The following is a 101,357-nucleotide window of genomic DNA, read 5'->3' on the forward strand; positions in this document are numbered from 1 at the left end:
ATTCATGCACTTGAGGTTTTGTTCGAATCTTTCTTTCCTTAATATTAGTTGAATTTAAAAAAATAAAAAATAAATAAAAGAATAGATAACATTGAGGATAAGATAAGATATACATTTGAGAGGGTGAAGATACTTCACCCATTAATTTCTCATATTATATATATATATATATATATATATACACTGTGCACAAATCCGAAAGAACAAATAATTTGCATGTTTCATATATAACGATTTCATGTGCTACTCGGTGTTTCTAGATTGGAATCCAAAATCTGCATAAATTCAATCAACAAAAGGAAACGAGTGCTCATAACTTGTTTGGTTGTTTCCGCAATGGACGCGTGCAGTTTGAATTAAGCTCCCAACTAAACCACACAAGAACATGTATGATGCATAAACTAGCTATTAATTTGTAACGGTTCTTTCGTCTCTGATGATCTCATATATTTGTATTTGTATGTATCCCTCTCTCTCTCTCTCTCTCTCTCTCTCTCTCTCTCTCTCTCTCTCTCTCGAGTTTCTGTTTGGTCAATGAGTGACGCAACAAAGTAGGAAACTCCAAGTTGGTCAATGAATGACGCAAAAAAGAAAAAGAAAGAAAAATTATTGTCCAAATGTAAATGAGGGAAAAAGAAAAAGACAAAAAAAATATAGAGCTTGCTTTGGTCTTTGGGTAAAGCAAAGTACAAAGTGAACATCAGGTATGTTGCGAGACAGACAGCTTCGTCTTTTATCGAGGAGGAGAGAAATAAAACGTCCATGGGTTTCTTTCTCGGCATAAAAGATGAAGCAGAGAAACTATTTGATCAAGTCAGTAGTCGTCACTCTCCCAGCTTTTATCGTGATTTATGCATCATGCACATATCTACATACTGATTTGCTTCACATATTTTTAAACTAGCAAAAACAACTACTGTTCATATTTGTTTTAGTACCCATAATTATTATTAATTATTAACACACCCACAAGGGGTGGCTACTTATCTCATCATCATCTTCTATGTGGTGTGTTTGAATTTGAGAGGGAGAGAGAGAGAGAGAGAGAGAGAGAGAGAGAGAGAGAGAGAGAGAGAGCTGGTGAGAGAGATGGAGGACAACTACAATGGTGATGATGATCAGAATAAGGGTGTTTTTAGGGTGTGCACAGAATCACAATCAGATGAAGGTGATGTTGTTGGTGAGGAGGAGTTGGAGCAGGAAGTTCTAAAAAGGAGGATCTCAGGCCATCCACTGTATGGGCTGTTGATGGAGAATCACATCAACTGTTTGAAGGTATTTCCTTTTTCCTTTTGTCGGGTTTTCTCTTTTTGGTTCTGGAAGTTACTTGTTTATGATGCAGAATTAAACTAAGAATGATATAAACCCTGACTCAGCTGCTGTAATTTTACCAAGTCCTACGAATCTTTTTTTTTTTTTTTTCCAAAAGATTGTACACAAATATGATATGGTCAGACAGAGATGAGGAAGTCCAAAATGGCGTCCAATTTGCAAGTGTTTTGCATGGTCATATATAGGTGCAGATGGGTAGCTAGCTAGGTTTAAGAACACATATATCATCACAGTATTAGATAAGTGGTTAGGTTAGGTCAATGTTTAGATACGCATGCGCAGGTCAACAATAACGATCGATGTGAATTATTGTCAGGTGGGTTTGGGTGAAAATATTGGAGAAATTGGAGTCACAAGTACTGAAAATGACAAGCTCAAGGCCGCTGCCATTCCCACTTCTTCAGACCTTGATCAATTCATGGTAGCATTCTTCTTTGTATAATTATAAATTATTATGTTTAATTATGCAGAATTAATATGATCTGTTGGAATTAATCGCAGGAAGCATACTGCGACGCCCTAAACAAGCTGAAAGAAGCCATGGAGGATCCTATAAAAGAAACGACATCTTTCATCACTGATATGTATGCTCAACTTGAGGATCTCAGTGCCTCCAAAAAACCACATTAACCCGTACACCTCAACTTGAGCGGCTGCATGCGTGGCCAGATTTGACCGATTAGGCTGATGAAAACTGGTGATCTTTGATCACTAAATTTGGTAGTTGATAAGTTATAATAATGTTAATTTGTCCCATCATTTGATGAAAGTACTTGCTATATATTAAAGTTTCTTAATTAATTTTGTTACATCAATTTATAACGTTAATTACATGCATACATTATCTGGTGGATTTTACATCCCGGACACACTTAATTATTTATAACCGCAACGGCAATATGAAGATTCTTCACTTCATAAATACAATATAGAAGTGTAAAATAAATATGACTGAGGAACGTTTAAAATATAGAAATTAACTTTCAAGTTTCAATATGTTTTATAAGTCAATGGGTCTAGTCTAGTAGAAAAGGGCTTTGATTTGCATACCAGTAGTCTTAGGTTCGAACTCTCATATAGAGACAATCCTTATAAGGAGTAATTTTTGGGTGTTCTGGGTATACTACTTGGCTGGTGTACCATCCAATAGACACTCGGCATGTAGAATATTTCCAATGTAGCCAGTCACACGTCATAAAAAACAATGAAGTAAGTTGATGAATAATTCTACATGTCATATGTGTATTGGATGATATACCAGCCACATTGTGTACCCGGAACATATAAAAATTTCTCTCTTAGAAGGGACTAACAAGGGTTATAGCCCATGTGAGTTTTTGTTTTATCAACCCAACTTTAATTTAGCCACCTAAGCCTACTCATGACAATCATGACACGCTTACATCCAAAGGCTCACAACAAACTAAGACTACTGACTCATCCAACAATACACTAAGGACTCATTTTGTAATAACCCGGTCCTAAATAAATTTTTAATTATTAATTTATTCAGGTAAAAGACTATTTTACCCATAGAATATTTTAACAGGTTTAAAATTTGACTTTTTGATCAGGAATGAATTTTAAAATTTCAATTAGACCGTTGCATAGAGCACGTCGAGTTGAGTCCATAGACACGTAGTGGGCTCAAATCCGAGTTGTAATGAGGAAGATACGATCAAATTCACAAAGGGGCAAAATCGTAATTTTGCGAATAGGATTTATAAAAAAAACAGATTCTGTTTTCTCTCTCTCTCTCTCTCTCTCTCTCTCTCTCTCTCTCTCTCTCTCTCTCTCTCTCCAAGCCTTCCTCCCTTCGCGTGCAACCAGCTCCTCCAATCGCTCAGGTTTTGGGCTGCCGTCGCTACCTCCGACCACCATGGGAGCTCAGACCGATCATAAAATGACCGACCAGTCTCGCCTCTCTCTCTCTCTCCCCAAGCCTTCCTTCCTTCGCGTGCAACCAGCTCCTCCAGTCGCTCGGGTTTTGGGCTGCCGTCGCTACCTCCGACCACCATGGGAGCTCAGACCGATCATAAAATGACCGACCAGTCTCCCATATCTTACCCCACTCCTCCGCCACCTTCACCGTGAGCTCTGGTCGCCATAAAATAGAGAAATCCGATCGAATTTTACGTGAAATTTCCAACGCTTGTTTGAGTGATTTCGACCACCATTTTTTATTATCCATGTATGCTTTCTCATCATTTCAACGTGACTTAGCTAATGGTTGGGTTATTTAGGATCGATTTCTGCATTTGGTAACTCATCTAAGTAATTGAAATTTGGCCAGTTTTCGGCACGAGATTCCGGCTACTTTTTGGGGTAGGTCTAAGAACAAAAGTTGCTCCACTCCATGTGGTGATCATGTAGGTATAAGTATTGATGGCGGTTTGGAGATTTTCTGATCGCCGGTATCGCTTTGGACACCCAAGCGCTGCTGGCGCATGTGGCGGAGCGTGGGCACTGTGTGGGTGACTCTCTTGGTCCTAAATTGATCCTCATGTTGTCCCAAGCACGACGGTATGCTCAGATTTCATTTAGGGTACCGTTTGACTGTTGATCGGATATCGCATATTAGGCGATCGTTCGGGTTTGATATGTTTGGACTGTTGGATCAATTTGATTCTCAAATATGTTGATCTAGGCACTTCTAGGATCGTATAGGAATTCAAAGATCGAGAATCAAATTCCCGGATACTTTGGTTTAATAATTGAAAGTTTAATATAAACGATAACCGTCCGATCGTGAGCGATCCGACCTTTCGATTCGAACCAAACTGGCAGGATTTGTTTATTACACCTTAGAGAACCCATAGAAACATTCAGATTAGAAATTGGAAGTCGTGGGGCCCGCTGACTAAGTTTAGGCAATTCGACTCCTCGGTTGACCATGAGTCTTTCGAGGTAGTTTTACCCTTCGAGAAGCATTAGAACGACCATGTAAATGAGTCCTAACCGAAAGTTGAGTTTTTCTGATCATGTGAAGATCAAAGGGTTGTTTTTTACAAGACCCGCCCGAATTTTCTTGGAAACTGGGATGAATCCCGTCTTGTTACCGACATCACCCCGAGGTCGAGCCCACTTACTAAAGAACGAGACTTTCTACCAAAATTTTGGTAGAGTCCCTTATGTAAATTAAACATTTCCCAAATTTTCGACCTGCTCAAAATTCACAATTTAATAACCCAACCAGCATCATGCTATTAAACAATAAACAGTTTACAACAAAGGCCTCCGACCTTATAAATCAAACCCTAGCACCGACGATAACAGAGCGTATCTAAGAAATTCGATTACAACAAAAGCAAAGTTCAAAGGGAACTAAATGATGAAAGATTCCTACGAAGGCTCAAGATTTGGAAGCACACGATCCGGCTCGGCTGCAGAGCTCAATCAACAACTGACTGGGGGGCGCAAAACAAAAAAGTGTGAGTGGAAAAAAATAAAGTTCAGTTCAGTGTAAGCCAACATAATATAACCCCACAGTTTAGAAAACCATGCAAGAAATCCAAATGCATCCCAAAACCATCATAATCAAGTATATATATCAAGTTAAGCCAATATCGGATGTCAAGTCCAAAATTCATAAAGGAAACTTTAGAAACCCACCATTCAAATATTATTAGTCCCAAAACTAAACTCTCGAAAACGTACCCGTTGGCATGACCAGCAAGGAAGTACCCTCACCGAGAAACAAGAACAAATGAATAGTTATATATACAAATATATAACATAAGAGATATATACAATATAAATATGACAACCACCTAGTTGTACCGGGGAAACAATCCAACTGGGGATTGTTTGACTAGTCTACATGGATGAGTCCATAGGGGAGAGTCCTCAAGTGACCATGTAGCTAGGGAACGAGCCGTCTAATTGGGAGACTAACTCTTAACCAGCACGTAAAGCCGAATCCTTAAAACCTCGTACGCTTGTGACCAGTCCTACGCGCAAAGACTACCCAATCAAGGGTCTACAATGACAACCCGTCAAGGATGCCCCGGGTTCCGACATTTTCAAGTATCTCAAGTTTCCATATCCAAGTTCCAAATCTGGGGAGGTACATAGGGTAGTGCTTATAGTACTTCAAACTGACATTCTAAACTCATTTCTTTCCACAACCTCACATGAACAACCCAAGTACCCCACACATAGCCAAACATAGATAGAATTTCTCAAAATCCATATATACATACTCAAGATACTCAAATATGGCAAAACCCAAAATATATTACAAAAGCTTTATAAAAACATCAAATTCAATAATTGAATATATAATATATCCAATACACCATTAAAACATTATACATAATTTTTCCATCATAAAACCATGCTTATGATTTGAAAATAAAGTCCACTCACAAGTAGTCCCATGCTGCTTGAACCTAAGAGGGTCCCGCCTGCTGCATATGCATGGTCGGAGTACCTATTTTTAAATACAAATACGAGATAAATACAAAGCGTTTCGAACGAGAAATTTGAATTAAATATCCTAATTTCCCGAGTTTCAAGTAAGTGCACGAGGAAAGGGACGTTCTAAGGTCCAACTACCCAATTCGGACAATGGAACAGACTCGGGAGACACTTGGTCAATCGGCGGTCAAACTTTTCAATTCGGGTCAACCGGGCCCACAGGACCCACGACCTCCTTTTTACGATCCGAAAGTTCCTAAAGGTTTCACATGGTCTGGGATACACGTCCTGTAAGTTTGGTCCGAAACGGTTATCGCAAAAAGCAAACTTTAAGTTATTGAATCGGAACATCTGGGGCTCCGATTCATGATCAGCGAATTCCTACACGATCCTAGAAATGTCTACAGTAACATATATTAATTTTGACTCGAACCAATGGTCCAAACATATCGAACCCGGATAACGCACAATAGATGTAATACCCTATTTGGAGTCACTTTTGTTCTGGGTTACCCCAAAAAGTGACCGGAAGTGGCCGGAATCGCGATCCCAAAATCGGCCGGAATCCAATTCAAAAATCAAACTACATAGGCTCAAAATTGATGAAATCCTACGTAAAAATACCACTCGTTACCTCAAAATCTCTCCGGATAAAAAAAGACAAAAATACCCCTACTCCAAGGGTAAATTCAAAATTTTATATTTAATTAAATAAAATAATTCAAATAGAAAATTTAATTGGATTCAGGGTGTTACAGTTTTATAGTACCTTATAGGAATTCTTAGATATTATATTGATAATTGAAGTTATGAGATTTTCTTTAAAGGTTATTACTTTTCATTAGTTGATATTATTATGATTGTAAATAAAGTATATGGATTGGGTTATGTACGGAAGTATATTGTTTTAATGGTGGAATACAGTATTTTATAGAATTTATGTGAAAACAAGTGTTGATTTCTATTTGAATTATTTTCGGATCTTTAGAAATTTATGCTTATGTGAGTATTCATTGGTTTGTAATAGCATCACTTTCATTGATTATGCAATCTATTATGGATTTATATGATTATGGAATGAGTTATATATTTATATATATATATATATCGCTAAATTGTGCATGTCTACATTTAATACATACACTCAATAATTGAAAATGATGAATTATGGACATTAGTTCTCAACAGTATGTGGTCTAAATTCCAAGATAATTGAGAACTGATTTCTTGAAAGTTAAGAAGAGAATTTAAGTACGGTTTGTGAAATAAAAGGAATTTCATATGGTTTTCAAACCCACATTAGGAGTACCCCCCAGTGTCGTTGAAACACGTCTCCCGAGTTCTGCGAGGAATGCGCGTTCTTGTACTGACTACATGTGACAGGACCCGATCCCAATTCCACTTTGGAATTCGAACCAAGCCCTGTGCATGTCCGACATCTGGCAACTGTCGGGCACAAATGACCATTTTACCCTTCCTGCTACAGTTACTATGAAAACTTTCCCTGGACTTCTGCCGAAAATTCAGCAGAGTCTCCCCTGTATTTTGACCAAACCCAAAATCTTCCACCTGTTAAACAATCAAATAAATCCACACCAACTGCCAGAATAAAATAACCAAGTATTCACCAGCTCCAGTTTTCCACTAAAACTAGATATCAGAGCATTTGCTAAAGTTTATAGGGTTTCAAGGACTTTTCCACAAAACTCTACCTTACTTGGTGGCGCGGAAGCTAGGAATGGCCCGGTGGTGGATCCTGCGCACTTCTACGGCCTGGGGGCGAAAAACAAGTTGAAAATGGGAGTGGACCAAACATAAGATTCTTGAAAACAGTTTACAATCATAATAACCCCCATGGTAAAAATAACTTGATAAGTAAAACTAAAGTTCACCTGTGTTTAATATAAGGTATTCATCTAAATATATATATATAATTGTATGTATATAAATTCGTAAAACTGAACAATTATATGGAGATATAAAACATGCACGAATAATGAGAAAACTGATATAAAATGATTGAAATCAATAGCTGCATAAAAGTGCTCAAATTCCTTTAAAACTACCACCTAATTGTACCCTTGTCAATCCGTCAATTCCACTGGCAGGTCTCGGGCGACACGCAGTCTATCCGAGCCGCAAACTGGCAGGATACAGGGGACTATGGTCAGCCTGATCCGCCGGCAGGTCTCGATGACACCAAGTCGACTCGAGCCGCTCTGGCAAGATACAGGGGACCGCAGTCAGCCTGATCCGCAATCCTGAGCATGTCTCGGGGACACGAAGTCAGCCGAGCCGCAATCCTGGCAGGTCTCGGGACACCAAGTCTGCCGAGCCGCAAATCCCGGCACTCACGGTCCGAGCGTCCCCGAAACTCGTGAGGCAAAGTCAAGTGCACTGACATAAACTGAAATCAGACTGGATGTCCGTAGACATCGGTCCAACTGTGGGTAATCACCAAAAAAAATGGGTACGAGGTGGTTTTAAAATAAATTCCTTTAGAAAAATCTGATTAATAACTGAAATCTCAAATTGTGCTACTATCTCATCTGATTCAAACCTCAAACTCTATTTCTATAACACTTTTAGCATATGTAAGTAAGCAGCACATAATTAGAGAACTATTACTGTACTAATCATGCTCGGAAACATAATAAAACTTATTTATATAAAATCAATATAAAATCATTTGGGTAAACTTATTTATATAAATAATTTATATTACTCATTTATATAAAATCATTCATGAAAGAAAGTCCACTAATTGTTGTTCCGAGCTAGCTGGACCTTTTGAAGGTCCCTCCTGTGGGTCGATCGGACCTCTGGTGCCTGATTAACTAAGAATAGTAAATTAATAAACTGCTCAATAAAAAGAATTTAAATTAAACACTCTGCCCCCGGCTCTTAGAAATACGTGCATTCATTTTAAGTTACACCTATGCCCACATTAGCCTTTCTGACACTTAGAACTGTCTTGGAAAACCCGATGCTTAACTGAGCGATAAGCTGCCAGATCGGCCGATCCGGGACCCGTGGGGTCCACGATCTCTGATGGCCAATCTGGGTTTCTCTGAAGGTTCCTCATAGAGAATGAACCATGTTCCGCGAATTTGGTCCGAAACGGACGGTCGGATTGGCCAAAATCGCATTATTGCTTAAAATCCAAACCCTAGCCCTAGGGTTCGCCATTTCGGAGTATCCGGGACTCCGATTCGCAATCCGTCGAATCTTACACGATCCTGGAATCATGTAGTACGACATATCTAAAATTGAGTGCGATCCAAAGACTCGACGACATTGCACCCAAGGATCGCGCAATATGGAAAATCCGTTCGGGGCTCAAACGGACTCCGAATCGAGATCCGCGAAATCTTATGCGCTCGTGACGACAGGAGGATCGTAAAACTATAGAGTCAGTCCACCACCCTTGCCCACGCGCCGCCACACGCGCGGGCAGATTGGGTGTCCAAAGCGATTATGGGTTGCCGGAAAATCTCGGAACCAAGACTCCAAACTCCTATCCTAAGTAAAACACCCCATTTGGAGTCACTTTTGTTCTTGGGTATACACCAAAAAGTGGCCGAAAATGGCCGATCACGGCGGCCGAAGTTCGGCCGATTTTCAAGTTGAAAATCGAGTATTCTAGAGCCAAAATCGATCGAAACCCATACATCCATCAGTTAGAACACAAAAAATAGCTGAGAAACCATACCTTACTCGATCTATTTGGTGGAGAAACGAAGGAGATCGGAGGAGATGAAGTTTAAACTGAAATCCGGCGAAAAGCTCCAGATTCAGACCAGTTCCGGGCGTCCCCAGGTCGGCGGCGGGTCGGGGAAGAACGGCGGGTGAGTGGCCGTCAGTTTGGCACCAGTGCCGGAGATCGGCTCGACCTGTGGTGGCCGGTGCGACGTCGAGAAGGAGGAGAGGTCGGCGGCTGTGCGGAATTACCAAATTCTTTCTCGATCAAAAAGTCAACTTTTTCCCTATTAAATAATGCGAGGGCAAAATTGTCTTTTTGCTAGAAGATATTAATCCTACTTTTTTAGATATTTTGTTATTTTTTTTGATATTTGGTTTTGAGTTATTACAATCTACCCCCCTTATAAAAATTTCGTCCTCGAAATTTACATCCCTGTCGTTCAAAGAGGGGGAAGGACTGCTCCTATATCTGCAACTTGGGTTACTACACCGCATATATCACTGAAAGCTAAACACTTCCTTTCCAAAATCTAAACTGCTTGTTTCCCACATATTCTATAATCTCATTGAGTCCGATATAGCTAGGATTTGGCTCTCTTGCTTCCTTAAATCCCACTTCACCTTCTCAAGGCGATAAATGTTGAAGAATACCCAACTGAAGAATACCCACCTTGTTTACTATTCCATCTTCATACTTGGGTGGTCTATGCTATGTCTCGTATAAGGCATCTATTGGAAACATCTCAGTTATAGATACCAATAGCAAATTTTTGATTTGTAATCCGAGGAAGTCTGACAACTGTCACTTGAGTTGAGGCACACTCTCAAAATGGTATCTTTTCACCCTAAACACTTTGAAACTGCAGTATACAACATCTCAGCCACTCTTTTAAAGTTTGGGTCAGTCACTTAAATCAATCATCTGTCATGGATGAATGGCAGTATTAGACTGCAATTGAGTTTCCAAAAGCTTCTTTGAACTGAGTTCAAACGGAACATAGCCTTGGATTCTCGATCTCAAACAATAGAGATTGGTACTCCGTAAAGTCTGACGATCTTTTCTGTGAAAATCTTTGCCGGTTTATTCATACTACACTTGGCTCTCACCGGCAGAACTTATACGGACTTGCCGAATCGATCCTTAATTTCCTACACCCCATTCTGCTTTCTCTATGTTCAAGGAGGCTGAACACAAAATCCATCGTAAGTTACTCCCGCTTCCCTTCAGAAATCGGAAGTGGTTGCAAGAACCTTGTTGATTCCTGTCGCGGAGCTATTCCTTGCTGACAAGTTTTACTGTTCCTTTCATCACAAGAAGCTCCTTGTAAGATCTCCAGTTCGAACCTTTGCTCTTCATGTTATATAATTCAACCTTTTACTCGTAAGAATCAAATCAAGATTCTGGAATTAACCTGCAAATATTCGAGTTCTTTAGCACTGATTTTCCCTGACAAGTAATTAACAGTGCTTCCTGATTATTTGTATCCAGCTCAACTTTGTCTTACTATTTCTGATAATTATCTCATTCGGAGAAAAGCTACTGCTCCTAATGATTTCATAATGAGTCTCTTTATAACCATATTAACTTGTCTTGGATGAGTTTTAGTGCTGTAGTCCTACTTCTTTGTTAGCTTTGACCACTTTCTTTGCCTCACTTTTTCTTCCTCCTGTTTAAAGAAATATTATAATCCTTAGTGATCTGTAGAGATCTGGCATATGTCCTCATGAAAAGACGGCCACCAACTTTACTAGGCCAGAATTACTGTGGCCCGTTCCAAATCATGAATAGAATACTTCGATTTATGCTTCTTTCATTGTTGGGATGCATAAGCACTCACTCTACCATACTATATCAGCGCCAACCCTGGTTCTTATTGCAAACAACACTGTGGCACACCAAGTTCCCACTAACCTCCTGTAGTACTGAAATTGAAGTAGTAGTTGGCCTGTTCTTGAGTTTAACATCATCCTCTTCACACTGGTCTGACCATACCAATTTAACTTCTTTCTTTGCTAAAAAGATGAGCAGTGTCGCCATGGTGGATAACCCTTCCACAGGGCGACAGTAAAAATCGACTTACCTAGAAAACTCTGTACCTCAGTAGCACTGATTGGCCGTAACTAAATTTACTACTGTTTCAATCCTTGAGGATCAACAAAATACTCTCAACCGAAATCATGTGTCCCAAGAGGTTTCACTCTGTCAACCCACATTTAACTACCTCATATGTGCCTACTGTCTCTTAGAATACGCCCAAAATGTCATCTAGGCACACAGTTACGAAGCGATCTTAATAATACCAAAATTCTCTGTTTAACGGGGGGTTCCAAAATACAACTGGCACATTCTTTAATTCTTCATATCATGACCAGGAACTCAGAGTGCCCATACCTTATTCAACACGCTGTTTTAGGTACATACTCCTTTCTAATTCGTTACTGGAGCTATCCAAGCCTCAAGTCACTTGTTAGAAAATCCCTTGGCACTCTTTAGCTTATTAAACAATTCCTTACTGTGAAACCATAGACGCCTATTTCCGTACTGTGATCTTATCCAGCTACCTTGAGTCCATGCATAACTTCATGATGACATCTCCTTCCTTAAATAACACTAGAACACTTCAATGAGGAAAACACTAAGCTGAATGACCCTCTTCGCTATCAATTCCGGCAATTTAGTCTTTAACTCCTTCAACTTACTGGTGTCCTTTTGTACTTTACCCGAGAAATAAGCTCCATTCCTGGAGCGAGCTCAAGAATAAACTTGACCTCCCGATGAAAAGGTAGCTTTGAGATACGGTATCCGGCCAAATCAATCCAACCCTAGGATGACCTCCAGTCCACCATGCCGAAGGGGAATTCAATCTGTAACTGCAGTTAATAATGCTCATGCTTCCGACTGAGACATGTTATACTGTCTATCTGCGGGCCTAAAACTGTCACCACATCCCTTCGGCTGACTGCTTCCTCAACTAGTCATACTGATCTGGGCCCACCACCAAACAGAGCCTCCATAGACTGTGGTGTTTCCTGTAATTTACCTTGCATACTTGTTTCGCTGCAGAAATGATCTTTTTATGCTAAGGGAACAGCGGCAGCCCTGTTTTTGAAAAGGATCTAGACTGTCCATAGCAATATCCTCCAGTAGTATTCCACTGGCAGGGCCTGGAACGGTACCTACCACACCTGGCACATTAGGGCAACTTCTCCTGTTAGAGCTTAACAACATCTGTCTTTCAATACTTCTGGCTACACCGGCCCCAGAACGAGTTCCAATACTACTATTCTGGCTGGTACCTTTACTGGAACTAAATCCAGGTCGGCAGCCTCCATACCTGCGGCCATTCGGTGATCGGAAACTTTAATCACCACTGTAGTTACCTCTCTTAAATTTTTCATGATTAGTATTACTTATATCCAAATACTGTGCACAGAGTGCAACCCGTGGTCTACCCATTATCTAGCTGGGGCAGACATCACCACGACACCAAAGTTAACCAACCACTAACTGATCACAATACCTTGGATGGAGGCTTTTAACCTTATCGCAATCAGGTACTACCTCTTACTTTCCAATCTCTATTAGTAGACAACAGTACGTGAAACCTTTTTCTCGTATTCGGGTCCAATCATTATCCCCTATCCACCTGCAAAATTCCTTCATCCACACATTCGGTAGACTTGTGCGTAGTGCTGACTATTAAATGTGGCTCTAAAATGCTTGTCCCGTACGAGTCAAAGGATTCTAGTATCATTTCTTAACCAAATCCCACCAATACTCTATTCTTCTGTGGAGCAACCACGACCTCCATGACCTGCTCTATTCCTTCAATTCAATCCTCTTTTACTACTAGGTACCACCATTATCCCAATTTATAGCTCTAAATCCTTTTTACTTGATCCACCTATCTCACGGATGGATCTCTGGCTGACTAAAGGCTGAGCTAACAACTCCAAGGTCTACTGGACGTTTGGATCTCCCCGCCTACTAGGTATAGTAAATACGGCTCCTGACGATCCTCTAACAAAAGATTACTCTGCCGGTTCAGATACCGGTGCAGTTTCTGTCCGACTTGGAAATCTCATCCCCTTACGTCGGGATATCTGTCTAATTTCCCTACGGACACCACCACCATTTGGGCCCAACTTGAAAAGAAAACGAGGATGCACAGAGTGCGAAGTCTACAGGAAGTAAAACCTATGCTCTGATACCAAATTGACAGGACCCGATCCTAATTCCGCTTTGGAATTCGAACCAAGCCCTGTGCGTGTCCGACATCTGGCAACTGTCGGGCACAAATGACCATTTTACCCTTCCTGCTACAGTTACTATGAAAACTTTTCCTGGACTTCTGCCGAAAATTCGACAGAGTCTCCCCTGTATTTTGACCAAACCCAAAATCTTCCACCTGTTAAACAATCAAATAAATCCACACCAACTGCCAGAATAAAATAACCAAGTATTCACCAGCTCCAGTTTTCCACTAAAACTAGATATCAGAGCATTTTCTATAGTTTATAGGGTTTCAAGGGCTTTTCTACAAAACTCTACCTTACTTGGTGGCGTGGAAGCTATGAATGGCCCGGTGGTGGATCCTGCGTACTTGTACGGCCTGGGGGCGAAAAACAGGTTAAAAATGTGAGTGGACCAAACATAAGATTTTGAAAACAGTTTATAATCATAATAACCCCCATAGTAAAAATAACTTGATAAGTAAAGCTAAAGTTCACCTGTGTTTAGTATAAGGTATTCATCTGAATATATATATATATATATAATCGTATATATATAGATTCGTAAAACTGAACAATTATATAAAGATATAAAATGCGCGAATATCAAAGAAATTGGTTTGAAATAGCTGAAAATCATAACTGAATAAAAGAGCTTAAAATCCTTTGAAATTACCACCTAATTGTACCCCTGTCATATCCGTCAATTCCCCTGGCAGGTCTCGGGCGTCACGCAGTCTACCCGAGCCGCAAACTGGCTAAATCAGGGGACTATGGTCAGCCTGATCCGCCGGCAGATCCTCGATGACACCAAGTCAGCTCGAGTCGCTCTGGCAGGATGCAGGGGACCGTAGTCAGCCTGATCCGCAATTCTGGCAGGTCTCGGGGACACAGAGTCAGCCGAGCCGCAATCCTGGCAGGTCTCGGGACACCAAGTCTGCGGAGCCGCAAATCCTGGCACTCACGGTCCGAGCGTCCCCGTAACTCGTGAGGCAAAGTCAAGTGCACTGACTGAACTGTAAACAGACTGGATGTCCGTAGACATCGGTCCGTCTGAGGGTAATCACCAAATAAAAGGCGGGTACATGGTGGTTCTAAAACAACTATTTTAGAAAAACCTGATAATTCTCTGTAATCTGATAAATCTGAGTTAAGCTGCTATTTCTGTATCACAAATCTCAAGTCTGCAGTTTAACTAAGTAATATAAAAGTAAAGATATTTTACGCTATAAGTCATGGCCAGAACACATGCAATAACACTTATTCAAGATCAAATACTGAAATTTATTCAGATAAACTCATTTATAAAAACTTATTTATATAAAATCAATATAAAATCATTTATGTAAACTCATTTATATAAATCATTTATATAACTTATTTATATAAAATCCTTTATGAAAGAAAGTCCACTCATTGTTGGTCCGAGCTAGCTGGACCTTTTGAAGGTCCCTCCCGTGGGTCGATCGGACCTCTGGTGCCTGATTAACCAAGAATAGTAAATTAATAAACTGCTCAATAAAAAGAATTTAAATTAAACACCCTGCCCCCGGCTCCTAGAAATACGTGCATTCATTTTAAGTTACTCCTATGCCCACATTAGCCTTTCTGACACTTAGAACGGTCTTGGAAAACCCGATGCTTAACTGAGCGATAAGCTGCCAGATCGGCCGATCCGGGACCCGTGGGGTCCACGATCTCCAATGGCCAATCTGGGTTTCTCTGAAGGTTCCTCATAGAGAAGGAACCATGTTCCGCGAATTTGGTCCGAAACGGAAGGTCGGATTGCCCAAAATCGCATTATCGCTTAAAATCCAAACCCTAGCCCCAGGGTTCGCAATTTCGAGTATCCGGGACTCCGATTCGCAATCCGTCGAATCCTACACGATCCTGGAATCATGTAGTACGACATATCCAAAATTGAGTGCGATCCAACGACTCGACGACACAGCACCCAAGGATCGCGCAATTTGGAAAATCCGTTCGGGGCTCAAACGGACTCCGAATCGAGATCCGTGAAATCTTACGCGCTCGTGACGACACGAGGATCGCAAAACTACACAAAGTCAGTCCACCACCCTTGCCCACGCGCCACCACACGCGCGGGCAGATTGGGTGTCCAAAGCGATTATGGGTTGCCGAAAAATCTCGGAACCAAGACTCCAATCACATATCCTAGGTAAAACACCCCATTTGGAGTCACTTTTGTTCTTGGGCATACCCCAAAAAGTGGCCGAAAATGGCTGATCACGGCGGCCGAAGTTGGGTCGATTTTCAAGTTGAAAATCGAGTTTTCTAGAGCCAAAATCGATCGAAACTCATACATCCATCAGTTAGAACACGAAAAATAGCTGAGAAATCATACCTTACTCGATCGATTTGGTAGAGAAACGAAGGAGATCGAAGGAGATGAAGTTTAAACTGAAATCCGGCGAAAAGCTCCATATTCCGGCCAGTTCCGGGCATCCCCAGGTCGGCGGCGGGTCGGGGAAGAACGGCGGGTGAGTGGCGGTCAGTTTGGCACCGATGCCGGAGATCGGCTTGACCTGTGGCGGCTGGTGCGACGTCGAGAAGGAGGAGAGGTCGGCAGCTGTGCGAATCGGGAGGAGATAGAGAGAGGAGAGAGAAATGAGGAGAGAGAAGGGAGGAGGAGATAAAAATTTGACTTTTTATCCAATTTACCATTTTGCCTTTCGCGGTATTTTGATCGTATTTTCTTCGTTACAACTCCGATTCGAGTCTACTCCGTGTCTACAGACTCGTTTCGCCGTGCTCTACGCAACAGCGCAAGCGGAATTGCCAAATTCTTTCTCGATAAAAAAGTCAACTTTTTTCCTATTAAATAATGCGAGGGCAAAATTGTCTTTTTGCTAGAAGATATTAATCCTACTTTTTTTAGATATTTTGTTATTTTTTTGATATTTTGTTTTGGGTTATTACAACATGTCTCCCGAGTTCTGCGAGGAATGCAGCTCAGGCTGACTAATGGTCCCTTGAAGCCTGAGGGAATACGGTTCGAGTCCACTTTGTGATCCCGAGGGTTGCGAGGAATGCGGCTCGGATTGACTTTATCTTACCAAGGCCTGCGAGGATGTATCATATAATGTGACACAAGGAATTGACGGTATTAAAGGAATTGACGGATCAGGAATGAGAGTACGCCTAGGTGGAGAGAATTTAAGTTATAAGATGGTTTTAAACTAAAATTGAGGATTTATTTTGGTATTTTATGGGCAAGGGTTTTAATATATATTTTCCTGATATTATGAGACAAAGAATGAATGTTTACAAGTTTTAAGGATTTTATACAGTTCACCATTATTTTCTTAAGTGATGAGTTTGTTTTGCAAGTAAAAGAGGAAAATATATATATTCCAGTTAAGTTGTTGAGATATATATATATATATATATTTATATTTATATTTATATACTATATATTTATATAATGAGCCTTATGTGAGTTTCGAAGGAAAGGATAAAAGTATTTTCGGAGCTTGTTGGTTTTTATTTTTCATTATTATTATATATATATTTCTAAAGCAAATAATATACAAATTGATTTATGAATTAGAGGAAGTTCAGTGAGTGCCTTAATTATATTCTGAGTATGAACTGTTCTGAGAATTTGGAAAGTTGAAAAGTATATACTTTAGAGCTTGTGAATAATGGTGAGCATACCACTAACATGAGAACTAGAACTGTTTTGCAATCACATTGAAAGAACTACGTGTGGCTTGATTTCTTGTTACGGGTACGTAGGAAACCTAGAGCTAGGTGCAGCCGTGAGATCAAGTGATTGTGAAGCTATTCTGTTAAGTTATGTTGAAATCTGTTAACATACTTATGTTATTTTTAAGGTTAGGATCAATTTTAGTTGGCAGAACGATTTATCTAATTTAAAGAGGCCTGATGTCATGAATGTTATCATGTCAGTATCTTTGGACTTTGGTATGTGACATATGTCTAGTTGCATGAATTCTATTTTTGCTGATGCTAAACGAATGAGGATATTTAAATTGCTTGTTATACAGGTGGAAATTTTGGGAAATGAGCGAATAACAGGGGGAGATTCTGCCGAATTTTCGGCAGAAGTCAAACTTGAAGAAAAAGAATCTAGGGAACTTTGAAGGGTATTTTGGTCAAGAGTGCCCGGCACTTGCCAAGTGTCGGACACGTACAGGGTTCGGCTCAAATTTCAAAGTGGAATTTGGGTTGGGTCCTGTCATTTGGTGGGCCGGATAAATTAGGTGGATTAAGATTTTAAATCTAATATGGTGTTTGGAGGCCTAAAATGAAGTTGGACCGGATTGTGTGTAATCTGGTCAAACCCCAAAGTAGGTGGATTGTGCGTACATAAATGTAAATTTAGCCCATTCCATTTTAAAATCTTGGGTCCGTCCCTACCCCGATGACATCTTGGTAGTGTATGTATGAGAAACACTCATCCCCCTGTAGTTTAGACCATCGCTTGTATATTTTTTTTTAATGTTTTACAATCATCATGCTCAATTGGTGATTTACCTCCTGAACTTGTACCTAGCTTTCGATTTACCCCATTTCTTTTTTCTTTTTTTTCTTCTGCCAATTCCCTCCTGTTGTCTAAATCCGCAACATTTCATTCAATTTGCCCTTAAATATGATGGCAAATTGGCCATTTATATGTTAAAATAAAATAAAATAAATTGAAATAATAATCAATAACGATAGAAATAAAGTTTTTATTAAAAACAAAAGAAGTAGAGAGAAGGTCATCCTCAGACCAACCCCACTTCCTATTAGCTTATGAATTTTTGCTTACCAATTCCACTTCCTACAAGCCTCAGACCAACCCCTTTCTTCCCCAAAATCGAACACATCCCATACAACAACACCAAAACCACCACCACATATTTGAACAAAAAAAAACCCATATGTGCATATTTGAACACACAAAAGAACCCAAATCTATTTGATAAAAAACCGCAACAAGGGCAGATGGGTTGTGGCGAGGTGGGTGATTTTGTGGGTGTCGAGGATGGACCTGGGGTTTGGGGGAAGAGAGAGTGTGTGTGTGTGTGTATGTGATGGTTGGCTGTGGGAGGGTGAGCTGTTGAGAGAGAGAGGGAGGCTACGATGGGTAAAGGGGTGGTCGTGGGTCTGGGGCTGTGTTGTGAAAGGGGAGGCAACGACGGTGGTGAGGGGGGATGTGTTGCGAATTAGTCTTGGGGTAAGTTGCGGGTGGGAAAGGGGTAGTCAAGTTGGGGGAGAAAAAGAGGAGTCTGGTTTACCTGTTACCAAAGTTCCTGTGCCCCCCAGTTTCCCTGCTAATTTCGTGACATGTGGCAAGCCAGTTAACACCACTTAACTCTGTTAACTGTTTTTGCTTCTTTTTACTGTTTTTTTTTTTTTGCTTTTTCTCCCTGTTCTGCCCCTTTCTCTCTTCTTCCCCCTCTCCCCCTCTCTAGCTCTTCCAGCAATCTGAAATTCCTTGGAACTATGAACTAAAAACAAACCCAAGAGATATAATTACAACTCATGCATGAAGAGAATGAATACCATAGTATAGCAATCACGAGGGTGGCCATAAGAGGGAACGTCCTCACGAGTATATATCAGGCTATAAAGGCTCAAGATTTCAAGGGAGTGATTATCAAACATGTAATTGCTGGAGTAGGGGAAATAATAGAAAGAGGGTCAGTTTTGCCCGAGTGTGATAGAGAATGGGGCATCGGTATACGTAATGGCCTTGAACCGTCTATCCTTGGAGTCAATAGAAGCAGATTTGCAGGCATGATATACATATCATATTATTGCTCCCTCCACAACCAATAGGACAAAATAAGAGCAAGACATTGTTGCACCCTCCATAACCAATTTAGATAACCCAACATCACCCAATCCAACCCATTTAATTAGTCCCAAATATAAACCTTTGTGAGTTTGTGGAGAGAGGAACTCAGAAAATAAAGTAGGGAAAAAGGGGGTGAAGGAGAAACTAAGAAAAGAAATAAAATAGGAGAGGAGAGAAAAAGAAAAACAAAGCAAAAGCAAAAAAAAAAAAAAAAGAGAAAGAAAAAACGTGGTGATGGAGAACTGGAAAAGAGAATAAAAAAGGAACCAGAGGAGGGGAGACGAAGGAGAGAGGGGTAGAGGGAACCAGAGAAGAGAAAAAGGGGCATAACAGGGAGAAAAAGCAAAAAAAAACAAACAGTAAGAAGAAGCAAAAAGAGTTAATAGAGTTAAGTGGTGTTAAGTGGCTTGCCACATGTCACGAAACTAGCAGGGAAACAAGGGGACACAAGAACTTTGGTAATAGGTAAACCGGACTCGAAAAAGAGAGGGGAGAGGGGGTCTGTGGGTAGGATAGTTTTTTGTTTAATTTTTTCTTAAAATAAGTAATTTATTTTTAATGATTTAACAAAAAATTGAATGAAATGTTGATGATTTAGACGGCAGAAGAAAAATTAGCTGAAAAAAAAATATTCATATCTTTAATTTTCTAAAAAAGAAGGAATATGATAAATCGAAAGTTATGTACAAATTCAGAGGACAAATCACCAATTAACTCTTTTTATTTTCTTTCATTAATCTTGTTGTAGAAAAATAACTGAGTCCAATAGCCCACATAAAAAGGGGGATGAGTTGGGCTCGGTTTCGTCGGAAAAAATAAAGAAGAAGAGTTGGGCTCGGCCCGTCAAGTTCCATTTTGTCCACACGGGGATCTTCTGTGAATAACTAGCTTAACCACCACTTGCACACCAAGCTGCAGGGAAAGTCCAGTTTGCCTCTCTCTCACCAAAGAAACAAAAAAGAGAGAGGGAGAGAAAGAAAGTAGGAAGGAAACTTCGCCCTCTAAGTTCTACACTTTTCCCTTCTGCTGATTCTACTCAATTGTGCTGCTACTTCTCTTGGTCTTTCCAAAACCCTATCCCACATCGAATTTTGAGGTCAAAATCTTGGGTTTTCTTTGAAAAGGAAGCAGCAGAGTAGGGGCATGTTGAAATCGGCGGTGAAGAGTGGAGATGGGTCTGGGTCTGGTGGATCGGTGGCTCCTTTTCTTAGGAAATGCTATGAGATGGTGGATGATAACGATGCAGACTCTATAATCTCGTGGAGTGAAACCGGTGACAGCTTTGTGATATGGGACATGACCCAGTTCTCGATTTTATTGTTGCCCAAGTATTTCAAGCACAGCAACTTTTCTAGCTTCATGAGGCAGCTCAATATCTATGTGAGCTTTTCTGGGCAATTTTTTACTTTTTCTTCTATCTCGGCTATTGCATTTTGAGGTTTCTTTTTCATTTTATGGAGGCGTTCTTTAGCTGCGTTACAATTGTGCTTATATTTATATTGGATTTTTAGACTTTTTTCTTCTTGTAATTCTTGCGGCAATCCCAAATATAAATAATAAAAGAAAATTGCGCATTCGTAAATGATTGTAAACTAAAAGAAATCTCTTAAATCAAGTTTTCTTTCTTGCGTAGATGATTAGTTTGCTCCTATGAGCCTTGACTCGTGCACAATTGGTCCAAATCAAGTTTCGTATTTCCTTCATTTGGAAGTTTTCTGTGGTTATCCATTTAGGTGGGACTCAAAAGGGAAGGGTCTGTCTAAGATGTAAGCCTTGGCCATGAGTTAAGACTTTGTAAAATATTTTGAATGGTGAGCTTCTCTTTTCGAAGCTTGATCCATCTCCCTTCTTTTTGTCTCAGTTGGCCCTGAGCTAATTAATGGGTTGTGCTTCAGTCTCAGTTGCCCAGAAATGCTATATTGAGAAAATAGCAATGTATATAACTATATACATTGTATATAGTATATAGCTATATGCATATGTATGTATATATCTGCACTACAGGTGCACTTGTGTGTTTCTCTGTGGTGTACAAGTCATGTTATGTTATTTGAATTGTCAACCAATAGTCAAGTATTCAAGAATCTTATTGTTTCAGGGCTTCAGAAAAATAGATTCAGATCGTTGGGTGTTTGCAAATGAAGGGTTTATTCGAGGTCAAAAGCATTTGTTGAAGAATATTTCTAGAAGGAAACATCCTCAGGGCACAGATCAGAGAAAAGCATTACAGCAGAAAGACAATCCTGATGGGCCTTGTGAAAACATTGTTGAAAATGGTCTATGGAGGGAAGTTGAGAACCTGAAGACGGATAAAGTTGCTCTGAAGCAAGAGTTGGTCAAGCTTAGGCAGCACCAGGAAATTTCAGAAAATAACTTGCTCCTCCTGAGGAACCGCCTTTGTGGAATGGAGAAGAATCAGCAGCAGATGCTGTCATTTCTAGTTATGGCCATGCAAAGTCCTGGGTTTTTAGTTCAGCTTCTTCAGCCAAAAGAAAACAGTTGGCGCATTGCTGAACCTGGAAATATGCTAGAACAAGGTGTAGATGATGCTATACCAATAACTTCTGATGGTGCGATAGTGAGGTACCAACCTCCTGTGGATGAAGCCCCGAAGCCTGTCCTCGCAGCGAATTCAGGCTCAGACAAACAAACCGAATTTGATTCTTATATAGATGGAATGAACGATTTTGTTGTGAATCCTGATTTCATGAAAATGCTAATGGATGAAAAGTTGAGCTCTCTAGAAAATCAAGCCCCATATACCCTTCCGGATGTATCTGATGATGGTGCATGGGAGCAGCTTCTTTTAGCTAGTCCTTTCTTAGAAGATATTGAAGCTGCAAAGGAAGATGGAAAAGAGACTGTTGACTCTAGAATGGAGGTGGAATCAACCGCATCGGAACTGCAAGAATCACAGAATTTTGATACTTTAATAGAGCAAATGAAGAAATCTCAGAACTTTGCATCGGAATCAACAGTTTATGGATCTAATGTGGAGAGCTCTCAAAGCTTGGAACATATAACTGAACAAATGGGATATTTAGCTTCTGACTCTAACAGCAAACGTGGGACACAATCAGGAAAGTGAGAGCTTCTTGTGGGATACCTCATACATGTAACGCTCTTTCGCAGTCAACTTAACAAATGTAAGTCGGTTCGCTTCTTATTCTTCAATCAGTCTTTTATACTGTCCTAGGAGAATAATATTTTAAATATAATTGAGGCTACCCGGAGTTCTGAAGTAATTTGTGTTGTTGGGTTGCATGCTGTAATTTGAACTATATCTACTTATCTTTCCTTCATTTTGCCTATGGACAGATTTTGGTGGGCGGCATGACCTTTGGGAAGAGTATTTTGCTTGCAGTTTTGCTCTGTTTCTACATGTAATTCGAGTAATTTTCCTGTGAGGTTTAATAGCTGCTTGGTTAAAGAGCATTGGAGAATATATGTCATCTGCGCCACTGCAGTGGCCTTGCTTTTTCTTAACTTCCGCAACCTCACTCGGTATAGTTTCTTTGTACCATTGCAGTGGCCTTGCTTTTTCTTAACTTCTGCGACCTCACTTGGTATAGTTTTCTTGTACCAACCTTGTAAATTCACGGGGCAACGTTCTCATTTTCTCAATATAAATGAAAGACACTTTGCATATGACGTTCTACTCTCTCTCTCTCTCTCTCTCTCTCTCTCTCTCTCTCTCTCTCTCTCTCTCATGGCAACTAGAGGCGTCCTCTTATGATATTTGATATAGCACACATGCAATTTGAATATTCGATTTCATTTTTCAAGGTTGTTAGAGATTCTAGGTAACGTCTCTTTTTTCTAAGGGCTAGTTGTGGTAAGAGGGTTTGGCTTGCTTCCCTTGTTGCTCTGAAGAGGCGAAAGTACCATTTTTCTCAAACCATTCCCATCCACAAAGGTACAAAAACTAAATAACCTTTCTTGTTTTTTTTAAAGAAAAAAACTGCATACTTATTAGATGTCAATAAGGAAGAAAAGAAAGTTCATGTAGGATCACGGGATGAAATTATATCGAAAATAAGAAGCAACATTGAAATTTCCATAGGAATGGGAAACACAGAATACAGTAGCATATGATATATAGGAAAGGACGAATGTTCACGGATGGATAGCCTTTGCCAGGCCAAAAGCGGCAGCGGATGCCACGGCTCCAATGAGAGCAGTCTGGAAGGCACTCTGGAAGGGTTTATTGCCGGTAAAGTGGCCCTTGGCAAAGCCAAATATTAGCAACGCCCCCAAGGTGACGACAACGGAAGCAACCAAAGCTTCTCTAGCCCTCGGAAAGAAGACGTAAGGAAGGAGGGGCACTGATCCACCCAAAACGTAAGCAATGGCAATGGTGAGGGCGCTGTGCAGTGCTCTTCTTGGATCTGGCTTTTCCAATCCCAGTTCAAACCTGAATCATCATCATTTAAATTAAAAATAGCTTGCTTGCTTAATAATGCTAGTTGTTACACAATTAACATAATTCCGAATTCAGAGGAAATAATAAAGATAGAAGTCATGACGGACAGAAAAACATAACCAGGCTGAGGACCACATGGTTTTTGTCCACATTTCTAAAGTAAGCATTTTCAAAAGAGAAAGAGAAATTGGATTCTATTATTGCATTTGATAAGTGATGGATGTGTTCACTTGTCAACTAGTTGGCCCACTCGTGCACAGAAGAGAATATCCACAACACAACACATTCTCCCAATTCTTTATTAATTATAATTCTAAAGTTAATTAAATTTGTTTTGTTTAGGAATATAAACAACAACTTACTTCATCATGAAATCCACCCACGCTTTGGGATTCTTCCTTAGAGCGTTCACCACAGGAGTATACTCATGTGGCTCTACCCCATACTCTGCCAGTATCTCTGCTACCTCTGCCGCCTCTGTAATTTTTCATATGAATAAACCCCTTCATACCTCATACTTCATATTCAATTCTAATTAAGCATACCAGAGACAGACACAGACTTATAACAAAATAAAATCAACCTGTATCAGGAACGTTCACTACTTCCTCTTGTTCTCTCCTCAGCTCCCTCGTATAATGATCAGCCTCGCTTTTCGCCGCCAGATATCTGCGTCAGAAATATTTACAATAACAATAATCTACAATCAACAACCCTAATAATTTTCGCATTTTCTCAGTAACCAAACAAAACAGAAGAAGCGATAAGCAGAATTTAAAGTATACCCGCCGAGTCCCATGGAGATGGCACCGGCAGCGACTTCGGCGATGCCAGCAGTGAGAACGATAGATGACGTGGCATTGGCACCTGAGAGTCCTGCTGCGAGAGCGAAGGGCACGGTAAGACCGTCGGATACGCCGATGATGATGTCACGGACGATCTCTCCAGCGGTGAAGTGTTTCTCTGTGTGCTGACTCAGGAGTGTTTGCTTCTCTGGGTCCAAGGTCCTTGCTTGCCCACGCCCGTCATTAGCTGCCATTGTAAAACGGAAAGGGTTTCGAGTCAAGTAACCAAACCCCGGATTTCGAAGCCTTTTATTTATGTTGCTGTCTTTTTGTGTGTAAATTGGGTCTGCTATGCTTTTGCTTGCTATGATACCATATCTATTTATACACCCACCAACGCCATTATCCTCCCGTGCTGTGCTGTGAATAACAAAATAGTATTATTCTCGTTACATATAAGTATTTTTCCGCGCTGTGCACTATGCATTTTGCCGCTTTCATTATTCTTTTCCTTGTTTTTTTCAATTTCATTAAAAATAGAAGGACGACAATGACTCATTTGCTACGTTTTTAGTAATATTTATATTCTCAAAATTGTAACAAGTTTAAATTCAAATCTCCAAACCAAATGCCAGTAACAATGGGAATCACAAAGTTGGGTTGTATCATGTTCAAGTCACGCGTTTCACTTCTTATTAATTCGAATTTAAGATGTATTCTAACATTATAAAAAATATATATCACTAAGCTAGACTAAGAAGGTTTTTTTTTTATCTTTCAAAGAATTTAAGGTAACCCGTACTCAAGTCGAAAATGGCTTGAATATAAAACGAGTGGTGTGGTTGGGATTCGTGCAGGATTAAAATGTGCGATTTGATTCGAGTTGTATTTTCCCTATATGAGCTAAAAACCATATATATCAATCAATTGACTAATAAGTTTGACGCCAAGTGAAACTCCAATTAATTAAGAGATTTGGTTCTTTTGTGTTATTATACTAGTAATTTCAAATTCAATGAATCATTACAAATACATTGCATGTACTTCTAGTTGATACGGAATTAATGTCCAAACCCAAATTCATTAATCTCCTAAATCCCACGCTTGCATCTTTCCCAAAAGAAGAAGAAGCCAAGTTTGCTTCTCCAGGTGACCCTAAATCCTAATAGTGTCAGGCTATATTTTAACTGAATTCAACAGCAACGGGCGTTTAGCTCATGAGGGAGTGCTTGTGACTAAAATTCGGCGTCTTCTTCTGGCGTTATCCTCCTGTGTTCGTTTTGTCCCCCATACTGCCAACACTGTGGCTCATCGTATTGCACGTTATAGTCTTCGAGCGGAGGAGCTTTGTTATTGGTTAGGTGATGGACCTCCTTGGCTCCTAGATGACGTTAGGGAGGATTGGTCTCATTTTGTCTAACTTTGTTATAGGAGTATTGACTTTTCTGTTTAGTCATTAGCATGAGTGGTGCTATTTCCTACATCGGGGTTTTATCCCTTGTGGTTTTCCCTGAGAAGGTTTTAACGAGGCCACTATTAACATGCTCGTTCTTACCATGTAATGTTCTCTTTGGGTTGAACGCAATACCATTTTCTCTCTCCAAAAAAAGAAAAAGAAAAAAGGAATGGGCTAAATTTAACATTTTAATAGTTTTTAGTATATTATGTAAATTTATTAGTTAATTTAATTAAACTATTATTTACATTATATTTTAGAAGAGAAAAATATTTTGGGATAGGATTTTTGACATCCACATGTTGGCACGTAATTAGCCTTCTAGATTTATGATTAGATTTTTTCTTGCTCTAAAAACAACTTAAAAATTCATTTAAATGGAAAAAGATAAAGGATAGTTTGTAAAAGAATGAAGAGATTGTGATAAATTATGTAAAATGATGAAATTGAGGAAGGATATGAAGATGTTGTGAGAAATTATGTAAGAATGAGATAGGTATTTATACCCAAAAAAAAAAAAAAAAGAAGGAATTTTTTAGATTTTAAAAAAAAAAAAACTAAACAACGTCACCTACTAGGCTCCATCCAAATAATTAGTTTGAGCTAGCCAAAGGGCCACATGTAGCCCTCAATTTAGGAATTGGCCCTTTGTCTAACCCACTTTTAGAGATGAGTTTTTAGAATTTTAAACTATAAGAAATTGACCCTCACTTGGAGATGACCTTAAACGTATCCATCTTGAAATTACAAGACTATACATATACAACGGAAGAAGATTATAAGCCTCGTTTGATGATCCGGCTTGAATTAAATTATAATTAGATCCAAACTAATTTTGATGAGTCTCACTACTTTAAGTAAAACTTATTGTAAAACAGAATATGTCGAACTGTTATTTATTTTACAAACTCCAGTCCCACCACCAAACAATAATTCATCTCGGTTGGATATGCGCACGTTCCCGCTCTAATGGGGTTGGTGAAAAGGAAGCTCAAAATTATAGGATATTTGTTTGGCATTGGCTGGTAATTAACACTTACAATGATGGCAACATGAAAATAACAATTACTCAAAAAGTAGCGATCAGAAGAAGGAAGAGCAACCTGCCTTCCAACATGCAGAAACATATCCAAGGGTTCTGCGGATACGTGGCATCTATCTGGATGGAAATGGAGGTGGATGAATTATTAATTAAGAAATGGTGTGCTGATAAAGACAGTCAATGTAATATTTTTGGTGCAGTCCTTGCAGCCTTTGCATTGCTGGCGGTGTGGTGTGTATGGAATATTATTTTGGATTCTGCAGCTCTGATTTAGTCAACAATATTGTTTGAACACCTATTAATATTAATATTAATATTATTAATTATGTTGATGTAAGTTTTTTTTGTTGTCATTTTCCAAACCATGGAACAACCAATACACTAGCAGCAAATTAATATTGTACCACGCAGATTGAGCTAGAAATTAACGGATATATAGGTACTAGAAAAACGATCAATAGAAGCAGAAAGATGAGCAGAAAGATGAAGTTAATTAATAAGACATGTAATTTTTTTTTTAAAGGAAAAAAGTTGAAACTAATTAATATTAATGGTGGTATGCTTGGAAAAGTTTAGCAATGGAATAAGCAGCGGCAGAGGCAATGGCCCCAATGAAGGCAGTTTGGAGGGCACTCTTGAAGGGTTGGGTGCCCGTGAAGTGACCCTTTGCAAAGCCAAAAATCATCAAAGCCACGATGGTTAGGATGACAGATGCAACCACAGCCCTTGTTGCAATTGGAATGAGCATGTATGGCACGAGGGGCACCAGCCCCCCAATTATGTATGAAAACGCAATTGTCATTGCACTCTGTACGGCTCTCATCGGGTCTGGTTTCTCCAGTCCAAGTTCAAATCTGCACCCACCCAATGATCCCGGTCATATAATTAATTAATAAATAATTAGTTGATAAATCAGTGAATTAATAAGCTTATACTTAAATTAACTTACTTCATCATGAAATCAAGCCAGGCTTGAGGATTCCTCCTTAGAGCATTCACCACAGGCCCATACTCATGTGGTTCAGCCCCGTATTGTGACAATATTTCCGCAACCTCAGCAGCCTCTGCGTTTCATTTATAATATATCAACTTTATTTAATATGTTAATTATGTTCCAATCATATATATAAGCATATACATACATAATTAAGGAGCAAATCATTTAAAAAAGAAAAAAGAACCCCATCAATCATGTTCAGATACAGTGTAAAGTTTAAAAGACGTTCACAATGATCTTAAACTGGCAGCCTATAAATATATGGGGAGTGCTAGCAACCTTCTCCTTTGGAACTTATCCCCTTTTGACTTGATATGTGTCATTCTTCTTACACTTAAAATAATGTCATTAATATATTATACAAGTTAATTTTTACTTTTCAAGTTTATCCTTATTAAATGTTAGCATTTCTGTAAATATATATAGCTCGTGAATTCTGTCTGCACACTCTCAGAGTCAGAGACTCAGAGCTAAATAATTAATATATAATAATATGGTAAAATTATAATGTTAATGTAGAGAGACCTGTATCAGGGACAGCGATGATTTCATCTTGTTCCCTCTTTAGTTCTTTCATGTAATGATCAGCTTCACTCTTAGCAGCAAGGTAACTGCAAAAACCATGCATCTTGCTTTTATTACCAATAAAATTAATAATAAATGAAAAACAAGATCTCTTAGAAATTTCATTTAAATAATATTAATTGATACCCGCCGAGCCCCATAGAGATGGCACCAGCGGCAACTTCAGCAATGCCAGCAATGAGAATGATGGAGGAGCTGACATCCGCACCGGACAACCCGGCGGCGAGGGCGAAAGGGACGGTGAGACCGTCCGATACGCCAAGAATGACGTCACGCACAATCTCACTAGACATGAAGTGCTTCTCTTCATGGTCGTGCAGGATCAGCATCTGCTTCTCCAAGTCTGCATACCCATTTTGATTTTGATTTGCCATTTTTGCTTAACTACTTTACTGAGTCTCTCAAGCTAAGCTAAAGCGATTCTATTGAAATATCTCTTGCCTGCCTGCCCAACGGGATGAAGTCCGAGAGTGAGGAAAAGGCCGGGTATTTATATATAAAGGAAGAAGATGGGGTCAATCAAAATTAGTGATATACTTGTAAATTGAGATTATTATTATTATTAAGAAAAAAGGGTGGTAGGTGTTGTGGAGATTCCAGATAAAGAGAAATTAAAGCGATATGCGTTGTTTGGGTCCACCGCTTGTTCTCTGCCCACCCGCTGAATAATTAACAAAATAACAAAATGAAAAAGTTGCTTTCACTTTTGACCCACCTGTCACTTCAGTGGCGTGTGCGCACCATAGGCCTCGCTCACATGCATTATATAAAGTTTAAAATTTTAATAAAATATATATATAGAAATTCCTTAAATAAATTTATTTTTTCTGTAATATCGGGTGACATACATTACGGTGAAGTCAAGGAAGCAGGCTGAAATTTTGGGTGACATTGCGTGTGGCTGCCACAGGCCTCGTACATATGCTAAAGCTAAAGTATACGGCGTGTGTGGGACACAGGCCTTACCCAAACGCAGGCTATGCTTAGTTTCTTCACCAAAAGTTTAATCAAGAGAAGAAAACTACAAACGCAATTCTCAACTATTGACTACATAAAATAAAAAGTCAAATAACTTGTGAATCTCGTTGTTTTCTTTGTGCTTACTTTTGGATCAACTTTATTCTGAACATATGGGTTTCTATTAGTGATATTCTACGTTAACCACTACGAATGATATAGATTCAGTTCATCTAATGAATCTTCCCGTTGACAATTATTGTATGTTTGAAGGTGTTTCTTAGAAAAACACAAGAGCCTCTAAAAGCTTTTTGTTAGAAAAACCAAATGTACTTGGGAACCATTTTTCCTACCTATGAAAAAGCATTTGAAGTTTTAAACTTAAATGCACTTCTAAGTTTCCTTAGAATATGAGTTGTTCGCTGTCCTAAAAGAAAATTTCATAGAGGAGGAAGGAAGAAGAAGCATCACTACCCCTCCTCCCCCTCCTATATTCTCGTCTTTTCCTTTTAGGTTAGTGAATAAGTTCACTGAGGCGTTTTAAATAAAAAACCTTTTGTGGTGGTTTCTTCTGATCCATGGTCAAATTGAAGTTACCCATGACCCTTTTTAGTCTATGCTTTCCATCAAATCCTACCTCCAAAACCCGCTCCCTAATGCCACTTATGTTCTCTAAATTTGATTCTACATCGTTTTTTACGGCGGTTGCTGCAAATTACTCAATTGTTCTTTGGCAAAGTTGTTGTTTTTGTTTATTTGTTCGCTCTTATGCCTAGGTAAATCACTGGAAATCATATTTTTCCCAAATATATTACGGATGCGGTGGTGGGTGGGGTCACGACGGCGCTTCTTCAGGTGGTGGTGGTATGGTTTGTTTAGGCTCATGAGTTGTTTTAGGGTTTTGGTTATGTTGGGTTTGTGGGCTTTGTTTGGGCTTATGGCTAATTATGGTGATGTGAGCTAGTAGTTTTAGTGTAACTTTTGTCCTTATTAGTTTGTTGCCCTCTTGGTATTGGTAATTTAGATGCTTTGTTGATGTTTTTAATTGTACCGTTAAAATTTATCTAATAAAGTTTCTATTTGATTAAAAAAAAATTTAAAAATTCCTTAAAATATACTCAACGCACCTAGTGAGATCCAACATAGGAACATGATTTGTGCAGCACATGTGTTTCACATTTAATAAACATGTGCCCATTCTTTTGTCGAAAAGAAAAGATGCGAAATTAATTTTAATTTTGCTTTGAAAAATCGAACAGTATGAAGCATGTCCCGGCAACAACTTTGGTCATGGTAAGTAATATTGCTCATTTCTTCAAACAAATATTCTGCCCATCTTCTTATTTGTTTGGAAAAATATATCCTGGCTCTTTGTTCATCATCATTACCACGTGTAATGTGGGTTTCTTGGATTACAGAACATGTTATTTCAATCTTTTTCTTTACTGTTTTCTTCACCTTATAATCCATCTCGAACATCTTTTCCTTCTTAACGAGTTCCGGATTTTCGTTGATTTTACATTAAACTGCAAATTGTAGAGGACAAAATAAAATAAATTTTTGTGTTTCATATGGCGTAGAAAACGACTGAATCCATGAAAACTATAGTTATGAAATTCTTTGCTTGCATCTCATAGATATCAGGTTTTATGTAGTTATGAATTTCTTTTTTTGAACCAAAGTGAAGGCAAAAGGACAAATTAAAACCAATAGGAAGGAAGAAAAGAATTGAAACAAGTGAGTGAGGCAAAAGAACAAAGTGCATAAAATGAATCTCTGCTTTAAAATTGTTCTTCCCATCGCATTGGCAATTTGGCATTGTATTGGAGGCTTGTAAGTTGTGGGTAGGTAGGTACCAAGTGACACGTAAATAGTAAGTTAGTGGGAGTTGTGGAAGGAATCTGATCTGATCTGATCTGATCACTATGGTATGTCTAGCATGCGCCACAAATAAAGAAGGCTTGCGCCAACCTTTTTCCTTTAGCTTTGCTCATGCACGGCGGGTCAGTGACAGTGCAATTAAACATCAAAATGAAAAAGAAAATAAAGTCCCGGAAGAAGAGAGGAATCTATAGCAATCTAGATATGAACTGGTCCATCTGTAATGCCACTAGCAAAATGTGACTAGTAGTACGGATAACAATAATTATAACGTTGCCTTTATCGTCGCTTTACTTTTCAGATCATACCCTCAAATCTCATTCAACCCATTTTACATTAAAAATAATAATAAATAATTTTATTCAAACCCTCATTGTAACCTCTCCCCTCTCTGTGCTTGGCTTCAAGTTCCCGGGAATGGGCTTGAAATGTTTTTTGAGCCCATGGGTTGCCTTGACCCAAGCCTTATTACACTGCTTCTTGGGGTTTAAGTTTTAACATCTCTTCCAGCTTCGTTTTTAAAATTTTGGGTCCAATCAACTTCTCCTTTATTAATTAGTCCAAAAGCTCATTCACCAATCTGGATTTTACCTGTTCTCTACCTTCTCAACAAGTTTGGGCAGAAAAAAAGTATCAGATTTTGGAGGCGCTAATTTACCGTACATCAATCACAAAAATAGATTCAACGATAAACGCATGAACGATTAAGGAACAAAATAGCAAATCAACAATTCAAAAACGGCAGAAAAACATGAAACAGAATAGCAAAACATTGTTTGATACCCCGTTGCATACGAGTATTTTTCCTCTCCAAAAACAGAGGTGGGTTATAATTTCTAGATTTCATTTTTAGTATTTTCAGTTTTGCAGATGAACATTCAAACGTAATGCAAATGTTGATACAGAACGACTTATATAAAGAATATCTTCTCGTGATGTTCTTCAGTTCAGGTCTCCAGATTTTCAGCATCAATAAGCTCAGGAGAATTGAATGTTTCATCATTAGAAACAAAAGAAGATCTTCTTTAATAAACACAGCAAAGTTACTCAGAAAAACCACAGCTAACAACTATTAACAAAAAGTAAACAAAATAATTAAATTTAAAATCAAGATGAAAAAAAAAAAAATTATCTTCTTAGAATGCTCTTCAGTTCAGGTCTCCAGTTTCTCAGCACTGATAAGCTCAGGAGAACGAAAGTTTTGTAGAAACATCATCATTAGAAGCAAAAGAAGATATCGTCTCATACAACCTCAAAACCCAAACTAGAAAAATCAGTCAACAAACCTCCTTAGCGTCGGTGAGAGTCTGCAACGCTGTTCAGCTAAGACACCCCTTTTATAGCGTGGGGCGGCTAAACCCTAGCCCCTGCAACAATGGACTGGGCCATTGTCATTTTATTTTGATTTTGGGCTTTATTTGAGGCCAGTTTTTCACTGGGCTTTACTTCAAAATAAAAAGCTGGAAGCAAAAAAAAGAGATAATGAACCGAAAAGAATAACAAGGGGAAGGAATAGAGACGAGAAACAGACTACGGGTTCAAAATCTCACAAGGAAGACTGAAAGAGAGAGAGAAGGACCGGTGGAGGAGGCTGACGACGTCGTTCGTCTTGATTTCTGGTGAGTTTATCTTCTTCCTCGTTTCCCGCTGGTTCTTACTCAGGGAACTTGCTAACCTCCCCGTTTCGAACCGAAATAGAGGAATAAAACCCTCTTTGTTTGAATTGGGGATTCTTGTGCTTAGTCAATTGCAGCATTATAAAATACAACACAAAGTTTTGTTCTTTTCATAAAAATAGTAGGTTTGTCATAATTTGTTTGTTGGTCTGGCACTTGGCTTTGCTTTATGTTGCTCTTTGTTAATATATACATGCAATTTTGTTAAATTTTTGCTGAACTTGTGCCCGGAACTCAAGTAAAGCTCATAAATTTATACGTTTCTTCATTGGTTTTCCCTGACGTGTCTTGAATACATCTTTTTCTTTCTTATCAGATTAAGTACTTTTCACCATGTCTTGGTGCACGATTGAGTCCGACCCAGGTAAATTTCAGAAAAAATTTGTTGTTTGTGTGTGTGTGTGAAAGTTTAGGTGAGCATCTATTCACGCTGACAAATTGTAATATCTTTATCACGTTCTGTTATACTTCCTGATGTTGCTCCTACATTAAATGCCTTTCATATCTTGATATCAGCTCGCCGGTCCCTCTTTTGAGCGTAAATCTTGACATGGAGCTGTATTCACTCTTTGTTTCGATATAGAAATTGCACTGGCAGACCTGACATGCTTTATTGAGCTCAAAGAAACTTGGAGAAATTCCAATTTGACTTCTAAACAAGCTTTTCTCTTGTATCTTTACATGTATGAGTGGAAGCCTAAATTATTGTTTGAAAAAAATACATTTGGGATTGTATGGATGATGAAAGTTATGATTTGATGATGCAGAGTGATAGTGTATAGGATTTGGATAATTTATAACACATTTATTATTTTTGAAAAATATAAACAGCTATAGTATAAATGGACTGTACTAGTATTTTGAAGGTTCTACTTTGCATTTCAGGGGTGTTTACAGAACTTATTCAGCAGATGCAAGTAAAAGGCGTGCAGGTAAGCCTTCTTTGTTTCCTTTTGTATTTTATTTTTATGCTTACCCTGCACTGATCTTAGTTTATGGGTTGATTTCTACTGTTACTGCTTGAGCTTAGGCTGCAAGTGCTTCTTGGAGATGTCTTCGCTCCTTTTGTTGTGATATTGATTATATCCAACACGTCATCCTTTATCTTTAACTAAAAAATGTAAACCATATCCAATACTTAACCCCTTTTTCTTCACTAAGCTATGTTGAAATTTTACTTTTCAAAGAAATTGTTTACTTAATTTTCATGGTAGTCAGAGTCCAAGTGTTATGTTGTGACTTGGATTATAGTTCACTTCTTTCACGTACGCCATGATGCCCTTGGTGTGGCCTTGCAGGTTGAGGAGTTGTATTCATTGGACCTTGATTCTCTGAACAATCTGAGGTACATAAGGGCCTTTTAAGCTTTCATCTCTCAGGCAGATATCCTCATTTCCACTATAGCAAATGTTTTAAGTTTAAATCTTTAGTATCGATGTTGTAGTTACTCTTTTTTCTCTTGCAACTTACAGGCCGGTGTATGGTTTGATTTTCCTATTCAAATGGCGTCCAGGGGAAAGGGATGATCGCCTTGTAATTAAGGATCCAAATCCTAATTTGTTTTTTGCAAGCCAGGTTGGTGTTCATGAAAATGTATTTTTCTAGAGTAATGATACATTTGTAAGCTCTTCTGATCTTATACTTTTTATATCCTCATAGGTTATTAATAATGCTTGTGCCACCCAAGCAATCTTGTCTATCCTCATGAACTGTCCAGATGTTGACATTGGTCCTGAACTGTCAAAACTGAAAGAGTTTACAAAGAATTTTCCACCTGAACTGAAAGGGCTGGCAATAAATAACAGCGACGCTATCCGTGCAGCCCATAATAGTTTTGCAAGGCCTGAGCCATTTATTCCCGAGGAGCAGAAGGTAGCTGAAAAAGATGACGATGTCTACCATTTTATAAGCTACTTGCCTGTTGATGGGGTCCTGTATGAGCTTGATGGATTGAAGGAGGGGCCGATTAGCCTTGGACAGTGCCCTGGTGGGCAAGGTGACATGGAATGGCTGCAGATGGTACAACCTGTAATCCAGGAGCGCATTGAAAGGTATTCCAAAAGTGAGATAAGATTCAATCTCTTGGCCATAATAAAGAACAGGAAAGAGATGTATACTGCTGAACTTAAGGAACTCCAAAAGAAGAGGGAGCGTATTTTGCAGCAGCTGTCTGCCTTACAATCAGAGAGACCGGCCGACAGTAGCAAATTTGAAGCGCTGAACAAAGGTCTTTCAGAAATTAATGCTGGGATCGAGGGCGCTACCGAGAAAATCTTGATGGAAGAAGAAAAATTTAAGAAGTGGAGGACAGAAAATATTCGCCGGAAGCACAACTACATACCCTTTTTGTTTAACTTCCTCAAGATTCTTGCTGAGAAGAAGCAGCTGAAGCCTCTTATTGAGAAGGCAAAGCAAAAATCTGGCAACCCTAGATGAATGAGAATGATGGTTTGGTTAACTGTACTATGATGGGATTGTGGATTATTTTTCGTGATGTCAGTTGTAATTGTGGGTGAACCTAACTGGGGGTATACATGCTTTCTTTAGGTTACTCGTTAAACTCCATTTATTTTGGTGAGACATTCCCATGAATTGACTTTGTTCTTACTTTGCTTTAGGTCAAGAAACTTACATGTCTTTGAATTATGTGGAATAATAAATGGTTGAACATCATAGCATCTGCAACAACTCACCCCACCCCGTCATTTGCATAAGAAAAGGAAAATATTAAAACAAAAACATAGTCGCCCACCGTGGGGCTCGAACCCACGACCACAAGGTTAAGAGCCTTGCGCTCTACCAACTGAGCTAGACGGGCTTTGCTGATGGAGTATCGCATGCTAACTTAATTGCATGAGAGATTTATCTTATGAGTTATGTTTATGAGCGAACGTCCTTTAATTCGGCGCCTAAATCATCGTCTCTCTGGGTTTTCCTTTCGTTCAGACACAGTTAGTTATTTTCATCAACCGTCAAAGTTGAAAGTTGAAAACAGACTCTCGTAGGCCGTTAAAAATATATGTATCGCTATATTTATATATAAGAGAGAGGAGGCATTTCATTCGCAACTCTGCATCCAATTATTAAAATAAAAGATTCAAGAATCTCAAGAATCTCTCCCTCCCTACCAGAAGAAGAAGAAGAAGAAGAAGAATCAATTAATTTCAGAGATAAAGAATTCGTTGAAGAAGAAATAATGGCTGAATGCAGTGACCAGAACATTAAGAACCCACAACCAGAACCAGAAGATGAAGAAGAAGAATACACAGCGGTGGTTGGCAAACACTTGTCCATGCTCCGCCTTGACAGCAGCAGCAGCTTCAAATCTCCCAATTCCAGTCCCAAGACCGGGAGAACATTGAAAAGGCGATCCCAGTCCCAATCCCCACCAATATCCCAACCCAACCCCAAGAAAGAGAAGCTTGATCTCCCTCCTGATCCTCTTCTTCGCCGCTGCAGTTCCGAACGCTTCAACCCAACTTCTCCTCCTTCTCCCCCATTTTATTTTTTTAATTCTCATCACAATCAGCTGCAGTGCCCCAACGCAGCCTCTCCTGCCTCTGCCTCAACAGATAAAGCCTCTGGAGCGGCTGCTCTCCCTGCCTATGCCTCCACACTCCGCCGCTCCGTTTCCAATCCCAAGCCTTCTTCGAGTTCGCCTGCTCTCAAAACCTTCTCCCGTCAATCCTCCTCCTCCTCTGGTGACGAAGACGACAACGACGACTCCACTCCCAATTCTAAGGTTTTCTTCCTTCACCTCCATCTTTCATTCTCTTAACTTTGAATTTCATCCGTATCTTTCATATGAACGTATGGTTCTTGAAGATGAATTTTTATTATATTTGCAGAGGCTTAGAAGGATAAAATATCGCGTCAGAGAGATGAGTCTGTGGTTCCAACAAGTCATGCGTGAAAATGAAGATGATGACGAGGAAGAAGAAGAAGAAGTGGAACTGGAACCTCCTCAAGAACAACATCATCAACAAAATGGAGACACTACTGAGGTTGGTAACTCTAACTCATCATATTTTAATCATATCTTTACAACAATTGGTTGGTTGGTTCCCAAGAATTAGAAATTACAAATCCTTTTTCACAAGTATTGGGTTCGGACTTAGAAATTCCATTGATATCATAATCATCATCTCTTTCTTTCCGTTGATGAATTTGATGTTGCAGTTGCAGGTCGATAGTGACATAAATTTTGCAGAATCTGTGAGCGTGGAGAGGATGGGGGATGGCTTAGTCATTCATTTCAGGTGCCACTGTGGCGTCCCCTATCAGTTCCTTCTTGCTGGGGGCAACTGCTACTACAAGCTCATGTAGATTTGTATTTCACAACCCCCTTTTACCACTAGACTACCCACAAAAACCACTTTTTATTCTGCCTTTCTTTTTACCTTTTGCTCAAGTAGAAGTTCATATGTGCAAACGATGGCATTAATTTGTTGATTCTTCTGGCTATATGGTTATTTTCTTTCTGTATTGCTGTATTTCACTTACTCTTGGCAAAAAGAAATGTTCTGCTTTTTTATTCTACTTACTAATCACAATGTTATCAACCTTACCACCTGCAGTAACTAGAAGGGCTTAGTTAGTACCATTTCCAAATAGTTGTGCGAGTGTCATGCATAATCTATTTTAAGGACATTTTGTTATTCGAGATATGAATATTACTTTTTTTAGAAGATCACATAGTCGCACATTGAAAAAAAAAAAAGTGACAGTACCATATTTTTAATTTTTGAAGAGAGACCTTGCGGGGAGGGTTAAAGTTGAAATGGCATTGGTATAATATTATCAATAATATTCACTTTGCAAAACAGAAGAGTTGCGCCTTGCGTATCAAGTAATGCTAAAGAGGGCGGCCCATATGCCACATCAAACCCATCATTAACGTAAAAATAACGCACACAGCCTCTACTAAAAGACCAAAGAGGACCTCGTCGCACAATGTAGAATGTACGGATTCACGGGAAAAATTGACATGAGTCGTGGGGCCACGAAACGAAAGGACGAAAGAGGACCCCCAGTCCCCAACTTCCGTAACCGCTTACTTGAACACACTATCCTCCCTTCCCTCTCTTCCATTTCTCACTCTCCACTAAAACCAACCAAACAGCCCTCACACTCACTGCAAATAAATTCAGAAATTCGAATTTCAAAGCTAATTCCAAAATGAAGTTTAAATCGATCCAAGCGATGCAAAACCTCCAAACGTCGCCGTACCTCAAGACGAGGAAGAAGCTCCGGTCGGAGCTCCCTCGCCGGAGGCGATCTCAGATCTCTCCGGTTCTGTACTCGTCTCTCAAGTTCAATGCCCCCAGTGAGACCTCTGGTTTCTCTTCCTTCTCTGTGAACTCGAACTCCTGCTCGTACTTCGGCGGTGAAGTTTCGTGCGAGTCAAGCAGAGTTTCCGTTGGATCTGAGAGCGAGGCGAGGTCGAGTTTGAGGAAGAGACACTTCGAAGAAACTGAGAAACACCGTAAAATGCTGTTTCGTAGAGTTACTATATCGTATTATGAAGGAAAGGCGGAGAAGAAAGAGGTCGGTGGAGACGGCGGACCAGAGGTTTCTGAGTCGTCGTGTGTGGAGTCCAATTCTGGAGCTGATTTTGGGGGTTTCGTAGACAGAAAGTTGAAGCTAAAGAGTAAGAGAGGAAAAGGAAGTGAAATTGTGAACGAAATTGGAGGAAACGAAGGTTCTGAAGCAGTTAGTAGACCAGAGATTTCCGAGTCCGATAAGGTCTCATTGGAATTCAAGGAAAACAAAGTTACGTCATTCAACTCTGGCATCGAATTGTGCTCTGAATCGAAATTAGCAGAGAAAACGGTCAAAGAAGGCGAAAACAGAGCACCGGAATTTGAATTCCCTGGAATTTCGGAAAACTACTTCGGTGAAAATTTCGCGATTTCGAACTCTGAATCGACGATAGAGCAGAAGCCAGACAGCTTGCAAATCGATTCTGACCTTGCTTGTAAGGAGCAGTTCTCCTACGACGACGTCTCAGAGTACTCTTCGAGTCAGACATTGTCGGAGCTCCAATCGAATATTTTCGACGAAAATTCCGAGCTCAGTCTCTCAGAGTACACTCCGTCTATTTTCTTCAATTCTGGAAGCGAATTCTCGGAGCGCTCGGATGAAGATTCAACTCATTCACCTACTTTCACCTTGCTCCTTCAATACAGAGAAGAATTTACGAGATCGAGCACTGCTTTATATTTCATTGCTGCTTCCTGCGTTAAAGAACTGTATAAGGATGATTATACAGTAAGTTTTATCTAGTTTTGAATTACGATCTTAATTTTCCCTTGCTTTCCTGCACTTTCTCGCCAACCAAACAGAAATAGATTGTTGATTTTTTTTTCTTTTTTCATTACTCCTTCTGTATTGATTTTTGTTATTTTAATAATATTATTTTAGTTTCTTAAGTTCGAAGACGAGGAGGACGAAGCGAGCTATCAGCTGCTTAGGAACAGAGAGAGGATACAAGTATTTTTGCGAGACTACACGGAGGAGTACTCTTCCACGACGGAATGCGGCGATCTTATCCTCCAGCAACGGTGGCAAATGGTCCGTTGGATCGTCGAGGTGATTGGCTTTACCGAAATTCACGTTTCTCTGATTAAGTTCAATTAATCGTCGTTTTCTAAATTTAAATAAGGTCGAAGTTCAACTAATCGTCGTTTTTATCTATTTAAATTTGGTCGTAGTTCAATTAAGCGTCGTAATTAGTTCTGTTTGGAAATTGGACCTGCACACGTTTATGGAAATACATGCCGTTAAAGTAGCACATTCTATCTACATTGAAGATATTCTACAACCATTTAACATCCAATCAAATCTGTGCCACGTCATTGAATGGATGTGTTTGGCACTGAAACTGAATGCATTTCTAGTTTTTATGTTAGGATCATTCATGTACTTTTTATCACAGGCACTGGCACATCACTAGTTTCGCTTTTCTCCTATTGGCCAAAGTAATACCCATTTGTAATGTATAGGGAGATTAATTTGATACATTTTTGCGAAAAATGATTTTATGTAAATTTGATACATTTACGTGTCCAAATTCAATTTTACGGTAATCTTTCTTAGCTTAACTACTTCCACGTTGCCCCACACTTAGAAAGCGGTAGTAGCACTTGCATTTGTACCAGTGATGGTGCGTATATAACATTTGTTGAGGGGCACTTGTTACCTGTTGGACAAGTCTATACACTCCATTTTTTGCGTAGGTGCGATTAATTTCAAGAGGATGTCCAAACGGTCAATTAAGTAATTGGATCGATTTGGTTCCATTTCTATAAAAAAAAATGAATTAAATTAATTCATAATTAGTTTGGTTTAGTTCAATTCATTCTCTATAAGAACAAACTAAATCGAACTAAACTGCATATTTTTATTTATTTATTTTGGCACAAGGAGTTTTATATTGGTAATGATCATTTACTATTATGTTTCTTCCTACTATTTATATCAACATTTAATATAATTGTATTGTTAGTTTGTTACTTTAATGGAATGTTGAATATTGTTAGTGTACTAGAGATTTAAAAAGTAAAATGGTGAATGCAATGTTTGCTTTACATGTGCTTGAAATTGTTAAGATTGTTATGTTATTTTGACTCTCATGTATAGAATTGTTGTGTTGCACATGAGTATATTGGGTGGTGGCTATGTTTATACTTTGTTGGTGGATGTTCGAATGCCATTGTCAATTTGCTTTGCTTGACATGCATTGAGATGTGAATTTAAGATATTGATGCTCTTCATGCTTTTTCTGATAAAGTGGTAATAAGAGATTGCATTATAGTTAAAAATAGTGTTCACCCTCATCATTATAGTGGTTAATTTTCAGGTAAAACTCTAATATTCCGTTTCCTGTGGGAGAGGGTGCATAGGCTAGCTGTTATCCGTATTTCTTATAATTAACGTTTTATTATCTCTTGTTATTGCGTTAATGCGGTGCTTTTGATTGGCTTTCAACAAGCAGCGATCGAATCAAATTAAGCTACAGCAGGAAACGAAGTTTCTAGGAGTTAGCCTTCTTGACCGATTCTTAAGCAAAGGAATTTTCAAGAGCAAAAGGATCCTTCAGATTGTTGGAATAGCCTGTCTAACTCTAGCCACCAGAATAGAAGAAAATCAGCCCTACAACTGGTATATCTTTATACTTTTATTTATTTATTATTCATACATTTCTACCTAGTCTGTTTCCTCATAAACCTGGTGTTGAGGTGTTTTTTAGCCTTTTTTGTGTGGAAATTAAAGCATTACTTATAGATGAATACAAAAATCAGAAGTTGAGGCAGTCCAATTCCTTCTGTAAGTGATTTATCTGGAAATGAATGTATTAGAGAAACTGCGAAGTTGCTTAGAGCACAAACTTAAAGTTAACCCACACCCCCTTTTGGTACTTAAATAACGATGTAATTGAGACATGTCAAAGCAGGACGCATCATAATTACCTTCTAAATAGACCTTTCTGATGGCCATTTCAGCGTGCGGAAAAGGGATTTCCATGTAGGAAGCAATGTGTACAGCAGATGTGAAGTGGTTGCTATGGAATGGCTAGTTCAGGAGGTCCTCAGCTTCCAGTGCTTTCTGCCCACCATCTATAACTTCTTATGGTAACTCTCAGTCTCCCATTTTCTCCAAAGTACTATACTAGACAAATGCATGCTGCTTCTCTTGCATTGACAACCTGGCAAACTCTGGCTCCTGATCTTCTTTCTCTGCATATCTAGATTATCCTTCAACTTTTATTTTCTTTTTTTCTGGGCAAAGAAAATGTTTCTGATTTGAGAGGTTCATGACATCTTCATTCCATGAACTAATTGGATAACATAGGTTCTACCTGAGAGCTGCTAGAGCTGATGCCCAAGTGGAGAAGAGAGCCAAGTACTTGGCAGTGCTGCAGATGTCGGACCATGTGCAACTTCGTTACTGGCCTTCAACAGTTGCAGCTGCGCTTGTCATCCTTGCTTCTTTAGAAGGCAATCATGAGGCGTCCCGCCAACGAGTCATAGAGGTGTCTGCCATAATTTTTCTTTTAAACTACATTGAATTATAATGTAGAGGGATGCCACTATGTCATCATGAAGAACACATCTGGTTCTTGATATCTCATTGATGCGATCTCATGGCTTTGCAGACTCATGTGAGAACAGAAGGTGATGATTTACATGAATGCATAGAGGTAAGGGTAAAATATGAGATATCATAAAGTTCAATCATTTTTCTTTTTCATTTCTCCAATTATCTCGCCATCTAGCACAGCATCATTTCTTTTCTGTTTTTCTTAATGTTTTGAATATATTGTCATTTTAAGATAGTTGATAGGTGCTGATGGTGTGCTAACTTTAACAGAGCCTAGAGTGGTTGTTACATTATGTGTGATTTCTGTTTGCTGACTCCCTCATCAAAAGAGATGGATGGAAGGTAGATCAAGGTAAAGCCTGATCAATAGGTAACAAAACAAATCTGATTTTTTCGTCAATTAAGACGACCGTGCAGCTACTTGTAAACATTTCATAGAAGTATAGAATTTGTAATAATATCTGATGGTCTCCAAGGACCAAAAGTGAACTTTATGAACTTATGTTTGAAAAGTACTTCACTACTCACCATGAATGTTTTACCTGCTTTGTTTCTAGCATCATGATACCTTGAATGTCTATGCAGACTATTTTTGAGGGCGTTGACATGCCCCCTAAAGTTTGAAGGTTTATATATGTCCTTAAGCAAGCAAACGAGTAAGCTTTATAATTCTGTTTGTTGACCATTCAAAATATTGTTCGAGCCAGACCAGTAAAGATAAATGACAGAATTTAATAGGATCGATACTGCAAAGGCATTGTTTACTCAGTTAATGTGTGATTGCTCTATTATTAAAAATAAAAGTAAAATTAATTTGAAGTTAGAAAGAAAATAAATGAACACCTGCATTTCATCTAGTTGCTATACAGTTTTGTAAACAATTAACTTAACTCTCACCTCGAACCATAAGCATGACTTTACAACAGGCTATGTAGTGTACAATTCTTGTATGCAACAGACTCCTTGTACAAAACCATATGATGCAGCAAACAGAACAATAATTCATCCATTTTTTCCAGACCGATCATTTAACTCCCAGCTTCGTGTCATCGGGATAACTGGCTGAAACTGCAGGAGGAACCCTACCAGAAGACTCATCAAGATGGGTCTGGGCAAAGTCGGTGATGACCTCTGTCCTCTGCCGGTGTTCGATCTCCTTTTTCTCCTCCTCGGCCCTGTCCACCTTCTCCTTGGTCATCATGCCCACATCCTCAGCTACCTTTGAAACTGCGCTGAGTGCATTTGAAACCCACGAAGCTCCGGTCAATATGTAAGGGTTGCTCATGAGAGCTGACCCTGCACTGCTTGCCTTCTGCTCAGCAACAGCAAAGGCAGATTTGGTCTTTTCCGAGACCATGAACCTTTGATCCATCTCCCTCACCTTTTCATTGACAACAGCTGTTCCAGCCCTTAGCTTCTCCATCAGACCCATCTTCTGGTCAATTGTAACAACTGTGGCAGAGGCATTTGACATTAGTTGATGCCTCTCATCAAAGGCTTTTGCCTTGTTAATGGCATCCTTTCCTAAGATGTAACCCTTGGCAAGCATAGCGCTGGCCACAGCTTCTGCCTTCCTTACAGCAGAAATAGCCACAGCAGGTTTTTTCTCCTTCAAAGGGGAATACATATTTAGTAAGAAACAATTGCTTTCTGGGACCAATTAAAACAAGAAATTCACATGTACTTGTGTACATGCCTCAGGCTATTAAGCAACAGAAAATCTTCATAGGCTAAAAAATTTGTGTTGCACTCTTGAAACACCACTAGACTGAAAGTTTGACCTCCAATTCCATGCTACATGAGACTAAATGGTTGGAAGATAATACAGATATGGATGCATGCCATGGTATTTACCGGGCTTGATGGGAGTGGGACGGCTTCAGGCGGCAGCTTATAATCATCAACTGGCGTAATGGTGACAGAAAGATCAGCTACGGTGGCTCCCTGAATTTTAAAATTTTCAAAACACATTACTAATCAAATGACAGAACCCTGCAACTGCCTTACAAAACATTTACTGCATCAAAAAATTCAGGAAAAAATATAAGAACAAACGTCTGACCACCGTTATAAAAAAGTGAACATACTGAGAGGAGAACTGCTGTATCTGCTCCTTGTGAATCCTTGAAGGTAACATAGGCAAGCTGGGTGTTTTCAGTTTCTCTGCCAAAAGATACCACCAAATTTTTTAGAATAACAAACCTAATAACAACACTGTCGCCAATATAATTAAAAAAAAATGTGAACCTTCGCATTTCAACATATTGTATATCTCCAGAAAATGAAAAGAATTCTTTGATATCCCTGCCAGAAACAGCTTGAGAGACATTGCTAACTTTGACTGTTTTTATCTGCAGAGGAAAATCAAGTGAGTGAATACGCATGTTTTAATCACACCAAAACCAAAACAAAAAGAAAAAGATGTATGCTATTAGTTTTAATCACACCAAAACCAAAACAAAAAGAAAAAGATGTATGCTATTACAAGTTAGAACACAGACGAGAAAAAAAAGTTATAAATTTTCTCACATCTGAAACATTGGTTCTGGAGTTTGGTGTTGCAGTTGTTGACTGGGGAACTGCTTCAATCCCCTCATTTGCATGTTCCACCGGAGTCTGTACACAAAATTCTCAATTAAATAAATAATTCCAGGGTGAAATGAATGAAATAAACTCAGAATTCATACAGTGATGATGACAACAAAGGAAACGTAGAATGGTAATAATATCAAAAGGAAAAGAAAACAGGCAAGGCAATGAGGCAAAAATACAGACAGAAACATGTTGAATAATTGAAGATTTATTAGGGAAAGACTACCCCCATGAAACACAAAACCCTAACGTAACCAAACAGAGCGATCATTGGATTTGGAGGCAGCAATTATTTCTAAACTTCATAATTTTTCTTGTTTTCCCGCATTAACCCAGCAACCAACAAAGCAAAAACAAGAAGAAAACCAAGCACATTGCGTCAAACACCCTAATCAAAGAGAATGAAAACCCAATGGATGTGACACAAAGAGTACTAAGATTAATATTTTCAGAAAGAAAAGAAGAAGAAAAAACTTACCGACATTTCGATAGATTTTGCTTGAGAGGGAATGCACGTCCTTGTGTTGGTTGTAGTATTTTGTTCCTGTTTTCTCTTATTTTTGGTTAATGCTTTCTTTGTTAATGGTAGTTTTATCTTTTTGCTTTTTGCTCACCGGGAAGTTCGCTAATCACCAACTCGTTTTCAATTCGGCAAACTCCAACTCCATTTCTTGGGCTCTGTTTTCGGGTCTTAACATTGCCTGGGATAGATTTGGCGCTCCAATTAGAGCTGTTACTGATTTCTCCTGTTCATTTTTGGGAAAAAATGATTCTATGGACGACTGGTTTGCCAAGTCAACCATGTCTATTTTCCTTTGGTCTAACGTCAACCATGTCAACAGAAAAAAACAAAACAAAAAAAACACACACATACATATATATTTGTGACGCCGGAAATTGTGCTTAAGATCAGTTTTTTTCTTGATTTTTTTCTTTGGGGGTCAGTTTTGTTTTTAATTCAAAGTTGGATTGCATTGAAATTTGACCAAAAGCTTTTCTACAAGCCAAAAGCAAAGATACTCAAAGCCTGACAGGCCGCAACAAATATATACATGTGGTGTTGTAACATATGCTGCTGAACATTTCCAAGCAAAATATAAGAAAAGTTGATGTCATCCATGTGCAACATAACATGCACGCATTCCAGCAGTTACTTCTGTCACTGCATCGATTGGATTGACGCTATTCTATTCTCTTCTAGGATATATTCCATTCACTTACAAGTGAGACGACTCAGTGTATAATGTATTGCAGCCCTTTCCTTTCCCTTTTTGTCTGCCACATCCATATAACAAGACACAAACAAAAGATTGTTGCCATAATGCGTAGGGAAAGCAGAGGGCCCAACCAAACAACTGACTACACACCACACCACAAGGAACATGAAGCCATCACCAATCGGACATTGATTGAGACAAAGCTAATCAAATCTCTGGCGGCCAACAAGATAGAAAAAGTAAAGCACTAAAGCAGCCAGCCAGCCACTCATGCTTGCCAACAAAGCGAGAAACATTCCCACCAGACATTTTTTAAAAGTTTTCTAATCTTGTTCTGTAAAAAGATATATATATATATATATATATTTCATCCATGAGAAAATTAACAAAAGTATGGTAAATCCCAACAAACCCCTCAATTATCAACCATATGCTCTGCAGCATTACCACCTCTCTTATGCTGTACAAACTAAATCCCAATCAGAGATATGAGACGGATTTTCTTCAATCTAGATATAATAACTAGCTGTGGTTTTATGGTTTTGATACTTAGATATAAACCAAAACTTTTATGACAGGGGAAAGGAAGCAAAAATATCACTCATCTTGTCTACCCATCTCAACAGAGAGGAGCTCTGTGAGGGATGCCTTTCCTCTTATGCAAAAGCTTTCTTGGCTTCAATGCTGAACATACCCAAGCAGTCATCTCCTCAGACGACTCAGCCAACGAGATCGATGATTCCATTTCGCTCATGTTTGTTTCGGAATTGCAGTTACCTTTTAATGAAAAATCACCATATTGTGGTATAGTAACCGCGATGAATTTGTGACTTTGGTCTTCAGGCTTCACTGGGACTATAGATGCCTGAAAATGTGTAAGCATGCACACACTTTATCATGAGAATCATGTAAAGAGAAATATACAGCACCAAAATGGAGCCCAAAAATTTTGAAGTTATCAATTACCTTGCAGGCAATGGAGCAGTAACGATTTGGCATGTCCTGCAGATATCTCCCACAAGCTTCACAGGAAGCACCAAACTTTGCTTTTGTTGATGGCTTGGCATCTTTGGCTAGGGGGCGAGGATTTAGATGCACAGCTTTCTCGCCATTGATTTTATATGTCTGTAAGACGTCAAGTTGTCATTATTTGAGATAAACAACATTCACAACAAGGAACCAACAACCTCACCAAGAAAACAGTTAACAGTGATCAATCAAATCAACTATCCTAGGATTCCAGCTACCAGCAGGAATAAACAACATGAGAAATAAAACCGATGAATTTTGTTGTCTTATAACACTGACAGAATATGTACACCAATTAAAGCGCATTCGATTTGACTTGCCTACAAACTACACCACAAACACAAACCTTGAAATTTAACATCCCAAAACTATATAACAATCAGATAGCCGACTTAAATAATCATATATTAGTCAAGTTGATGAGCCGTTCTTCTTTGGTAATTATACTGGTGTCTACTAGATTAACAGAGGAAATTCAAACAACAATTGTTCTTGACTAGAAACAACAAAACAAACACAGTTTAGAAAACCCAAATGCCATTTTATTTTGTACCTGCAAATGAAATCACATCCAATTTGTAAGAGTTTTATGATTGAAGACAGAGAGTAGGGAAGAAACCTGAATTTTAGAACAGTCAAGATGCTTCTGAATTTCTTGAAGGCGAACCACATCATGGTAGACGTATTTGCAGATCTGAAGCTTTGTGTGGAGGCAATGAGCTGTCATACAGTGCCTACAGAGGCGGATACTGCAATCTATGCAGAAGACATTCTTCTCATTTTTGCGAAGGTCATGATGAACACCACAGGAACCGAAGAATTTGCTAAGCAAAAGGGTATTAAGCCAATCTGTTCTGTTTTTCTTTATACAAACTTTGCAGCCTCCCTACAAAACCAACACATTCACTATCAAAATAAGAACAAACCATCCAACATCTAGACTTTGTCATTAATCAAATTCAAGACTCAACATTTTGATTGTTTAGCCTTCAAACTCAAAACCATACAATCAAATTCACAAAACCCAGAACCAAATATCACAAATTTTATCAATTCACACCATATGGTAACATTGATACATCGAATCCAATAAAAATTCATACAATCAATTTGGAAATAACAATGATCATAGTAGAATAGATTGAAAGCAGTCATATGCTTACCATTTCTTCAATTTACTTATGGACTGAATTTGAATTTGGTGTTATTGCAGAAGTTGATACTTGATTGATAGGGTGTGTGAGAAACATGAAAAAACTGCAGAACAGTCCACAAGGGTTGTGGTTGTGGGCAAGTGAAAGAGGAAAAGAGTATACAATGGAAAGTAAGTATAAATGGGAACCCAATTATTCCAGGGAGGCAATAGAGAGCTGTTTCCAATTTTTACATTATTATTATTATTTTTCTTCAATTTTCGCTTAATTATTGGAAAAACAAAGCAATCCGCGGGAAGCTAAATATTTAATTGCCGTTGGATTAAACTTAAAATGCATCTGACGGTCATCGTTTAAGAACGTTTTATTAATTATATTCAAAATCAGTAAACTAATGAGGGTTAGGTCAGTGGATTTTCTTATGGCCCATCTCTAGGCAAAACCCTAGTGTTTGTGAAAGGTAAGAGCCAGACGAGTCGCTTTATGTCTTTTCCCGCCGAAATAACCGAGATTTTCGGAGCCGTTTTGTCCTTTTGATTTTAATTTCTTTTGGTATTAATGATTATTGGAGCTCTGGCTGCTTCTCTGACTTGGACTGAACTCATATTTGCTAGTTGCAATAATAAAATCAGTTATTTCAGGGGAAAAATATAGGGGGTAGAACAGTAATCAGCCAATTTTTATTATTTTTATCTTTTATATTAAATATTTATTTTTAATGAAGGCACAATTGTGATTTGGTAATGGTCAACTGAAATTAAATAGGTTATTTGCTTCTATTGGAAAAGCAAAATATTGCATATTATCACCGAAATTAAATGCATTCTACCGTTTTACCCTTTTTTTCCCCTTCAATTGTTTGATGAGAAATCATTGTGCATTGTTTGTGCCTTAATTATTCCCATTATATAATAAGTCAGATCTTTTCATATAGAAAGTCAAATAAAAACATATTTGTCTTTGACTTTCATTGCCTTATTAAACTTTTTGTTCAAAACCCAAAAAAATATTCCTCTGCTGCTTCTAAAAGAATTCCTAAATTTACTCCGAGAATATACAAAATCTTGGCATAGATTTTATAATCTAGGACTGACAGTAAAACACGATAAAATCTAGGAATATATTTATTTATTTATATTTTTAGTCAAAAACAAATAATACTACCCCTCTGTGGACAGAGTTCTAGTATTTTGCTTTCTTTTTTTTAAAAAACATTTTGGTTAGAAGTGCAGTGTTTGATAGGCAACATAAATGTACAAAAACAGTTATGCACAATTATCTGTCTCCAATAAACTTTCATCTTTATCTGTCTTCAATTCAATTTAACCTCATCATATTATATTTACTAAAAAAAAAAAAAAAAAAAACCTCATCATATCATCCTTAGATTCTTAGCTTAATCAAGACCCGAGAAAAAACCTAAAGGATGATGGCAAAGTGGGAAGAGTCCCCTTTCATTCAATTACTACTAGTACTACATTTCGATGGGCAAGGCCCAAGAATCCACCAGTTTTATAAAATTGGAGAATGATATTATTTTAATTATTCTATCATGGGAATTCAACTCGAGTGCAAAGTGAAGAGCATATTATCAAGATAATTGAACTCGAGTGTAAAGTGAATGACACATTATCTTGGCCAACTGATACCTAAACCGAACTTATTATGTTTTCAAAATCACACAACTCGCAGCAAAGCCCAATTCTGATTGGAAACAGAAGACAGGCATAGAAGCCCCAACTCGAAAGAGTCCAGTCTCAACTATTACAAAACCAAAAGTGGGGAGGCTATAATGAGGAGTTTCAAGTGAGAAGGCCAATCCCATCATGGATTCGCGATCTCAACGAAAGGACCTCGATAGCACCCCATTGGTGGTAGTCCAGGCAACCCCAACGATGAAACATCGGCATTCGATCTTAGCGATCTTGGTGGAGGGCATTTCAAAAACCCTAGAAAATGAGACGGAGAAGAAAATTATCCTTCTTGAGCTGAGCGAGAAATGGAGATCGTAGTAGAACAACCATCAGAATGAAGTAGGTTTTACGAAAGTCACTCTCGTCAGTAGTAATCAATTAGAGGCGGTGCGTAATTGTTCACCCGTTTTCGCGTTTACTCCTGTGATGGAAGGGCGAAGTTCCCCATTGGCTTGGAGACCATGTGTTAGTCAACAAGTCAGCTTTCTTTGGTGTGCGAGCGTGCCACTGCTAGCAATGTAAATCCTTACAGACTTCTTTTTAGAGTGGATAACTTGCGCCCCAAGTTACTGACTTCTAAAACAAATGACTGTGAATTTGGGTGAGGAATATCTCCCAAGTAAGTTCTTTTCTTGCCTCAGACTGGTGAGGACTTTCATAATTTATCTCAGTATCAAATGGCTGTTCTGGCCAGAAATATTTGATAGAAGTTGGGCTGTTTTAGGCAGAACTGCCTTTTACAAAACAATAAATATGCATATCGACGCTAGGAAGGTTAAAAGATGGCCGGAACTCCGTTGCTGCTTGGATGGAAGGTTCTAGTTTGGGCTGGATTGGACGCGCCTGGGCCGGTCCGTACTGCTTCGTGACTTCAGATGCTAGGCTGACCTATAAATCGATACCAAAGTTCGATTTTGGCAGAGCTTTATGTTTACTTCACGCTTCGTGAGGCCTTTGAATGGGCAGAACTGCAGCTTCTTCAGTTTGAAGGGGACAGAAGTGGCTATTCTCGAGGGTTTGATGGGCTAGAGATTGCCCTACGAGCGTTGTTCTGCTTGAGCAGGACTCTTCATGGGTTCGCTGAGGTCTCCACGTTTGTGAAAACTCAAACTCTGCTTGTTTTGGCTTTTGCTGAACCAAATTTGTAACGAGGGATCTCGTTTTAGAAGACTTATTTTCTAAGTCTGAACTTTGGAATTCTGATCTAAAGCTGGTTTCTCTTGGAATCCAAGTGAGCTTTTGGTTGTTTTCTTGTTGTTGTTTTTTTTTGATTGATTGATGAATTGAGTGTCCTTTTCTTTCTTGCCTACTTCTGTTTTTATAAGAGACCTTCTTGGGGAGGTGGTTTTAATTTTAATAATGGGCGGCAAAAAGATCTCCTAAAATGTAAAGTAGAAAGGATTTTTATCAATCATGGCAGATAGGCTCTCAGTAGTCACCTCCTAAAGCAATCCCTTCCCTGGTTTCCTGGGTGGCAGCTTTCTATTTCAATGCCATCGTCTGTGTGGGCTGATTTTATGGCGGTTTGGTTTTTCTTTTGTATTTTCTGAACAACTCCCTGTTTCTTGCTTTTGAAAGCGTGACCCATAAATTCCTTGGAAGATGGTGTATTGCTTTGGAGCAAAATCTCTGAATACATATGAGGTTTTGATCTTCTGTTGGCAGTGTTTCAGAGACGTCTCTTCTCATATAAAAATTTTAGTTGGAATTCCTGACTTTTCAAAGCTGAGGTAGCCACGTGGGTGTGTTTTTAATCTCTTGGGTTTGAGCCCAATCAAAATTTGTGGGCTGATCCTTGAAGCCTTAATGACAACTTCCATGTTTGGTCTTTCTTAGGCTGGGCAAGTAACTTCGCCATGGGCCCCTTTTTTTGGATTTCTTTGGCGTGCTAAATATAGGCCCAAACAGTAATGTAGGGTAAAATGCTAAAGAAGGAAATGAAAGGCGTGGTCTGAGAGATTTTTCCTACATTCTAGAATTTACATTATGAAGGGTAAAGTGTTGGAATTACTGTCCGATCAGATTTCTAATACTTGTGTTTTAGCATTTGATGTAGGCAACAAAAATGCACCTCATAGTTTTTCAACATTTATCTTTTGTCAATTAAATTCTCATCCTTTATCTGCCCTAAATTCTCACGGTGAATCGACCACTTAATTTCAGTTTCTGAAAATCTTGCGGAGGCGAAATGCTCTATGATCCTGATCATAGCATTTACCAAAAAGAAAGTCAAATGCTCAATTTATATTATGGCTATGCTCCCTTAACATTTACCAAAAAGAAAGTGAAATGCTCCATTTATACTTCATCTGTGCATGAATGCCTCAAGTTGAATAATTAGAGTGCTTTCAAATAGGCATTTTATTCTGTTATTAGAAGAGTTCTTTCTGAAGTTGAATAATCTGGAAAGAGAGGTGCTCTGCTCTTTTTGAAGGTCGCTCCCCCTGTCCTTATTCTGTTATTAGAAGAGTTCTTTCTTTATGGGGGGAACTTTGTCCTACTGTGGAAGCTATTACGTGTCCTACTCCCTCAGCTTCTCCTCCCCATGCTCTCTGGAAGGCTCCTCCTCAACCTTATGTTAAGGTAAATGTGGATGGAGCATGGCACGAGAACTCTCTGCAGGGCGGTGTGGGTTGCTGTCTGCATGATTCTGAAGGTAGATTGTTGGCAGGTTTGAGTCAGGCATGTCTCAGAAACTCAGCAGTTGAGGTGGAAGCCGAAGCTGTCTTGGAGGGGTTACTGTTAGCAAAAGAGGAAAACTGTCATAAGATTATACTTCAAAGTGATTCAATGGATGTTATCTCTTGTATGAGAAACGAAAATCTGCATGGCAACTGGAGAATTATCCCCCTCATTTTGGAAATCAGAAGGCTTTCTTCGTGGTTCATCTCGATTAAGTGGGAATGGATCTCTCGCCAAGCAAATCAAGCTGCCCATGCTGCAGCAGCTCTGTCAAACATGAGGGTGCGATCTATGCGTTGGGCCTCACAGCCGTCTCCCTCATTGGTTCTGGTTTTGGCTAAGGATGGTTTGCCATGACCCCCTAGCAGTTAACTTTCTGTTATATGGTAGTTTACTTCTTGTATTTCCATTTCATTCTCCTGGAAGGTATCGATGGCCTCCTTGTGATTTACTTGTATTGCTCTGGGGATCTCCCCTGTTTTGTGTTTGTTGTTGCCTTTGCCTTTTCGGGCTTTTCAATGAAGTATTCTCAGACCCAAAAAAATAAGGCATTTTATGTCAATTAGAGACACGACGATAGTTCATACCACTCCTTACATGATAGAAATGGAAAGGTTGTGGCATTTACCTTTGTTATACACAGTGGCAACTCGAACCGGCAACCAACCCTGGTTTTGTAACAAAATTAGATGGTAATAACCATGCATAACTTAGACTACAAGATGTTCTGGCCAAAAAGAGAAATGACCAAAATATGGGTTTCTCTAGCTTATGCTGTCCTAATCACCATATATCTTTGGAGCCCTCTGATGGTCTAACACATAATTCCGCAGAAACCTTGGCCTTCAACTGCTTAGGTGAGGTTCCCTTCAGCAGAATTAACAGAACACTTCTGCAGTGAGAGAAGTTGAACCTGATATGTGAAAATCTAATGATTTCCCTTCTTTACAATCAACCTATCAATCATAATGAAGATGGTGTTTCCTCCTACTGCACCTATTGACATACCAACTGGCATGTTTCTGGAGGCCCATGCCTATCAACACCTTGAGGCTTGTCAGCATAACATAGGTCATGGCAAACAGGACAAGAATCCAAAAGAGTTTCCACGGAAGGGGGCTGTAGGGAAGGCGAGCAGCATATACTGGAGTAAGCACTCGGATGACCTAAAACAAAGATAATAATACTGATAAGGATTATCATTTAATAATTAATATTAATAACAATATTCACACCCAAAATTCAATATTTTAATGTGTTTAAGAAAACTCCATTTTCGACCCATCTCCCCCATTGGTTCTCCCCAAAATGGATGTCATACATATTGATTGCCTTTTTATTTTCAACGCAGCACAAACCTTATATCATAACCCTAATTCTATGTATAGTATCAGCAACTAGTGAACTTTTCACACCACATGTAGCATTTTCTAGATGAGTAATTCAGTGCTGCATTTAAATGCAAAGGCTATATTGTCTTAAACTACCTGTTTCATTCCATGCATAAATTTTTTCGGATTTCTCAATCTACCATAGAAAAGTGGGGATGCATTCAATCATGATAAGAAATGCGAAGATAAGTATTAACAAGTGTCTTACCACACAAGCTGGTGCCAGAGGAATGAAAGTGAGATTTTTCTTTGAAGCCTCTGTTTGTATATTTAAAGTCTAAGGATAAGAAAACAGAGGGTCAGCTTTTTAGAACACAATATCCAGAAGGGGAAATAGTATTCAGTGTTTATAATGTTGTAATGGACATCATTTATATGTACAAAGCAAAGAAATTATATCTGTATTATGGTTCACTGCACAGCAGTTAAACATTCTCAAGACTGGCCAGCATGTGAAAACACAAAAATATGCATTTCTTTGAAGTGAAGTGCAATGGACCTATATTATTTCCCCTTGATATGTAGATATAGTCACACCAAAGATACATGTAGAATACCTGCTTGCAGAGGTCTTCAAGAAACTCAGAATATGCAATGGGCTTTATGTCATTGAATTTAGCAATAAATGAGTGCTTTATGATATCAATAATCATTTCACAGACGTATACCAAGAGAGCATTCTGCAGTACCCAAATGTTAAAACAGTTTCTGATCAAAACGTTGCTGCGCAGAATTTTATTTATTTATAAAGAACAATTTCTCATCAAAATGTTTAGGTAAACTTACAGAAAGAAAACTTTCAAACCAGGGACCCTCAGCCTCAAGAATGTTTTGAGCTAAAACGAATAAGACAAATGCTGAAATGTGGAATCTCTCTACTGAATCTGTTCGCAAGAAAACAAATATAAAATGAGTTAAAAAAGGAATGTCAGACCAAATGAAAAGATTGAACCTGAGAGAAAAACTAGACACCAAATATAACGAAGTGGCATCCTTTCTTTTTCTCAACCACAGAATGCAGAAATATGAGGGAAATTAAAAGCATTTTAAATCTTTTGCACCAATGTGTATACTGGGATTCTGTATATTAGCCTCTTCCCAGACTGGAGACCAATCAACAATAAAATAGCAATATAGCCATCATTTCGAATCGATATGAGAAATTTATACAAGCATCTTGAAGTTTAAGAAACTCATAGGACATGTTCCTTGGGGTCATACAAGAAAAGCATGCTCACACAGAGATTTGGGCCTGTGTTCTTTTCTGTAATCATCACATAATATGGGACTCCTTATACACATTCTATTTTCTCTATGCAACAACATTAGCTTAATAATCATTGGTGAACTTGGGACACCATACAATGATCTTATAGCTTTATACATTGCTGTGAATGCATGTTAATCACTGGTAAAAATGAAGGCAACCAATAGTTTATTAAATAAAGAAAGAAAGCAGCTCAAAGACTTTTTATGAAAAATATAGCAAGTATGATGACTTGTTATTAATTGGAAAAATGAGGTAAAACTTTATGAAACCAAAAAGTTCCCAAAATCTTGTCTAGCCTCTGCAGTATAATAGGTCTATAGTAGTTTAACTAGGACAGAAGACACAAAATCACTGACACTAATCAATTCATGTTCATATATAACCAAAACGTTACAATTTTTCTACCCAGCATATGAGCTAAACTTTAGTAGTAGAAAGCACATTGTAGCAAATGATAAGTATTCTTGCTATACTATAACTCTATGAGCAGGAATGCATCAGTGCTTGTCAGAAAAGATGAAGCCAGCAAGCTTGCAATGTTTTCAGTGGCTAAGACTACAATATTTTGTTTTATTTAGCTACTGAAGACGCAAATGAAAGCAAATAGACCATAAAATATTGGCAAGAAGCTAACTCACCAAAGTATACCAGACTATGAATGTTGTCCTTGCTGTATCGCTTAAATACATTGCTTTTTATCTCAGCAAAGTTATTGGATACCAGCAAAGCCAACAAGGCATTATTGTGAGCAACTATGCAGGTTGACAAAGTAATTGCCTGAGCTAATAAGATAAATGAATGAATAAGTATGTATAGTCAAGGAATCCATAGGTTATCCATGAAAAATGGAGGGAATTTTTTTTGGTTGAGAAAATGATAATTTCCAAATTAAGGATATTTGAGGCTGCCACAGCTAAAGCTTGGTCGCAAATGAATCTCCATATCCAGAATCTCATGTTTTCTGGTGGACAACTGGCAAGCCCCTCTGCCGAGTTAAATAGAGTTTGCAATACATCTGGGTTAAAACTTTGACAGAGTTTATCAAATATCTGTATGGAGAGACAAAAACTGTTATGCATGAGTTACAGGTAGAACACAATAACAAATAATGCACTCAAGAGCATATCAAGTTGACAGACCACAACCACCATGGCCTGTTCATCATAGATTAAGCATCCTAACAAGGTAGAATGTATGAATGAGTCAGACTATTAACCCCAGCTTAAGGTAATAACTGTTTACCAGCCAGGGCATAAGATGCTATGTTTCATCTATTTTAAATTTTCCCTTTGTTGGTCCAATAGGTACACAAAAAGTAACTCTCTATAGACACAAGTATTACAAGATCATAAACTTTAATTACCTCCAACACATTGTACACCACATATAATTTGATTGTTCCTTGACCGCGGATCATGTGATATATTAAGCTGATATCTGAGGCAAGAAAATAAATAAATAGTACAATTAGTATACTACATCCAACTCTTGCTCTAATTAATGGGATCAGTCATCAGATTGTAAGAATGCCAACATATTGGCTGCAATAAGACACTACGTGAGAGAATAACATAATTGTATTGTTAACTAACCTGTTTGCTCCAACAGAGTGACTCCACAAGCCATTATAGTAAAACACCCAAAATCAGACAGCTCTGCTGCAGATGGCCTCTTAAACTGCCTGCCACAAGTATGGTTAGGTTATGTTTTGAATATCACATTTATTATGATTTAACCAAACACACGAAGAAAACCAAAAAAACGCAGCATGGAAACTGAGTTACACTAGTGGCTCGGACTTCGAAGCACTGGAAGGACTCAGATTGTTTAAATGGAATGACCCAATTTTATGACATGAATGGAGAAGGGAAGAGTGAACAAAGAAAACTAACCTTGAATGTAGAAGCCTCCAAAGAGTCATTACAATTCTTGTTGGCATGATAGTGAGCAATGACAGAAATGAATCAAAACAGACAAAAAAACCAACGTCTATAAGCTGCAACAAAATTGGTCATAGTTGAGACACAGTTTTATACACATGTTATCAAATCAAGGGTCCAGAAAAAGATAGCTGCTTAAAATACCAATTCACATCTCCATGGTAAGCGGAAGATGGTGTCATAAACTCTCTCTCGTTCTTTCTCATTGCCAAGTGTTGTTGTGCTCCGCAATGAATTCCCATTAGACATCTCTTCCATGAAGTACTTGACCGGCGACTTGTCCACTGAAAACAAATCTGAGGGAAATGTTTTTGAACAATTATTTTTAAAGACAGAGGAAGAAGAAGAATTTAAAATCAAACACAAATTGTATGAGAGAAACAAATACAAAAAAAAAAAGGCTCACAATTTGGATCTTCGGCCATGAGTCGCTTCCAATCCAAAGACTCGGCGGTCTGCAATTTCGGGACCGCGTTCCCATTTGGCTCGCTTCTCTGCTTACTCACCGAACCCGCCTCCACTCCACTGTCCTCCTTGTCCTCGGCTTCAATGCGGAACGACGTCGTTTGCGTTTCACCGACAACTCCTCCGGCGCTCCCATTGACAGGCCTCTGTCTCAGTTCCGCCGTGCCACGCAATTTCTGAAACTCCGGATCGCTGACCTCCGTAGTGGCAGGGCACAGCACGGTCTGACTGTAACTGAATTCCAATCCGCTTCCGTTAATCCCGCTGGTTTCTCCTTTTTTGCTACTGGAATTGTGAGGGAAGGAATTCGAAACGGTGGCGTTTGTCGGGCTTTCGGGTATGGAGCTGTGGGTGGTGGTGGTGTTCTTCTTCTTCTTCTTGCGTTTTCGTCGGGCGGGCTTGTCGTTGTTGTGCTGATTGGATTGGATTGGATCTGAGTTGGATCGGTAGAAGATTGCTTCTTCTTCATCGAGGGAGCCGTTTCTGCTCAGAATATCGAACGAGAGATTTCGGCCGGTCGATTTCAACGCCATGACCTTGAGAGCTTGTTTTTTCTCCTTCAGTTTATTGGGACATTTTAGAATCGGAGAGATTCATACTGGAGTTGTTTGTGAATTATAATAATAGGAAGTGAAGGAGCGAAAGAATGAAGGACACCGAGATTCAGAGACAGACACTCTGCTTTTCTTCTTTTGTTAGTTTTTGAAGTTTATTCCTGTTTTAGGTGCCGCTGGGCTCTGCCATCTGAATTCTTCAACGTGCTGGCTGGCTGGCTCTTGGCTGTTGTTGTTATGTTACACACTGTGCTGTGCATCTGGGTTGGGTTTCATTGTTTGTTTTTTTTTTTTTTGGGGGTAAGGGTTGGGGTTTCATTTCATTTGCGTAAATTTCCCAATTTACACGCTATCCGATCCTGTCGCACGCTAGCTATGTGCCACTGTGACATGCCACATGTTTAAGAAATATTGATGAATTATTGGGCTCTCTTTTTTACCTTTCTTTTATGAGGAGAATTGGGCTATATACCTCTCTTTTTTAAAACTCAACTTTTTATCCAGATATCTCTCAAATAAAAAATTATTTAAGAGATACTCTTTAGAACTAACAAAATTAATAAATACGGTGTTTTAAGAAATTATTTAAATTTTAATCATTAATTGAATGGTCAAATGATATCGGATTTAAGTGATTTTTTGTAGAAATGATATTTGAATGAATATCTACAAAATAGACAGTTTGAATTAGTGAAATACAATGTGGAGTGAGCCCTACAAAAGCATCCCTTAATAGAAACTCTCTGTAAATAAACTTATATAAATGAATGCCTTTCAAACTTAAGGCCAATTTAAGGCCAACAAGTAATTTTTTTTCTTTTTTCTTTTCTCCTCCATTGTTGGGAGGCTGCCGTGATATGTTTCCTTACTTTATGTTGCTTTTAGTTTTAATTTTCTATTTTGATTTTCTGATGTAGGATGATGATTATGTTACTCGTATTGTGGTTTCTGTGTGTAAATTAAAGAGTGTCCAAGATTTCTTTTTCTTTTTTTAAAAAAAATTTATTTTCTTTCCTTGTGTTTGATTTAGGCGGCAAATCTTTCTTCTTTTGGGCAAAATGGTTGGAGGATGATGTCCTTCCATTATATATGATTTTATTTTATGTAAAATAACCCTCAAGCTCAACATATCTTTTGTATAAAGCCAATGCCCATGCTAGCGGTTTACCTTCATTCCTAACTTTTTATTCATCCTCAGTTATTTCTTTAAAAATAAGAAGAAAATAAACAAAAAACACAATTTGATTCCATCTGTCTTTTATTTTTTTAAATTCAATCTGATTTATAAGCATAATTATATGTAGCTTTCTTCACATCTTCGATCTTGGACTCTTAAGATTTTATTATACAAGTGCAAGCCCAAATTTGGGGTTGGGGCACTAAAATCATAACTGCACAAGGACGAGTGTTTTACAACAGGCCCAAACTCGATCCACTGTCCGTGGGAATTGGGAGTGAGACACTCAGACAGCAAGCAACTAGTCTACGACATTATTCTAGTCCGGAGACTAGTCGTCGGTGAGGAAAAATATTGTGGGCTTTTTTGGTTCAGTGATATCCACCGTCCCCTCCAACATCTTAGCCACCTTCCCCATCGACGGCCTCAACTCCGGTCGATCCTGCAGGCACCACATGGCCGTTTTCACCATGCGATTCACCGTATCAAAGTGCAGCCGGCTATCATAAGAATGCTTGATCTGACGGTCTAAAATGTCCTCCACGTTCATCTCCTTAAACACCTTATCAAAAGCCCATCTCGGAAAATACCAGTCCTCGCTCTCGATCCTTGACCCCTGGATCTCGTTGTTTCTGACCCCACTCACAAGTTCCAACAAAACCATCCCGAAGCTGTACACGTCTGCCTTGGGTGTGATCGGGTCCATCTTCACCCATTCGGGCGCCATGTACCCGCGGGTCCCCTGCATCCGAGATATGGTCACCATGTCCTCTTTCTTCTTCAGCTTCGCCAACCCGAAATCCGATATCTTGGGGCAAAAATCGTCACCCAAAAGTATATTCTCCGGCTTGATATCACAATGCAAAACCCACTCCAAACACTCCTCGTGAAGATAAGCAATGGCTCTCGCCACGCCCAATGCAATCCTGTACCGGATCCCCCAATCCAGTATCGGTCTCTGACCATTATCCACCAAAACACCCGTTTCTTCCTCAGGCTCCGAAGACACAACCCGACCCGGTTGGAAAAGGTACTTGTCGAGGGACCCGTTAGGGACGTACTCGTAGACTAGGATCCGTTGACCTTTCTCAGCGCAAAAGCCCCATAGGCGTACCAAGTTGAGGTGGTGCATCCGAGCAATAATGGTCACCTCAGCCCAAAACTCAGCGTCGCCGCCGGTGACATGCTTCAAACACTTGACGGCCACAACGCGCTGGTCGCTCAGCTCTCCTCTGTAAACATCGCCGAAGCCTCCTCTGCCTATGAGATTTGAGAAGTCTTTCGTGGCGGCTTTGAGCTCGGCGTACGAGAACCGCTTGGGCCCGCCGGCGGGAAGGAACTCCAGACCCAGGGTACGGGCCATGTCTCTGTACTTGATGTATTTCTTTATGAAAGCCCAGAAGAAAAGCACCCCGGAGATCAGCTCAGCTGCAAAAAGGGTACAGATGATCACAATGTTTCTTGTCGTTGTGTTGGATTCTTGTGGCGGTAGAGGGAGGCTTATCTGAACGGGACATGTCGTTTCTAGCAACTCCGTCATCCCGGTGAACTTGGTCGGGTCTGCTTCCGAGTTGTCCACCCGAAGAAACATAGCGGTTTCGGTGTCCGGAGACCAGTACCCGTATAATAATCTATCGAGTTGAAGCACACAGTAGCCTTTGCCGTCGTATTTGAACATGAACCCGAGACAATTGTTTTTAGCCAAACACCTCGATTCACAAACACTGAAATTAGTGGCTGGCCAATTGGTTTGGTTCGACCCACCTGTGAAATTGACATAATCAAGCCGTAGAAATTTGGTGTTGGCAAGATTCGTGAGCTCAATTTTCCTTTCGCATCCACTATCTTTGATTCCACCGACGGATTCTTTAAACCCAGGTGGGCATACACAGTCCGAAGAACTCGAACCATCGCTGACACATATGGCATTAGGCCCGCACATGCCGTGAACTTTGCACAATTCGTACCCTGCTTGCCAAACGACGGTCCATTCTCTAGGGTTCTGATCGAAACTGTAAATTCTGAGATTCCCGTCGTCGTCTATGGTCAATCTTCGAGATCGGTTCAGCCCAAAATCGGACGTAACGAATGAATCTCCATTTTCCTGCTGCAGTTTTCCGGTGGAGTCCAGCATCCGGAAAGCGTTGTCTATGGGTTGATAAACGTCGGTCTGATTGAAAACTAATTTGCTTGCATTGACGAAGCTGAACTTGCCATTCTTGGAGAAGAGAGTAATGTTAGTCCCTGACATAATCTGGTTTGGCAATATGGTATCGGTTGGAAAATCAAAACTCTCCCACTTGCCAAAGATCAAATTACCATCGTCGCGGAGGACGAGTTTGGTGGTGTTTGGATTCTGTGAGTGAGGTCCTGGCCACAAGTTTACATTTCCACCAGCGGAGGAGTTGCTGAGACGGAGCACGCCGGCGGCGGTGACGACAAGGCTTGCCGTGAGGCCAACCGGAGTCTTTGGGTTGGCGGACCAAACGACAGAGTCTCCTATGGAGATGTTGCGGTACCAGACTGAGAAGTTGAAGAGATTTGGGGAAGTGGGTAGGGGAAGAAAACCGGCGGCGAAGACCAAGTTTGGGGAGAGGAGGGTTTTGTTCTGCTGAGCTGGAGTCCATGGGGAGTCTGTGATAGAGAAGGCGGAGAGCTGGGCTGAGCATGGTGGCGGGTTTGAGACGATGAAGGTGATAAAGATGAGAAGAGGAAGGAGGAAGGGGGACATGGTTTTGGGATTCGTTAATTCGTTAATTCATTAATTCCATAGATTTTCTGCGCGAATTGAGATGATGTGGGGATTGGAGGTGGAGGGGAAGTTTGAATGGTGGTATTTTAATTGCGGCCGACGCAGGTTTGAAAGACTTGTCTGCGTTGACTTGGAAATTTGGAATTGGGACTGACTGCGAGGTTTGGCACTGAGCAATGAGAAAGTTGAATTCCAACAGTGAGCCCGCCACTAGTTGATGTATTTATTTGTTAATAATACAACTAATCTTAATTCATTAAACACACAAGTTGGAAAGCAAAGCAACAAAACAGAAAGGAGTAATAAATTGCAGGTCTAGAACTACAAAACAAACGTGTCTAACTATCTTTGATTGTTGGGTCAATCAATTTCGTGTTTGCCGTGAAACTCACGATCTTCAATCGAGAGGTGCCTTGTTGACCTGGGCTGGACTTGTTTCTGCTGCAGAGCCACATATGTGTTCTGGTCAGATCCGCTCAACAGGAAATGCCGTCTAAGGAAAATACCTTACACATTTGGAGCAACTTTACCTATTTGCCTTTATTTATAGCAAGGGAGAGATAGGGCAGTTACTATTCACGTAAATAGTGGTTGTCTTTGCAAAGAGTATTTTGTGTTTCCATCTATTGTCATGGCTAAGGGCAATTACTATTCATTTTTTTTTGTTTTTTTTACAACTTTTTTAATGAAAATAATTAATTTGGATAATATTTTCAGATAAAATTTTCGGGTTCCTACGTGTCAAGACTATTCATAATCAGATAAAATTTCCGGATAAGATTTTTAGATTCAAATTTCGGATGAATTTCAAATTTCAAATTTCAAATTTCAGATAAATTTTTGGGTTCAAATTTCGAATGAATTTCAAAATTCAAAATTCAGATAAATTTGGGTTTAAATTTCGGATGAATTTCAAAATTCAAATTTTATATAAATTTGGGTTCAAATTTCGAATGAATTTCAAATTTCAGATAAAATTTTCATCCAATCAAATCAAGCCACGTGGCATGTCTATCTTGCAAAAATTTTCAATAAAACCAGAGACTGAGCTCATACCTCTCACACCATATCTTTCTATATTTTCATTTCTCAGAGTTTAGATTTCATACTTCATTCATTCTCAATGAAAAATTGTAGGAGATGCTTGAAGAGGCAAGAGCGAGAAACAAATGAGAGAAACTGTAGAGCATATGAAATTAATGAGTTGCAGAGACAAGTCGATGAACAAGTTCTCATAGCAGTGGCTTTCCAAGACAAAGAGAACCAAGGTCGTTGCTGTGGTTCACAAGTCGGCCGCCGCTGGAATGTGGACAGATATAGGCATTCTCGGGGTAAGAATCTTTTGGAAAATTATTTATCCCAACTTCTTTGTACTTTGATGTTGATTTTCGAAGGCGATTTAGAATGCAACCTCATTTGTTCAATAAAGTCATGCATGATATTTGCAATTATGATGCATACTTTGTTCAAAAGTGTGATGCTACTGGGGTTTTGAGGCTTCTTCCGGAGCAAAAGCTTACAGCTGTTATACAAATGTTGGCGTATGGAGCATTTGCTAATCAGGTGGATGAGATTGCTCGGATGGGGAAGTCCACTACGTTGGAGGCTTTGGTAAGATTTTCTCAAGCAATTGAAACTCTGTACACTATGGACTACCTGCGTAGACCTACTCCCAAGGACCTCCAATGACTTCTACAAAAAGCCGAAGCTCGAGGATTTCCAGGAATAATTGGTAGCATCGACTGCATGCATTGGCAATGGAAGAATTGCCCAACTGCCTGGCAATGTGATTACGAAAATAGAAAATGCCAAAAAAGTATCGTCCTTGAAGCCGTTGCTCGCTTGAACACATGGGTTTGGCATGCCTTCTTTGGAGTTGCAGGATCCCAAAATGACCTCAACGTGTTGGGTCAATCCCCGGTCTTCAACGATGTATTGAGAGGCCAGGGCCCCAATATAACCTATCAAGTCAACAATACAGTGTACTAGACGGGCTATTATCTAGCTGACGGCATCTACCCGAGGTGGACCACTTTTGTCAAATCCATTCCGAATCCCCAATCCCAGAAGCAAAAATTATTTGCTACCTATCAAGAGGGATACAGGAAAGATGTCGAAATGTGTTTTTGCATCCTTCAAGCTCGGTGGTTGATTATTTGAGGTGCGGCTCGTATGTTTGATGAGGAGATCCTCAGAAGCATTATGATGACTTGCATCATCTTCCATAATATGATTGTGGAGGATGAGTACGATTATGATGCTTTAGAGGTCTACGAACCGTATCCAATGAACACGCTGACAGGACCCGACCCGATTTCCGCTTTGGAATTCGAGCAAAGTCCTGTGCGTGTCCCACACCTGGCGAATGTCGGGCACAAATGACCTTTTTACCCTTCTCATTTCAAAAGCTTTTTTAAAATTTCCCTTAGACTTCTGCCAAACATTCGGCAGAATCTCCCCTGTATTTTGACTAAACCCAAAGTCTTCCACCTGTCAAACAAGCTCAAATACCACACCAACTGCTAGAATATCTCAAATAAACACTTTCCAACTTGGTTTGTCAATTTAAACTAGGTATCAGAGCATTTCTACAAGTTTACAGAACTTTGACAACAAAATCTTACGTTTCTTGGCGGTGCGGAAGCTAAGAGTGGCTCGGTGGTGGATCCCTGCGCACTTCTACGACCTGGGAGCGAAAAACAAGTTTAAAGTTGTGAGTGGACAAAAATAAGGTTCTTAAAAACAAGTTAGAATATAATAATAACCCCCGTTGTAAAATAACTTAATAAGTAAGGCTAGAGTTCAACCGTGTTTAATATAAAGTATTCTTCCGAAGATATATATAACCGTATGTATATAGATTTGTAAACCTGAACAATTATATGAAGAGATAAAACATGCACGTATATTGAGAAAACTGATATAAGATGATTGAAAACAATAGCTGCATAAAAGTGCTCAAATTACTTTAAAACTACCACCTAAGTGTACCCCTGAAAATCCGTCAATTCCCCTGACAGGTCTCGGGCGACACGCAGTCTACCCGAGCCGCAAACTGGCGAAATCAGGGGACTATGATCAGCCTGATCCGCCGGCAGGTCTCGATGACACCAAGTCTACTCGAGCCGCTCTGGCAGGATATAGGGGACCGTAGTCAGCCTGATCCGCAATCCTGGCAGGTCTCGGGGACACAGAGTCAGCCGAGCCGCAATCCTGGCAGGTCTCGGGACACCAAGTATGCCGAGCCGCAAATCCTGGCACTCACGGTCCGAGCATCCCCGAAACTCATGAGGCAAAGTCAAGTGCACTGACGTAAACTAAAATCGGACTGGATGTCCGTAGACATCAGTCCAATTCTGGGTAATCACCAAATAAAGGGTGGGTACATGGTGGTTCTAAAATAAACTATTTTTAGAAAAATCTAATAACTCACTGCCTTTTTGTGAAACTGAAATTTAACTGCTATCTCCTCTGGTAGAGTTCTCAAACTCTGCTTTTTATATTACGGGAGCTTCAGTAACTAAGCAACATGTAAATCAACGCATTTTACAGCACAAATCATGCTCGAAATAAACAGTTCATAAAACTTATTCAAGGTCAAATAATAAAATTAGCTATTATAAACTCCTTCATAAAATCTTATTTGTATAAAATCAATATAAAATCATTTAGGTAAACTTATTTATATAAATCATTTATATAACTCATTTATATGAAATCATTTATGAAAGAAAGTCCACTCACTGCTGGTCCGAGCTAGCTGGACCTCTTGAAGGTCCCTCCTGTGGTTCTGTCGGGCCTCTGGTGCCTGATTACCCATAAAGATTAAATTAATAAAACTGCTCAATAAAAGAATTAAATTAAACACCCTGCCCCCGGCTCCTAGAAATACGTGCATTCAAATCCAAGTTACTCCTGAGCCCACATTAGCTTTTTAGACTCTTAGATCAGTTTTGGAAGACGCGACGCTTAGTTAAGCGATAAGCTGTCAGATCGGCCGACCCGGGACCCTGCGGGTCCACAGCCTCCGATGGCCAATCTGGGCTTCTCTAAAGGTTCCTCATAGAGAAGGAACCATGTTCCGCGAATTTGGTCCGAAACGGACGGTCGGATTAGCCAAAATCGCGTTATCGCTTAAAATCCAAACCCTAGCCCCAGGGTTCGCTATTTCGGAGTATCCGGGACTCCGATTCGCAATCCGTCGAATCCTACACGATCCTAGAATCTTGTAGTACGACATATCCAAAATTGAGTACGATCCAACATTTTGGCGACAAGGATCGCGTCATATGAAAAACTCGTTCGGGGCTCAAACGAACTCCTACGCTCTCGTGACGACACGAGGATCACAAAACTACACAGAGTCACTTCACCACCCTCGCCCACGGGCTGCCACACGCGCGGGCAGATTGGTTGTCCAAAGCGATTTTTGGGTTGCCGAAAAATCTCTGAACCAAGACTCCAAACTCCTATCCTAGGTAAAACACCCCATTTGGAGTCACTTTTGTTCTTGGACATACCCCAAAAAGTGACCGGAAATGGCCAATCACGGCGGCCGAAGTTTCGGCCAATTTTCAAGTTGAAAATCGAACGTTCTAGAGCCAAAATCGATCGAAACCCATGCATCCATCAGTTAGGACACGAAAAATAGCTGAGAAACCATACCTTACTCGATCGATTTGGTGGAGAATTGAGGAAGAACAAGGAGCTCAAAGTTCAAACTGGAAAATCGGCAAAAATGGCAGATTCCGGCGAGCTCTGGCCACGGCAACAGCGGCGACGGGTCAGGAAAGGACGGCGGTTGAGTGGTGGTCAGTTTGGTACCAACGGCGGAGATCGACTCCACCTGTGGCGGCCGGGGCGACGTCGAGAAGAAGGAGAGGTCGCGGCATGGGGCGAATCGGGAGGAGAGAGAGAGAGAGAGAGAGAGAGAGAGAGAGAGAGAGAGAAGGAGAAAAGGGATAAAAATCAGACTTTGTGACCAAATTACCATTTTGCCCTTCGCGGTATTTTGATCGTATCTTCTTCATTACAACTCCGATTCGAGTCTACTCCGTGTCTACGGACTCGTTTCGCCGTGCTCTACGCAATGGCGTAAGCGGAATTGCCAAATTATTTCCCGATCAAAAAGTCACTTTTTTTCCTATTAAATAATGTGAGGGCAAAATTGTCTTTTTGCTAGAAGATATTAATCCTACTTTTTAGATATTTTTGTTACTTTTTTGATATTTTGTTTTGAGTTATTACACACGCCATTGACACGGATTTATGAAAGGCCCATGGGGCCAAGTGGAGAACTGTTTGGGCCGGGACCGTTGGTGAGGGATGGTCATTTGATGAACCGAATGATAGATTGATATACAGAGATGCAATCTTCATATATTCATGAAATGCGTCAAGTTCACTTGATAGAGCATCTATGGCGGTGAAAGGCAATGAAGATGAATGATGGAGCATAGATGCTTTGGTTATGTTTTATTTAGTTATGGTTAGGTTGTATTGTATTTTTATTTATTATGGTTTGGTTGTGGTTTGTTATTATTATTGTGCCTTATTTGTAGTTTTTTTTATTTTTATTTTGTTTTGTTTGAAGTATGGAATATGTTGAATAAAAAGGTAATTTATTGAATGCTTTGTTTATTAAATAAAGAAATCTAATACAAGTCATTATGAATTACTACTACTAAAATAAAATACATGAATTACAACAACTTTAATAGAAAACATGAAAAATACAAATACATAAAAGGTATGCTAACTAATTTAATGGTTTCCATCATTTAACCAATCCGTGTTGCTAGGCCCATCATCCCGAAAAAGTCTTCTTTTCATAACATCCCTTCGTTCTAGCTTCCAAAATTGTTTTGTTTCAGGGGACATATGACTTGTATCCATCGCCATAGTTTTCCGATCCGTCTTGTCCATATCTTTTTTGCGCAAATACTCCATTTCTCGTGCATACTCAGCTTGAAGGGCCAACTCGTTATCCTGGCGTTTCTGCTCCATTTCAATTCTTATGCCGTTTTGCCTTGCAATTTGCTCCAAAAAACTTTGAATTATTATTGCATGAATTGCCCGCTTTCTTTGCATTCGCTGCCTTTCTGCCAATGGGCCTCGGCTCCTTTTCGATGAGTGAGTCTTGACTCATAGGGGAATCGAGAGGTGAATCCGATGTCATTGAATCACGGAGTGGCGTCTCGTTTAACACAACGGCGGGACCCGCCGGAATAATTATGAAGCGTTTGCAATATTTCACCACCTCCCAACATTCATGATGGTTGAAACTTTTTTTGCCACCTCCGGTTGCACCGAACCACATTTGTGCTTGAATCATCTATTTAACAAAAAAAAATAGAAAATGCAATAAATATTTAAAATATATTCGATATGCATGTAACAAATAAAATAATAATGGAAATGCAATTAACCTTACAAATAAATTAGAAGTGCAAGAAAATTAAGAAACAATTGGAAATGCAAGAAATATTAACAACATATTGAAAATGTAAGAAATATTAACAAAATATTGAAAATGCAAGAAATATGGACAAAATATTTAAAATGAAAGAAATATTAACAAAATATTGATAATGCAAGAAATATGAACAAAATATTTAAAATGCAAGAAATATTAACAAAATATTGATAATGCAAGAAATATGAACAAAATATTTAAAATGCAAGAAATATTAACAAAATATTGAAAATGCAAGAAATATTAACAAAATATTTAAAATGCAAGAAATATTAACAAAATATTGAAAATGCAAGCAATATTAACAAAATATATATATTAGGAGATTAAACTTAATAAAACAAAAATTATAAAATACTTACCTCGTTAGTACGATTTTCCCGCTTCTATAGTTGTCCATCGCTTTTGCTAGGGCATCTCTCCATTTTTCCAACTCTTTTATTGAGAATTTTCCACCTACTAGATAATGTCATCTCCGTACGAGTAGACCCCGGAATTTTTTCACAAAATTCGGCATGAATTTTTTTCCACATATGAAAAAATTTCATCTCATTGCCGGACACGGGACAATGACAAATTTGGAGCCAAGCCTCACACAAGGAAACATCTTCCATGGTGCTCCAAGCCCCTCCGGTTTTGATAGAAGAAGCCATAAAAATATGAAATAAAAATACAAGGTGAAAAAGAGGAAAATGTTGAGTAAAGAGTGAATAATAGTAGAAGTATAATGAAATATATGAGGATTGGTGTTGAAAGTGAAAGGTATTGATAGGTATTTATAGAAGAAAAAAAATCTGAATTTTTTAGAATTTTAAAAAAAAAATTTCAATTTTTTTTCATAATTTTATTGCCCAAAAAAGGCCAGCCGTTGGATTGGATTCAGATATGTTGATCGGAGGGCTGGGTGCGCGACACGTGGCATCTTCACGTTGGAACTGACACGCGCCAATGGTAAAAAAAATTTGAACGCCCTCACTGACGTCAGCGCCCGCGGGCTTCAGCGCGGGCTGAACTCGCCTTCGGGCTGGCCCGAGTTGGTGGGACCCACAAGCCCCCAGGGCTTGGGCTGGTTGCTGGAACGAAATTTTTTTCCCCCCCTAGCCTCGGGCTCGACTTGCCCGTTGGACTTGCTCTTAGACAGAGGATATGGGCATAAAAAATAATAAATAAATTACTAGAGGGTGTTTAATTTTCTTTCATTAATTACTTTAGATTTTTTAAGTTAAAGCGTTTGTTAACTCGCAATATAATCAACTTAAATCACTCAAACCTACTATGCAATGCATTTCTTTCCTCTCTTTTTTTTGTTGTTAAAATAATAGATGATTGACTAAATAAACTTTTTACAAAGTTTCATTAAAAATTTCCATGTATTTATCACAATTGTCGTAGTTTTTATTCAATTTTTATTGATATTGATATTTTCTTAATATTTCCGTATTTTTGAACCACCATTATTTCCGAAACCCTCAATATTTAATATTGAACTTTATCTTCTTTAGGGAGAAGAAATCTATGCAGGTAGGATAGATCTGATAGAACATCACCCTGGATAAAATTATAGGTGGTCAATCAATACTAGAAAATGTGCATTCCACATTGAATTGATGCCTATATATATCTAGTATGTGTGGATTGTACATTGAGTAGATGTGCTACCGGATGTTTGAACGGTCAGGCTCATTTGTCATTTTTTTTCTTTTTCTTTTTTTTGTCACATTGGGGTTTGACGGGGTGCGCCATGGTGGGGAAGGGGAAGCTACCACCACTGTGGTGGAACCCATTGGCCCAGGCTCATTTGTCTTTCATCTCTGTTTATATCATTATCTTCTAAACTTTTGATGCATGAATTAATGGAAGAGAAAAACCTAATGCAATTTCCATTCTTGGCGTAAGAAGCCAAATGCTTATCTACATCTTGTCAAGCATCTTTGTCAATTCCCCACAGGAATTCACTAAGACCAATGCAAGTGCAAGACCATTCAACACTAACTCCATCCAACAAGCTATAATAATAGCCTACATACATACATTACAAAGTAGAATGCTTCAACAAGGCCTGCATCCATTGCAGTAGTTTATGTAAACAGGGCATGCCAACCAGATTTATACATGAGCAGTGGAAACAACAATGGTTTCTATATCAGAAACCATGCCTCAAGTAGAAACAAATCCACTAATAGTCACTAAGTCATGATATAAAAAGTCAAGTACCAAAATAATTCGTATCGATACAAGTACAACTAATGTTTACCACACATAGAGAATAAACTTTGTTCAAATTACAGATGCACTTGGGATATGATATTTTATTATTAACTAACATTGTTAGCTCTGGCTTACTGGTGTATGAAAACACAAAAAACCAAGTTCCTAGCTCTGAATGATGTTGAATTCTCTGTAGAAGAATCTTTTGCAGTAAACTAATCGACCGAAGATGAAATCAAGAAACCCCTTTGGAGTTATCTCAGTACATCTTTCTGCATGCATCACAGAGTTGTCTCTTGTTGCATATATTGATTAGCAGCTGGCCTCCTTCTTGTTGTAGCGTCGATCTTACCAAAGACAAGTTTGTCATTGTATACACAGAAGCCAGAAAGCAACTCTTAACTCCCAGGACATGTGGTGTGGTGTGGCTATATTAATTTTAGGCTAATTTCTCATCCTTGAATAAACAAACCCTCCTCCTGCCGCCCCAAGCTCTGTTCCCTCTGTCTCTCAACATGCAGAGGCGATTTCGGCAAGTCTGCACTGCTCTAAGAGAGCACAGCTCTGTGAGATATGCCAAGATTGCCACTGTTGGAGGGTTCTGCAATGTTGAACTCATTATCGTAAAAGCTACAGCTCCTGACGACTTGCCATTGCCTGAAAAATACATTCAGGAGCTCTTGAAAATCTTCTCCATCTCTCCATCTTCATTGAGAGAATTTTCACTCAGCTTCACTCGCCGTTTTGGCAAGACTCGCTGCTGGCGGGTTGCACTCAAGTGTCTAATCCTCCTCCACCGTCTGCTTCGTGCTGTGCCTGAAGACAGCCAGTTCCGGTCTGAGCTCCTTTGGACACGATCCAATGGCCTGATGTCTCTCAGTCAGTGTCACTTCCGTGATGATTCATCCTCGGCATCTGAAGATTACACAGCCTTTATTAGATCCTATGCTCGGCTCCTTGACGAAGCCCTTCATTGCTTTTGGTTGGATAGCAAGCCAGCCTACAATCAGCAAGAACATCACTGTCAAGAATATGCAGAAGAAGAAGAAGAAGAAGACGAAGAAGAAGGGCAATTTGAGAGCTTACCAAACAAAATGACAGAAGTTGGTCGAATGCTTGAAGTGTTGCCACAGCTGCAAAGCCTCATTGACCTTGTCATGGACTGCCGTCCCACAGGAGCAGCAACGAAAGCTTTCCTCGTCCAGTTGGCTATGAAGCATATCATTAGAGATAGCTTTATGTGCTACATAATCTTTCGGAGGGAAATTGTTATGGTTCTGGACAGCCTGTTTCAGATGCCATACAGGAGTTGCATATCAGCATTTGGTATTTACAAGAAGGCAGCTGTCCAAGCAAATCAACTCTGTGAGTTTTATGAGTGGTGTAAGGCAATGGGGTTCTGTGGAGCATATGAATATCCCTTCATAGATCAAATCCCACATATTCAAATTCATGCTCTCGAGAATTTTCTCAATGGCATGTGGCAGCTGACAGAGTCCTCTTCTACACCAACTTCTTCACCAACTTTATCAGCATCAGTGCCATCATCTTTCGTCGAGTACTCTAGCTCGACTTCAACAGAGGACGACATTAATAAGGATCATATCCTCGTTACGACGAAATGGGAGAAGCCCTTAATTCAGTTTGATAGAGGTTCTAACGAGGAGAAGCCATTAATTCAGCTTGATAGAGGTTATGACGAGAAGAAACCATTGATTCAGTTTGAAGATGATACCGACGAGGAGAGCTGGGAGAGCCTTCTAGAAGCTTCCATTAACATGTCACCTCCGGCTGCTCAACAGAATAATATGTGCTTCAACAATAATGGAACTTATGGCTTATATGGATATTGTAATTACAGGAACGTGGTCCAACATGTTGATCAAAAGGATGCACGGCAGATGCAAATATACAACGCAAATTCTCTTAATCCTTTCTATATCAGCCACTCATCAGGCCAAACTACTTATTTATCCCCAAATCTAGCTGAATAACACTCATCACATGTAATAAGGAATAAATTAGACTTTCAGTCTTCATTTTAGAAAACTGTTTGTAGGAATTAGATTGAATATTTATTTCATTTTTTTATGTGCCCTCTTTTTTCTTTTTCTTTTTTTTTTGGGGTGTGATTCAGAAGTTCAGCACTGAGACACCTTTTTATTGGTTTTACTTCCTAATTAAGATTCAACAAAGGAAAATGATCCGCAAATGACCCACTAGTGTAGTGGTTTGGAGTATTTACTCTCTCAGGCAAGGTCCTGGGTTCGAGTCCTAGCATCCGTGTTGTGTGTGTGAGTTTAATATGCTATCGCTCCTTTCAATAGGAAAGGACCTCAAAAAAAACAAAGGAAAATGATCCAAGCGGAAACTTCTCACAAAGACAAAGCATTTATACTTCATCAACATATAAATGCAATTTTCCTTCTCAAAACCTAAGTCTAACACGAGCCGTCTTCCAAACCCTCTCTCTCGCTCAGACATAACCCGCCACCTCTCTTCTTCAATTACTCTATTTTCCTCGGTGAATTTGCAGGTGAAAAATAGCATAAGCCTTGGGATTGCCAGCTAGGGGTGGGCACGGTTCGGTTTGGACCGGTTTTTGCCTCAAATTAGAACCGATCTGATACTATTCATGCGGTTTGGTTCGGTTCGGTTTTAATTAAAAAAATTCAAAAACCGTCCGGTTCGGTTTGAACCGGTTTCGGTTCCGGTTCGGTTTTGAACCGGATTATAAAAATTATTTTTTAAAATTGTTTTGTAATACAATTCTCAACTGAAATATTATTTTTTTACTTGAAAATTAACAAATTATTCAATTTCATATAATTAATAAATATTAAAGTGAGAAAAGAGAGATATTTTGACATTGAACTTGGATAAATATTAGGTTTTTTTTAGTGAAATTAAAAATATAGCATTAAATATAAATATATATTGAAATTATATATTTTTTTAGTTTCACCGGTTCGGTTCGGCCCGGTTCGGTTTTTGAAGACATGGAACCGGATCCGAATCCGGTCCAAACCGGTCCGGTTCGGTTTTTGACCGGTTTTTGACTTTTTGGTCAACTCGGTTTTTTTCCGGTTTGGTTCGGTATGGTTCGGCTCGGATTTCCGGTTTGCCGGTTTGAGTGCCCACCCCTATTGCCAGCTTATACAGGGCCAACCTTGTAAGTCAACTTTTGTTATAATTTTCCCTTCACAAATTAACCCCAATCCAATACCACAACAATAAGGCTGCGGTTGTTCTTGCTTGTCCCTTGCCATCATATACTGGGCCAACCTTCTTCTAATATTTTATTTTCTGGACATATTGTTTGGGCTTCTATGAAAATGATCTTGTAACTAAAAGAAAAAACATTTTTTCAGATGGCTTGATATGGTACTTAAATGAGACCGTATCTTTTAATTGTTGAATTAAATTAACTAATTTGAATTCAACGGATAATAAATTTGATTCAACAATTAAAAAATATGATCTCATCAAAAGACTATATATAATGCCCTCACTATAAATCGTGATCGGAATTCAGCACCTAATGTTTCTAGGCTATGTTTCTATTCTATACTAGTGGTCCCCAGTCAGTCAAGCCCCTAGAGCTTTAACGTGACTTGCCTAATCTTTTACAACTTAAGGTTAGCTACCCACCCAAAAAATGTGCGCCATTTGTCCATGAGAAATGTGCGCCATTTGTCCATGAGAGAGTTTGGTCTCTTCTTGTTTTTGTCATGTTTTATTTGTTTATTAAGATCAGTCAATTAAGGCTCCTGGTAACTTTGCGGACACACATGAAGATGATGAGATGGCTTTCCATATTTCCAACCATTTCAAGTATTCCTCTAAAATAATTCATTGATCCGATGGTTGATTCACAATTTGCCAAGCCTCTAATTAACTTGATAGAACACACATCAAACACAAGTACTCAATTCGACCCCCAAAAAAAACACAAGTACTCCAAAGGACGAATTAAGCGACGTATACGTACTCAATATGCTCATCACCATGCACTAAATTGTTGTTGAATATTATTGTATTATCTACATTTTCCAGTATGACATGTGCCAATAGTATGTCTAAAATATATGTATTTTGTACAATGAACTGCGAAAGGGGAAAAAAAAAGAAAAAAAGATCGAAAGCGCCAACCAATGACCCTTATTTCCTATTCTCATCCTAACATTTTTATAGGTTGATGAATCAAAAAGGCCTCTTGAGCGCCTTAAAATCCATAGAATCAATGCACTTCAATCTCTCCCTGTGAATATTCAACACCTTCAACAACTCGGTGGCCTTGTCTTTGCTCCTCTCTGCACACCCTACTTGAGAAGGGCCTCCACAAGCACCCCTCCATCTTCCCTTCCCTCATATTCTTGCAAAGCTTCTGAAAAATAGGGATTTCTCACACACACACTACGAAGATGTCATAAAGTTGTGCAAGTTAATGCCCTTTCTCAGTAAATGAGTTCAAATTGATTTTTCCCTTTGTTTAAATCCCTTTTGTAACCAGCTGATCACTTTCTATACTTGGAAATAAAATTATTCAACCACATCCCTTCATCTTTGAACCACAACCTAGAAAATGTAAAAGGATTTTGACCTTTAGGTTTACGTTGGTTTAAATTTGGGCTATATATAATAAAAACTCAATTAAACAAGGGTAGGATTGAAGTGTGCCGCAATGGTAGAATGGTAGATGGAGAATAGAAAAGAAGTGCCCCAATACAGTTCAAAGATAGGTCATGTTTTGGAAGGGATAAAGATGGAGATGAGTTTTTTAGCATGAAAAACAGAGAATAGATAAGAGAGTTGAAGGAGAAAAAAATTAAAAACGTGTGAAAGTGTGTTGGGAGATGTACTGACGCTAAAACTCACATCAGTTTTCTTTCTGAAAAATTGATTTAAAAATTATTTACAGAAAACAAATTGCATTTAAAAAAATTTTGGTTTATTGTTTAGAATTATGTCCACCGTTGGATTTAATCTAACGTTAGTTGACCAAGACAGTCCTTGGTCCCCGTGGACCAGGTGAACGGGAGTGATATAATAAAAACTCAATTAAACAAGGGTACTTTAGGGTTATTCTAAACTTTAATCGAGCTAGGGTTAATTCCTCTTCATCTTCCTCTTCCATCTTCATCACTGAACTGTCAATCATAACTCCAAAGTCCAAAGTATTGTATTAAAATCTCTGAAATAACTCTCTCTCTCTCTCTCTCTCTCTCTCTCTCTCTCTTCAATTTTTGCTAAACAGACCTAATCCAAAAGTTGAATACAAATCCCTAAAATAACCAATCAAGTAAGGCTGCTCGAAGGTCAAACTGGGATGCGAACTCAGCTGGAGGCAAGTTTTATTTTTTGAGTTTCTAAACAGTTTAGGGGTTGTATTGATTTGAATTTGTTTGTTTTTTGAGTTTGGTAACAGGGTTTTGACATATTTTTCTTTGCCTGCAGGCTTAGATTCGAGTTGAGGGAACGGGTTCTTGTGTCGTACTGGGTGGGTTTTTTTGTTTTTGCTTTATTTGTGTATTTGGACCGTATATTTACCATGTTCCTTGGTTTAATGTTAGGGTTAGTGCATATCAAAGCATTCTTATTCCATGCATCACATTAATGTATGTATATGCATGTATTATCTTCCCAGCCGTTACTTCCTTGTTCTTTTGTTTCTTCGTAATACTTTCATTGTGATGTATGTACTGTTACAGGTCTAGCAATTAAGAAGCCCTATTGATTATAGGAAACATGGTTGTTACCTCGAGCACTTTCCTGTCTGGAGAATGGGCAAGTCTTCCTCTACCCTTGTGTTTTTCGTTCTGGACAAAATGTTAGAACCCATTGACCATGTCCATTTTGCTGCTGTTTGCAAGGAATGGCGTGCTCTTGCAAAAGACTATAATCACGCAACGCAACGCTGGCGTCAGCTACTTCCTATGCTCATGATCCCTACAAGATCCCAAGAAATTAAGCGAAGAATATATAGCGTTGCTGAAGGGAAAATGTACAACATTGAGTTGCCGGTGCCTTATAATGACAAGAGATGTTGTGGCTCTTGCCGTAGCCATGGTTGGTTGGCAACTATAGACCTACTAAATCAAGATCAAATAACTATAACTCTCGCAAACCCTTCTCTTAAACCAGTGGCGCCCATACGTCTTTCTCCTTTGCAGTTTGTTTGGTCGTTTTGTACAGCGAGAATTTCCTACCCAAGGTTATCTTTTCTGATCCCACATTGAACCCAGATATCTATGAAGTTATAGTGATGTACAAAAGGTGTGACAAGTTGGGAAATGGGGAAATCGGGGCTTATTCAATTTCAAAAGCAACTTGTCACCTGAAGCAGAAAAGCTACTTTATTATAGATCTGGAGATTATTATGATCCTATTGGATATCTTGTGGAATGAATCAGGGGAGACCTACTGCATGTGTTCGAAGAATTTTAACAAGGTATAAAGAGAAATACGAGGAGTTGCACACCGTGAGCTTCATGGTTTTCAAGTTGGTGTTAAATGAAGATGACGGATCGGTTATGCAACATATTCAGCTAAAAAATATCGAAGACGAGGCTCTGTTTGTGGGAACCAAATCATTCGGTCTCTGTATTGTCTTCAAACTTTCCTAAGTGCCAACCTAATTCTATATATTACACTAATGATCGGACAGATTTTGGTGACATGCGGTTACCTATTCCGCACTAGGCGATTGTGCCACCGTTCAATGGACTCCACTAGCTTCTACTTTAGTTTATCTTCGTTACAATTTACAATGGTGCCTCCATTGTGTAATGCTCAACTATTACATATACACGCGATTAAGCCTCAGTTTCTTTTTAGAGTAATGCTACTCTTATCATATTTGTATACCACATTCTCATACCACCTTATGTGGCAGATGAAATGGACAACCACATCAATTAAAAAGTATCAATAAATCATGAAAGAAAAAAAATGTTAAATTAATTTACTTGATGTGGTTGTCCACCTCATCTGCCACATAAAGTGGTATGAGAATGTGGTATACAAATGTGGTAAAAGTAGCATTATTCTTCTTTTTATGCCATTACATCATCACATGTGGCGACCTTCATTTAGTTGGACAACCTTTTTCTAGGGTTATTCATTTTATTAGTCCCTGAATTTAGACTCGATTTGCATTTGAGTTCCTCAATTTCCAAAGGCTTATTATCACAAAACATCCCTGAGGTTTACGAAACTATCAGATTGCATCCTTAATGTTTTTTTGTGTCACTTATGGTCCTCAAGGTTAGTATGTGCAATCACAAATGGTCCCTAACGTTAGGTTCTGTCAAAAACTCTATTAGTTTGCTATCGTGGCATACATATATATCACAAAACATCCCTGAGGTTTACACACTTATCACAAATGGTCCTTACGAATTTTTTTTTATAAAAATTTAAAATTCATAAAATTTTGGTTTTCTTTTTAAAATTATTTATAAATGAAAAAACAATTTATATAAAGATTTTAATCTTGAGGACCATTTATGAACTCTAAACCTTTAGTTTTTTTTTCATTTTTAAAATTTATGAATTTTAAATTATTTTTAAAAAACTTCATTAGTTTGTTGATGTGGCATATATATGGAGCCAACATCTACAATAATATAGTGTCACATGTATTTAAAATTTAATATATATTTTAAAATAATTATAATTCATAAAATTTTAAAAAGAAAACAAAAATTTTATGAATTTTAAATTAAAATTTTTTTTGTAAGGACCATTTGTGATAGGTGTGTGAACCTCAAAGATGTTTTGTGATATACATATATGCCACGTCAGCAAACTAACGGAGTTTTTGACGGAACCTAACGGCATGGACCATTTGTGATCATGCATGCTAACTTTGAGGACCACGAATGACAAAAAAAAAAAAAAAAATTAAGGATGCAATCTGATAGTTTCGTAAACCTTAGGGACGTTTTGTGATAATAAGCCATTTCCAAAATCGTTTTCGTGGTCTTTCAACTTTAGTTTCGTTAGGATAAATGGTTATGCTATCAATTTTGTTAACTTTTTTTGTTAAAAGCAGGGGTAAAATGGTAGTTTTTATATTAAAACAAAAAATGAATAAAAAAATTATATCTTTAAAATAACAATAAAAGACAATCAAATAAAAAACCAACCAAAAAAAAAAATCAAGTTTGGGGGAGTAGAAATTGGGATAGAGGAGGAGAGAGAGAGAGAGAGAGAGAGAGAGAGAGAGAGAGAGTTTAATTTAAATTTAAATTTTTTAGTTTTTTAAATTTTTAAATTTTTATTCATATTGTAAACAATTTAATACAAAAATACCATTTCACCCCTGCATTTAACAGAAAAGTTAACAAAATTGACAGCATGACCATTTGTCCTAACGAAACTGAAGTTGAAGGACCACAGAAACGATTTTGGAAATTGAGGGACTCAAATATAAATTGGGTCTAAGTTCAAGGATTAATAAAACGATTAACCCCTTTTTCTAATATATTTTAGTATATTATGGGACTTTGTTCTCTTTTCTTTTGCTTAAATTTTTTTTTTGTTAAGTTATTTATTTATTTATTCAGATCAGTCAATTCAGGCTCCTGGGAACTTGCCAACACATGAAGATGAGGAATAGTTATCCAGATTTCCAACAATCGATGATGATCGAGTCTATGTTTTACACCCATAAGTCACAGAGTCGACACACAGGGTATTCATCCCAAAAAAATTCATTGATTCAGAGGGTTGATTCATAATTGGCCAAACAATTTTATTAAAACTCAAGTTAAGAAAACACACACACCAATCACAAGTACTCAAAGGACCAATTAAAAGACGTACGTACTCAAGAGCTCAACATGCTTATAAGATTGTTGTAGGATATTGTATATCTCTAAATTTTCAAGTATTGGTATTTTGTACAAGACTGATTAACTGTTAATATATATTTTTGAAAGGACCAACCAATGACCCTTATTTCCAATTCTCATCCTAAATTTTTTATAGGTTGATGAATCAAAAAGACCTCTTGAGCGCCTTAAAATCCGTAGAATCAATGCACTCCAACCTCTCCCTGTGAATATTCAACACCTTCAACAACTCGGTGGCCTTGTCTTTGGTCCTCTCCGCACACCCTAATTGCAAGAGCAACAACAGCTTCTGAAAGGCACCCACTTGAAGGACCTCCACAAGCACCCCTCCATCTTCTCTCCCCTCATTCTTGCACAGCTTCCAAAGAATGGATACCGAAAACTCAGTCGCCAAATCTGAAACCCGAAGTATCTTCTTCACCACAACGGGCATAGTCAAAGCATGATGGTAGGCCTTTTCCCTCCCTCCCTTGCTTCCGCAAAGTGCATCAAGAACCCCCAACGCCTTCTCGCAAATGCTTCGTTCGGCATCCACAAGGATTTCCGAGAGCAACGAGACCAATCCCATCTCCACAAGTCTCTCTTTGATTTTATCTTTCGAAAGAGACGACGTGAAATTATTGTTGACCATGTTGTACATGACGACCAAGGAGGCTTTTGTTGAAGTAGGACAAACGGGTTCTTTGATCAACTTTACCAGTGCCTCTAACGCTCCTTCGATCTCCAGCAAAGCATCAATCTTTTGATGATCGGAAGAAAGAGTCTCTTTGAGCACCAAAGCTGCGTTTCTTCTGTGGGACAAATCTCCACTTTCCAAAAACCACACCATGCAATGCAATGAAGCAGCCGAGCCAAGATAAGAGCAGGCCTCCCCATCCATTGGGAAAACTAAAGTCAAAGCCGACAAGATTTCCTCCAAGACGGCAACGTTTTGACGTTGAGAGGATGAAAGTGCAGCAAAAGCAGCGGCTAAAACGCTCCCCGTGCCACTAGCAACAACGCACCGCTTGTTGCGCTCGCTTTCTTTTGACAAGGCCTTGATCTTCCGCACCAAATCTCTGCAATCATCCGTCTTTTGACCATGGCTGGCTGCTGCTGTAGTAATTCTGGAGAGAATCTCGGAGACCTGAAGAGAAGTGATTGGGATGCGAGGGGTGGGAATGCGTTCAATGCCGAAAGACTTTTTCTGAACGCACCAATCTTGAATCATCTTGAGGATGGTGTGGTTGGGAATGGGCTCGAGACATGTGAGGGCTTGGTTGGTAATTGGGCACGTCAGGTTTCCGGCTTCTATCCACGTCTCTATGCTCTGGCGGTCGTACGTAATTCCAGTGGACAAGGTGACCGGATCTTTCATGAGGTCTAGTGAGATGGGGCAGCGGAAATGGTTTGGTATGGTCAGCTCCATCTCCACGTCGGCGGGCTCGCCTAGCTGCAGCTCCTTGGAGGCACGGCGGCCGGGCCGCAGCCTTCTCCATGACAAAGTCATGATTATTGAATTGAAAGTGTATCTGAATTAAGTTGAGTTGGTATATAGAAGGATGGTTGTTTTTGTGTTTTGTGTTGAATGAGAATGAGAATGGGTTTCTATAAATATTATGAGACTAGTTGTTGTACGTATGCAATGTTTAAAATATGGACGCGGTTCAACTTTGAAACTCAGGAAAAGGTTTTTATAATAAAATGAGGAGAAGCAGAAGGAATAATAAGATAACAAAGGCGTAACCCCAACACAAAAAAAATAAAAAAATAAAAATAAATGAGCACAAAAGCTGAGTTTTGAATATTTGACCGTTGAATGTTTGAAATGGTATAATGGAACACCGTCCGTCAAAGAGTTGGGTACTGTTTGGAATTGATCAAAGATCAAATGTTTGACTCAAAGCCAGTCAGCGCGGGTCGGTGGCCTCACGGTCGCGTCATTCATATGGAATGGATGTAAAACGGATATGCGTTTGATTAACATTCTGAGTATACGCGCAAAAAATCATATCCGTCTTCAACTACTTGGTCAAACCGTGGGTTTAGGCACTCTTTGTCTTTCTCTCCCTCTCCCTCTCCCTCGCTCTTTTAAGTCTTTAATTAATATTTGGTAAATTGACTGTTATGTATTTGAATTGTCACCAGCTAATTTAAAAACGACCAACTGATGGCAACCCAAGGACTGTCACCTTCGCTGAGTAACAAGCCGTCACTGCCTTGTATCTATCCCTCCTCTCCTCCACCACATTGCGTCGATCTCCACCACGACGTCAATGTCCAGCGACCACCACCCACGCCGATCTCCCACCCCATTGTGTCGACAGTCGATCCCTGCCACCAACGTAACATCTTCCTCACACCAATTTCCTTTTCTGGGTTGTTTTTTTGGATTAATGTTTTAATTTCAATTTCTTAAACGGATCTATTTATAAAATAAATAAATAAAAATTGAAATGTTGTGTTTAAATGATTCTATCTTTTTTATTAATTTAAATAACATTTATTAATTTTTTAACAGTAATTTAACACACACACAAATGAGCAAAAGTTGCTATAAAAAAAACACAGGATTTTGAAAAAATAAATAAAGCAATATACAGGGACAATGCATTTAATAGAGATAAATTTAGAAAATAAAAATTAGTTTACGTAATATATTAATGATATTATTTTATGTGTAAGCAAAATAACATATGTAATGAGGAGAAGAGAGAATATAAAAAAAAAAGAGATAAAAAGAATGTTGCTATAATTATTTAGAGTGAAATCATATACTATTTGTCTGCCCAAAAATTGAATAAATAATTTGGGGCTTGAGGTTGCTGACGTTGGGATGAGCCCAATAAGCAAACTAGGATGTGATTAGAGGCCCATAAGGAAGCGCCAAAAGTCAAGATTGATCAAGTTTCACAGCCCATTGCAGGTCATAAGTGTCTCAACAAGAATGACACAGCTGGTGTCGCATGGAGACAGAAAATAAATATTTATAAATAAATAAATAAAAAGGGTTAAAGAACTCCCAGTCAAACCAACTACCGCATAGAAAAGCTAGTGCAAAATTTAGTGTTAAAGATGAAGACAAGGATAAAAATAAAAGTTCAAAAGGCAGATGCTGACTTTCGACATAAACCAAACAAAAAACATCTAGAAGAAACCGTGTGCTTTATTCTTAGGCTATTATTTTTGTATTCGCATGGCAACTTGGCAAGGGATCACACAGGTTTTTTCCTTTTATTTAATACTAGCCTCGCGTATATGAAAGGTTTTTTTCAGAAAATTTTAAATTTATTTTGAATTAAAAAAGATAATAATTAATTGTGTTTTATTAAAATAGAATCTATTATCTGATTTTTTTTTATAATTTTTTTAAATATAAAAAAATGTGAATTTATCATATTATTTTTATTTAATTAATAATTTTAATTCTTAATATTTGTATGAATCAATAATATTTTCTAATATTTTAAATATTTCACAATTCTCTGCTTTTTACGTATAGATAATATAAATAATTGAACTCAAACGTCAACAGCATAATCTAAGAAAATAAGTAGCCCACAGAAAAGAAAAAAAAAAAAAGGATTAACCAATCAAATGTTAAGTCATTTGGAAGAATAAGGACGAGGCATGCGGGATGTGCACTGTGCCCCACCTTAGTCACTGTCGGAGTTGGAGAATATTCCAGAGAGAGAGAAGATAAAACAAATGCAGCTGGCAAGCGTATCTAATCCCTTACATGTCGGACACGTGTCATTCATTGCCGCACTCTACAGCCTATAAGAACAAAATAGAGGCTGAGCTGTGTCTTCTTGTTGCGGTTGTTCCGGGTTGGTTGAGCTTCCCCAACCCCACCCCTACCCACCCAATGTCATTCATTCCTAAACTACACAATTATTCACTTCCTTCCTGTCACCTGCCGATGGAAAATTTAGCTACATTTTTGCAAGTTTATGCAACTTTTCTATAAAATTAGAAATGAAGAAGCACGTGACATTGATTGAACCAAACCAAAAACGATTTAGGCAAAGGCTCTCTCACTCAACCAGTCATTTTCTCAAGTCTACTAATTACTAAGGTTTAAAATATTGATGATTTTGATAAAATTGGTAGTCCAAAAATATAAAAATTTCGATGAAAATATCATTATATTATCAATATCGATAAAAATTGAATATAAAGCACGGAAATTGTAAGAAAAACTTGGAGATTTTTCTTGAAACTTTGGATGATGTTTATTTAGTCAATTATCCATTACTTTATCATAAAAAATTTATAAAAAAAATACATTACATGATGGGTTTAACTGATTTAAGTTGGTTATATAGCATTGACAAACACTGCAAGTGTATAAAAATATGTAGTAATTAATGAAAGAAGATTAAACACACCTTAATCATTTATGTATAATGATTTATTACAATATTTTACACTTTATACATTGCATGGTAAGATACATTAGTACCACATAGACTTCTTATAATGTTCAAATTTAAGTTATTTACACTAACACCTCCTGAGGTTTTCGGCTTTTTCACAAAACTCCTTGAGATTTTAGAAATTACAAGAACACCCCTTGAGGTTTTAAATTTTTTTTCCACAAAACTCATTTTCATTGATTTTTCATCCAAAGATTGATGATTTTAAACCCCAAAAAAAAAAAATCTCAAAATGACAAAGTTGGGCTTTGAGATGAGATTGCATATACTCCATTGAGGTTAATTTTGTCATTTGCATATGTTATTTTTCAATAAAATCATCAATTTTTGGACAAACAATCAACGAAAATGGGTTTTGTGAAAACAAACTGAAACCTCAAGGTGTGTTCGTGTAATTTTTGAGACCTAAGGGGGTTTTGTGAAAATACAAGAAACCTCAGAGGGTGTTGGTGTAAATAACTCTTCAAAATTTTCATTGTCTTCATCTCGATATTATAGCGGTATTTTGGCCAAATATTGCTGAAGTGTGAGAGAAATTATCGACATCAATATTTTCTGATATTATCGATATTTATACAATATGTGTATAAATATGTTCCGAAATATCCTTGACCCGAAAAAACAATAACATCCTCAATATTTCGTCGATATTATTGATATTTTAGAATACACACATATGTAAATGTAACAAATATAAACTAAACCACCAAGCCCAACAAGAAGTATGAGCACTAAAGATACTCTTTCTTTTCAATATTTCTCTTCTGTCTCTACTAATAATCTCCACAATTTCTTAAGTACCAGAAATTTAAACTAATCTCAACATAAAAATAAAATAAATAAAAAAATAAAAAAAAAAGAGCAAAAAATATATATATCCCCTGTCAGATCGGGAAAAATAAGCACAAGCCTTACAAAAAGAGCAAACATGAAGCACAAGGGTGAAGGAATAAACAGTGCACTACAACCACTTGGAACCTTCAATGTAACTCAACTTCTTTTCTCTACCTTTACCTCCCATCAGCTGATGTAAACGAATCTGCAAATCCAGATGGGCGAGTAGGTATGCTGGTTTGGGTATTATCGCCGCTGGCAAAGAACGATGAAGATGAAGAAGATTCATCAAGGTTGCTATTACCCTCAAAAGCCTGCCACTTCTTTAGTGCTTGTGGCAGGGTCATTTCGAGGTCAATTCCATACATATCATCATAATCTTCAGGTTCAGATGGTTTCCAATGCTCAACAAGGGACGAAAGTACATTGACTGCATGACCCATGTCAGGCCTCTGGTAGGACTCCCTTGCGGTGCAATGCCCAGCAAGCTCAGCAACTGTGCTAATACTAGAAAGGGTTTCCTCACTAATATCAATTGTTGGATCGATGGCCTTGCGGAGTGCATCCTTGTTAATCAGCATTCTACGGAACCATGTGACTAGGTGCAAGCTCTCCTCAGGCTGGCTTTCATCAATTGCTTTTCTACCTGTGATCAGCTCCATTAAGATCACTCCAAAGCTATACACATCTACCTTGAGTGTCATCCGTCCAGTTGCTGATTTATCACAAAATTGAGATTTTAGTGCCTTTAAAATTTATTAATAGACTCTACGAGGAAATAAGTACAATAAACCTTATGCATGAATGTTGTGAGGCTATTAGCAGTAAAAAGTGCTGCACTGGATTAGAGTGTTTATGCTTATTTTGTATGGAAAAACAATGTTGAGACATTTGATCACTCCACGGAGAGGAAATTCCATGAAACAAACCACTCCCTTTTTTCCTTGGCCATAACACTTGGAAAGATTGACAAGGAAAACATTCAATTTTAACAAAAATATAGAGTAAAAAGAAAATGCATGTACAATGAAACCATAAAATAATGAACTGACGTTTTGTTAACCTTTGAAATAACTGCTATGTAAAATTTCATACAACATGTTAGAGAAAATAAATGCGTTAAACAGACTCAAACTAACAATATCATTCTTTTCTATATTCTTCACATTCCTTGACTTTGAAAAATATAAACTACTTACTACTTAGCATGCCAAAATATCCTTGAAATTCAAAGAATGGGCACATATGTGCAGAGAGCAGTTGAATTAATTTAGTCCTACGTGTGTTGGCAAGCATACCAAAGTTTCATCCAGTCAATGTAATCATGTAATATAATGCAAGTCCCAACTTGGTGACATCATATTTTAATGATAAAGAATATCAGTTCCACAGTTCTCTCATGATCACTGATTTTTCTCTAGTGGTTTAAACTTTGCTTGTTGCTCAAAAGCATAATCAGTGCAATATAGTCCCATACTCTTATTTCACTGAACAAAACCCTTTACAGGAATATATATATCATAGATTGTAAAGCAAACACTTTGACACTTCAAATTTGAAAAGAAGAGCGCATATAGAAAAACTTACCAGCATATTCTGGAGCCAAATAGCCAAATGTTCCAGCTAGTCTCGTCTCAATTGAGGCTTTCCCTTCTGGAGCAAGACGAACTAGTCCAAAGTCCGACACCTTAGCACGCATATCATCTCCAAGTAAAATGTTTGAAGGTTTAAGATCCCTATGAATGAAAGTCTGGTTGGCCAAACCGTGTAGGTACTCAACCCCTCTTGCAACATCCAAGGCAATGGTCAGCCTTCTTGTCCATTCAAGTGGCTTCAGCCCGTCCTCTTTCCAGTTAAACAAATGTTGACTAAGAGTTCCTTGAGGCATGTATTCATAGACAAGAAGCCTCTCGTTTCCATCCAAACAATAGCCAAGAAGTCCAACCAAGTGGCGATGTCGGACCTTAGTAAGAACTGCAATCTCAGACTTGAACTCATTTAGACCCTTCCCAGCCACCACACCAGATTCCATCCTCTTCACTGCAATCTTCGTCCCATCATGCAATTCTCCTTTGTACACAGTTCCAAACCCTCCTTTTCCCAATATATTATCTTCGCTGAAATTATTGGTCACATTCCGCAAAACTTGGATGGAAATTACCATATTTCCAGCCTCAACCACATGAATGTCATTAGGTCCACTACTTGTGGGACTATTATAGGACTCATTTCCACCGCCATTAACCCTAGAGCTAGCAACTGTGACCTTCACTGCATCTTGATCACCAGAGTGACGAGGATGAATTACCAATGTGTTTGGACTTTGCACTCTGCCAGAAGAATGCTTATGTTTTCTCTTAAGCAGACAGAAAGCAACAAACCCAAGTACAACCAATCCACCAACACTTCCAATGACAGCCCCGACAACCACCGCAGTCCTAGATTTCTTACCTGCACCATCTGACGGTGGGCCAGGTGTAGGATTAGGACCTGGAGGCGTGTTTGGCGAAATATGATCCTTACCAATATCAGGGTTCCCCTCTGTTTTCACAATCACATTACTTTTAAAAGCCGGTATTTTACCATAAAGTTGATTATTCCTGAGATCTATTTCTTGAAGGTCGGGCAGTTGCGTAAGCTCCTTTGGTATGGTACCGGTGAGATGATTACTATCAAGTCTCAATGTTCGCAACGAAGTAAGCAGAGAAAAATTTGAAGAAATCGTGCCTGCAAGCCCCAGGTTCGGAAAATTGATAACAGTAATGTTTCGTCCATTACAGGTAATCCCCTTCCAATTATCACAAGGATCATTCTTTTTCCAATTTTCTGCAAAAGTTGTAGGGTAACCCATGTCTTTGACGATCGAAAGCAATATATTGACACGGGGATCACAATCAGAACCTGGTTTATCATTGCAAAAGCTATTAAGCCCAGTGATATCCACCTTAACACCATCTCCAAACTTGGGCATGGGTCCTTGAAGCATATTGTTGGTCAAATTGACGGTAGTAAGGGAATTAAGATTCACCAAAGACGCGGGAACAACGCCCGTGAACTTGTTATCCCTCAAACTCAAAGCGGCTAAGTTACTCAATTTTGAAAAGTCCGGTATAGGACCCGTGAAGGAATTACCATGTAACCAAACATCATGCAAGTTAGTCATATTCTGTAACACATCAATGGTACCATTAAGCTTATTGGTACCCTGTTGACCATTCAACCAAAGAGACTGAATCATAGAACCGGAAAAACTGGCAGGCAATTCGCCTTCAAGGTAATTGAAAGACATGTGCAAATCAATCAAACTTGGGAAATTGGTGCCGGTAAAAAAGTCGGGGATTTTACCAGTGATGTTGGCGCCAGTGGCGGAGAAATGCTTCAGCGCCGTGGCGTTTGTGATAGTGCCCGGAATCTGCCACACCGAGAAGGGGTTGTAGTCGATGTCGATGCTGTCGAGGTTAGTGAGTCCGACGAAGAAATCTGGGGGGAAGGAACTGAAGTTGTTGTTGTGGGCGAGAAGGACCCGAAGCGAAGTCAGCCCAGAAAGGCTTGGGAAGGGCTCGGTGAGTTGGTTGGACTGAACTTCCAATTGTTGCAAATATGCGAGCTTTTGGAGTTCCGTTGGAAGTGAGCCGGTGAGTTTTTGGTTCCCTATTTGGATCTTGGAGACCTTGTTGTCGCTTGTGCAACTCACTTTGCTCCATTTACAGTAATCGGAGCCGGACCATCCGAGACTGTTTGGGCCGATGCTTTTGCGCAGAGCTTCCATGGCTACTCCGTCGGGACCCGACTGGGACTGCACTGGCGCGTACAGGGGGAACAAAAGGAGCAGAAGAAGGAAAGAACCCCAGAAACCCAGATGGGGTTCCCTCATGTTTTCCAGAAAAAACCCGCGAGAAAGTGGAGGAAAGGGAAAAAAAAAACAGAGTGTGATAACAAAGAAAGAGAAGCCAGAAAAAAGAAAAAGGTGTATAATCCTCTAGGGTTTATGGGTTGTGTTTTAACAATGTTGGCGTCGAATGATTTGGAGAATTAGTGAGAGGAAAAGGGAGAAGAAACGGCGGTGATTGAGGGGGCAGAGTCGTTGAATTGGGAAAAACCAAAAAGAAAGACGAAAAGGTGTTATTGGTTTAATTGTGGTGCAGGCAGGGGGTTGTTTGAATGAATGATATTTTGATTAACGTTATGGCGTTTGGAAACAGAGAGAAATAGTTGGCATTAACAACGATTTACGTGTGGTGTTTTCTTCTTTCCTTTTTCTCTTTTCCTTCTGAGTATATATGTATATGTATAAATATATGGAGATATTTTAATAAATTGATGAGCTGATGACACCTTACATATTTCTAGTTTTGTTATTTGAGTGCTCACATGTTTGCTGTCTTCCATTTCAATTTTCTGCCAAACAAAACAACAGAATAGGAAAACAAAATCTCGACTAGTATTTATTGTTTTAGTTTACGCGGTGTGATCACTGATGAGGAAAGTTAATTGCGTGTGAATCCTCTCACTAGACTTTGATTATCAGAAGCCAATAAAATAAGGGGATTTGGGAGGCGAGAATTGAGGGATTTTCTTGCCTTCTTCTGTCCGGAGCATTCATCGGCCCCTGACATTTCTGATTACCCTGCTGACTCACTCACTGTCACTCTTATTTATTTCCTTTTATTTTCTGTGCGGTGCTGCTGAACAACTTTCTTACTGATTTTATTTTATTTTTATTATTTTAAATTAATCAATTGTCAACTCCTCCAACTCAACAGAGGGCTGGGTTTTATTTATATTTATTTTTTAAACTCCCCCTTCAGTTTTTTTACTATTTTTCAGATGAAATATTCAATCTTAAACCAAAGTTAAGGTTGGGTGGACCGTCGTGGATGCTTATTATATTTATATGGTAGAGATATTGTGAATAGGATAACGTCGAATTATTCTTTTTTTATTTGGGCCATTATAAATAACCTTGATGGATTACAATCACTTGGTCAGATGTGACTTGTCCACATGTAGCATGTGGGTCCTCACATTTGTTTCCTTTTGCCACTTGCAGCCCGGAATTTGGGAACTTGGTCTCAAATAAGAATAACCCAATATTCCCTCATAATATCGTCTTTATTTCACAACTGTTTTCAACTTGCCAAACGTATTTGACTCGCCACCCTATATTTTACAACCCAAAAAGCTTTGGTTCACAACCGGACCCCCTCCCGGCCCGCCCAAAATAAAAAAGCCGTTTTTCTTTTTTTGGGTGATAGATTTGGACCACTTCGTTTGCCCCAAAATATTAACCCAATCTTTTTTTTTTTTTTACTAAAAATGATAAACGGAGGCCCAATATAATTACTGTTCACAAAACCTACAACAATACAACGTGGAAAAGCCCATGAGAAGTCTTTTTCTTTGACTTTCTTCAGGTCTCATTGCAATACACTTGCTACTAGTGACTATCCTACCTTAATTGATCTGGAATTAGAGACCAGACCAAATCAGACCTTGTGCCTATGGTTTTTCTTCCAAGACCAAAACCACCATAACTAAAGGTGACTTGTCTGAGTGCAGCCTATAGATCGAGCCGCAACCCTTGCAAGAAGAACAACACGGTGCATGTGACGGTTGTGGACCTGTGCCCAGGCTGTCGAGGCATCCACGTTGACTTGTCTCGACAAGTCTTCGACTCCATTGCCAATTTACCTGCTGGAAAGATTAAGATAAGACTTTCAGCTCCTCTGATGATCATTCATCATCATCATCACCATGCAGCATCATATATTATAAATATGTATATATACGTGCAAGTTATTGCATCAAATTATGTAACCACCTTAATTTCTTGTCTCTGTGTTTTATCTTTTGCACTACTAAACATATAAATTAATGATGTGCAAAATTGGATGGCATATATATATATATATATATATATATATAATGTATGTATATTGTCTGATTAATAAAAAAAATTAGGAGCTAATTAAGGTTGGTTCACTCCTGATAATAATTTTCTTGGTACTGTACTAGTAGCTAATTGTGTTAATTTATCTGCTAATTAATAACTAAGATAACTCAAATTTGGTGTCCAAAAGTTGGTGTGTGTAGTATTACGCCACTACATACAACTCAGATTACAAAAATTTGCATTTAAATGTTAGTAATTCAATAATATTAAAACAGGAAAAATAAAACTAAAGTTAAAAAGAATGAAAATGAATCATATATGGACATTTGTCACGTCTCAAAATTTTTAAGGCTACTTACTAAAGATGGATATAGAATGGAATTTACTAAGGGTTGGCACAATTTTAGGTTAATCCGACTGAACCGTTTAATTCAATCACAATGAATTGAGTTGGTCTAAAAATGAGCGGGTCTTGGGTTTAAAAAATTATAAACCACTACATATGGGTTGGAACTAAAATTTAAAAGTAAGCTTGATTTTGAGTTAACTCGACCGAACCACTCAACCCAATCATAAAAAATTTGAATTGGGTTGGATTTGTCTAATAATGAGTGAGTCTTGAGTCCCATAAATAATAAACTGCTATATCGAATTGAGTTATAAATTGGGACTAAAATTGACCCAACCCAACTCATGGCCACTGCTAGAATTTACAAAGGAAAAAGCTCTTCCATGCTTTTAAATATTCAGCTAGAATCAATATGATAATGTACAAAGATCTACCATGAAAAAGGAAATGGAATTTTTAAAATTTTATTTTGACAAACAAAGTAGTTAACTACCCATTTACTTTTCTATAAGATGAAACTCGTGACCATATGCTCCTTACTATTCACACAAGAAAGTGACTGACATCACCTTTGAAATTTTTTTGTAGCTTTTAATTCACAAGGTTCTGCCTTTTTGAGTTCGCATTTGAATTATTTTAGTGTAAGCCTTTCTCTTTTTTCTTTTTCTTTTTTTGTTGAAAGATGGTGCAAGCCTTCTCTAGGTAACGAAAGTGGAATTCATTAATCACCAATAACCTGACCTCTCATGTTATTCAGAAAATATTTAACCTCTCACTTTGTCAACAAATAAAAACTTTTTAACAAATTTAACAGTATTGAACGTTTTGTTTGATGTACATAAATTGTTGTTATTGAGAAACCCTTTTTTTTGCATCCTTTATTTATTATGAGTCATTATCATCAGCATATAAATCATCAAAAGTTCCATAACTATTTAGGCTGTCCTTTTCAGCTTTTTGGTCGAGTCTCATCTCAGTGGTGACGCATTTCCAGAAGTACAAGAGAATATTTCATTACATTCCCAGAAGGTGAAAATGTAAACAGGTGCCCATTCATGACACTTTGTTTTGTAAGAATGATACAAATCAAGGTATTCGAACCTTTCCTCAGAAGAAAGATGAACTTGAACAAGGCATACAAAAAGTATATAAGATTTACACAATTTGCTCCTTCCCCTTCTAAGGATCCTATACATACAAGTGGGAATGGAGGAGGCTCTGTGGTATACATGTACGTGGATACTAATCAAGTTAAAAGTTGGGAGTTGGTTAGAAATGGTTCTTTAAGAATCATCAAAATCTAGGACCAACTGTTGCCGTTTGCTGCAGGAACACACTTACACCAGCAGAATATCGAAAAATTGCTGGTGGTGACACCAGACCAACCAACCAACCAACCAAGATGTCTGCAGATTTTGATTTTCCAGCTTATGTCAAGGAGTGGACAATCTTTGTTATGAATCTGAGCCTGGTTTAGATTTGAAGAACTTGGCAACGGCTTGATAGAGGTTCTCTTCCTCAAAGGGCTTCGAGACGTATCCATCCATGCCACACTTTAGGCACTCGTCATAGGTGGCATGAATAACATCAGCTGTCATAGCTAATATTGGCACATGCCAATCACCCTTTCTTGCAAGGCCTTCAAATCCTCCATTCATCTCCACATTTGCCTTGCTCTCCATCTGCCGGATTCGACGGGTTGCCTCAAACCTGCAATTAAAGAAACATTTGATAAAGCACAGAGGCTAACATAACTAACAAATGAGAAAGAAAAAAAAAATCTAAAATAAATTACTCAAACACTGAAACATACCCATCCATTTCCGGCATTTGAATATCCATGAAGCAAGCATCAAAATTGTGTGGTACTTGAAGCAATGCCAAAGCAGCTTTGCCACTCTCAACACACTCTACATGAGCTCCAAACTTCTTTAGTGCACCTTCAGCAACTCTCCTGTTTACCCTATTGTCATCAACAACCAAAATTTTCTTTCCACAAAGCAGGCTTTGAAGGAAATTGCATCCATTGGGCACTTCCCTCCCCTGTTGCCTCTTCTTTCCTATGCCCAGCACCTGTTGAAGACATGCAGCCACCATACTAGCCCTCAAGGGTTTCATAATCACAGTATCTGCAAAACCTGCTGCCCTTGCCTTATCCAATTCAGCATCACCAATATTGGTTGCAAGAAGGATCATCTTAGGCAACTTAAATATATGCCCATTCGCGTTCTGTTTCCAGTCCAATTTCTGTATATTAAGATCGCCTTCACCCGAAATCCATGAATCCTTCTCAACTAGAATTATGTCTGGCTGGATGATATTTCTGCCATATACAATAAAGTAGTTCAACTCAGTTAGTCAAATTGTACTTATTTCCAAAAGTCTACATGCAAACTTCTTTTGGGTCCTCAAACAAGAAATTTGGGAGGAATCTTCAAGTTTCAATATACAGCCAGTTCAATTGTTTTTTTTGAGAGCCTATACAGCCAGTACATTTAAATGTTCACCATAACAACAATGATGAGTTTTTCGCATGGCAAAACTGTACTCTCGCAATTAGGAGAGATTTTTATTTTATTATAAATTTGTTACCAAATTCTGGTTTCCAAGGCTTTTCCTTTTAATCAACTCTATTTCTAATTAATTAAATATGGAATTAGTTTTTCCATGCCACAATAGCATCAAATCATTGATTTGAAAAATATAAAACAATAGGTTCAGGATCAACTAATTATGAAGGGGAAAACAAAACGGGCATTATGTGATTCAACCAGTAAAGCACATATCCATGAATGCATGAAAATTCGAGACCATCAGTAACAGCAGTAAACCAATATCAACATATAAAAAGAGGGTAGTCTCAGTCTACAAGTAGCTACCCTGCCTGAAACCACAAGCAGTAGAATGAAATAATGATTTGTATTGGCATTTAATTTCTATTGACAGAAGATCACATCAGAATGAAAATATCAGCTTCATCACAGTTAGTATTGATACTTCTAAAAGATATAGCAAGAGTAAACCTACCCGGATGTCGCAGAACCATTTCTTCCACATAAAGCAACAGCCATCGTGATGCTACTTGTAACTTCTACCAGGATTCCAAGTCTCTTTAAGTGGTATCTTGTCACAGCAGCTCTCACAAGTTTTTCATCAACTACTATTGCTCTCAATCCTCTAAAACCAGAAGGTAGATCCTCAGAATTAGGTTTTTTCAAGTCACTAAATGCATTTTTTTTGCACCTCCGAAAATTAGCTGTGAAAGAAAATGTGCTCCCAACTTTAGGTCGACTTATGAAGTTTATCTGACCACCCATCAGTTCAACCAGACACTTACTGATGCTCAAGCCAATACCAGTTCCCCCATAATTTCTAGAGGTTGAACTGTCTGCCTGCATGAAGGGCATAAAAACACGTTCCTGGGCACATAATGGTATACCAATTCCCGTATCCTCCACAGATACCATCAAAGTGACATGCTCCGAAGCTTCATTAGTAGCAGTCAGATTACTTGAAACATCAGTTCTGTATTCTTCATCAGCAAGCAGATGCTGAAACATATCCCAACTATTCCGGTCATCAGCTGCTTCACATCCACTTAAGGTTTTAAACTGACGCCCATCAGATGTCAGTACACCTTCATCTGATCCTCTGTTCAAGTAAGTCTCTGATTTTCTATTTATCACGACCTTTGAGGACTCAGCTAGATGGACTTTGACAAAAATATGTCCTCGTTCAGTGAACTGCAAAATGCTTAATACAATGAATATCAACCATAAATCAAGAATTAGGCAGGCAAGCCAATGCAGAACTATGCGTTGGCAAATAAAGCACGAAGAATTCCACTTACCTTAATAGAGTTGCCCACAAGATTTGTAATTATCTGTCTGAATCTCCCTGGATCCCCCATAAATATATCTGGAACTTTATCGGAAACAAACACTGCCAGCTTCACTTCCCAAATACATGTCGGAGTCAGAAGATTTGCAAAGGGTGAAAGGGATCATGAATTCCACCATCCATTGAGAATGAAAGGAACAGAAAATTGGAAAATGAAAAGGATAAATTAGATGAAGCATGACAGTTCATATTTCACAATTTAACAACAATTAAAATGATCATAAGAAAAAACAACTATGAAAATGCCACCATGTTAGAAATGAAGAAACCTTGAGGTCGTTTGAACTTAATAATGCCACCATAAAAGCCAACAACAAAAACATTGAAGTAACTCAGAGCTGCTCTTATTGAAGCCATTGGAACTTACCTCTATACCCTTATTTCTAGAATTTTCAGAAAATAAAGACAGGACATCGTCTAGTATCGATCGAATGCCAAATGGAACTTCTTCCAACTCTAACTTGCCAGCATCAATCTTTGCCCGGTCAAGGACCTCATTAATTAATGTTATCAGTGCCTTTCCACAAGCTTGAGCAGTTCGAGCATAGTCCCTCTGGGTTGAATTTAAAGATGTATCTAAAAGCAACGCAAGCATTCCTGGAATCATAGACAAAGAAAGACTGTACCCCTTACAAGAAAGCATTCACAGACTGATAACATAATATTGTTCTGAAAACAAAATCTTAAAAAAGGGAATCTGTCAGCAGCCTACCAAGGATTCCGTTCATGGGTGTTCTAATTTCATGAGAAACAGTAGCAAGAAACTGAAATGAGAAAAGAAAAAGACAACAGATCAGAAACATGGCATTTAGGAATGAACAATGTTTTGGAAACTGTTGGGTACAGTACCTGGGACTTGGCAACATCGGCAGCTTCTGCTCGAACTTTTAATTCCTCCATTTCATGGAAATCATCCTCAACTTTAACAATGTGCATTGCTGCTCCATATAAGATATAGCCAACTAAAAAACCAATCACAAAGAATAAGAATGCAGTGTTAAGCGCCGTCCATGACGTGGGTGCCTTCTGATGATACCTGCTCAGCATCCAATTATGAGCATCAGCATGACAAAACCATTAAAATTCTCCATCTATTAATAGTTATTGAGTGGGTGCCCTTACCTACATATCATCTGATGTTTTCGGAAAGGATCTCCAAAGTCAAGCTTGCTTTCATGCATAAGAGATGTGTCCCCATCTTGATATTGGTGACCATACATGATTAGGGGATCAGAAGTGTTTGTGACATCATATACATAAACCAAAATGGCCTGATTCCCAGCAAGTTGCCCAAGCAAATTCTCCACTAGGGACTCAACATCAAAGGCTCCACCAAGGTACCTGCATTTAATTGGAATTCATTTTATACACACACATCTACAACTTCCAGATAATAATGCAAACACTTGAAAATGAGAAAGGAAAGTAAAGACTTCCTTCCACTTAAATCGTGCCATATTGTAACCATTGCAAGATTGACGAACAAATTTGCTACGAAGTACTGTATATATACGTGAAGCCTTCAGCAATATCAAACTGAAAACTACAGGACATGTAAACTAAAATATTCCAATTGCGCTTAATTTTCACAGAATCACTGAAAACTAGAGCTGCTGGTGGAGGCAACAATCCAGAGACAAAGCTTGGGGCAGGGGTTTCTAGGTGGAAAGTAGCTGTGGTAACAGAGGTCACTTGGAGAAAACGGCCATTTGGCATTGGTCTGAATACACCAATTGCTAACTTCTGTGTAGATGCAGGAGATGGAAAAGGCAAAAATATGTGCAGGTAATCATAACACAATACAGAAAGCATTTGAAGAAAAGGATTTCAACAGTTCTATAGTTGTATACCAACTTACCCAGCTGCAGCTGCTATGCGCTCCTCCACAGTTGGGTTTGGAGGGAGCTTGGATTTGTAAACAGGGAAAGTCAACACAACACCAAGATGATGAGAACCCAGCAGCCTGAAAGGACTGGTTAGAACAGCTTTTCCAGTAGCCCTAGCTCTCAAAATGTTTTCTCTGTCCTCCTGCATCATGCATTGGGGAAAAGAAATTCAAAGGTCAAATGAAACGCCAAGTTTATGCTCTGATGGAAGTACACGGTGCTAAACAATATAAGCATAATGAAGGTACACATATCCTACAGTTACCTCCCCAGACATCATGTCAAGTGATTCAATGTAAGAGACCGTTTCCTGCGAGAAAATTACAGGTGCATACTCATCTCGGACAGGGGAGGGCTCCCTCTCCATTGTCTTTATCGTCCAGCCATGTTGCCTCTCGAAATTTTCCCTATCCGAATCAAGCACTCTTTGTGCATAGGCCACCCCACTTAGAAGAGGCCTCTCAAAGGCGGTTCTGGCAGTGTATTCAGCAAAAGTTTCCTGCATTTTCTCAAATACACAAAAACCAAATCACACCCGAAGTAGAAACCAGCGATGCCACATTCAATCATATCATACCCTCCCCATAATCTTTAAAAGGAAGATCTATAAGGAACCATGTAGCTTAAATGAACCAAATTGTACTAGTTAAAAACATATCAGCAGCAACTGTAAGAATTTCCAATTTTTTTCCCTCTCGTCTTCCTGAAATTTATAGCAAAACAAACATTACCCTAACAAGTTATGATCAAACTTCAAACGCATACCTGATCAATTGCTGATGGGTTTTTGTAGTAATGGAATGTGGAAACAAGGATTGCAAGGGCGTGCACGTGATTAACGCTAACACTGAATTGATCTTGCAACATTCTTGCCCTCTGATCACACATACTACCAAGAACTTCTACCCTTCTCACTTTGTTATCAGCATCCATGTAATTGTAGATTGACATGCTCAAGAAAAACATCACAATGATCCAAAGTATAAAAAGTTTTGGGAACCAAGCCCTGTAGGCTTGAACAAAAGTGTAACCCTTTTTAGTCCCCGTTTGCTCATTCAACCTCACAGCCACAGAGTGGTGGCTCTGCATCTTCAAATTCCCACCCATCAGCACCAAATCAACCTCTTTGCTTCTTCTTCCTTTTGTTTCCTCTTTACCCATCTCATATCTAAGCTAAAAAAGAACCTCGAGAAGCCACACACTTACATACATATATAAGCACACTTTCTTAAAGTACTGGCTGTTTTTCATACACTTTTTTCTGATGTAGAAAGCAAAAGGGTACTGCTAAACTATAAGTAAATTATTATCACAGCACAGCATTGTTTTGCGGATTAAAACATCTGAAAGCATGAGCAGTTGAACACATCTCCTAGTGTGGAGTGTGGACTTTCTTCCCTCAATCACTGAAATCCCATTTCTATAGTATAAAAAGAGAGAGACCCAGAACTCAAAAAGAAGAATTCTCAATTCTCAAGAGACAAGCATGGCTCTCAAAAGATGGGAAAAATAAAGCTCAAATTTCAAAGTAGTCTTTCTGTTTCTCTCTCTGAAATTGGTCTGTCTCAGGACTGTGAAGGCTGAAAAAGAAAGATTTCAAGGAATTAAAAAAAATAGAGAGCTCTAATCATGGCCTCTCAAAGCGTGAAGTTTAGTTAGAGGCATCCAGACAAAGAAGAAGCACGTTCACTGTTTTTCTACCATATAATAATGGAAGCCTCAGATTGACCCGAAAACACACACAGCTAAGCACACAACACACCAAGAGTTTCAGTGAGAGAGGGGGAGAAAAAGAAATGGGGTGGTTGTTGAATTGAAAGAAACCATCTTTTACCTGTACAACTGTAGAAAGAGGTTGGCTTGGTGCAATTCACTGAATTTATAATAGAGAAAGAGTTTTGGTCTGGGTCGTCTTGATCTGAGGCTCTTTCTTTATTTTGTTGGGTTTTCCAGTGTATAATAGTAGTTTTATGATTTTTTATGCTTTGCTTTTTAAAGCAAACTGAATCGAATTTTTTGGATTTTCAGAGATACGCTCTTGTCTCCCCTTCTCTCTCTCTCTCTCTCTCTCTCTCTCTCTTTCTCTTCCTTATAATATTGCATTTCACACTACACTCTGTCTCCCCCCTAGTTCTCTCTCTCCTACTTTCTCTCTCCGTTCTTTGCTACTTTCTGAGCTCACATTGAAGCTGATAGTCCAAAGTTCTGAAATTCAACAGAAAAATTTTGCGTAATGGGTCTGACTCTGACCCTTCAAAAAGAAAAAAGAAAAAGGAAACCCCAAATGGGTTACGCTTTTTAAGTTCTTTCAACCAGTAAGTAAAAGGGAAGGATTAAAGAGTTGCACAGGAAGAAGAAAGCGTATTGGCCATCAAAGCACCGCATCTCCAATTAAAACCAGAAAGAATATGAATATGTTGGCCGGCTTATCTTCCTAAATTTCATTTCTGTCCGATCCAAGTGTGTTTTAAATCATCATACGGTTGGGTGTTTTTCCGTGACCAAAATTTTTAATTTTAAAAAAAAGAGAAAAAAAGAAAAAAGAAAAAGTTGGGGTTTGTCCATTTTTCTTCCGGTTGCTGTGTGTTGTTTTTCTATAAGGTAGAGTGAGTCTAGCGTGTGTAACGTGCTTAGGATTTTATTTTATTATGGATCCAATTGGTAGGAAGGGAAGTCCAAAAATCGCAATCACAAATCTTTGGGATAATGACATTGCGACAAGCCCCAGATCTCGTTCTCCTCTAAATTACCTTAAACCCCGTATTTTGATACATAATTCCGAAACTACCCCATCTTCGTTTCTTTTGGTTGATTTCCAATTCCAAGCTCGACGCTTCTCTCTCTTTTTTATTTGACATTTTCATTTTCATTTTCCTTACCTACTACCTAGTGAATGAGAGTGTGCTTGTGTTATGTTGTAATGATTAGAAGTATATAAATAATCTTTAACTTAAATATTTATTGGAGAATATCTCATACTGTACTGATGTGGATTAGTAAGTTTTACCTTATATTTTTTGTTCATAATTAACTCAAATGACGCCAGCTAAAAATAGACACATATATTTTGATAATGATAAGATAAGTTTGTGTTTTTTTTTTTTTAATTATTATTTTTTTAAAATATGGGGATAAGTTTTAGTTGGCTAGATAGATATATGTTTGGAATGACACATAAATAGTAGGTGGTGTTGGTTTGTTTAAAAAGGGATATCTTTTGATGGAATATGGGGAAGATTTCATGGGGACCATTTTCATTCACACACGTCCTATGGTATATATGAATAAATAGGCAAAGGGACTAAAATCTTAAGCATGAGGCAAAGGAAGTTTGAGGGTTTTTGGTTTTGTGTTATAGCAATACTATTACCTTATTAATTAGCAGAGCAATTAAGGGAAGGAAATGGCTTAAGTAAGTTTAAGGGAATGGCTTAAGGGTTATTTTATTTTGGTACCACTCAAAGTGTGTGGGTGGTGTCGGCCATGTGGTGAGGTGGTCAACCTCACTCACTCACACCTATCATTTTCACTTTCCCATACAAAAAAGTCTCATTCTATTTCCATGCTTCTTTCTTTTGTTTCTTTTCTTCAAATTCATGATCATCATGTCCACTGTGACATTGTCCTCCCTACCTGCCATGCCGTATATCATATGCATGCCAATTTGCAAATTTGCAAATGCCATCCATCCCATCCCCCTCACATACTTCACATGGCCAGGTGCTGCTGCTTTCTCCATCTCTATAGCATTTGCATCCAAATGTCCCATGCCCTGCACTGCCTCTGTTGTACGTGGTCCCTTATGTGATTCTTTCAGCTCCCTCCCTATATCCAAATCCAATGGTTATTATTATTAACAGATAATTATTTATGCAGGTTGTGAGTTTACTTAAAGGTGTACTGCTTGCTACTAGTAGATACGGATAATTCAATATGGCCGTTAAGTTTCACTTTCGCCCATCACCTAATATAATTCAGATTCACACACACACATCAAACAGAATCAAACTTTCGTTGCATCGGCCGGACAAGAATATATATGAACATTTATAAATCATTTCTACTGCTTCTTCTTCTTCTTTTTTCCAGATTTTCTACTGCTTCTTTATTTTTACGATTACGATCCAGGTTTGGCTTCTAGCTTTGATACCTAAATATGTCATCAACATAAATTCTGTTTTTATATGAAATAATCATGC

The 101,357-nt window shown here is 38.6% G+C and overlaps 15 protein-coding genes and 3 non-coding genes across 19 annotated transcripts; 6 read left to right on the forward strand and 12 right to left on the reverse strand.

Annotated features, from left to right (window-relative positions):
• The first annotated feature begins 1,066 nt into the window (after positions 1 to 1,066).
• Positions 1,067 to 2,076, forward strand: LOC117614428 (homeobox protein knotted-1-like 2). Its single transcript, XM_034343272.1, has 3 exons — positions 1,067 to 1,275; positions 1,649 to 1,753; positions 1,834 to 2,076. The coding sequence occupies exons 1-3, from the start codon at positions 1,090 to 1,092 to the stop codon at positions 1,960 to 1,962; spliced, it is 420 nt and encodes a 139-aa protein (XP_034199163.1). The 5' UTR covers positions 1,067 to 1,089; the 3' UTR covers positions 1,963 to 2,076.
• An 18,360-nt stretch (positions 2,077 to 20,436) lies between these two features.
• LOC117616041 (heat stress transcription factor A-8) lies at positions 20,437 to 23,167 on the forward strand. The gene is made up of 3 exons (XM_034345244.1): positions 20,437 to 20,896; positions 21,615 to 22,662; positions 22,835 to 23,167. Exons 1-2 carry the CDS (start codon positions 20,660 to 20,662, stop codon positions 22,602 to 22,604), a joined length of 1,227 nt encoding a protein of 408 aa, XP_034201135.1. The 5' UTR covers positions 20,437 to 20,659; the 3' UTR covers positions 22,605 to 22,662; positions 22,835 to 23,167.
• A 275-nt stretch (positions 23,168 to 23,442) lies between these two features.
• LOC117616159 (vacuolar iron transporter 1-like) lies at positions 23,443 to 25,081 on the reverse strand. The gene is made up of 4 exons (XM_034345389.1): positions 24,725 to 25,081; positions 24,523 to 24,608; positions 24,302 to 24,416; positions 23,443 to 23,930 (listed from the first exon to the last, which is right to left on the reverse strand). The coding sequence occupies exons 1-4, from the start codon at positions 24,976 to 24,978 to the stop codon at positions 23,633 to 23,635; spliced, it is 753 nt and encodes a 250-aa protein (XP_034201280.1). The 5' UTR covers positions 24,979 to 25,081; the 3' UTR covers positions 23,443 to 23,632.
• A 2,613-nt stretch (positions 25,082 to 27,694) lies between these two features.
• On the reverse strand, positions 27,695 to 29,253 carry LOC117616158 (vacuolar iron transporter 1-like). Of its 2 annotated transcripts, none has more exons than XM_034345388.1 (4): positions 28,931 to 29,253; positions 28,745 to 28,830; positions 28,172 to 28,286; positions 27,695 to 28,076 (listed from the first exon to the last, which is right to left on the reverse strand). In XM_034345388.1, exons 1-4 carry the CDS (start codon positions 29,176 to 29,178, stop codon positions 27,770 to 27,772), a joined length of 756 nt encoding a protein of 251 aa, XP_034201279.1. In that variant the 5' UTR covers positions 29,179 to 29,253; the 3' UTR covers positions 27,695 to 27,769. The 2 variants fall into 2 exon arrangements, with proteins under 2 accessions (XP_034201279.1, XP_034201278.1); XM_034345387.1 differs by having other exon boundaries at positions 28,745 to 28,851.
• A 3,325-nt stretch (positions 29,254 to 32,578) lies between these two features.
• On the reverse strand, positions 32,579 to 32,652 carry LOC117616891. Its single transcript, XR_004584235.1, has one exon. It is a non-coding gene; the product is annotated as a small nucleolar RNA Z159/U59 (small nucleolar RNA).
• A 132-nt stretch (positions 32,653 to 32,784) lies between these two features.
• LOC117616890 lies at positions 32,785 to 32,868 on the reverse strand. Its single transcript, XR_004584234.1, has one exon. It is a non-coding gene; the product is annotated as a small nucleolar RNA Z159/U59 (small nucleolar RNA).
• Positions 32,869 to 33,134: 266 nt separating this feature from the next.
• LOC117615762 (ubiquitin carboxyl-terminal hydrolase 2) lies at positions 33,135 to 35,962 on the forward strand. The gene is made up of 6 exons (XM_034344904.1): positions 33,135 to 33,261; positions 33,635 to 33,682; positions 34,204 to 34,250; positions 34,617 to 34,663; positions 34,791 to 34,893; positions 34,978 to 35,962. Exons 2-6 carry the CDS (start codon positions 33,652 to 33,654, stop codon positions 35,752 to 35,754), a joined length of 1,005 nt encoding a protein of 334 aa, XP_034200795.1. The 5' UTR covers positions 33,135 to 33,261; positions 33,635 to 33,651; the 3' UTR covers positions 35,755 to 35,962.
• A 101-nt stretch (positions 35,963 to 36,063) lies between these two features.
• Positions 36,064 to 36,136, reverse strand: TRNAK-CUU. Its single transcript has one exon. It is a non-coding gene; the product is annotated as a tRNA-Lys (tRNA).
• Positions 36,137 to 36,514: 378 nt separating this feature from the next.
• LOC117617720 (putative protein TPRXL) lies at positions 36,515 to 37,670 on the forward strand. Its single transcript, XM_034347225.1, has 3 exons — positions 36,515 to 37,060; positions 37,167 to 37,322; positions 37,504 to 37,670. Exons 1-3 carry the CDS (start codon positions 36,515 to 36,517, stop codon positions 37,642 to 37,644), a joined length of 843 nt encoding a protein of 280 aa, XP_034203116.1. The 3' UTR covers positions 37,645 to 37,670.
• Positions 37,671 to 38,520: 850 nt separating this feature from the next.
• On the forward strand, positions 38,521 to 42,843 carry LOC117617729 (cyclin-SDS). The gene is made up of 7 exons (XM_034347237.1): positions 38,521 to 39,588; positions 39,742 to 39,909; positions 41,315 to 41,481; positions 41,823 to 41,951; positions 42,172 to 42,352; positions 42,476 to 42,520; positions 42,691 to 42,843. Exons 1-7 carry the CDS (start codon positions 38,521 to 38,523, stop codon positions 42,718 to 42,720), a joined length of 1,788 nt encoding a protein of 595 aa, XP_034203128.1. The 3' UTR covers positions 42,721 to 42,843.
• A 404-nt stretch (positions 42,844 to 43,247) lies between these two features.
• Positions 43,248 to 45,718, reverse strand: LOC117614310 (binding partner of ACD11 1). Its single transcript, XM_034343070.1, has 6 exons — positions 45,491 to 45,718; positions 44,950 to 45,036; positions 44,668 to 44,771; positions 44,508 to 44,583; positions 44,275 to 44,364; positions 43,248 to 44,029 (listed from the first exon to the last, which is right to left on the reverse strand). The coding sequence occupies exons 1-6, from the start codon at positions 45,494 to 45,496 to the stop codon at positions 43,445 to 43,447; spliced, it is 948 nt and encodes a 315-aa protein (XP_034198961.1). The 5' UTR covers positions 45,497 to 45,718; the 3' UTR covers positions 43,248 to 43,444.
• Positions 45,719 to 46,621: 903 nt separating this feature from the next.
• LOC117615223 lies at positions 46,622 to 48,567 on the reverse strand. The gene is made up of 4 exons (XM_034344264.1): positions 48,422 to 48,567; positions 47,878 to 48,144; positions 47,196 to 47,354; positions 46,622 to 47,094 (listed from the first exon to the last, which is right to left on the reverse strand). The coding sequence occupies exons 1-4, from the start codon at positions 48,422 to 48,424 to the stop codon at positions 46,849 to 46,851; spliced, it is 675 nt and encodes a 224-aa protein (XP_034200155.1). The 5' UTR covers positions 48,425 to 48,567; the 3' UTR covers positions 46,622 to 46,848.
• Positions 48,568 to 53,314: 4,747 nt separating this feature from the next.
• LOC117614573 (protein POLLEN DEFECTIVE IN GUIDANCE 1) lies at positions 53,315 to 58,678 on the reverse strand. Its single transcript, XM_034343429.1, has 11 exons — positions 57,796 to 58,678; positions 57,534 to 57,685; positions 57,342 to 57,445; positions 57,042 to 57,130; positions 56,813 to 56,886; positions 56,348 to 56,498; positions 56,088 to 56,255; positions 54,966 to 55,063; positions 54,737 to 54,859; positions 54,388 to 54,456; positions 53,315 to 53,954 (listed from the first exon to the last, which is right to left on the reverse strand). The coding sequence occupies exons 1-11, from the start codon at positions 58,385 to 58,387 to the stop codon at positions 53,748 to 53,750; spliced, it is 1,827 nt and encodes a 608-aa protein (XP_034199320.1). The 5' UTR covers positions 58,388 to 58,678; the 3' UTR covers positions 53,315 to 53,747.
• A 975-nt stretch (positions 58,679 to 59,653) lies between these two features.
• LOC117614787 (G-type lectin S-receptor-like serine/threonine-protein kinase At1g34300) lies at positions 59,654 to 62,522 on the reverse strand. Its single transcript, XM_034343690.1, has one exon. It carries the CDS (start codon positions 62,314 to 62,316, stop codon positions 59,917 to 59,919), a length of 2,400 nt encoding a protein of 799 aa, XP_034199581.1. The 5' UTR covers positions 62,317 to 62,522; the 3' UTR covers positions 59,654 to 59,916.
• Positions 62,523 to 71,535: 9,013 nt separating this feature from the next.
• LOC117617734 (probable clathrin assembly protein At4g32285) lies at positions 71,536 to 73,014 on the forward strand. The gene has a single exon (XM_034347250.1). It carries the CDS (start codon positions 71,536 to 71,538, stop codon positions 73,012 to 73,014), a length of 1,479 nt encoding a protein of 492 aa, XP_034203141.1.
• A 6,836-nt stretch (positions 73,015 to 79,850) lies between these two features.
• On the reverse strand, positions 79,851 to 81,516 carry LOC117624578 (U-box domain-containing protein 21-like). Its single transcript, XM_034355948.1, has one exon. It carries the CDS (start codon positions 81,365 to 81,367, stop codon positions 80,024 to 80,026), a length of 1,344 nt encoding a protein of 447 aa, XP_034211839.1. The 5' UTR covers positions 81,368 to 81,516; the 3' UTR covers positions 79,851 to 80,023.
• A 3,505-nt stretch (positions 81,517 to 85,021) lies between these two features.
• Positions 85,022 to 89,396, reverse strand: LOC117613033 (receptor protein kinase TMK1-like). The gene is made up of 2 exons (XM_034341679.1): positions 86,718 to 89,396; positions 85,022 to 85,845 (listed from the first exon to the last, which is right to left on the reverse strand). Exons 1-2 carry the CDS (start codon positions 89,002 to 89,004, stop codon positions 85,307 to 85,309), a joined length of 2,826 nt encoding a protein of 941 aa, XP_034197570.1. The 5' UTR covers positions 89,005 to 89,396; the 3' UTR covers positions 85,022 to 85,306.
• Positions 89,397 to 92,491: 3,095 nt separating this feature from the next.
• On the reverse strand, positions 92,492 to 99,193 carry LOC117634348 (histidine kinase 4). The gene is made up of 11 exons (XM_034368426.1): positions 97,924 to 99,193; positions 97,424 to 97,657; positions 97,131 to 97,300; positions 96,395 to 96,613; positions 96,122 to 96,308; positions 95,985 to 96,036; positions 95,640 to 95,869; positions 95,223 to 95,321; positions 94,400 to 95,115; positions 93,186 to 93,695; positions 92,492 to 93,082 (listed from the first exon to the last, which is right to left on the reverse strand). The coding sequence occupies exons 1-11, from the start codon at positions 98,317 to 98,319 to the stop codon at positions 92,827 to 92,829; spliced, it is 3,069 nt and encodes a 1,022-aa protein (XP_034224317.1). The 5' UTR covers positions 98,320 to 99,193; the 3' UTR covers positions 92,492 to 92,826.
• Between the last annotated feature and the right edge of the window lie 2,164 nt (positions 99,194 to 101,357).

This window comes from Prunus dulcis, chromosome 1, assembly GCF_902201215.1.
Source record: "Prunus dulcis chromosome 1, ALMONDv2, whole genome shotgun sequence".
Lineage (NCBI taxonomy): Eukaryota > Viridiplantae > Streptophyta > Magnoliopsida > Rosales > Rosaceae > Prunus > Prunus dulcis.

Excerpts from the sequence above, each read along its gene's own strand:
- LOC117614428 (XM_034343272.1), top strand. The coding sequence starts at position 1,090 with ATGGAGGACAACTACAATGGTGATGATGATCAGAATAAGGGTGTTTTT. Across the intron at positions 1,276-1,648 it reads ATCACATCAACTGTTTGAAG|GTGGGTTTGGGTGAAAATAT; the intron begins GTATTTCCTTTT and ends AATTATTGTCAG. Across the intron at positions 1,754-1,833 it reads CAGACCTTGATCAATTCATG|GAAGCATACTGCGACGCCCT; the intron begins GTAGCATTCTTC and ends AATTAATCGCAG.
- LOC117616041 (XM_034345244.1), top strand. The coding sequence starts at position 20,660 with ATGTTGAAATCGGCGGTGAAGAGTGGAGATGGGTCTGGGTCTGGTGGA. Across the intron at positions 20,897-21,614 it reads TGAGGCAGCTCAATATCTAT|GGCTTCAGAAAAATAGATTC; the intron begins GTGAGCTTTTCT and ends TTATTGTTTCAG.
- LOC117616159 (XM_034345389.1), bottom strand. The coding sequence starts at position 24,978 with ATGGCAGCTAATGACGGGCGTGGGCAAGCAAGGACCTTGGACCCAGAG. Across the intron at positions 24,417-24,522 it reads AGTGAACGTTCCTGATACAG|AGGCGGCAGAGGTAGCAGAG; the intron begins GTTGATTTTATT and ends GAAAAATTACAG. Across the intron at positions 23,931-24,301 it reads TGGGTGGATTTCATGATGAA|GTTTGAACTGGGATTGGAAA; the intron begins GTAAGTTGTTGT and ends ATGATGATTCAG.
- LOC117616158 (XM_034345387.1), bottom strand. The coding sequence starts at position 29,178 with ATGGCAAATCAAAATCAAAATGGGTATGCAGACTTGGAGAAGCAGATG. Across the intron at positions 28,852-28,930 it reads ATCTCTATGGGGCTCGGCGG|CAAGATGCATGGTTTTTGCA; the intron begins GTATCAATTAAT and ends TGGTAATAAAAG. Across the intron at positions 28,287-28,744 it reads CATCGCTGTCCCTGATACAG|AGGCTGCTGAGGTTGCGGAA; the intron begins GTCTCTCTACAT and ends AATGAAACGCAG.
- LOC117615762 (XM_034344904.1), top strand. The coding sequence starts at position 33,652 with ATGTCTTGGTGCACGATTGAGTCCGACCCAG. Across the intron at positions 34,664-34,790 it reads GATTCTCTGAACAATCTGAG|GCCGGTGTATGGTTTGATTT; the intron begins GTACATAAGGGC and ends TGCAACTTACAG. Across the intron at positions 34,894-34,977 it reads ATTTGTTTTTTGCAAGCCAG|GTTATTAATAATGCTTGTGC; the intron begins GTTGGTGTTCAT and ends ATATCCTCATAG.
- LOC117617720 (XM_034347225.1), top strand. The coding sequence starts at position 36,515 with ATGGCTGAATGCAGTGACCAGAACATTAAGAACCCACAACCAGAACCA. Across the intron at positions 37,061-37,166 it reads ACTCCACTCCCAATTCTAAG|AGGCTTAGAAGGATAAAATA; the intron begins GTTTTCTTCCTT and ends TTATATTTGCAG. Across the intron at positions 37,323-37,503 it reads AAAATGGAGACACTACTGAG|GTCGATAGTGACATAAATTT; the intron begins GTTGGTAACTCT and ends TTGCAGTTGCAG.
- LOC117617729 (XM_034347237.1), top strand. The coding sequence starts at position 38,521 with ATGCAAAACCTCCAAACGTCGCCGTACCTCAAGACGAGGAAGAAGCTC. Across the intron at positions 39,910-41,314 it reads TGGTCCGTTGGATCGTCGAG|CGATCGAATCAAATTAAGCT; the intron begins GTGATTGGCTTT and ends TTCAACAAGCAG. Across the intron at positions 41,952-42,171 it reads ACCATCTATAACTTCTTATG|GTTCTACCTGAGAGCTGCTA; the intron begins GTAACTCTCAGT and ends TGGATAACATAG.
- LOC117614310 (XM_034343070.1), bottom strand. Across the intron at positions 44,772-44,949 it reads CCAGAACCAATGTTTCAGAT|ATAAAAACAGTCAAAGTTAG; the intron begins GTGAGAAAATTT and ends TTTCCTCTGCAG. Across the intron at positions 44,584-44,667 it reads CAATATGTTGAAATGCGAAG|AGAAACTGAAAACACCCAGC; the intron begins GTTCACATTTTT and ends ATCTTTTGGCAG.
- LOC117615223 (XM_034344264.1), bottom strand. Across the intron at positions 47,355-47,877 it reads TTGACTGTTCTAAAATTCAG|ACATATAAAATCAATGGCGA; the intron begins GTTTCTTCCCTA and ends GACGTCTTACAG. Across the intron at positions 47,095-47,195 it reads ACTGCTCCATTGCCTGCAAG|GCATCTATAGTCCCAGTGAA; the intron begins GTAATTGATAAC and ends ACACATTTTCAG.
- LOC117614573 (XM_034343429.1), bottom strand. The coding sequence starts at position 58,387 with ATGGCGTTGAAATCGACCGGCCGAAATCTCTCGTTCGATATTCTGAGC. Across the intron at positions 57,446-57,533 it reads TACCATGGAGATGTGAATTG|CTTATAGACGTTGGTTTTTT; the intron begins GTATTTTAAGCA and ends ATTTTGTTGCAG. Across the intron at positions 56,499-56,812 it reads TGGTGTACAATGTGTTGGAG|ATATTTGATAAACTCTGTCA; the intron begins GTAATTAAAGTT and ends CTCTCCATACAG.
- LOC117614787 (XM_034343690.1), bottom strand. The coding sequence starts at position 62,316 with ATGTCCCCCTTCCTCCTTCCTCTTCTCATCTTTATCACCTTCATCGTC.
- LOC117617734 (XM_034347250.1), top strand. The coding sequence starts at position 71,536 with ATGCAGAGGCGATTTCGGCAAGTCTGCACTGCTCTAAGAGAGCACAGC.
- LOC117624578 (XM_034355948.1), bottom strand. The coding sequence starts at position 81,367 with ATGACTTTGTCATGGAGAAGGCTGCGGCCCGGCCGCCGTGCCTCCAAG.
- LOC117613033 (XM_034341679.1), bottom strand. The coding sequence starts at position 89,004 with ATGAGGGAACCCCATCTGGGTTTCTGGGGTTCTTTCCTTCTTCTGCTC. Across the intron at positions 85,846-86,717 it reads TTTGGCTCCAGAATATGCTG|CAACTGGACGGATGACACTC; the intron begins GTAAGTTTTTCT and ends GTGATAAATCAG.
- LOC117634348 (XM_034368426.1), bottom strand. The coding sequence starts at position 98,319 with ATGGGTAAAGAGGAAACAAAAGGAAGAAGAAGCAAAGAGGTTGATTTG. Across the intron at positions 97,301-97,423 it reads TTGACATGATGTCTGGGGAG|GAGGACAGAGAAAACATTTT; the intron begins GTAACTGTAGGA and ends TGCATGATGCAG. Across the intron at positions 96,037-96,121 it reads CCGATGTTGCCAAGTCCCAG|TTTCTTGCTACTGTTTCTCA; the intron begins GTACTGTACCCA and ends TTCTCATTTCAG.